Source organism: Pelecanus crispus, chromosome 22 (assembly GCF_030463565.1).
Source record: "Pelecanus crispus isolate bPelCri1 chromosome 22, bPelCri1.pri, whole genome shotgun sequence".
Taxonomy (NCBI): domain Eukaryota; kingdom Metazoa; phylum Chordata; class Aves; order Pelecaniformes; family Pelecanidae; genus Pelecanus; species Pelecanus crispus.
Window position 1 is genome coordinate 4587633 of NC_134664.1, and position 106302 is coordinate 4693934.

Genomic DNA, 106302 nt, shown 5'->3' on the forward strand with positions numbered 1-106302 from the left:
GCCGGAGAGCCCGGGGAAGGATGACAGAGTGGACGCTACAGGGCATGCGATAACCCCCTGGCTCCGACGCGGGGGTGCGGGGAAGGGAGGGCTTCACCCTTTGACAGGGAAGGGGGGGTGGCTTTGCGCTGCGACGTCCCTTCTGCCCCCAGACCCCTTGGCAAGGGCAGCCAGGGGTCCGGGCCGGGGTACGGCGTGAGCATCCCTGGAGGGATGCCCAAGGCGGTCCCCATGGCACAGCCAGAAAATCACGCGCTGGGCTGGGGATGGGGACATCAACCCTGCATCCCGGGCACACACTGTCCCTGCATCCCCGGAACACGTCATCCCTGCATCCCGGGATCCTGGGCACACACCGTCCCTGCATCCCAGGAACACATCATCCGTGCATCCTGGGCACACACTGTCCCTGCATCCCGGGATCCTGGGCACACATCGTCCCTGCATCCCGGGAACACGTCATCCCGGGATCCTGGGCACACACTGTCCCTGCATCCCGGGAACATGTCATCCCTGCATCCCGGGATCCTGGGCACACACCGTCCCTGCATCCCAGGAACACATCATCCCTGCATCCTGGGCACACACCGTCCCTGCATCCCGGGATCCTGGGCACACATCGTCCCTGCATCCCGGGAACACGTCATCCCTGCATCCTGGGCACACACTGTCCCTGCATCCCGGGATCCTGGGCACACATCGTCCCTGCATCCCGGGAACATGTCATCCCTACATCCCGGGATCCTGGGCACACACCGCCCCTGCATCCCAGCCACACACCGCCCCTGCATCCCGGGATCCTGGGCACACATCATCCCCATATCCTGGGAGCAGCACATCCCCTCCAGCTCCTCTTCCGCAGTCGGAGCCTCCCTGCTCCAAAAGGCCCCTCTTTCTCCCCCAGAGCCCCCCATGCCCGGTGCACACGCCGCAGCAGGCGGTCCCAGCGCAGGGGAGAGATGGACAGTTTTATTATCGACCGGTTTCGCTGCAGAGCGGGCGAGCGCAGGGCGTCCCCGCCAGCCGGGGACCGGGACGGGGGACAAAGGAGCAGCCAAGCCATGGGGTGCCCCCAACCCCCCTGGAGAGCCGAGCCCCCCGGCTCCCACACCGGCATGGAGCCAGTGCTGGAGGGGCTCTCGGCTCTGCCCCCCAGAGCAAACCCACATCCTCCGGCCCGGCACGCTGGGGAGATGCCAGGAGCCCGGCGGCACGGCCACGACCCTGGGGCGCACGGCCTCGGGGGCCCCCATCCCAGCCCCACAGCCCCCCATAGCTGCGGGCTGCCATTTTCCACTACAAATAAGGCTTCAGCCCTCTCCCCCCATCGGGGCGTCAGTCCGGGGGGCTCCGTTGGGTGGGGGGAGAGGGAGGGTGAGCCGTGCCCCCCAGCCGCGGGGAGGGCAGGGGGTAGCAGGGAGCGAGGGCGGGTGGGGGGGCCCCGCTCAGCCCAGGATGTCCAGGTAGACAGGGGGGGTCTTGACGAGGGCCTGGAGGTGGCTGTGGATCTCCTTGATGGGCCGGCGCTGCTGCGGCTCCCGCTGCCAGCAGCTCTGCATGATGGCGTACACCTCGGAGGGGCACGTGCGGGGACGCTCCAGCTCCCGCCCCTGCGTGATGCACTCGATGGCCTGCGGGAAGCGGGACGGAGATGGAGTACCCCCCCGGGTGCCCCCATGGGGGGCTGCCACTGTCCTCACGCCCCCGCCTCGCTCACCTCCGTGTTGGAGAGCTGGTACCAGGGCTGCTTCCCGTAGGTGAAGATCTCCCAGAGCACCACGCCGAAGCTCCAGATATCGCTCTCGGTGGTGAATTTACGGTAGAGGATGCTCTCGGGGGGCATCCAGCGGATGGGCAGCATGGTCCTGCCCCCCACCTGCCCACAGCGGGGCCGTCAGCAGGGCAGGGACCCCCACTCGCCCCCCCAGCCCCAGCCCTGCTCGTTAAGCGCGCCTCAGGCGAGATAGGAGAGATTTGTTACGCGGTGAGACACGGGCGCAGGTTGCCCGGGGACGGAGGCCCCATCCCTGGAGACATTCAAGGTCAAGTTGGACGGGGGGGGGGGGTCCCTTCCAACCCAAAGCATTCTACGATTCTACGGATAAAATGGGAAACGGGGGCTCGGAGCAGCCTGGTCTGGGTGAAGATGCCCGTGCCCATGGCGGGGGGTTGGGCTGGACCTTTGACGGTCCCTTCCGCCCCCAACCATTCCATGACTCTACAATTACACACGGATGGCGGCGGGTCGGCAGGCAGCGGTTAAGAGGGAGAACTGCGGCCGGAGCCCCCAGCCCATCGCGGAGCCGGAGGGCAGGGAGGGGGCAGCTCGCCAGCCCGCTCACCCGGTAATAGTCAGTGCTGTAGATGTCCCGGGACATGCCGAAATCCCCGATCTTCACCACCAGGTCGTGGCCCACCAGGCAGTTGCGGGTGGCCAGGTCGCGGTGGACGAAGTGGAGGGAGGCGAGGTAGACCATGCCCGAGGCGATCTGCGTGGCGATCTGCAGCATGTGGCTCAGCGTCAGCTGCCCGCAGGGCTGCCCCTGCCCCTGGTCCAGGATCTTGGCGTCGGGGCCGTGGGACCTGCCGGGACAGAGGGGCCGCTCGGAGCGGGGCACGAGCCCGAGTGGGGGGCTGCATATGGGGGGGCATGCAGGCGCGCGTGCGGGAGGGGGCGTGCGAAGGCAGGGGAAGGGCCGTGCACACACAGGCCAGGAAGGAAGCGCGCCCGCATGTGCGTGCACACAGAGGAAGGGCATGCACGCGTGTGCGCACGTGCCAGGGATGGGTGTGCACGTGCACAGGGGAAAGGCGTGCACTTGTGTGCATGCACACCAGGGAAGGGCGCACACGTATGTGCACACATGCCAGGAAAGGACGTGCACACAGGGGAAGGGCGTGCACGTGTGTGCGCACGTGCCAGGGAAGGGTGTGCATATGTGTGTGCATGCACAGGGGAAAGGCGTGCACTTGTGTGCATGCACACCAAGGAAGGGCGCACACATATGTGCACACATGCCAGGAAAGGACGTGCACACAGGGGAAGGGCATGCACGCATGTGCACACATGCCAGGGAAGGGTGTGTATGTGCACAGGGGAAAGGCGTGCACTTGTGTGCATGCACACCAAGGAAGGGTGCACACATATGTGCACACATGCCAGGAAAGGGCGTGCACATATGTGCATGCCCACAGGGGAAGGGCGTGCACATACGTGTGCAGACATCAGGGATGGGCATGCACACCTGTGTGCATGCACAGGGGGAAGGAGTGCACGTGCACAGGGGAAAGGCGTGCACTTGTGTGCATGCACACCAAGGAAGGGTGCACACATATGTGCACACATGCCAGGAAAGGGCGTGCACACAGGGGAAGGGCGTGCACGTGTGTGCGCACGTGCCAGGGAAGGGTGTGCATATGTGTGTGCATGCACAGGGGAAAGGCGTGCACTTGTGTGCATGCACACCAAGGAAGGGCGCACACATATGTGCACACATGCCAGGAAAGGACGTGCACACAGGGGAAGGGCATGCACGCATGTGCACACATGCCAGGGAAGGGTGTGTATGTGCACAGGGGAAAGGCGTGCACTTGTGTGCATGCACACCAAGGAAGGGTGCACACATATGTGCACACATGCCAGGAAAGGGCGTGCACATATGTGCATGCCCACAGGGGAAGGGCGTGCACATACGTGTGCAGACATCAGGGATGGGCATGCACACCTGTGTGCATGCACAGGGGGAAGGAGTGCACGTGCACAGGGGAAAGGCGTGCACTTGTGTGCATGCACACCAAGGAAGGGTGCACACATATGTGCACACATGCCAGGAAAGGGCGTGCACACAGGGGAAGGGCGTGCACGTGTGTGCGCACGTGCCAGGGAAGGGTGTGCATATGTGTGTGCATGCACAGGGGAAAGGCGTGCACTTGTGTGCATGCACACCAAGGAAGGGCGCACACATATGTGCACACATGCCAGGAAAGGACGTGCACACAGGGGAAGGGCATGCACGCATGTGCACACATGCCAGGGAAGGGTGTGTATGTGCACAGGGGAAAGGCGTGCACTTGTGTGCATGCACACCAAGGAAGGGTGCACACATATGTGCACACATGCCAGGAAAGGGCGTGCACATATGTGCATGCCCACAGGGGAAGGGCGTGCACATACGTGTGCAGACATCAGGGATGGGCATGCACACCTGTGTGCATGCACAGGGGGAAGGAGTGCACGTGCACAGGGGAAAGGCGTGCACTTGTGTGCATGCACACCAAGGAAGGGTGCACACATATGTGCACACATGCCAGGAAAGGGCGTGCACATATGTGCATGCCCACAGGGGAAGGGCGTGCACATACGTGTGCAGACATCAGGGATGGGCATGCACACCTGTGTGCATGCACAGGGGGAAGGAGTGCACGTGCACAGGGAAAAGGTGTGCACTTGTGTGTGCGTGCATGCCAGGGCAGGGTGTGCATGTGTGCATGCATGCCAGGGCAGGGTGCACACATGTGCACGCACAGAGGGGAAGCACATAAGCATGTACGCGCACATGCCAGCGAAGAGCACGCCATGTATGTGCATGCACAGGGGAAAAGCGTGCAGTTTTATGCATGCGTGCCAGGGAAAGGTGTGCACACATGCGTGCATGCACGCCGGGGAAGGGCGTGCGCATACGTACACGCACACAGGCGAAGGGTGTGCACACACGCCAGGGAGGGATGTGCGTGTGCACACGCGGCCCCGCACGCTGAGGAGGGCCGCGCGTGGGGGCGCGTGCGAAAGCGCGGTGGCACGTGCGAAGCGGGGCCAGGGGCCAGCGCCGCTCCGGCCGCCTCAGCCGCTCTGCCTTTGATGCCGAGCGCAGCTGACAGCCGTGCCGGGGCGGCCGCGGCCGCGAGCTGGGGGGGTTCTGCTCGGCAGAACCATTAATGCCAACTCCCATAACAATAATCATAAAAGCCACGTCTCAGAGCTCATTGCGTGGCCACTAAAGCGATGCCTCTGGCAGCCCCCCCCGTCTAGCAGCAATACCTGGGGGGGCAATCGAAAAGTCTCTGCTTATTCCAGCTGATGGCCAATCTCTCTCTATTTAAGCCTCTCAGACAGCTAATCTAATCAATATTGCAAGGAGGGCTGCATTAGCAGGGAGCAGGCTGGCTGCGCTGATGGAGCGGCGGGGGGGGGGGGACAGGACCCCCCCAGCCCACCTGAGGAAGCGGTTGAGGTCGCCGTGCTTCATGTACTCGAAGACCATGATGAGGGGTTCGCCCTCGGTGCAGACGCCGTAAAACTTGACGATGTGCTCGTGCTGCAGCACCGTCAGCAGCTCGGCTTCGCGTTGGAAATCCAAGCGGGCGCTTTCCGTCACCTCCTTCAGCGCCTGCTGGCACACGGCATCGGCCTGGCACCAACACCCCCCCCCCCCCCCCGCCACGGAGCCCCCCCCGGCATCATCCCCCCCTCCTCACCTTCACGGCCACCAGCATCTTCTCCCGCTCCGGGAGGAGGTTGTAGCACTCGGCCAAGAAAACCTTCCCGAAGGCGCCTTCGCCCAGCTCCCACTTCAGCACGATGTCCCGCCGCTGCACGTGGTGCACGCCTAAGGGGACCCCCGCCCATCAGTGCCCCCCGGGCCGGGGATGGCTGCAGGGGAGGATGCTCGGGGACCGCGGTCGTGCCCCCCCCACCAGCGCTTACAGGCATCGCAGAAATACTGGGGGTTCTCGATGAAGTTGCTCTTCAGCCCCTCCAGCTTGCTCTCAGCCGAGGAGAGGGGGCTGCTGCCCAGGTTCATGAAGTGCAGGGACATGGCCAGGTCGTCCTCCTGCGCCAGCACCGCTGAGCCTTGCGGGGACAAGGCCAAGGCCATGGGGGGTCCCGCGGCCCCCCCAGCCAGCGCAGCCAGTGCCAGGCTCTGCCGAGCATCCCCCCGCCCCGGCCGGCCCCCAGGGGCCCGGCAGCCGGATCAAACCCATTTAGAGGCTGAATCCATTCCAGGAGTGAATTAGCAGCTGCTGCCCGCGCTGCCGGGGGGAGCCGGCACCCTCCGCGCCCCGTCCGCGGCCCCCTCGGGACCAGCACCCCGCGGCCGCGGCCCAAGCCGGGAATGCGGCACGGCCCCGGGCGCCCCGCGGACGTGGGAACCGAGGTGTCCCCGCGCTGCAGCCCGAATCCCCCGCGGCGCCGGGCACTCACGGTTAATGCCGAACTTGGACCGGCGCCCGCACTTGTTGAGCACGATGAGCATGACGGAGAGGAGAAGGCAGGCGAACACGGCCAGCGCCACAGCCACCGAGACCTGGCGACAGCAGGTACGGGGCTCAGCCGGGGGTCGCGCCGGGCCCCTTCTCCCAGCCCTTGGGGGTCCGAGACGCCCACCGGTCCCCTGAGCTGCCGCAGGGGAAACTGAGGCACCGGCACTCTGCCCTTCGTCCCCATCGCATGTCCCCATCCCGCTCGGCTCTGGTTTGGCTGTCCCCTAAGGATTTGTCCCCCCCCCCACGGGTGTCCTGGTCCCCCCCAGCCCAAATCACAGAGCCCCTCACCCCAAACGTGTGCTCATCCGTCGTCTCCACGGGCCCCTCCAGCGAGCTGTTCCTGGTGCCTGGGGCGGGGAGAGGGGCGCAGGGTGAGCACGGGGCAGGGGGTCCCATCCCTGGGGTGGTCCCGGCAAGGCGGGGAGGGCCCAGGATGGCAACACCCCTGCGATGACCCCGCACCCTCAGCGCAGGGTGGGGTACCCCAGGCTCAGCCCGGGGGTGGGGGGCAGTTTTGGGGGGCTGGGGCAGGGAGGTGCGCCTGCTGCATGGGGACCCCGCGGGGAGCGGCGTGCCCAGTCACTCACCCAGCGGAGACAGGGACACTGGTGCAGCCCAAAGGGAGAGAGAAAGGAGAAACGCCTGTTATTGCGCCGGCCAGAGCGCCCAGCGTCCCCCCGCGCCCACCCCGGGGAAACTGAGGCACGGCGGGGCTTGCTCGGAGCCAGCGGGCAGAGCCAGACACAGCCCGTTCGGCACACGGCAGAGCCAGACACAGCCCGTTCGGCACACGGATGCACGGAGCGCCGCGGCGCGTCTCCACCGAGACCAGGGAGCGGGGAAGCCCCCAGGCAGCCCCCCCTGCCCGGCGTTTGCCGGCACCTACCGGGGATGGGCTCCTCGGGGCTGAAGCTGAAGGGGTTTTCCATGAAACGCCCCTGGACGCTGCGGGCGGCAGAGCCCAGGGGGTTGCGGACCAGGAGGGTGTAGTTGCCGTTGTTGACGTGCGTGGGCCGGTTGAGCTGGAGGCAGCCGTGGAGGACGGTGGAGTTGTGCTCGTACTCCACGATGCTGGTGCGGATGTAGGGCCCCTCGGCCAGGGCCGTGCCGTTGAAGAGCCAGCGGATGCTGGGGGCCGGGTTGCCGTCCACCGAGAAGGGGATGCACCAGACGTGCTGGGGGATGGCTTCGTGCAGGGCCAGGATCACGGGGGGGACTGGGGGAGACAGAGCCGGGTGGGTCCCCTCGCCGGCCCCCTCGCCCGGCCCCCGCGCCGGCCCCCTCCGGGCTGCTCACAGGTGACGTTCAGCATCACGCTGTCCTCCGCCGGGCCCGCCACGTTCTCCGCCCGGCACGTCAGGTCTTTGCGGTTGAGGCTGGAGGAGACGTTGCTGATCTCCAGGACGATCTCCCAGTCGGAGAGCTGCGGGGAGCACCGGCTCGGGGTGAGCGGACAGCCCCCCCCGAGCTGTGCCGGCTCCCGCATCCCCCGCGCCCGCGCCGCCAGCGAGAGGATGCTGCGGCGGGGACGGCGCTGCCGGGAAGGTCCCTGGCCGTGCCCCGGCAAGGCTGAGCTTGCCTTGGTGACGACAGGCAGCTCGGGTCCCACCTCGGGGAGCACCCATTCCCCGCTGGCCGGCGGCTCGGCGGCGATGCGGCAGGTGAGGTTGACGCTGTCCCCTTGGCGCAGCACCGCCTCGGGGTGCTCGATGCGGACGGTCGGGGGCTCTGCCGAGGAGAGGGGGGTGAGCGGGGCCACGGCTCCCCGCCGCGTCCCGCGCCGTCCCCAGCCAAGTGGCTCAGGAGCTGGGGACAAAGCCAGCGCCCGAAGCCGGCGGGGTGCCGCGCCACGTACCGCAGGCGCGGAGGGGCTGGCTGCCCAGGGGCACCAGCACGCTGCCCTCCCAGCAGCCCAGCGACTGGTTCCCCAGCTCGGCCCGGCTCCCGTTCTGCCAGAGCTGCAGCCAGAGGAGCCCGCAGGAGCAGTTGAAGGGATTTCCCACCAGGATGCTGCCATGGGGCAGGGAAGAGGACAAGGGGTCAAGCGGGCTGCGCCGGCCCGGCTCCAGCTCCCGCGGAGGCGTCGGCGTCCCCGGCTGCACCGATCCTGCACCGAGCGCCGCCGGTGCCCCGAGATGCACCCAGGGCCGCCCCGTCCCCGTCCCCACGCCCGTGGCTGCCAGAGCCGCCGCCTCGCTGCGCCCCCAGCCCCGTCCCTGCCTCTGCGTCACCCCGGGGGTGCATCCCCAGCGCGGGATGCCCTGCGCCTGCCTCCCCCGCCCCGCGTCACTCACAGCTCTTGCAAGGGCAGGTGCTGGAAGGTCTTCCAGGAAAGGCTGTGCAGCGCGTTGGAGGAGAGATTCCTGTCGGGACAGACCCCGTCAGCCGCCCCTTCCCGCCGCAGACCCCCGTCCCGCGTCACCCCGCCCTCGCAGAGGGTCTGGCCGGGGCACAGCACCGGGGCCACCGCTGTCGCGCCGTGACCGGGCAAAACCACCTCTGCCAGGGTGCCACCAGCCTTCAGGCACCTCCCTGCGAGGGGGGAGCCCCACGCACCCCAGCACAGGGTCCCCCCCGCTCTCTGGGGTCCCCCCCGCAGCGGGGCAGCGCGGAGCTCCCGGGGGCGGGCAGCGCCTGCTCTCCTGCCCCGGATCGATGGTTTCCCACTCAGCAGCAGAGCCCCACGCGGCCCCCCCGGCCCGGCTGATGCGGCGATGGGCAGCAGGACACCATCGATCCCGCCCGGGCGCGGGGAGCAGCCACCCTGCGCTGGGGCCAAGCGCCTGCGGGGACGGGGGGGGGGGGGCGAGCCCCAAAATCGGGGGGGGGCGGTTGGGGGAGGGAATTGGGGGGGGGTACTCACACGTGGCTCAGCCTGAGGGTGTCCAGGAAGGCGTCGGCAGAGACGTGCTGCAGCCCCGACCTGGAGATGGTGCTGGGGGAGGGAAGGGCTGAGCACCCGCCCTGGGGACCCCAAATCCCCATCCTGGGAGCACCCCTCTTCGCCTCCCCACAGCAGGATCAAGCCCTGGGGGTCCCCCCATGCACCAGCCCCCCCCATTTCCCTGTGCAGGGACCCCGCCCCGCGGTGCTCACAGGCTCCTGAGGTCCCGCAGCATCCTGGTGTCAGCCCGGGTCAAGGTCGTCAGCGTCTGCTGGTTCTCGATGACGCTGGAAGGCAAACGAGGGGGATCAGGGCAGGGACCCCAGGACCCCCCGTGCCCGGGGCTGCCGGCAAAGCGTGGGGCGAGGCGAGCGGGGGGGCACGGCTCTCCCCCTCCCCAGGCTCTGCCTGCACCGCCCGGGGACAGGGATGGAGCCGAGCTGCCCGGCTGCGCCCCAGTCCCCCTGGGCCGACAGGGATGAGCTGGGGAGGGGGTGCAGGGGACGGTGGCAGGCGACCCCACCGGCACCGAGTCTCCGGCCAGCGTGGGGGGCCCAGGCTGAGCCGCCGCTGGGAGCCCCTGGTCTCACCCAGAGAGCGAGTTTGCCGGGTCTCAGCCCCACTCCCCCATGGGGCCCCACCTTTCCTCACACCCCACAGCATCCTGCGATGTGATGGGGGGCACCGACTGCCCCCCCCCGCCCTTTTCCCAAGGCGGGGGTGAAGGAAAGCCCCTTTGGGAGCTGGTGCGGGGCTCTTCCAGCCGCCCCACCCCAGGGGCTGCTCCTCTGAACCCCAAATTGTCAGGGGTTAATTGGGGATTCAGACCAACGCTGAGGGGGTTTCGGTCCCGCTGACCCCGGTGGGGGGTCCCTACCGCCGCCCCCATGGTGGGGATGTGGAGGTGGGAGGCATGAGGAAGGCTGGGGCAGTGGGAAGGCCAGGGGGCTCTCGGGGGACCGCCGTCCCCGCCGCCACCCACCCCACCCCGCCAGGCATTGAACAAAGAGCTGGCAGCGCCCCGTGGCGCAGCATCCCCCGGCACATGGGGAAACTGAGGCACGGAGACGTGCCGCAGCCACCCCCCGGCAATGCGGCATGGCCAGGGCTGCAGTGGTGGGGGAGGACCCAGGAGTCCGGGCACCCCAGTATCACCCAGCACCCCATACCCCCAGCACCCTCCTCGCCTCAGCTCGCTCCAGCCCTCCTCTCCCCAGCACGCGTCCTGGAGCCGGGGGATGAGCGAGAGCAGAGGAGATCCCCCAGACCAGCAAATTCGGGGTGCCCCCCTCGGCATCCCAACCCGCAGGCCCTGGGACAGGGTGACAGCCCCGCCAAGGGGGGATGACGAGGGTCTCGGTCCCTTCCTGCACCCTGGCCCTGCCTGCCACGGCGTGGGTGCTCCCTGCCCGGGGACCCCGCTGCACCTTCAGCCCTTCGCTCCCACTGGCACCGCAGGGCCCCCCCATCTTCGCAGCCCTCAACGCCGCCCGCCGAGCAGCCCCGCTCCCCACAGCGGATCCAGCGCCAGCCCCATAGCGCTCCCTGCTCCGTCGCCGCCCCAGCCCCATCGCCCCAGCCCAAACACTGTCACCCCCAGCCCCACCACCCCCATCACCACCATCCCGCAGCCCCATCGCCCTGTGCCCTGGCCCCGTCACCCCCAGCCCCATCGCTGCACCCCTCAGCCCCGTCACCCCCGGCTCCACCACCCCCGCCTCCACCACCACACCCCTCAGCCCCATCACCCCCGGCCCCTCTGCCCGGTCCGTGAGCTCCATCACCCCCAGCTCCATCACCCCGTCCCCCAGCCCCATCACCCCCAGCCTCACTGCCCGGTCCCTCAGCCCCATCACCCCTGGCTCCATCACCCCCAGCTCCATCACCCCGTCCCCCAGCCCCATCACCCCCAGCCTCACTGCCCGGTCCCTCAGCCCCATCACCCCCTGCTCCATCACCCCCTGCTCCATCACCCCGTCCCCCAGCCCCATCGCCCCCAGCCCCATCGCCCCCGGCTCCATCGCCCCCGGCTCCATCGCCCCCGGCTCCATCGCCCCCGGCTCCATCGCCCGGTCCCCCAGCCCCATCACCGCACCCCCAGCCCCATCGCCCCCAGCTCCATCAGCCCTGGCTCCACCGCCCGGTCCCCCAGCCCCATCACTGCACCCCCAGCCCCATCGCCCCCGGCTCCACCGCCCCCGGCTCCACCGCCCCCGGCTCCACCGCCCGGTCCCCCAGCCCCATCACCGCACCCCCCAGCCCCAGCGCCCCCAGCCCCAGCGCCCCCAGCCCACTCACACGTCGGTGAAGCCGGCGGTTCCCAGCAGCCGGGCCAGGCTGCCCACGGTGCCGGGCTCCCGGCAGAGCAGGGCACCGGCCCGGGGGCAGCGGCAGGGCCGGGGGCAGGGGCCGGCAGCGCCCGGGGCGGGCAGGGGCAGGAGCAGCGCGGCCAGGCAGAGCCAGGCGGGCAGCGGCATCGCGGGGCCGGGCCGGGCCGGGCCGGGGCCGGTGCCGGTGCCGGTGCCGGTGCCGCCCTCCCTCGCACTTGCCCGGCAGCCCGAGCACGGGGCCGTGCGGGGCTTAAAAGCGAGGCAGGGACCGGCCTCCCGGGAGGGGCCGGCGGCTCCCCCCGCCCCGGCACCGCCCCCGCCCCGGAGACCCCCCCGGCCCGCGGGCGGGGATGGAGGGGCAGGGCCGGGCCCCCCCGGGCACCCCCCGCCCGTCACCCACCGGCACTCGGGGCCCGGGAAGCCCCGGCCCGGGGCGGGGGGGCTCGGCCGCAGCCCTGCCCAGAGCCCCCCGCCCCTCCGAGGAGGTGTCCCGCTCACAGGGGCACCGAGCGGGGCGCCTGCCTGCACCCCTGCGCCCTGCCTGCACCCCTGCACCCTGCCTGCACCCCTGCACCCTGCTTGCGCCCTGCCTGCACCCCTGCGCCCTGCCTGCGCCCTGCCTGCGCCCCTGCACCCCTGCGCCCTGCCTGCACCCCTGCGCCCTGCCTGCACCCCTGCACCCTGCCTGCGCCCTGCCTGCGCCCCTGCACCCCTGCGCCCTGCCTGCACCCCTGCGCCCTGCCTGCACCCTGCTTGCGCCCTGCCTGCACCCCTGCGCCCTGCCTGCACCCCTGCGCCCTGCCTGCACCCCTGCACCCTGCCTGCGCCCTGCCTGCGCCCCTGCACCCCTGCGCCCTGCCTGCACCCCTGCACCCTGCCTGCACCCTGCTTGCGCCCTGCCTGCACCCCTGTGCCCTGCCTGCGCCCCTGCACCCTGCCTGCGCCCTGCCTGCACCCCTGCACCCTGCCTGCACCCCTGCACCCTGCCTGCACCCTGCTTGTGCCCTGCCTGCACCCCTGTGCCCTGCCTGCGCCCCTGCACCCTGCTTGCGCCCTGCCTGCACCCTGCCTGCACCCTGCTTGCGCCCTGCCTGCACCCCTGCGCCCTGCCTGCACCCCTGCACCCTGCCTGCACCCTGCCTGCGCCCCTGAGCCCTGCCTGCACCCTGCTTGCACCCTGCCTGCGCCCTGCCTGCACCCCTGCACCCTGCCTGTGCCCCTGAGCCCTGCCTGCACCCCTGCACCCCTGCGCCCTGCCTGCGCCCCTGCACCCTGCCTGCACCCTGCTTGCACCCTGCCTGCGCCCTGCCTGCACCCTGCCTGCGCCCTGCCTGCGCCCCTGCGCCCTGCCTGCGCCCTGCCTGCGCCCTGCCTGCACCCTGCCTGCGCCCTTGCACCCTGCCTGCACCCTGCCTGCACCCTGCCTGCACCCCTGCGCCCTGCCTGCACCCCTGCGCCCTGCCTGCACCCTGCCTGCGCCCCTGCACCCCTGCACCCTGCCTGCACGCTTGTGTCATCCATACCCGCGCCCTGCCCGGACGCTTGCACCCTGCTGGCACCCTACACCCACAGACCTGCACCCCGCAGCCCCAAACCTGCACCCCAGCCCCACAAAGCAGCGCCCCAGCACCCCCAGCCGCAGCGGGGCACACACATGCACACGCATGCACATGCATGCACACGCGCACGCACCCGCACCAGGACCTGGCTGCACCTAAGGGACAGGGGACATCACACCAGCACCCCCAGGCTCATGGGGCCACCAGGACCCCCCCCAACCTCTCACACGCCCCTGGGCTGTGCCCCCAAAATCTTGAAGCGTGACAGAGCCAGCCTGGCCCCAGCTCTTCCCCCAGCGCCCCGCTGCGTGTTTGGTGGCACAGCGGCCCCGTCCCCCCCGTGCCCCCCCAGGACCCTCCTCCCTGGGCAGGCAGGGCACGGCTGGTGTGCACCCACCACTGCCCCCCGTGGGTCCTCACCCCCACCCAGCTGCTGGCTGTCGCCGAGCCCGTCCCAAAGCACCCCGGGGGGGGTCATCTGTGCACTGAGTTTAGCACGGTCTCAGCCCGCATTCCTCCTGCATGGCTCAGTCCCGGGCCCGTCCCCGACGCCAGCCCCTGGTGGCACCCATGGGGTCAGGGTCCCCCCTGGGGTGACCCCTGCCGTGAGACCCCGCTGCAGCCCCCCTGGCAGAGCAGACCGGCAGCTGCCGCCCGCCACGTCCTCCCAAATTACACCGCTTTGACGTTTTTCCCCAGAAACGCCCCCGGTTCAGGCACCGCAGGGCAAAGCCGCAGCTGGGGCACGCAGGAAGCGGATGGGGCTGGGGTGGGGGGGGAGCGGAAAGCCCCATCTGCCCCCCCCCCCGATCCCCACAAACCAGGCGTGGCCGAGCTTCGTCCCCCTTTATTTGTGCTCGTCTGTGGCCACGGATCAGACAGCAGAGCCCCTTCCACAGACCAGCACGGCCCTGACACTGGTCCCAGCACGGCCCTGACACTGGTCCCAGTGCCGGGCACTGGGCGGGCGTGAGGGCGGCCCCAGGCATCTCCCACTGCAGGGCTGCCCCGTGCCTCAGTTTCCCCACCTATAAAAGGGGGGGGGGGGGCGCATTACCAACCTGTTTGCCGGGAAGCTGGGGGGCAGAGGCAGGTTGGTGGGGGGACCCCAAACCCCAAAACCTGCTCCTCACCCGCAGACCCCCATTTCACCCCCCCCCCCAAAAAAAACCCCAAAAAGACGGGGGTGGTCTCCTCCCAGCCGGCAGGCCCCTGCTCCCTCCCCCTGATTTGGGGCACCCCAATTTATTCCTAGGGGAAATGCACCCCATGGAGTGTCCTCGCTTTGCCTGCCACCCCTTTCCCAAGGGAGCTGGTCCTCGGCCGGGCCCTCGGAAGCAATAAATAACGTGGGGGGCTCCCGGCGGTGGGGGGTGGCGGGGGGGCAGAGTCCGGTGCGGTCCGAGGACACGCTGGGGTCAGTCAGGCTGTCCCGTTGGGGAGCCGGCCGTGGCTGCGGTCCTTGCAGGTGGGCAGGGGGGACACGGGGGACTCGTCCTCCCCGGGGGACTGATCCGTCTCGGCGTCGGAGGGCTCGCCCGAGCCGCGCCGGCGGTTCTCGGGGCTGTAGAAGAAGGAGAGGGTGCGGAAGGCGGGCGCCATGTGGTCCTTGATGCTCTCCAGGAGCTGGACGAAGGACGGGCGCTGGCGCGGGTTCTGCTGCCAGCACAGGCACATCAGCTCATGGCTGCGGGAGAGAGGGCGCCCGCTGGGTTTGGGGGTGCCCCGGCACCCCACGGCCGTCCCAACGCCGCAGACACCAGAGACCAGGGTGACGGGCTCGGTGCCGGTTTCCCCCACCAGCCTTTCCCGCAGCAGGGCGGGGGCCCGGGGGGGGGTCTCCCCCCACACTCACAGTTTGTCGGGGCAGTTTTCGGGCCGCTCCAGGACGCCGTTATCCATGACGAAGCGCAGGACCTGCTCATTGGACATGCCCTGGTAGGGCTGCTCGGCCAGCGTGGCGATCTCCCACAGCACCACGCCGAAGGACCTGCCAGCACGCCGCCGCTCAGCCGCGGGACGCCCCCCAAATCCCCCCGCGCCCCCCCCATCCCAGCACCTACCAGACATCCGACTGCGTGTTGAAGATGCCGTCCTTGAGGGCCTCGGGGGACATCCAGCGGACGGGGAGCAGCCCCTTGCCCCCTTTCCGATAATAATCCGTCTCGTAGATATCCCGGGTCATGCCAAAGTCTGGTGGAGGAGGAAGAGGAGGAGGAAGGCGCGAGCACCAGGAGATGCGGGGCTGGCAGCGAGCCTGCCCGCCGCTGCCCACCCACCTCCGATCTTGACAGTGAAGTCCTCGGACACCATGCAGTTGCGGGCAGCCAGGTCCCGGTGCACGAACTTGTTGGCGTTGAGGTACGCCATGCCATCGGCGATCTCCCCCGCCATCTGGATCATGTCCTTGAGCGACGGCGGCGGCAGCCCGGGGTTGTTCTGCACCACGCACAGAGTCGGGGCTGGGGGGGAGCACACCGGGCCCCCCCCGGGAGCAAGGTGGGTGCCCCTTTGCCCAGGCAGCGGCACCCGGACAGCCCCTCACCTCGGCATCAGGCCTGAGCGAGCGCAGGTAGCTCTTCAGGTCCCCGCGCGTCATCAGCTCCATGATGACCAAAGCTGGCTGGCCCTGGGACACGACACCGAGCAGACGGACCTGGGGGGACAAACGGGGTGGCACGTGAGCAGCCGGACCCCCCCGTGTCCCCTCCCTCCCCTCTGGCTGCCCACCTACCACGTGGTGGCACTTGAAGGCTTTCATGACGGAGGCCTCGTTGAGGAACTCGATGCGCTCCCGCATGGTGGCCAACTCGTTGACCGTCTTCAGGGCCACCTTGGTCTCCTCACCCTCGGTGGCCAGCCCCAGCGCCAGCCCCTCATACACCATCCCGAAGGAGCCCTGCCCCAGCTCCCGAATCACCGTGATCTTCTCCCGCGACACCTCCCACTCATCGGGGATGTACACTGCGGGGCGAGGGGGGGCCACCCCATCACCGTCACCATCCCCATCGCTGTCACCAGCCCCAGCCCCGCCGGCATGGCCGCAGCAAGGGAAGAGGGCAGCAGACCCCACGGGGACGCCCCTGCCTGTCCCTACGTACTGTCCGAGGCACTGAAGTACTCGGGGTTGACGGAGGCGTAGAGCGTCCCGCTGGGGTACCCGTCGTTGCTCCTGCGAGGGGTGGGCAGCACTCAGAGGGCGGGGGGCGAGGGCACGATCCCAGCTCCCCACAACCCTTTCCCAGCCCCGGCTCGGCTGGATCCAGCCCCAGCCCGGCCCGGGGGGTGCCGGAGGGCTCGCTACCTCTTCTTGTTGTAGAAGAAGACGAAGACGGCGAGGCAGGAGATGAGCACCATGAGGACCACGGGCGTGACGGTGAGCAGGACGTAGAAGCTGCCTGACTCCTCCTCGGCTGCCGGGAGCAGGCGGCCGTGGGCCAGGGCCCAGGCACTCATCCCACCCCACATGTTGCAGGGACGCTTGTCCCACCGCCACCGCTGCGCCAGAGGGGGGGAGCCCCCAGCTCCCCAGACCAGCAGCACCCACTGATCTTTGGGTGCCCCTGTCCCAGAGCATCCCCCAATCCCCTAGATCCCCAGTCCGGCAGCATCCCCTGATCCTACAGTGTCCCTGTCCAGGAGCATCCCCCGATCCCCCAGCTCCCCAGTCCAGCAGCATCCCTCACCTTCAGCATCCCAGCCCAGGAGCATCCCCGATCCTCTGCATTCCGGTCCAGCAGCATCCCCCAATCCCCCAGCTCCCCAGCCCACCAGCATCCCCAAATTCCCCAGTGCCCTGATCCAGCAGCACCCCCGGACCCCCAGCTCCCCGGCCCCACAGCTCCCCCTCCCCGCCTGTCCCGTGGCTGAGGACCCCACCGATGTCCCCCCCGTCCCCTGCGGGTACCTGGCCCCAGGATGTAAAACTTGACGAGCCCCGTCCACGAGCCGTTGCCGGCCAGCGAGGTGGCACGGACCTTGGCTGAGTAGTTCCCTGGCTGGAGCAGGGCCAGGTGGACCCCCCCGTACTTGGAGTAGCGGTGGCGGGAGACGCAGACAACAGTGGTGACCTCCTGGGGGGGACAATGGGGGGTGGCGGAGGGGGCTTCGCCCCCTCCCCAGCCACGCACGAGCCCCAGGGGAGGGAGTCAGGAGGGGATGTGCAGGGGTGGGTGCGGTGCCCCCATAAGCAGACCTGGCAGGGGGTGCGGCGGGGGGGTCCTCACCTCGCTTTCACGGCTGTACTTGATCTCGTACTTGAGGATGAGCCCGTTGGGGTTCCTGGGCTCTCCCCAGCGCAGCAGGACGCTGTTCTTGCCGGCCGGCTCCCACGTGACGTTACCGGGAATGTTGTCAGCTTGCACTGGGGAGGGGCGCAGAGGGGGTCAGCTCCCGGGGGCATCACCCGGACCCCGACCCGCTGCCAATGCCCCGGCTCTAAGGCGCCAGGACCCCAGAGCATCCCAGCATCGCCGAGGCAGGGTTTGGGAGGGGGGAGGCCGCCGGGACATACGCTCGGGCATGGTCCTGGCGAAGACGAAGGTGGCGGCGCTGCAGCCCACGGTGTGCGCGGCGTGGTTGCAGGCGTGGATGTCGATGCGGTACTCGGTGAAGTGCCGCAACCGCGACAGCACCACCCGGTCGCGCACCACCTTGTCCTCAAAGATCTGGAAGTCGGGTTTGGGCTCGCCCCCAGCGCGGCTCGGGGCAGGCGGCTCCACCGAGGAGGAGTTGGCCGGCGATGTGACGGCCACCACGTCCCTGCGCCGCTTCGGGGTCCTGCGGGAGATGGGTACAGGAGGTGGTGGGGAGCCAGGATGCCTGGGTTGTCCCTCAAAATCAAGCAGGGGAGGGGAGACCCTCCAGGCTTGCGTGGTCCCCGCTCACCTCTGTGGGTTCTTGTTGATGGACGTCACCTTCCAGGGTGGCCTGAGACAGCGGGAAATTGGTTAAAGGATCTGCCAGGAGCAGCCACCGGGCACCCCACCTGGGGCAGACCCACACACCCAGCCTGGGACACCCCCCTGACACGGGCACCCCCCCCCGGACAGCACCTGGGGATGATGATGGAGTTGTGGAGGAAGTTCTCGAACTTCTTCTGGAAGGACTCGGCTTCACCCTCCATGCGGAGCTGCCCGTCAGCGGGGCGGCAGGGGCAGCACCGCTCCTCCGTGTCCTGCTCCACCTCGGGGCCGTCCCCGTCCCCGAAGCGGGTGTCCGCGCTGCTGGTGGGCAGCTTCAGACCTGCGGGCAGAGACGGGCAGGGCTGGCAGCGCTGCCGGAGCCCAGCTCGGTGGGAGCATCCCTGTCCCACCGGCGTCCTTGGCCGCTGCACCCAGCCTGCCCGCCCTCACCTTTGTGGCAGTAGTCGTTGACGTAGAGCTCCATGTCCTCGGCCAGCTGCTGCCACAGCACCAGGTAGTAGGTGATGTTGCCGTTGCGCTGCGTGGGTGGCTTCCAACGCACCACGATATGGGAGGAGGAGTTGGACATGGAGATGACGTCCCGGGGCACCGTCGGGGCTGGGCGGACATGGGGGTGTCAGTCCATCTTTGGGGGGCCACCACAGGCATCCCCGGGCCCCTTCCCCAGCCCCTTACCTGCCGGCATGGTGCGGATGTAGACCACCTCGCTCTGCGCCCCGTAGTTGCGTCCTTCCTCGGCGGTGGTGAGGGTGATGGCACGGACGAAGATGGCGTATTGGGTCCAGGGGCGGAGGTTGAGCAGGGCCACTCCCGGCGCCTGCTCGCTGCTGAGCGGCAGCTCCACGTCCAGCACGTTCCAGCTCTGTGCCCCGCACGCGTCCTGCCCCACGTACTCCGACACGTTCTGGAAGGGTCTGCCCCAAGCCAGGCGTTGGGGAGGGTCCCAGGACCCCCTCCTGGCCGCACAACCCCTGCCAGCCCACCCAGCCACAAGGGCACCAAGGCTGGGGTTCCCAAGCCCCCCGCGACGGGGACAAGTGGGGGACAGGGACCACTTACGACTCCTTGTAGTAGACAATGAAGCTGAGGAGGTCCCGGTACTCGGGGGGCCGGTACCGCTCCCACTTGAGGAAGATGCGGTCGGACTCGGTGACGTTGGAGATGAAGCGCAGGGTCTGGGTCTTGCCTGTGGAGGGGTGACAGGTTCAGGCAGGGGGTCGCGGCACTGCCGGGTGTCCCCGTCCCCATACTCACAGGACGCCCGGTCCCCGTTGGTGCGGGGGTTGATCTCCGCCTTGTTCTGCCGCCCCTTGGTGCCCGTCACCTCCTCCATGCGGTAGATCTCGGCCAGGCACAGCTTGGGGTTGAAGGCGAAGTACATCTTGCCCACGGGGATGGAGAGGACATGGTGGCTCCAGTCCCAGAGCTGCTGCAGGTTCTGGTTGTCCAGGACGTACAGGGTGTAATTCCTGGAGGAGGAGACGTGGACAGAGGTGGTGGGCACAGGCATCCCCAAAGCCACGTGTCCCCCCAGCCCCACACCACGTCCTCACCCGTCCACCATGGAGTCGCCGCGGATCAGCTTGAGGTTCTTGAAGAAGGACAAGGAAACGAGGGCAAAGGAGTGCTTGATCTTCAGGAAGCCCGTGATGGTCTCGATGAGCCCCAGGCTGCTCTGCAGCTCTGAGGCCAGGTTATCTGGGGACAACCCGCAGGCATGAACGCAGGGAGGGGGCAACCCCCGTTAATTCACCCTGCAAGGGAAAAGACCCCCCCTCCTTCGCCCCCCGCACCCCATGGCAGCTCTCCCACCCGGGGCGGGTCGGGGGGGGCCAGATCCGGCACTCACAGCCCCGGCGGATGTTCACGATGAGGTTGCCCTCGACAAGGGTGCAGCCCCCCAGATCCTGCGCCGCCCGCGTCGAATCGATGGTCTTGGTGCCCACCTTGCACTCCTTGGGGCACAGCCCCTCGCACTTGTGGCAGAAGATGCTGCGGACAGGAGGACGGGAGGTGAGCCGGCACCATGCCACCGCTGTGTCCGTGCCGGGGGGCACCGGGGACCCCCCCCACCTGCTCTCGTTCCTGGTGTAGCCCGAGGGACACTCGGAGAGGCACTGCTGCTGGTGGATGACGAACTTGGAGGCGTCGCGGGGGTTGTCGGAGACCTTGCGGAGGCTGGCGCAGTACTCGGCGGTGACGCAGCGCCAGCCCTCGTACTCGTAGGTGCGGGGCGGGCAGGAGGGCAGGCAGTGCCCGTTGAAGTGGAAGTGGCGGCAGGCGACGCAGGCTCGGCTGTCGCGGGGTCGCCCGCAGCCCCCCAGGCACTCGGCGTGGCAGCACTCGCCCGCCGCCGTGCACGCCGAGCCCGCGCCACACGGGCACACTGCGGAGAGAGCGCCGGCGCTGTGGGCAAGGAGAGTGCCCCGGGTGCGGCTCACCCGGCCCCGGGGCAGCACTGCGGGGCAGGGGTCCGGGGTTGGCTGGGGACGGGGAGGGAAGAGGCGGGAAGGGCTGGGCGGGAGCTGCTGACACCCTCCGGCTCCAGGGGCAAGGGGAGAGGGGTGAGGAATGGAGGGATAGATGTAGTGACGCAGGAACAGAGGGATGCAGGGATGCAGGGATGGAGGGATGTGGGATGCAGGGATGGAGGGATAGATGTAGTGACGCAGGAACAGAGGGATGCAGGGATGCAGGGATGGAGGGATGGAGGGATGGAGGGATGCAGGGATGTGGGATGCAGGAATGGAGGGATAGATGTAGTGACGCAGGAACAGAGGGATGCAGGGATGGAGGGATGGAGGGATGGAGGGATGCAGGGATGTAGGATGCAGGAATGGAGGGATAGATGTAGTGACGTAGGAACAGAGGGATGCAGGGATGGAGGGATGGAGGGATGCAGGGATGCAGGGATGCAGGGATGCAGGAATGGAGGGAGGGATGGAAGGGATGCAGGGATGCAGGAATGGAGGGAGGGATGGAAGGAGGGATGCAGGGAGGTGGGGATGCAGCAATGGAGGGAGAGAGGGATGTAGGCAATGGAGGGATGCAGGAATGGAGGGATGGAGGGATGGAAGGAGGAATGCAGGGATGTAGGAATGGAAGGATGGAGGGATGGAAGGAGGAATGAAGGGATGCAGGGATGGAGGGAGGGATGGAAGGAGGGATGCAGGGAGGTGGGGATGCAGCAATGGAGGGAGAGAGGGATGTAGGCAATGGAGGGATGCAGGAATGGAGGGATGGAGGGATGGAAGGAGGAATGCAGGGATGTAGGAATGGAGGGAGGGATGGAAGGAGGGATGCAGGGAGGTGGGGATGCAGGAATGAAGGGAGAGAGGGATGTAGGCAACGGAGGGATGCAGGAATGGAGAGAGGGATGCCAGGATGAAGTGATGGAGGGATGCAGGGAAGGATGGAGGGATGGCCAAATGGTGAGTGGACGGACAGACAGGTGGGTTGATGGGTGGCTGTGTGGCCAGCTGGATGGGTGGATGAAGGGCTGCGTGGACAGACGGCAGGACAGACGGATGGATGGGGTGAGGCTCAGCCCACGCTGAGCCCCAGCTGCCCGGTGCAGCAGTGCCGGGGCAGCGGCCGAGGTTACGGCCCCGATAAGGATCTGTGTTTATAGTATATATTTCATTACCAGCTCTCCTGTTTACAGCAAACAAGCCCGGGAGGGGCCCGTATTTACCTCGCCACTGGGAAAACACGGCAGTCGGTAGCCGGCCTCTCCTCCGGAGGACGATACACCGCGGATCCGGTTACCCCCGCCGCACCGCCAGCGCGGCACGCTCCCAGCGGCGGGGGAGCGACGGCCACGTGCCGGGGCCTGCCATCCCCCTTGCAGCTCCACCAGCCTTCCCCAGTGCCCTCCCAGTTTACCCCCCAGCTGCCACGGTGCAAACCGGCACCGTCCCGGCAAAGCAGCCAGCGCGGTCGAGCCCCACGCTGCCGGCACCCACCTTTCTGGCAGTAGCTGGATGTCCAGCAGCGATAATCCAGCTGCCCATTGACACTGGTCTGCGCACAGGGCTTCTCCACATCCAGGATGCCCGGGCAGACGTCGGCGCACTCTTCGGCCAACTTATTGCCGACGATGTAGGTGTTGTCCACAGCGTCGGGCAGCAGCAGCCCCCAGTCGATGGTGGAGAGGTGGCAAAGCTCCTGGTTGCGCTCGATGCGGACCGAGCCGCGCAGGACATGGCCCAGGCTGTGCAGCCCCACGTCCCGCAGATGCGGCATCTCGAAGATGACCAAGGCGTAGCTGAAGAAGAGGTTGGTGCCGCGGATGACGGAGAGGTTGGGGAAGAGATCCCGCAGGCTCTCCAGCCCGTAGACACGGAAAAGGAGCAGGTACTCGGTGATCATGAGCAGGCGAGGGAAGCTGAGCCCCCGAAAGTCCTCGGCGCCCGTGGTGAACATCAGCAGGATCTGCAGGTTGCCCTCGATGATGGAGCAGTTCTCCAGCTTCTGGAGCTGGGAGACGTCGTTGCGGATGTCCATGCTGCCACAGACTGGGGTGGCGAGAGGGGGACCCCGTGGGCCGTGGGGACGGGGCAGCTGCCCCCCTCACCACCACCCAGGGACCCCCCCGCTGCGCCCATCGCTGGGGCCGCAGCGGCGCCCGGGGGGGTTTAATATCCCGGCCCTGCCTGTCAAACGTGGCTGCGATTGGTCTGGGCGGCCGGGGAGACGCGAGCGGCTCTGACAGGCGGCCGACGCGCCGTGGCTCTCCGGGGCACGACGCGTCCGTCAGCGCAGTGAGCGGTGATGCTGATGAGGTCTGGCTGCCCGCGCGGCCGTCTCGCCCCGTCTCAGCCCCCGGAGCACGTCCCAGCCCCCCTGCCCTCCCCAGGGGCTCCGGCCGGGGGTCAGGAGGGCTTTCCCCCTTCCCACGCTGTGGGGCAGCCATGGGGGGCTCACGGCACCCTCCCCGCCACGGGCGCGTGGTTGCCCAGCGGGCTGGCAGCTCCCGAGGTCGTTCCATTAACTCCCCGGCACCGTGCCCGGGCGGCTAACGGGGCACGCGGGGCTACCGCGGGCACGCAGGCGGCACAGCCCCGGCGGTGGGTTTGCCGTCCCAGGGCTTTTCCACCCGGATTCCCCCCAGAGCCTGGCAGGGAACGGGAGCGCTGGGGGCAGGGCAGGGCTGAGCATCTCCTGCATCCCGGTCCCAGCAGGGATGCGAGAGCCGGGACGAGCTGGTGGCTTCCCACCGGCAGCATCCCCGGCCTGCAACCTGACGCGGAGTTATGGTGGAAAGAAGCTGCTGAGATCCTGGCGAGGGATTTACTGTAAACACCCGGGGTAAACACGGCTGGCTCGGCATGTACCCTAAACAGCAGGCAACGCCGGCAGCCCAGCTCGGCGCCCCTGCCGCAGACCCGCCGGCCCGCACACGGCACGCGGCGCTCTGGCACCGTCCTGGTGGGGGTCTGGGCACGTGGTTCACCCCTCGTCTGCCCGCAGCCCGCCTGGTCCTGTGGCTCATGGCCGGATCCTTGTGACTGCGTGCCTGGTGGCATTTTTCCCCTCTCCGTGTCACTCCCAGGGTCCCCTGTCCCCCCCAGTGAGGACACAGGGGTCCCCTCCATCCTCCCGCAGGAGCGAGGGACCGGCCACGGGTGCAGCACGGGCCCCACTGCCACCGCCACCCTCCCTGACCTTGGGAAAGTCACCCCGACCCTCCACTGCGCAAGGGGACGGCGGCCCCCCGTGCCCCTGGGGGGACAGAGAGGGGACAGGGGTCCCAGGCTGGGGCAGACGCGGCGAGGCGCGTCCCCTGGGCAGCTCTCTGCACAGCCCCTGCGCTGGGGTGCTTCGCCCCCTCCTCCATCACTCCCACCCCCCCCAGCACACCCCCTCGATGCTCGGGGAAACTGAGGCACGGGGCGGCAGGGAGAGGGGAAGGCAGGACAGACCGACAGACGCTGAGCCCAGCCCCTCGGGTGCCCCCAGCCCCTGCCAGCCGGCGGAGTCGGGGCGGGAGCCCAGACATCCCCAGCCGCGGCCATGAGTGCCGGGACCCACAGCCGCCCCCCTCCCCGCCACGCCGCCCCCTCCCCAGCCGTTTTCCATCCCAGCAGCAGCGCTGGGAGCAGCGGTGCCGGCCCTGGCTCCTGCCCAGCTACGATTTTCCACCATCCCGGCTCCCAGCAGGGCTGAGCGATCGATACCCCCAGCTCCGGCCGAGCCCCCCGCCACGCTCCCCTCTTCCCGTCCCAGCACCGGGGGGGCCCCGCGCTTTGCCCCTTCTGCCCCGGGCGGGGGGTCTGCAGCACACGGGGGTACTGCCGCGGGGGGAAACTGAGGCAGCGAGCACCAAAACAGCTTTGCCTCAGGGTCCGGCTCTTGCAAACCCCCATGCACAGGCACCGCCATGCAGCCCCCCCCCCACCCCAGAACTGTGCCCCCCCCGTCCCCCCAACAAGCACCCCCCACCCCGCTCCCGGCCACCCCCTCCCAGGCACTTACTTTCGGAGGGGGCCCGCACAGGGGGCAGCGGGAGGGGACCGAGGACCAACAGCATCAGCCCCGGCCACAGGGCACCCAGCACCCTCGCCCCCATCCCCGCGGGGGACCCCTGGGGTCCCGTCCCGCCTCGGGCGCTGCCGCACCGTGTCCGTCCCCGCGCGTCGCGTCCGGCCGGCACCCGCAGCACGCCGCGGCCCTCACCCAGACCCTGCGGCCCCTTCACTTTTGTTTTCGGCTGCCGCACGCAAAATATTTAGCCTGACAACTGTCAGGGCCAGGGCCAGGGCTTGTTTGGGAAATAGAGAGGGGGAAAACAGGGCGGCCCCCCCGCGCCGGAGCGGCCCGGGAAGGAAGGGCTGTCTCCTGCCTCAGTTTCCCCAGCTGGAGCAGGAGGATCCAGGTTGCTCTGGCGTGCGGATGCCGGGAAAGCAGCCAAGCGCCGACGGAGACCTGCCCGGAGCGGCGCGGAAGGGACGACTCCAGGGTCACCCTCCGTCACAGGGTGGATCCGGGGTGCCAGGACCCCCCATCCCCTGGGGTCCCCACGCCCCAGCAGCCCTGCAGCGAGGAGGAGGAGCGGGAGGAAGCTGCGGGCGCTCGGCACCGACCGGTGCAGGCGCAGGAGAGGAGGATGGATGGGGGGGGACATTTATTCCTCACACTAGGGCCGAGCGTGGGCGAGGGTCCTGGCCACGGGGCAGCCCCTGCCCCGCTACAGCAGAGACCGGGGGGGCAGGAGGTGGGGGGCTGCTGCCCCAGTGACCCTCCAGCACCACGGAACTGGGAGCACTGGGGCCGGACAGTGCTCCTGCCCCTGGGATGGGGAGATGGGGGGACCCAGGGCTCTTCTCAAGGGATCCCGTCTCCATCTGGGGGGCTCAGGAGCAGCTGCTTCTCCGTCGGCGCAGCAGCGTCCCGGGGTGGCTGCCATCTTCCTCCTGGTCGCTCTCGCAGCGGCGCTGGGGGCACAGGGGGGCTGGAGGGCAGGGACAGGACCCCTCCCCGCGGGGAGGACCCCCCAAAAGGAGAGGCCCCCCCCAGGTGGGGACATCCCCCGTTGCACAGCCACTGCACAGCCCCCCTCCATGCCGGGGGGGTCTGGGGGCTCCTGGCCGCTCACCAGCTCCTCGTCCTCCTTCCGCAGGCCGCAGAGCAGCCGCATGCGGCAGAGCCGGTTGCAGGCGGACACCATGTTGTAGGAGAGCTGGGGGGCAGGAGGGCGGGGGTCCGAGGGGGGGTCGCTCCTCTCCTCTGCCCCCCCCCCAGCACTACCTCCCCCTACGCAGACCCCCGAGACGCAGCCAGCCCTGGGATGGAGCACAGCCTGAGCTCCCTGGGGACCCCATAGGTGGTGGGACCCCGCCACTGGGTGCCCCCCCCCACCCCAGGGCCAGGACCCCCTTCACCTTCCACTTCCTCCGAGCGTTGAACTGGCGAAAGTTTTTCATGTTGATGGAGGATCTGCTCCGGTTTGCCGCCTGCTTCCGGCTCAGGGGCTGCCAGGGGTGAGGCCGTGGCGTCACCTCCGTGCCCCCAGCCTGCTCCCAGGGTCCAGCGTCCGCCCCCGCCCCGGCCCGGCCCTCTCACCTTGATCCAGGGATGGACCAGGCACTCGGACGCCGTCATGCGGTGCCTGCAGCACAGGGGGATGCGGCAGCGGGGGGCCGGGGGCGTCCCGGCCCCACACGTCACCGTGGAGATGGGATGATGGGGATGGAGGTGGGGATGGATGGGGATGGATGGGGATGGATGGGGATGGATGGGGATGGAGGTGGGGATGGAGGTGGGGATGGAGGTGGGGATGGGTGGGGATGGGTGGGGATGGGTGGGGATGGAGGTGGGGATGGAGGTGGGGATGGAGGTGGGGATGGGTGGGGATGGGTGGGGATGGATGGGGATGGAGGTGGGGATGATGGGGATGGAGGTGGGGATGGATGGGGATGGAGATGGGATGATGGGGATGGGGATGGATGGGGATGGAGATGGGGATGGATGGGGATGGAGGTGGGGATGATGGGGATGGAGGTGGGGATGGATGGGGATGGAGATGGGATGATGGGGATGGGGATGGATGGGGATGGAGATGGGGATGGATGGGGATGGAGATGGGGATGGATGGGGATGGAGGTGGGGATGATGGGGATGGAGGTGGGGATGGATGGGGATGGAGATGGGATGATGGGGATGGGGATGGATGGGGATGGAGATGGGATGATGGGGATGGGGATGGATGGGGATGGAGATGGGGATGGATGGGGATGGAGATGGGGATGGATGGGGATGGAGGTGGGGATGATGGGGATGGAGGTGGGGATGATGGGGATGGGGATGATGGGGATGGAGGTGGGGATGGACAGGGATGGAGGTGGGAATGGACAGGGATGGAGGTGGGGATGGATGGGGATGGGGATGGGGATGATGGGGATGGAGGTGGGGATGGACGGGGATGGAGGTGGGAATGGACAGGGATGGAGGTGGGGATGGACGGGGATGGGACTCACCCCGGCTCCTTCACCAGCAGCTGCCGGATGAAGTCCTTGGCCATCTCGGAGGTCTGGCTGAAGCAGCGCTCCTCGAACTCATAGGTACCGGCCACGATGTTGGAGAGGGTCTCAGCGTCCGTCTCGCCCTGGAAGGGGGACAAGCCGCTGAGCCTGCAGGGACACGACAGAGCCACTGAGTGCCAGGACAGCACTGGCTCGGCCGCCCCAGCGCCCGGGCTCGGCCATGTCACGGTGCCCCCGTGCCTCAGTTTCCCCCGGCCGCGGGGAGCATCACCCCCTACTCACAGGATATAGGTGATGACCCCGATGCTCCTGAAAGGCAGAGGTGGGGGTCAGGCGCTGCCCTCCCCGGGGTCCCCCCCGTGCCCTGCAGCACCCAGGGGGTCCCTACCACCCCCCGGCTCGGCCTGTCGCCCCCGGGCCCCCGCTCCTCACCACATGTCAGTCGCGGAGCTCAGCGGCTCGTAGTTGATCACTTCGGGAGCTGGGGGTGAACGCAGAGCCAGGAGGGGACGTTAGAGGGGACAGCACCGTCCCGGCCACCTCCCGCCCTGCACGCCCGGGGGGTCCTGTCCCCACCCTGGGGTCCCTTTGCCGCGGCCCCGCAGAGCACCCCAGCTGCACCCCACAGAGCAGGGCTGCTCGGGAACCCCCCGGGGACCCCCCGGGGACCCTCCAGCCCCGCACCGATGTACTGTGGGGTCCCGCAGAGGCTCTTGAAGGTGACGCCGTCCTCCAGGCACTGGGCCAGCCCGAAGTCGATGATCTTGATCTGGGGCTTGGGGACGTCCTTCTCCTGCAGCATGATGTTCTCGGGCTGCGGGGACGAGGGCGGGCACGGCGGGGTGACCGGGGCTGCCGGGCTCTGCCGGCGGGCGCTGCCCCGGAGAGGGCAGCGGCATCCCAGGAAGCTGGGCAGGATGCAGCCAGGGCTCTGGAGGTGCCTGGGGAGGGGGATGCAGCCCCTGGATCCCCCAGGCAGCGAGGATGGGGGGTCCCCAAGGCACCTTGAGGTCGAAGTGGGCAATGCGGTGGGCGTGCAGGTACTCCACCCCGCGCAGGATCTGCCCCAGGAACTCGATGGCCTCCTCTTCCGACAGCATCTCCTTCTCCGCAATGAAGTCGAAGAGCTCCCCGCCGCTGATCCTGCGCGGGGTGAGGACGGGGTGAGCTCGGCCACCTCCAACACACGGCGCAAAAAGGGGGGGCCCCCCGCCCGGGACCCCCACTCACAGCTCCAGGATGAGCACCATCTCGGCTCTGCTGGCGAAGAGGTCATGGAGCCGCATGATGTTGGGGTGGTCGAGCTGGCGGAGGATGGTGACCTCCCGCTCCACCTGCGCCCTCTCCAGCCCCAGGCGGCTGCCCCGGCATCGCCGCGTCTTTACGAATTTGGCAGCGTAGAAGGTGCCGGTGCTGCGCTTCCGGCATCGCTTCACCACGCCGAAGTGCCCGCTGCGGCGAGAAGCCAGGCTGGGGCACGGCCGGGCCGCCCCCCGTGCTGGAGGGGGGACACCCCGGCGCCCGGCTGCCTCCCGGGACCCCACGCCGGCAGGACCCCTGCTCGTGCCCCCTCACCTGCCCAGCTTCTCCAGCAGCTCGTACAGCTCCTCCACGCTGCCCGGGCTGAGCGCGGCGGCCAGCCCCTCGCTCCCCGCAGCCCCACCGGGGCCGGCCGTGTCCTGCAGGGATGCGCCGGGACCCGGCTCAGCTGCCTGCCCGCGGTGCAGCGACGCACCCGACCTGCCGGTGTGGGGCCCCCATCCCATGGGAACACAGGTGCGGGGGCCCCCATCCCACGGGAACACCGGTGCGGGGGCCCCCATCCCACGGGAACACCGGTGCAGGGGCTCCCATCCCACGGGGGCCCCCATCCTACGGGAACACCGGTGCGGGGGCCCCCATCCCATGGGAACACCGGTGCGGGGGCCCCCATCCCATGGGAACACCAGTGCAGGGGCTCCCATCCCACGGGGGCCCCCATCCCACGGGAACACCGGTGCGGGGGCCCCCATCCCATGGGAACACCAGTGCAGGGGCTCCCATCCCACGGGGGCCCCCATCCCACGGGAGCACCGGTGCAGGGGCTCCCATCCCACGGGGGCCCCCATCCTACGGGAACACCGGTGCAGGGGCCCCCATCCCACGGGAGCACCGGTGCGGGGGCCCCCATCCCACGGGAACACCGGTGCAGGGGCCCCCATCCCACGGGAGCACCGGTGCGGGGGCCCCCATCCCACGGGAGCACCGGTGCGGGGGCCCCCATCCCACGGGAACACCGGTGCAGGGTCCCTCATCCCACGGGAACACCGGTGCGGGGGCCGGGAACACCGGTGCGGGGGCCCCCATCCCATGGGAACACCAGTGCGGGGGCCCCCATCCCACGGGAACACCGGTGCGGGGGCCCCCATCCCATGGGAACGCCGCAACCCCCCAGCAGGCGCTGGAGGGGATTCTCTGGTGGGTCATACCACGGCTGAGCTCGGGCCCTGGCCGGTTCTCCCAGTTCGCACTAAACTCTCCGGCACGTGGAAACCTGGGAGAGCTTCACCCCTTGATCAGGGTGGGCAGGAGCTGCTCGGGGGGCTCGGAAATCGGGCAGGGGCAGGCAAAGGGGGGGGTCACACCGGGCCCTGTGCCCCTCGCCACACTGGGGAGGATTGGAGGGGTGCAAAATGCGGAGAAAAACTAACATTGTTGGGTTTTGTGTTTTTTTTTTTAAAAAAAGGGGATTAATAGTGGAAAGGCCCATTTCCATAAGCTCATCTGAGAGTCCCGCCTGGTCGTCCCCTCGGGCAGGAGACCCCACTCTCGCAGCCCCAGGTCGCAGCCCCTCGGCCGTGGCTCACCTGGGTGCTGTCAGGGGTGGCCCCCGGCCCGCCCCCCGCCAGGACCCCGGCCCGGCACCCCTCGGACATCACTGCAAAGACAAGAAGGCACGGGGTGAGGGGGAGAGGGGCTTTGGGGGGTGCAGCAGGACCCCCGGAGGGCTGTGCTGGGCCAGCGCCCTGCCTGCACCCCGCGCTCCTGGCAGAGCCCCCCCAGCTCGTTACACTGATAGGCAGGACCCGCCAAGGGGGGGCCCGGCTCTCGTCCCCCGCAGCTCCAAGCCACAGAGCAGCCTCCTTTGGCTGCCGGCTCACGCAGCAGCAGGCGACCACGGGGGCTGGCTGCCCCGCACCGCGCCTCGGTTTCCCCAGCTGTACGATGGGGCTAGTGGTGCTCCAGCAGCCGGGGCAGCCGGGACCAGCAGCTTTGCAGGGGTGCGGGGAAGGGGGGGCACGGGCTCCGAGCGCTGCTCTTGGGGCCACCTCCGTGTCCCCCGCGCTGCGTCCCTGGGCGCGGGAGGTCTCCCAGGCCGGCGTGGGCTGCGGGGTTCAAGGCCACGGGGAAAGGGACAAGGACGGCAACATTGGCAAGAGGTGGGGTCCTTCCCACAGGAAAAAACAGCTCTGTAAGGGAGCACGAGACCCTGGGACGTTGACCTCTTCCCAGCCGCCTGGCTCGGCTTTATCTCGGCAAAAAGGACGGCGGGGCCAGGTCCTTCACGGGCGCCCCAGCAGCCAGACGCCCGTCGGCACGCCGGGATTTACCCCTCCTAAAGCCGGGGTGCACCTGCTGCGAGGGGTTGGCCCCCCCCACTCCTGGGAGGATTCGAGCCCCCCTGGGGATGCGCCCACACCATGCTGGTGGCGTGTCCCTGTCCCCCAGGGCTCTGCTGCACCGGTGTTTGCACCAAACGGGGGCCGGGACCCCGCCAGCCCCCCATGGCACCCCTAAGGGGCCGTGAGTGGTCCCCGAGCCCGGCACCCCCCCTTGCTCACCCCTGCTGCCGGCCCGGCTGTGCCCCCTTACCCTCCCAAGCCTTCCTCCACGCCCAGCCGTGCTCTCCCTCGCTCCCCGGCCGGCCGGGACAGGGGACGGCCGCTGCCCTCAGCGGTGGTCCTGCAGACCCCCGGGCTCGGCCGGGGACACCGGGCCAGGCACCGCTCGCCCCCGGCACCGCGCGCAGCCAGCTGCTCCCCGTGTCGGAACGTGCGTGGGGGCGGCCGCAGCTGCACCCGGGCCACCGGCCCCGGCATGTGACACGGCCACGGGGTCCAACACAGCACCCAGGGTCACCCCATGTCCGTTTGTCCCCTGGGGACGGACACAAGCAGCCGATCCCCCCATCGCGTGCTGTTCAGCCCCCTCACACCGTGCTGCTGAGCTGCTTTTGCAGGGAGGGAAACTGAGGCACGGGTAGCCCCACGCCACCGCAGCCGCGGCTGAGCCGACGGCAGCAAGGGCTGGACCTGCAGGGGCTGCGTGCCGTCCCACCGCATCCCGCCGCCGGTCAGTCCTCCGCCAGGAAAACCGGCCCAGCCTCAGCTGCGTGCCCGCGGAGCCGGGCTGGGCGGCCGCGGCGAGCAAATGACCCGGCACCGGCCAGCCAGAAAATGGGGTCCCGGGGAGGTGACCTCGCGGGTGCAGCAGCCACTCCCCAGCATCCGACTACCAAAAAGCACCGCGAGACCCCAAAAGCTCCCTGACCCCCCTGCACTGGGACAGACCCCGACCCCGGTGTGCCAGGGGAGCCGGCGCCCCTTACCTCCGTGCCAGGGTCCGGGTCCCCGGTGCCACCGCACGCAGCTCCAGCCTTCCTCCAGCAAGCCCCGGCTGTGCCAGGCTTTTCCTTGAAGTCCCGGCGCTTCCCAGGGAGCTGAGGCAGGACCTGGCCGCCCGCCAGCTGCTGCTCAGAAGAAAAACTCTTTGCGTTCCTCCTCCCGAGGTCCCTTGAGAAATCCCCCCACGCCGTCCCTGGGGCTGGCTGCAGAGAGGAGCTGGAAAAGGCCTTTTAGGGACAATTCCCGGCGTTTCCAGTGCCTCGGCTCCTCGAGGAGTGGCCGGGACCCAGCGGGACGAGCCACGGGCGGCCGATGTCCCCCTCGCTGACGTCCCCCAGCCGCTCGGCACCTGTAAGCGTGAGGATTGCAAACAGGAAACCTGGCTGACAGATAAAAATATTGCACTGCGGCTGCCAGAGGGAAGCGGAGCAGAGGGTGTGAAAGCAGCAGGGAGGGACGCGGTTCTTAAGGTGGAGAGAGCGGAGCTGGCACCGCACCGCGTGCCGGGCGATGCTGCGCTCCCCGGGCGCCATCCCCACCCTGGGGCTTGCAAAGCCACCGCCCGGCGCACCCCGTACCTGTCCAGCGTAATGGATGAGCCAGGCCCAGCCCGAATTCCCACCCTTACCCCTAATCCCTGCAACCTCTGGGGTGCAGCCGGGCTGGCACCGCTCTCGCCACAGGGCCGGCCGGAGCCTGGCACCGCCGGGAGGGAGAGCTGCAGCTGCCGGCGGCGGAGCCGGTGGCGTTGGCAGCTCGGCTGCCGCGTTTCTCAGCTGGGCTCAGCCTCTGTTTGCCATGCTGATGCCCTCGCCACATCCCGGGACGGGCCTGGCTCCAGCAGCCGGTGAGGAGAAGGACACTGAGCCGGAGCGTGAGGAAAGGGAGCGGTGCCGCATCCCACCGTGCCAGGAACCGAATCCCGGCTCAGGGCACGAGTCTGGGCCAACCAAGCCCGCTGCCCCCGCGCCCGGTGGCACGAGATCCCGGGATGTGGATGGAACAAAGAGCCCTTTGCAGGCGTGGACGTGCTGGCAGGTCGGCGGCCGGAGCCGCCTCCTCGCCGCAGCCCAGCCCGTGCCGAGGGTCCCGGCGTCACCTGGGTGTGACCCCAGTGCCACCGTGCCACCTTCCTGTGATGTCTCCCCACTGCGCGAAGGCTCTTGCGGCTTCGGTGCTGCTTCCTGCCCTTTGCAGGCAGCGGAGGCGCAAGCGCAGGCACGGCAGCAGCGCTGCCTGCCCTGCCAGCCCCGTCGGCTCCGGCCATGGACGCCTGGGTCCCTGCGTGGCCGGGCAGAGGTGGGCGTGCAGACCGCGGGATCGGGGCTGGGGTCCGTCCGGGGCTGTGTTGGTGCTGGGATGGGAGGAAAAAGGCTGAGGAGCGAAGCCCGAGCAGGGGGAGTTAGGTGGGGCAAGGGCCGGGTGATCCGGGGATGCTCTCCCTGTCCGAAGGTTCCACGGAGAAGGAGCAGAGGACAAGGGGGTGCGGAGAGGGGGAGGGGGTCCCTGCCCATCCCGGCCCTTCCAGCCTGGCCTTACCCACTTCGAAGGGGGAAATCCAGCCCGGAAAGGTCTCACGGAGCAGAGCCGGGCTTTAGCCTGTTTCAAGTCCGATTTGACCCATTCTCACCGCAGGAACGCAGGGTTTAGGAGGCACCATCGCGCCCTGGGGAGCAAAGCCCCCCAGGCCGCCCCTCCGAGGCCGAAGTGCTGGGGTGGGGGAGCAGGGACGAGCCCCCCGCCCCCGGACCTCTGCCCGGCTGGGGGACGCAGCACGAGCCAGGGACAGCGGCGTTGTCCTCAGCCGCCCGGCCGTGCCCGCGCAGGACCTGACCCAAGCCCACCCCCCGGCACGCTCTGCGGCGCTTTGCTGCGGTTTGGGTTGTTTTGCTTCATTTCGTCAGCCGCCCCCCCGCCTTCGCCAGCCCGCGGGGCGCAGGGGTGGGCTGGGCACTGCGGCCCGTTAAAAGCAGAGGTGACGTGCCACGCGCCCCCGGCTCTCCCGTCCCCCGGCCGGGTCCCGCTCTCGGGCAAGCCTCAGCCGGCCCCTCTGACTCAGCTTTGCCTCCCGGACCGCGCCAGCCCCGGCCGCTTCCACCCCCTCAAGCATCTGCTGAGGATTAACGTTGTTTTGCTGAGCGTTGGCGGCGCGGGGCCAAGGCTGGGGTCCCTCAGTGGCCGCACGCAGAGCCCCGTGCCTGCCACCTCTCTCCCCGTCCCAGGGCTGAGCCCACGCCCCAGGGACTTTCGGGGGGCTGGGGCACTCACGGGCTTTCCCCTCCCCTCCGCCCCACCCAGCTCACCTGGGCTTTTCGCCTTGGGGGAGCCGGGGTCATCGTCCCCTCTCGCCGCGCGGGTCCAGCGTGGTCTCCCCCGGGAGAAGCAGGGTGATGGGCCCTAGGGTGGGGGGCACAAGGCGAAGGCAACGTTTACCTGGGCGAGAGCAGCACCTGGGGGGGGTCACGGAGCCCCCCACATCCCAGCGCCCCGCGGGCAGCGATGGGCCACAGGGCCAGCTCGGGGCCCCGAGGGAGGCTTCGCTGCCCTGAGCCCGTTTCTCCCGCTCCCTGGGACAGGGGACCCCACGGATGACAACCGTCCCCCCTTCAGCACCTTCAAACCCATCAGCGAGGACAGCGCGGCCGGCGCCAAGCCGGGACCCAGCAGCACCCAGCTCCAGCCCCAGGGAGCGGAGCAGCCCCCGGGACGCCACGGCGCAGACGGCAGGGTAGGATGCGGGGCTGCGAAGGGTCCGCTCCCCCAGCTCGCCATCCCAGCACCCCCGAGCTCACACGCCCGCAGGGACCGCGTCCTCCCGGGCCGCACCAGGAGCCCCATGCGGGGCGCAGAGCGTCCTCGGGGCATGTCCTCACCCGAGCCCCCGGCCGCTCTCCCCTCCCCTCCAGGTCCCGCCAGGCTCCTGGCCATCCCCGCCGGGCCGGTCCCTGCCAGAGCGGGACCCACGGCCGGAGCTGGCGGCCCTGCATGCCCGGACGCGGCTGTGGTTCCAGGAGACGCAAGCCAGGAGGTTGGGGGCCAAGGGTGAGCTCCCAGCCTGGTTCCATGGCTTCATCAGCCGGAGGTGAGCAGGGGGGGCGAGCCGAGGTGGGGCATGGGGTGGTCCCTTCAGCATCCCCACCCCTGGGCTCCGAAATAGGGAGCTGGAGCCCCGGATCCCATGAAGGGGGTGAGGGAGAGCAGCTCTGGGCCCCTTCCCGCAGGGAGACGGAGCAGCTGCTGCAGGACCAGCCCCTGGGCTGCTTCCTGGTCCGCTTCAGCGAGAGCACCGTCGGCTTCGTCCTGTCCTACAGGTGAGGGACCCCCGGCCGAGGGACCGACACGCTCGGTCCCCTTCCCGCCCGCTGTGCTGACCCCGTCCCCTCTTCCCCCAGGGGCAGGGATCGCTGCCGGCATTTCGTCCTGGACCAGCTGCCAGACGGGCGGTACGTGATCCTGGGGGAGCGCAGCGCCCACGCCGAGCTGGCCGACCTGCTGCGGCACTACGCCACCGCCCCCGTCACGCCGTACCACGAGTTCCTGACGGTGCCGTGTGGCCGGGTGAGGACCCGGGCCCTCGTTAGTCCCTGCAGCCAAAAAAGTGGAGTCATTCCTGCCGGGCGGATGGTGGGGGGGGGGGCATTTTCCCAAGCTGGGGAAATCAAAGCCAAGGGAAGTCAAAGCATCACAGCTGCGCAAAATCAAAGCCGGGGTTGGCACCGGAGCCAACCCGGCCATCGTGCCGCGTCCCAGCCAGGAGCGAGGAGCCAAACCGCGGGCAGCAGAGCCAAGGTGGGACCAGCGCCCGGCTGGGTCTGCCCTGGCACAGGCACCCACCCCCTCACCTCTCCCCTCTCGTTGCAGGGAGACAAGCCCCGAGGAGGGACGCGGACCCCAGCCGGCAGCGATGCTCCACGATCCCCATCCAGCGAAGCACCAGCAAACCTCCCGGTGTACAGCGCCGTGTCCAAGGGGCCCTGGGGAGCCAGGCAGGCGGCCGTGGCCGCGCCGCTGCCTGCGGAGCCCAGCGCCGAGGGGGGCTCGTCCAGGGAGGTAAAGGCAGAGGGGAGGGGATGGAGGCACTTTCCCGAGGACAGAAGCCGCAGCCCGGCCAAAGCTCTTGCGAGGCAGAGGGATGCAGCCAGGATGGGGGACGCAGCCCCAGCCACCACGCATCCGCGCTGGACACACTTCCAGCCCTCACCTCCGACCTGTCCCATCTCTTCCACAGGCTCCCAGCGTCCCCCCGCCACTCCCGGCCAAGGCCAGCTCCTTGGCCGCGGCTCAGGGGCCACACAGCCCGGCCAGCGACGGAGCAGCCCCCGACGCTCCTCCCTGCGCTCCGGCGCACAAAGAAGCCATCGCCCCCGAGCCGTCCCCGCCGGCCGACGCCAAGTACCAGCAGCTCATGTGCTTCCACACCTACGCTGAGCCCCACGAGGGCATGGCGCCCAGCCCCTCCATCTACCACGAGCTGGAAGAGCCCATCCCCTTCTACGCCATGGGATGGGGCTCGAGCCCCAGCGCCGGCCCCGAGGAGAACATCTACTCCGAGGTGGCGCTGGCCCAGCAGGACCCACCCGCTCCGCTCCCCAGGGGGGCCCGAGGAGCCTTCTCCACCCTGCCACCCAAATCCCACGCTCACCGCCAGCTCTTCCGCAGCATGTCCAGCCAGGTCCCTAAGAGGCGGCAGCTCCTGGCAGCTCCCGCTGCAGACGGGAGGGAGGGAGCAGCCTCCAGCCCGGCCGCAGAGGTGCGTTCCCCGTAGCGGGTCGTGTTGTAGGGCCGCTCATTGCTCCAGAGCCCCATCCCAACGCAGCTTCTTGGAGAGACCTCCCGTGGAGTCTGGTGGGTCGGGGTCTGCTCCACCGCGGGGCCACGGGGGGAGAAGGGGTCCCCTGCCCAGGGCTCCACGCCGGAGCGACAGTCCCCAGCTCGCAGCCCAAGTGGGAGCAAAGTGGAGGGCTGGGAGGGCAAAGGACCAACTTTCAAGCGTGCCCTGGCTCTCAAGACAAACCTCCACCCAACAAGGCACAGTCTCACGGCCGTTTCCCTTCACCTCTCCCTGCGCATTCCCCAGGGCACGACGACGAAGCCTCCGCTGGAGTTCAGCGATCCCATTTACGGCTGGAGGACAAGCTCCGCAAAGCGAGCCGCAGCTGCGGCGGAGCCGGAGGGCCCCCGAGAGCACTTACGGGCAGCTTTTTGGAGACCGTCTCTCAGCCACCCGCCCAGGTAGGTCCAGGGCAAGACCCAGCTCCCGGCTCGCAACCCCCAGGCAGAAGGAAGCCCCCGGGCCCGGGAGGAGAGGTCCGAGGCTGCCGCTGGCCCCTGCGCACGCCACCAGCGCCCCGGCAGCACCAGCACGGCCAGCCCGCTCCGCGCTGGGATTCCCACGCCCTTCCCGACACGGCAGCCTGCTTCCCCAGCCCTGCGGGACAGTTCAGAGGGGAATGGATTTAATTTATCTTTGAACACAATCAGAAAGAGTTTCCTATTAGCAGAATGAGGGCAGAAAAGGCTATTACAGTAACACCAGAGAGGGGTTTCAGGCACAGCTGGTGCATCCGGAGGCAGATATTGAATCGGCCAAGCTGGAGCGGTAGCACAGCCGGGCAGGCAGGGCCACGGCAAACACCACGAGCCCGGTGCCGACACCTCCAAGCCCTGCCTCCTTCCTCAGCCACAAAACACGGGCTGGCTGCGGGGCACCAGCCTGGCGCTGCCCAGCGGCGTGCAAAACCCCGGCCTCGCGTTGTTTGGTCTGCAACTGCACCGAGCCGACGCGGCTCTGGCAGCGGAGCTGGCGCACCGGGCCTTAGACGGGGCAGAAAGCACACGAGGACAGCCCGGCCCCACGCTCGGGCGCGGCGGAGCTTCAAGACAGGGAGGGAAAAGGAGGGCTGTGGGGTTGTAGTTGTTTTATCTCTCAGAAAAAGCACTTTCGCTTTTCACAAGCCTACATTTTGTTGCTCCTAAATGGCTAAAAGCAGAGCACGAGTCAGCCGCAATTCCAGTCCTTGTAGCTCCCCTCTAGTGCTAAAAATAAGCCATTACACACTGAGAAGGGGAACTCCTGAGCTTCAGCCTCTCGGCTCGCTCCAGGACTCCACAATCCCGCCAAGGCCGCTGAAGAAGAGTTCGGGAGCGCCGGGTCTGCCGGCGGACAGAGCCTCCTGCCCCGCAGCGCCGCAAGCGCGAACGCCGAAGGCAAGGCTTGGCGTTTCAGAACGGACAAATGCGCGGCGGCGAGCACAGCCCGCTGTTGGGGTTCACACCCCGGATGAGCTGCGTGTAGCGGACTCCCTCGGACAAGCGTTTTGTCACCGGCTGTGCAACGGCGTCCGCTCTGCGGATACAGCGAGGTGGCTGCTCCGGAAACACGGGCTGCACGAGAAGGTGCTTCAGCCTGCCCGGGGAGGGGAGAAGGAAAACCAACGCCTCGAGCAGGGAGTCGAGCACCTCGCGATGCAAATGGCTGTGGTTCGGTTCGTTTAAAAGTTTATTCCTTTTATCAAATCTCTTCTCAGAGGATTTCACTGTACATATAAGATATGAATAAATTACTCAACAGTAACTTTATTCTGGTCATTCAAATACTCAAAATGGGCTCTGCAAAGTACTAAAACATCCAGGGAGCTAAACTAGAAATCAGATTATTTTAAAACATTCTAAGAAAAGACTTTGTTCATGGGGGTTTGTTTGCTTGTTTTTAACAGGTAACATGGGAGAAAAACAACCTCTTGGAATTTTTCTAAATGGAATAACAAATATTGGCTGTTTTAGCTGCGGTTACAACAAATATAACCCTTAGTGGTGGGAATGTAAATTAAATAACCAGACCAGCCCTCTGTTCCCTTCGGCATCGCACGCTCTGGTGAACAGCAAACTACGTGAGGCCACAGAGATTTGGCTAAAGATACACAGATCTGGCCAGCAAGGCTGCACATGATTTGCAGTCGTATCGCCTAGACTAAATACCTTAAATAAAAGATTTAATTTTAAAAAGTTAAGGCCGGACACGGTCTCCTCTTCCCAGCCAGGAGGGTAAAGTTAACACTTGATTGAAACAGAGTTGACATAAACAAGCTGGGGGGAAAAACAACAACAAAAAAAAATGTACAGTTGGCAGCTTTCATCTGTGTCTGCTCAGACGAAACACTGCTGCTTCACTTGCCGAGCTCACTGCCAGCTGCACTGCACCGTGCAACGCTGGGAATACTCGGTTCAACAAGTCTGGAGAGCAGCCTGGTCCAGCACTGTAGGCCCTGGGTCACGGGGAGGAGGAAAGAGGGAAAAAAAGGCAGAGGAACGTACATACACACATCGACCACGTTTATCCAAAAGCACTCAGCAGCGCCTCGTGCTGGGCGAGAGATCCTCGCTGATTTTTGTGCATTCCACACTCAGGGCGTTTTCATCTCTATTGCAAGCTCTGACCTGTAAAGGAGTTTCCCCTCAGCACGGTTCGAGGCACACAGGCTGGTGGAGCTGAGAACAAAAACACTAACTTAGCCACACTTTAAAAAAAAAAAAACAAAAACCAAAAAACACCAAACCAAAACTAAAATCATTCACATGAGAGGAGCGCTGGATTTACTCAGACATGAGTAAGCAGCCATGAGGACGTCTCAAACAAAAGGACAAAAAAGAAAAAAAAAGCCAAGCTTGCTCTTGAAACTCACTGTCTTTTAGAACAGAAAATTACACTCTCAACGCACAGCGAGTCCAAGAAAGGAGCAAAGTGGGAATTGGAAGTTTATTGAGACCCTGCCTAAGGTTCCAGTGGCGAGGCTACGTCGAAGGAGCAGCCCCCGTACCTACACGACAAAAGCTCCGAGCCGTGCATCATGCACGTTTCCTGCGGCTGCCTTGGGACTGTCCTCAGTCGTACGCAACGGACTTGATTTGAACCTTCCACGTTATCGCTTATAAGGAGGGAGGGGAAAGATTACAGGTGGAGTTTCAGGACCGGTTTGCATTAAACCTTTCTCCCGACAGGCAGGGGAGCGCGGTATCCTCCCACCCACCGAGCAGACCACGTTCTGCACGGGGCCTGGCTGATCTCCAGAAGGCCAGGAGAAGTCTGACACAGTAGGTCACCTGGGACAAGAGCCAAAAAGTGGGACAGAGGTGTTAGAATCCGTATTTGGCTTGAGTCTGACGTCTGCTGAGCTTGTTTTCAGACCATGTGTTTTTCAGTTCCAGCTCTCTTTCCTTCGCCTGCAGAAATTGAGAGGATTAACATCAGCGCTGCTGCTCACTGACTCAGCAGTATTTCACCCTCCTCTACCCTGCTGACGGGGATTACAGAGCACTTCAGCAAGAAGCCTCGTTACAGCAGTTAGCACGATTATCTTGACAGAGGCCTGAACTAATACAGATGCACAAGCATTTCATTCAGGCCGAAACGCAGCTTCTCTTGCGGGACGGTCTCAGCAGCTGCTTACTAACCGCACGGCAGCGGTGCAGAATTAAGACAGGACGCAGAGTCTCGTAACGCACACAACCATGCACGCGCTGGAGCTGGGTGGGAGGAGAGTGTAGCAAAGCAAAAAGCAAGCTCGAAGCTCAGTGCCACGACGCCCTTGGGGCCCAGGCGCTGCTGCCACGAGGCCATTTGGGCCGGCGGCGGCCAGGACGCTCCCGCAGCACGGCCACCTCCGTGCCCGTCAGAGCCGCTGCAGGTCTGACCCGCGGCTCGGGCGCTCCGAGGCAGGGCCAGCCCCTGGTCCCCAGCGGCTGAAAGAGCCGCTCCACCAGCCCTGCCTCACGCTGCCAAGGCGTCAAGCCTTGTAATTCTGCCTGGATGGGTTTCCACGCTAGAGGGAGGCCACTCACCTGATGGATCAGGTATGTGATCTGGTGTTTTCTCCTTTGCTGTCCCGTGGGTTGATCTCCTTTTTTCTAGAAAGCAAAAGCAGATGAACTGTTAAGCCTGGAAAGATACTGACCCAGAGAGCAGAACAAGACAAGAGCTTGCACAACCATTTCAAGAAGCATTTGGGCAGATTCCTTAGGCTGAAGCAGTTCCTGGCTGGTCTTTACCACCTGCATGCTGGGACTATGTTTTAGGAAGCTCTACTGGTCTCTCGTGTATTTATACAACACACCACACAAAGGTCCCTGTCCCCCCACCCTGGTGACCGCACAGCATCTAAGACAGCTCCAGCTGCGGCTGAAAGAGGAACTGAACAGAGGTCTCCAAAATCCCAGCCAGCACTCCTCCCGTCCTGCCCATACCTTGCTGAACGATTTCATGGTCTTCTCCTCTGTTAAGGATTTCGTCAGCCACTGCTGGGCTCCACTCAGCTGATCGTCACCTTTGATATCCACAAAGTTGATCTCTTCCCGCCCTCGATTCCGCTTGCCTTGCAGACGTTTGAACTGAAAGAACAACAGAGACAACGGGAGTTACACACGCACGTCATGCACCGATGCTAACCTGAAACAGTAAAGGTAGTGGGGCCTGAGCCTTCGCTCCCCAAGCATGGGACAAGCCACACCAACAAAGACTTTTCCAACCAGGATTGTTTTTTTTTTTTTCTTTAGAAGAGTTCTGCTTTGCTATAGATCAGAATATCTTAAAACTAGTTTACATGACGGTTATGATCTCATTTTCCTATACAGAAAGGAAAACAGCATTTACTCTTCCTTTCAGTCTTGCTCAGGAGAAGACCCTCGGACTCCTGGGTCTCTCATTTTAAGTGCTAGGGAGGCACCTGAAGTTTTGCTAATACATCCACCTCCCATAACACAGATCCACCTCCAAAGCAGAGAGGTCCCTGGAAGAAGCGAGCATCAGCTGGGCTACTGTACTCTGCAGCACTGACTGGCTCAGCTAACGAGGCTGGCAGCTACTAGATTACATCAACAGTGGGAAAGGATTTTTTAAAACAGGTTTCTGAGCTTTCGAAATAAGTGGGGGATTCACCACTGTGCTAGAGGATGTACCGTGAAGGTATCTGAACAGTAGCTCATCTGCACCTCAGCGAGCAACGTCTTACTCCGTGCACCTTGTCTGCCCTAGATACCCTTTACGAGGACGAGACCGGGCTCGGTGGAAATAACAAACATCACCTACTTATAAAGCAAGCAAACCCATCTGGAGCAGCAGCCCAACAGACCACTGGAAGGACACCGCACGTGCCCGCGACACAGCGCTAGACCCCACGGAACAGCAACCCCGTCCAACTCGGCGTGAAGCACAGGTCGTTCCGGTGGGGCGAGACTGCAGCTGCCAAGAGGGTCCTATGTTCTAGCAGAGCTTAAACGCAAACTCGGCAGCGGGATAGACAGTAAAGTGCCAACCGCTTCGTCATCTATGAAGGAGGAGTCGGTGCTCATCTCCTGCGGCGGTGCCTGGGCTGGTTCCATCTCCTGGTAGTAACCGCTGCTGTAGTAATCCTGTCAGCAAAAGGAAAACCAGTTTGTCACGAGAGCGAAGCAAGATCGATCCTGGAGCAACCATATACAGAGGCCCCAAGACAGAGCACTGGATCTCACACCGTGAGCTGCTGCGTTTTCACCTAGAGGGATTTATTTCACTCGGTCTCCAGGGAGTACAGTATGTTAGACGTGTACCTCCTTGGCTGACTGAAGTAGTCATTAATCACCTCTCATCACTGGCACTACTGAATAGTACAGGGCATTTTTTCAGAGGTACTCAACAACAAATGCTTTGCTGAATTACTAGAAACAACCTGGCTTCAGACACCAGCTCTGGCGAGCCCCAATTCTGCACCCTGACAGCAACAGGGGCAGCTGCACAGGGGCGTTTTAAAATGAGTGCAGCTATTAAACATTTATCCAGCAAAAAGCATCTACGGCTCTCGTGCCAGAGGAATCCTGTTGTGCTAAGTGCTGTGGATCTCTGCTCCTTGTCCCAGCTAGCTCAGACGGGTCAGATTCCCACAAGGCGCAGCCTGCTCCAGTAACTAATTCAGAGCCCCTCGTCCTAGATGCCTTTTCAGAGCAGCACCGTCAAGCTTCACCTCCCGGTCAGTCAACCCACCTGATAATACGCGCCAGCCACGCCAGCCTCGCTGTAGGCAGGGAACTGGCCGTACGGCTGGCTGCCGTAGTCTTCTCCGGGTTTGGGGGCCCAGCTGTGCTGAGCACCGCTGGAGCCCGCGCCCGTCTTGAATTCCAGAGGGGCGTTAGCAGCAGCGTCCTGGAACTGGGGCTCTGTCTCTGTCCCAGGCGGTGGGTCCTCCGACACCACCGTGCCAGAGTACATGTACGCCTCGGCGCCCACGACACTGGGCTCGCTCCTGTCAGACAAGGAGAAGTAGTTCTCTGGCTTGACCTCTTCGTCGCTGTCGTCCTCTTCCTGCGTGATCTGCTTGGTCACCTGCAGGGCAGCGCTCTTCGCAGCAGCTTTGATAGCGGACGGAGAAGGAGTTGTGGGCACCGCTGGCTTGGACAGAGGTTTGGCTTTGGAGGAAGAGGTCGGGGCCTTAGCGGGCTTTGAGTCAGAGGCATTTTCTCCTGCTTTCCTCGAGAAAGCGTAGGGCAAAAGTAACCGATTGGTCTCTTTCACTGTCAAATTTTTGGGTTGAGGAAGCAAAGCGGACAAGCCAGAGCCCTCGCCGCGTCCCTGGTGAGTTTCATGCAGGGCAAATGGTTCACAGAAATAAGAGAAATGAGTGAGACTATTTAGTTTTCCTGACTCCCTGCCAATTATCTCCTCCATTTCTAACAACATTAATGGGTTTCCCATTGCTCAGCACAATCATTTGCTACTTCCAACACGCTGCAGGGCTTTCTTGCGCAAAAGGCCAGTGGGACTTTTAAGGGAAATGTGGTACCTGCAAATATCTGCCAACTTCCCAAATTAATGCCTATTATTCTGAGATTTAACTTTATGAAATTGCCCAAAAAAAGGCACTTGACCCCCCAGGGCATTTCAGGAATTTTTACACACTAAAAGCCACACGTTAATCAGAGTGGCTGATTTACACTAGTGGAAGCCCAAGGTCTGTTACAGTCAAATGCTTCTTTCCTGTGAAACTTGCTTAATCGAATATCCCAGGTATTTACCTGAAGAGTATTTTTCTTCTTTGCTGGTTCATCTTCCTCTGAATCTGACTGAGAAAGAAAAACGGAGCTTAGCGCAACTTCAGGTATTAAAATAGAAAGAAAAAAGCCCACCCACTATGCAATTTATTAATTTTCAGTTTGAACCAGCCAAAGAATCATGGTAACACGGATCTGGATTTATAATCTGCGAAGAGCTGAGCTAAAAAGCAACAGTGGGATGCAGTCAAGCTCTTTTTCAGTCTTGCTGATGTATCTATGTCATGGCAAAGAGAGATAAAAGCCTGCCCTGCTCACTACTATGAGAGATAAATAAACTGTCCACAGTGAAAGCAGGACCACAGTACTTGCCACTATATTTAGAGATAGCTGGGTCTGCCGCGGTCTGGGCAGAGGCAGAAAAATAAGCTGCATTCTGCTGTAAAACCTGAAGCTTTGCAAACAAGTCAGCATCATCTCTTAAAAAAAAAAAAAAATTCGTAAGAGCAATCCATCCACAGCCAAAAAATAATCTCCCACTTGAGCTCATTTATGCAACCTATGGAACAAAAAAAAAGGATTTGCTAACCCAAAATTCCAAATTTTCAAGGTGGCTTTTTAATGCTGCTCTAAAACAGAGTGGGTGGGCAGCAAAACTCAGCTTCTACATATTTGGCTCCTGCCAGAAATTAGCATGTAGAGCCAACAGCTCAAACACTTTTTTTTTTTTAATAAATCACAGGAAAATAAGCCTAAAGCAAGGCAAAGAACACAAGCTGCACAGCATAAGGTCAGTGCGCTCTTTCAAAGTAACAGACAACATTACGTTAATAGAGGGGAAGCGCAGAACCGCACAAAGCAAGAGTGTAAAAATTCACTGCGGGGATTAACAGGGAATTTTTCACAATAACATTGGAGTTGCTAAATATCCATTTAAAACTTGAGTAGAAAGTCTGGTCGTCTCTGGCATCAGAAAAGGCCCTTAACATCTTTATCGTTTTATAGCTTTGCAGAGCACTTTAAAGAGATTACAGGAAACAAGGTCTTCTGCCAGTTTACTGTCTAAATTATAAAACAGGACAAAGACAAAGACCACGCATAAATAAAGGCAAGGCGAGAGTTGCCATAAAGCCCGCGCGTCGCATTTGGGAGAGAGGAGATAAAGCAGGCTGCCCAGGAGCGTCTCCACAGGTGCAAACAAAAGGGACAGGAGGTGTTTTAAGGAGAAAGAGGGAACGAGCGAGGACGTCGGTCACAGGCCAAGGGGCTTTCAGGATTCCCAAACGGGAACTGCTCGGACCAGCTCTGGTTTTAAGGTACTTTTTCTCCCTTCGACATTCACTCACTCGCTTGACACCGACGACCTGCAGTGTTTCTGTTCAAAGCCAACACAGGGGAACACAGAGGAGGAAATAAAGGGGAGGAACAAGACTCCTTTCATTTGAGCTTATTTCAGTAACTGTACAACCAGCGAGGAGGGGGAGATCCCTAACGCTTGCTTTATTATGAAGCGTCTGTTCCAAAGAGCTGCAAGAAAGTGAGTAAGCACAAAGGGGTGTGAGGTAATAGGCTACCCCTCATCCGAGTGCCTAGAGGGGGGACATGGGGGCACACGGCTACGTCCCACTGCCTGGTGCACCTCCGCCGCGTCCGGGAGCCGTGGCACGAGGGGCTCTGGCTCCGGGATTTGCCAAAGCGGGCTGGTTACTGGCGAGCAGCAGAGCGGGGTTCAGGGGCGGCCGGGAAGCCCCCGTCCCCCCCCCAGCTCTCCCCGTGCGCCCGCAGACCGCTCTTCCAGCAAAGCGAGATGCGCCGCCTTCGCCTCAGCCCCCCAGGCCCAGGATGCTGGCAGACCACTATTAATTGACACCGTTTATAAATCTATACAGTCAAACCTCTTGCTCAGCTCCCCGTCCCCATGGCAATGACCCTAAGCGTCGCAGCTCAGCTCCTGCAGCCAGAGGCACTCGCGGCTCGCCAGAACCGGTGACCGAGGCCAGCCGCAGCCGCGCGACCGTCACCTCCACGCTACGACGGTACCGTCCAGAGCGAAAGGGCAGAGGGGAGAGGAGGGAAGCTGGTCAGTGGGGACACCCAGAAAAAAACCAAGGGGGCAAGGACCTGCCTTTCCCTGATCCTGCCACGGGGCTGTCCGGGTAAAGCGCTCGGGAGCCCCGTAAGGCACAGGGCGCTGCAAACACGAAAAAGCACAAGCTAAGAGGGAAGCGATTCCCTAAAGGTCTGGAGGACGCCCGAAGCCTTTAGATAAACAAGCAATAAGTTGAGAGGAAAATCCATCAATTGCACAGCAAGCAAGAGAAGAGACTTTTCTGGGACAGCCCCACGCAAGGCCACGCAGCCCCACACCATCAACTCGTTAACTGCACTAATAAATGAGGGTGCGGATAATCTGGGTTTGCTGTATTACGATTATAAATAAGGCTTCCAGATCAGTTTAACTCGGCAAAGCGCTGTCGGGTTAGGGCTGGCAGCCGGGACAGACCCGCCCGCAGACGCCCCGAACAGGTTCGGTACCGCGGCGCACTGCGACGGGGGGCGAGGGGGGAGCGGGGCTGCCGGCCCGGGGGGGCTCCTCCCGGGGGGGCTGCCGGCCCGGGGGGGCTCCTCCCGGGGGGGCTCCTCCCGGGGGGGCTGCCGGCCCGGGGGGGCTGCCGGCCCGGGGGGCTCCTCCCGGGGGGCTCCTCCCAGGCCCCCCGCCGGCTGGTTTCATACTCACATCTCCCTTGTGCAGCTCGGGCGCCGCGATTCGCACCGGCTCCGTCCTCTTCTTTGGCTTGGGGAGGCTCAAATCCGCCCCCGCCGCGGGCAGGGCCGCGGGGGCCGGGGGCGGAGGGGCCTGGCTGCGGCTGGCGGCGCTCCGCGGGGGCGGCAGGAGGAGCCCCCCGAGCCGGGGCTGCTCCCCGCCGCCGTCCCCGCCGGCCGCCGGCTCGGGCAGGCTGGCGGCCGCGGCCCGGGCGGGGCTGGGGGCCGGCGGCGGGGCGCTGAAGCCCCCCAGGCCGGGCGGGGGGCCCATGAGGAAGGGAGGGGGCGGCCCGCCGTGCGGCGGGGGCAGCGCCGGGGCTTTGGGGGGCGGCAAGGCGGCGAAGAGCCCGCGGGCCGGCGGCCGCTGGGCTGCGGCGGGAGGCGGAGCGGCGGCTTCCTCCCCCTCGCCCGCGGCCTCCTCCGCATCGCTCTCCTCCTCGCTGCTGGCGTAGGCCACCAGCGACATGGCCCCCCGCGGAGGGCGGCCCTCGGCGGGCAGGAGCCGGTACGCGAGGCCGGGGATCCGCCCTCCCGCCTAGGCCGCGCCGCCGCCGCGCCTTCAGCGCCCGCAGCGGGAAGGGGAGGGCGGGGGTGGGGGCGAGGCTACGCCGCCATGGCGGCCCCACCTCCGCGCAGCGCCAGGGCCGCGGGCGAGGAGCGGCGGCGAGGCGGCCCGGCGCCCAGATAATGGCTGCCGGCAGCCGCCCCCCCGCCGCCGGACTACGGCTCCCGGCGAGCCCCGCGCCGCCCGCCCCCAGCGCGGCACCACGGGAAGGGGGGGCTGCGGGGCCGCGCCGCGGCTGCCGGGGCCCCGCACGGCGGGGGAGCGGGGCGGGAGGGGCGAGGCCCGGCCCGGGAGGGCCCCGGGCAGCGGGGAGGCGCCAGGGGCGAGGCCCGGCCCGGTCAGAGCAGGCCCGGCCCCGGGGCGAGGCCCGGCCCGGCTCGGCGCGGCCTGCTCGGGGCGGTCGCGGGTGAGGGCCGGGGGGCGGCCGGACGGGCCCTGCCCGGGGCTCCCCCCCGCGCTCCGTGGGGCCTCCCGGGGGCCCGCTGCCAGCTCCCGCGGGTGCGCTCCGGCCCCAAGCGCCCCGGGGGCCCCGTTGCCGCCCGGACTACAGCTCCCGGCGCCCCCCGGGCCGGCCCCGCCCCGCCCCGCCCCGCCCGCCAGGCCGCCCGGGCGATCGCCGAGCCGGGGCGCGGAGCGGGGACCACAGCTCCCGGCGTGCCCGGGGCCGGCGGGGCCGCGGCTGCTGTGTCACCGCGGGGCCGGGGCCGGGGCCGGGGGCCGCCCGCTGCCCGCCCAGTGCCGAGGCCGCGCTGCAAGGCTCTGTGCAGCGGGGTGGCGGTGCCTGCCTGCGGGGCCGGGGCCGGGGCTCCCTGCAGCGGGGCGGCTCCTCCAGCGCTTCCCGGCTCCAGGGAGCCGCTCCTGGCCTGCAGGAGGGAGCCGGGCTCCGAGCTCGGGTGCCCAGCACGAAGCCCGAGGCCGCGGTCGGGCCAGGCGCTGCGAGGTGCTGCCATAATTCACGCAGAATCCAGACAGACGAGACGCGTGTCCTGTGCGGCGAGCTCTTCATCGCCTCAAACAGCGTGAAAGCCACCTAATGTGCCCCTTCTCACCCCTCCTGCCCTGTTGGGAAGGGCTGACGAGTATTAAAAATACTAAAAACGGGCGTCGAGGCCCCTGGGAGCGAGAGGGAAGGGTGAACGCACTTTTCGCTAGCTGCGACACTCGCGGGCACGCTTTTTCCCCGCTATTTACACAGCCGAGGCCTGTAAGAGCAAAGCCGAGCGATGCCGGCACGAGGACGCTGAGGAAGAGGAGGGCGCTTCTGCGGCGCGGGGCTGGTTTGGCTCGCCGGAGCTCCCGTCTGCGCCAGCCTTGCTCTGTGGCAGCGCGGAAGCCCCTTCGCTGGGACCGCGGGCTCCCTGCCCGCCAGAACCGGCAAGCCCTCGTCTGGGCCGCGTCGCGCGCGTGCCGCGACGCGCGAGCCCCTTGTCGGGGGGGCCTGAACCCCAAAGGTTGTCGCAGAGGTCTTCAAGCCCCTTTATTTTGCAACTTTGCCCACCCGCCTTCCAAATCTAATGGCAACCAAAATGGAGAGGAGCCACAGTGTGATGGAAATGGGGAATTTTTTGCAGATCAGACCCCCGGTGCCATCGTTTCCCCAGCAAAGCTCCCCTTGGGCCGAAATCCTTGGGGCCTGTTGGGATCTCCCCAGCAGGTTTTTTTTTCACTCCTTCATAAATGTCTGGGTCTCTTGAAAAGCAAAATCGGCGAGTCCCCGAGAGGCACTGAGCGAGCAGGTTGAACCACCCAAGCCTCCATGCGAGGCAGTCCTCGTCCTCTGCGGGGGAAAACCACCAGTAACGCCGGCAGAGACAGGAGGGACCGCGTTCAAACAAGGTCCTGCTCTCGCTGCGCGGAAGGAGGGAGAAACCTTTGTTTCCCTCGCCCTTTGTCCGTCTTTTCTGTTTAAGCTGGAGATTCCTCAGGCCTGGGTCTCTCACCCCTGGGCAGTGGGGTCCTGCTTTCCGCTGCGATCCCTCTGATTATTTATTTGCGTTACTTTCTGGCTCGTCAGGAGAGATCAAGCCAAGGAAAGCACACGGGGGATGGAAAGAAAAGAGTCCAGCCCAGGAACCCCGACTGCCGGGTCACCGTGGAGGTTCTGGTCTTGCAAACAGCTTAATCTGTGCTTCCTTCAGTCTCGGGTGTTTGGCCGGGGCAGGCCCGCGCCCGTCGCGCCCGGGCGGACCCAGCTCGGCCCGGCACGATGTCCCTGCCGGCGCCCGAGCCCCGTCACGCTGGCGAGGAAATCCCCAGCACCCAGAGCTTCGCCCGTTTTAGTCTGAAGCTGGGGCACGTTTAGCGGCAGCGCTGGGGGTGGAAGGAGGCCGAGGTGGCGATTTACTCATCTGGTGACTTAGCCACCCCTAGCCCCCGCGCCGAGCCGGGCTGGGCGGCCCGAGCCTCCGAGCCGGGCACGCAAACATTTTCCTACGTGCTTAATTTTGCGCGCCGTGAGTAATCTCGGTGCCTCCGGCCCAAGCTGTGCAGAACAGCGTATTTCTGGAGAAAAATGTTTTTCTGCTTTAGTTGAAGGGGGCAGCTCGCCCGAGGCGGCCTGCCGCTACGCACGACATGCTCCCAGCTCTATTTTCTTTCTTTTTAAGGGCTGGCCTCCCTCTCCGCAGCGGGCTCGGCTGCAGCCAGGATGCGGACTTTCGGGGACGCCGCTGCCCTGCTTTCAGCCGGGTTTTGCGCGGGTTTTGCACGGGTTTTGCGCCGTTTTGCACGGGTTTTGCGCCGTTTTGCGCAGGTTTTGCGCCGTTTTGCACGGGTTTTGCGCGGGTTTTGCGCCGTTTTGTGCCGTTTTGCACGGGTTTTGCGCGGGTTTTGCGCCGTTTTGCGCGGGTTTTGCACGGGTTTGCGCGGTTTTGCGCCGTTTCACACCGCACCCCTCCGTTCCCGGCGCCGAGCCCACGGCTGGGCCCCCCGCCACGTCGCGGGCTGTGTCCTTGTCTGTCGCGACACATCCACGGGTGTTCCCCACGACGGAGCTGCACGCGCTCCCCCGCCCCGCTCCAGACCCCCAAGGCCACCTGCGGCTGGATTTTTTTTTTATTATTATTATTATTATTAATTGGGGTTTGGGTCGCTTTTTTCCTTTCTCTCTCCTCCCGGCAGCCCGCAGGCGTGGCGGCCCCTGCAGCCGGGCTTGGCGCAGGGGGCGCGGCCGGGACCCCCCTGCCCGGGCACCCGGGGGGGGGGGGGGGGGGGTCCGCGTGCAAGGCAGCGCTGCCGAGCCGCCGAGCGCATCCACCGGGAGGAGGAGGAGGAGGAGGAGGAGGAGGAAGGGGGGGGTGGCGGAGGGAGGGAGCAATTGAATTTCAAACACAAACAACCGCATGGGGCACGGACCCACCGCCGCCGCGCCGCGCCGCTCCTAGCACCGGGGCCGCCGCCGCCCCCCGCCCCGGGCTCTCGGCCGGGCCCGCCGCGCTGGGGGGCAGGAGCCGCCGCTGCTTCCATTCCTCCCCCCCAACACCTTTTTTTTTTTTTTTTTTTTTTCTTCTTCTTTCTCCCCTCTTTGCTAATCCTTGCCTCGCCGGGTTTTGCCTCCCAAACTTCATCCGGAGCCCCCCCTCCCCTCCCTCTCCCCCGCCCGCCCCCCCCGTTCCCGGGAGGAGCCGCCAGCAAAGATGTCCCGGTCCAACCGGCAGAAGGAATACAAATGCGGGGACCTGGTCTTTGCCAAGATGAAGGGTTACCCGCACTGGCCTGCCCGGGTAAGGAACCGGGGAGGGAGGGCGGCGGGGGGAGGCGATGGGACCCCCCGCGCCCCCCGGTCGCTCCCCGTTGCATAACGCGGGCGGCCGCACGCCGCAGCCGGGGTCCCGGGGCCGGGGCCGCACCGGGCTCCGGCTTCCCCGGTGCAGCGGCGGGGGGGGCCGCCGGTTTTCGGCTGGATCCAACTTTACCGGCACCTTATGTAAGGCCGGGCCTGGGCCCCGCTCGCCGGGCCGGAAAAGTTGGGGGTTATTCGGTACCGGGGGGGGGGGGGGGGAGGGAGCGCTTTCTGGTCATTTTGTTGGGTTTTTGCGGGGATTTAATGTATTGCAAACAACGTCCCGGGCTCCCCCCGGGCCCCTTTTGTGCTATTTCCCTCCGGCGTGGGGAAGAAACAGGTGGGGGGGGTCACGGGTGGGGGGTGACCCCCCCGCCCCGGGGTGCCCCTGCTCGCCCCCGTCCCCGCTGCAGGAGCCACGGGGCAGGCCGAGCCCCCCGCCCCGGGCCGAGGGATGAAGCGGTGACCTGGGCCGCATCCCGCGCCGGAGCACGAGGCCCGCGCCCCCTCCCCGGCTGACCCCCCTGGCACGGCCCAGCGGGTCTGGGGGGGGTCCCGTTGCTGCGTGGGGCCACACCACGGCCCCCCCCACCGCCACGCTCCGGCCCCCCGCTCCACCGGGGCACCGGCAGCCGGACCCCCGCGAGGCGTCGGGGAGGCGGCACGTCGCTCCCGCTCCGTGCGCTCGCTGCTCCGCTTCACCGGTGATTTGGGGTGGACTGGGAGGAGGGGGGGGCTTAGCCAACCCCCCCATCCCCCTGGCTTCGCCGGCGGGTCCCCGAGCGTGTCCCCCGGCTCCGCGTGGCCTTACCTCTCGCCGGGGCCCCGGGTGCCAAATAGGTGCCAGCGCTCGCCGGGAGTTTGGCTTTGGAAAATCGATATAATTACCGAGGACTTAGGACAGAGTGGGGGGGAGGACGCGACACGACGCTCGCGGGAAGGGCGAGGGCGTCGAGGTGGGGTGCCCGGCCCGGTGTGCGCCGGACGCGGTGCCTCCGCCTGGCTGGCTCGCACCGGAGCGGCGGTCCTGGGCGCTGGGCGGGTGCGGGGGGGTCCCTGAGCATCTGGGGGGGTCGGTGCCATGCGCCTGCCTCCTGCCCCTGGGATAAAGCACCTTGGCCACGCGCGCCGAGAGCCATCGGGGCCCGATCCTTCCCCGGGCAGGCCGGGGGGGCCGAGCGGTGCCTCGGCCGGGCGGCCGTGGGGAAGCTCTGGCTACAGAATACGTCGCTGGTTATTTTTAAGCGCTTGATGATGCAGTTTAAAATTTCCTTGGAGTGTCCCGTCCGTCCCCCCCACCCCGACCGGCCTTGCTGCACAGGGAGCTGGGCCGCTTGCAAGCCCCAAATTAAACTGAAGCGGGGAGGAATCGCACAGCGCAGCGAGTTTTAAAGGCCGAGGATCCCCCCCCCCCCCCGCCATCCCCTCCTCGGGTTTGAATAACTTTTGTTTGGTTTGTAGGGTTCTGGCGGGGAGGCCGGGGAGGGGGTGGGGAGGCGTTCGGATTTGGCACTGGCCTCCCAACGCGCATTTGAAAGCGGCTTTGCGAGGAGGAGCCAGAGGGATCCCTGGGAGCCCGGCGCCCGCTTCCACCACCGCGTCCCTTTGCGGGGAGGGGGAGGGAGCGATGCTCCCCTGGCCCCCGGCGCGGACCCCCCGCTTCGGCCTCCTTTCCCCGTTGCGTCCCAGCAGGGCTTGGCCCCCGTTCCCAAAAAGCCCCTCTGACGGGTGCCCCCGCGCCCCGTCGCTGCGGGGCCGGGGGGTGAAGCCGGGTCGGGGCTCACGCAGCCTCGTGCCAGGCTGAGCTCCCGGAGACCGAATTAGCGCCTGCGTACGCTGCGCGGGGCCAGGCCCGCTCGGGTTTCACGCCGCGCTCGGCTCCCAGCGGCCGCTTTCGTTGCCACCATCATGGCAGGAGCGTTCTGGGGCCGCTCGGGCGCGCGGGCAGCAGTTTCCCCGCTCCGGGAGCAGCGGGAGGTGGGGGCAGGCTGCCCTCCCCGAGCCCGGGGGGATGCCGGTTGGGCAGGGGGGTTTTGGGGGGCTGCTCTGCAGAAGGGGCCGAGCCCCCCTGGCCTCCCGCCGGTGACTAATCCTGTCCCGGGCTGGGGTGAAGCAGGCAGGGTTTGCCCATGACTAATCGGGTGCCGTGTTGAAATGTTACCCGGCCGCACGTGGCGTTCGCTGGGATATTTGTTTCCAGCCAGGTGTGGCTGGAGCAGAAAGAAACGGCGAGGGAAGGCACGGAGAGGGGAGAGCTGGAGGCACGGCGGGGAGGTGGGGGTTATTCCATGGCCGTGCTCCGGGGACGGCGCTCACGTGGGGTCCCCACCACCCGGACCTTCGCCTGCCCGTCGGTGCTTGCCTTTGGATCCGCAGCCCTTCTTCCTCGCAGCCCACGACGTACAGCCCGCCGGCAGCGGGAGCGCGGCGGGGACCGGGGCACCGCGCCGGGGGTCCCAGCACTGCTGGCATCCCCCTCCCTGAGCATCCCCTGTCCCCGTCACCGGGCAGAGGGCTCCTCACTGCTGGGCTGGACCCGGCCGGCCGTACGCTTTGCCGCTCTTTGGAGAAGGAATGGGGTAGTTTGCTGCCGGCGGTGTGGGGCCAGGGCTGCCCGGTGCTGGGAGAAGCTCGGTGCCACGGGGCTCTGCCCCGGCGTGGAGCCGCCGGGGCCAGGCGAGCTCGGTGCCCAGCCCGGGCACTGGGACGGGGCCGCAGCGATGTCCCCTGGGCTGGAGACGGCCCTGAGCGGACGCAACGCTGTGGCCGCAGGGCTTGGGGGTGCCTCAGGCCCCCAGCCCGGCTGCATGTGCCCCCCGTGCCTTTTCAGCTGTGTGTGACCCATGTGAATTAATTCCATTAATTCCCCCTTCCTGGCAGCCAGCTCCCGACTGCCAGCCTTCGTCCAGCGGTGGGGAAACTGAGGCAGGGGGTGGGTTGCTCCCAGCACCTTGGTGCTGTTGGGGTCCCCCAGGGCCAACGCAGCGGGGGCTGCTCCCAGCCTTGCTCCGCTCGCGCTCCGAGGACCAGTTGCAAAGGTCAAGTGCAGAGGTCGGGGGCAGAGTCCGCACCGAGGTGCGTGCCCGTCCCTCCCCTGCCACGCTCCAGAGCCTGCCCTCCCGGGGAGCCCATCCCAGCCTCTTGTTTTCAGAGCCCCCCCAGCCCCGTGGTCCGCAGGTCCCCGGGCAAGGATGGGCTGGCGACACTGGTGCCATTTGCAGAAGCTGGCGGGGCAACGGCGACGGGCGCACGCGTACTTTAACCCGGCACCCTTTAACCCTCCCCCCTTGCCGCCTTTCCGGCAAGCGACAGGGATGGACAAACAGACATCGGACAAACAGATGGCAGTGCCTCGAGCACAGGGTGACCATCACGGGGCAGTCTGGCAGTTGGGTGGGCTGCAAGCCCCTCGCCAGCGGGGTGAGGGGTTCCCAAACAGCCCCAGCCCCTTCCCAGCCCTCCCGCGAGAGCGAAGCCCTCGTGGCTGTGCTCGCTCCCGGGGACGGCGCGCTTTGGGCAGCGTGAGGCCCCCCCGGGGTTTTCGGAAGGGTTCGCACCCCCAGCGCCCACCCGTGCTATCGGCGTCCCTGCCGGGGTATCTTGCCCGCCTCCCCGTATCTCGCCACGCCGCGGCTTCCCTGCCTGCCCCCGCAGATAGCGATGCAGCATCCTTTGGGGACGGAGCCTGGGGTGGAGAAGGGGCAGATAAGGGGCTGTTGGTGGCGGGGACGGGCTGGGTGGTGGATCCCGGCTGCCGCGTGGATCGGCTGTGGGGGAGGCGCGCGCTTTCCCCAGTGCTGGGCCCACCGCTGCACATTCCTCGGCCACGCCGTGACCTTGGCCAAGGGTGGTTCCTGGCATGGGGACAGGCAGCGGTGGGCTCGGGGACCACGGTGCCCGCGACGCCGCGTGCTCCGCCTTTTCTTGGGGAAGGAGGTTTTAAAACTGGCCGGGGGTGGCAGCTGCGGTGGGCTAGGGGCTGCGGGTGGGCAGGGGTCCCGCCGGGGCGTGGTGGCCAGTGCAAGGGCGAGACCGACCTTTGCACCACCGGGAACTGTGCCCGCTTGCCCGTCCCTGCTCCTGAAATGCCTCCGTGTAGCGGGGGGAGCAGGGGGCTTCAGGGCAGGACAGCCGTGCCAGGAGCCCCGGGGCGCTGGGTGGAAGCACGTCACCGATCCCAAAACACGCCCTGGATCTGGGAAGACGGATGCAGGAGGACAGCCCGGATGCCCCAAACCGCATTTGGTCAGTGGGGATGGCGTGGAGGCGCATCCCGCCCTGGTCCAGCTCCAGCTCTCCGGGAGTGGGGGCCGTGTGCGGGACATCACACCAACTGCCCACCGCGTCCCCGTGCCTGCACGGAGCCCCTTGCCGGCATCCCAGCCCGCCCGGCTGCCCCTGGGGCCGTGCCGGCATTGCCACCCAGCGCAATGGCATGCCTTAGTTCCTGGATGTCAGGGAATAAAGCTGCACGCTATTCCCAGGTCTGGGAATGAAACCGGGAGAAAGCCTTGGCCAGGTTGGCTCTTGAGCGCTGCATTCAGGATGGGTCAGTGACATGCCGGGAGGAAGGTGGGAAAAAAAAACCCCGGTGGCAGGCCTGCTGCCGGCACCCCGGCTCCACGCTGGCCGGGCCGGCTGGGGAAACTGAGGCTCGGCGAGGCGGGGGGTCGGCGGTGACTTAGCACAGGTCGTGCCGTGAGTCAGCAGGGCGCTGGGAATGGGACCCAGCACCCCGGCCGCCGGCGCTGGCACCTCCCTGCCCGGCGACGCGCTGGTGCCCACCCCGAGACCCCTGCCCGCATCCTCCCTCGGCTCCTTCCACCTCCCTTTGAGGCTTTCTCCGGGAATTTATGGCTGCACTCCTCGCGCTGGCTGGAGCCGGCGGGGGGGGGGGTATTTTTAGACGCTATAAAAAGCAGCCGGAGTCGCTTTCGCTCTATTCCCGCTTGGCACCTTGGGAATATTCACGCTCGGTGAAACGGCACCTGCTGGCGGGGTCAGCACCGGCTGCTCGCAGACCTCCATGGTCCTCACCGTGCCGTCCCCGTGGCTGCTGACCCCCGTTTCGGTTGGGGGTCCCAGCAGCAGGATGGCGTCACTGGGCACCCCGACACCTCCCGGCTTTTCCCCCCCCACATCCCCACGCCCTGACCCAGGGCTGGAGGCGATGCTTCTGGCTTCACCGGCGCCGCCGGCACGCCTCGCGCAAATTTGCTGAGCTAAATATGTCTGAGCCAGTCTAGACAAGAGCTTACGGCGGCTGCTCCTCCGCCGTCCCCACGGGGTGGGAGAAGGGGAGCCCCCGCTGACCGGCACCGGTGGGCACAGCCCCGTGTTTTATTAACTGCTGTTCTTGCCGCGGTGTTGCTGGCCGGTGGGTGAATTCCCTAGCAATAACGTTTTCCCCCCTCCCTGGGCTGCGTTGGTCAGTCGGACGCGGCGTGCCCAACGCCCGTGTCCCAGCGGTGGGTGATGTCCCGGTGTCGGGCAGCCAGGGCTCTCCCCTCCCCGATTCTCACCCCGTCCTTTGTGTCGCACAGATTGACGAGATGCCGGAAGCTGCGGTAAAATCCTCCTCCAATAAATACCAAGTCTTCTTCTTTGGGACCCACGAAACGTGAGTGGGGCCCCGGCGCGTGCGGGAGATGGGGCCGAGGGGGCACTGAGGGATCGACCCCGGGGGTTTTGGGGAGAGGCGAGACCCCCCGCCTGCCATCTCTCACTGCTCCCCCCCCCGAGCAGGGCATTCCTGGGGCCCAAAGACCTCTTCCCCTATGAAGAATGCAAGGAGAAGTTTGGGAAACCCAACAAACGGAAAGGGTTCAGCGAAGGTTTGTGGGAGATCGAGAACAACCCCACCGTCAAAGCCTCCGGTTACCAGGTGGGTCGCGAGCCGGGGGGGGTCCCCAGCACCTCGCGTCCCCCTCCGGCTGCCTCCTTCCGTCCCGTTCCCCTTTCCTGGGTCCCCCTCTGTGACTCCCCGGTGTCCCCTCCAGCCCACCCAGAAGAAGACCTGCCCTGAGGACGCCGAGCCGGAGCGGGAGCCGGAGGGTGACGGGGAGAAGAAGGGCAATGCGGAGGGCAGCAGCGACGAGGAGGGAAAGCTGGTGATTGACGAGCAGTCCAAGGAGAAGAACGAGAAAGCTGGGATCAAGAGGAAAGCGGAAGATGCTTTGGAGGTAGGGGATCGTCGGGGACGGGGACACGGGCGAGGGGGGGTGCGGGGCTGGGCTGAGCCGAGCTCCTCCCCCGCCCAGGACTCCCCCAAACGCACCAAGGAGGCAGAGGGGCAGGAAGGGGAGAAGAAGGTAGACAACGAAGAGGCCCCCAAGGAGGAGCCGAAACCCAACCCAGCCGAAGGGGAGAAGGAGAAGAACAGCGACGCCGCCGGCGTGCCAGACGCCAACGAAGCCAAGCAGGAGCCCAAGGAGAAGGCGGGCGCGGAGGAGGTCAGAGACCACAAGGAGAGGTGAGGGTGGTGCGGTGACCCCCGTCCCCAACAGCCGGGCTCCTCCCTGCACGGGGGGGATCGTCCCCGGCGGCGCGGAGAGGGGGGTCCCAGCGCTGCGGGGTCCATGACCGCGTGCCCGGGTCTCTTCTTGGCTCCCGCAGCCTGTAGCGGCCTCCCCCGTGAGCTGATCTTCCCGCCTGCCCCTTCCCCGCTGGGCTCCCTGGGTGCCGCCCCATCTCGCCCTTGTCGGCTCGTCGCGTCCGCAGCTCCGGACAAGAGAAACAAACCGAAAATGAAATTTTAAAAAGAGAGAGAGAGAGAGAGAGAAATGAAGAGAAACCCAGTAACACAAACCCCTGAACCGACCCGCATCTCCTGGCCCTGCCGTCGCGGGGCGCATGCTTTGTATTAGTGATTTCTAGGGGGCTGATCAGTTGATTTGAAATAAAAGCGATTCATGTCTTTTTAAAGCGCTTCCACTGGCGTCTCCGTGCCCCGGGCTCGGCCCCTTCCCACCGTGCTGGCGATTTCGGGCCCCTTCGGGCTGCCCTGGCCCCGCAGCGTGGAGGGCGGCTGCCGGAGGGGCTCGGGCGTCCCCCGGCACCGTGGGTTTGTTTTCTCAGCGCTGGAGATGGACCAGAAGGAAACGCAGAAAGGGACCGGAGCAACAACCTGCAGGGTGTTCACGGGGAGAGAAGCGCTTGAAAGAGGGAAAGAGGCGGGGGAGGTTTGCAGAGGAGGGGTGTTTAATAAAGCAGACAAATACAATTGTGCCTGGAGGGAGCGGGGCGCAGGCCGGCAGAAGGGGCCGTTTGAGCCGGGGCTGTTCGCGCTGAGCCGCCGCCGCGTCCCTGCGGCCGGACGGGCTCGGGGAGCAGCGGGGACCCCCCGCGCCCCGGGCCGGGCAGCGCCCTTGCCCCCAGGCTCGGCCCCGGCGGCGGGCGGCGGCTCCCGCAGCAGAAAATGGAGGCCGGGCCGGGCGCCAGCCCCGCCGCGGGACTACAGCTCCCAGCTGCCCGGGCCGGGCCGGCCGCGGGGAACTCCCCCGAGGGGAGCCGCGGGCCGAGGCCGTAGCGGGGCCGTGAGGAGCCGGGGGCCGCCCCGCAGCTCGGCCCCGCCGGCCCGGCCCGGCTCCCCGGGGCCGCCCCGCACACCGGGGGCGGCGGAACTACAGCTCCCGGCGTGCCCCGGGGCTCCCGGCGGCCCCGAGCGCCCCCGCGCCTCCCGGGATGCACCGGGGCGCTGCGGACTACGGCTCCCGGCGTGCACCGCGCCGCGCCGCCCCGCCCCCCCGCGGCAGGCGCGGAGAGGCCGGAGGTGAGCGGGGGGGCTCGGCCGGGGCCTGGGTCCCCTTTTGGGGGCGGGGGGGGGGGCTCTGCCGGGGCCTGGGACCCCTTTGGGGTTGGGGGGGGCTCTGCCGGGCCCCTGGGACCCCTTGTGGGGTTGGGGGGGCTCTGCCGGGCCCTGGGTCCCCTTTGGGGTTGGGGGGGGGCTCTGCCGGGCCCCTGGGACCCCTTGTGGGGGGGGCTCTGCCGGGCCCTGGGTCCCCTTTGGGGTTGGGGGGGGCTCTGCTGGGCCCCTGGGACCCCTTTGGGGTTGGGGGGGGCTCTGCCGGGCCCCTGGGACCCCTTGTGGGGGGGGCTCTGCCGGGCCCTGGGTCCCCTTTGGGGTTGGGGGGGGCTCTGCCGGGGCCCTGGGACCCCTTTGGGGTTGGGGGGGGCTCTGCCGGGCCCTGGGTCCCCTTTGGGGTTGGGGGGGGCTCTGCCGGGCCCCTGGGACCCCTTTGGGGTTGGGGGGGGCTCTGCCGGGCCCCTGGGACCCCTTGTGGGGGGGGCTCTGCCGGGCCCTGGGTCCCCTTTGGGGTTGGGGGGGGCTCTGCCGGGGCCCTGGGACCCCTTGTGGGGTTGGGGGGGGCTCTGCCGGGGCCCTGGGACCCCTTGTGGGGTTGGGGGGGGGCTCTGCCGGGGCCCTGGGACCCCTTTGGGGTTGGGGGGGGCTCTGCCGGGCCCCTGGGACCCCTTGTGGGGGGGGCTCTGCCGGGGCCTGGGTCCCCTTGGGGGGTTGGGGGGGGGCTCTGCCAGGGCCTGGGTCCCCTTTGGGGTTGGGGGGGGGCTCTGCCGGGGCCGTGGGTCCCCTTGTGGGGGGGGGGGGGGCTCTGCTGGGGCCCTAGGACCCCTTTGGGTTTGGGGGGGGCTCTGCCGGGCCCATGGGTCCCCTTTTTTTTGGGAGGAGCTCTCCCGGATGCCTTGGTCCCCTCTGGGGGGGGGCTCTCCCGGACACCTGGCTGCCCCCGCGCCCCCGGCACGTCACCCCGGGGAGCACGAGCGGGGCCCTGCCAGGCCCCCCTGACCCCCAGCCCCCCAGCACCATGCGCCTCTCGGCCCTGCTGTGCGCGGGGCGGCTGCGGCTGCCCCCCGGTTACCGGCACGGCACGTGGCGCCCCGACACCGCCGCTGCCCAGCGCCGCAACCCCCCGGGGCTGCGCCGCCGCAAGATCTTCGTGGAGCCCATCGCCTGGGAGGACTGGAAGGTGTTTCGGGGGGACACGGTGAGTCTCCCCCCTCCCCAGGGCCCCCCCCGGCACGGCAGCCGGGTTGGGGGAGCCCCCCTGACCCCCTCCCTCTGCCGCAGGTCCAGGTCCTCGCCGGGAAGGATGCAGGGAAGCAGGCGATGGTCACCCAGGTCGTGCGAGCCCGCAACTGGGTGGTGGTGGAAGGGCTGAACACGGTGAGGCCGGAGCCGGCGCGGGGGCCGCCGTGACAGGGCCCGGGGGGCCGCGCGGGCTGTCGGTGACCCCCCCCGTCCCGCCGCAGCACTACCGCTACGTCAACCGAACTGCCAAGTACGCCGGGACCTACATCGCCAGCGAGGCGCCGCTGCTGCTCAGCCAGATCTCCCTGGTAGACCCCGAGGACCGGTAACGGCTGCGGCGCGGGGCAAGGGGACCCCACCACGGCCCCCCCCTGGAGTTCTGCCCCCCAAAACACTCTCTCCTGGCAGGAAGCCGACAGAGGTAGAATGGCGGTACACGGAGGAGGGCGAGCGGGTCCGCGTCTCCCTGCGCAGTGGCCGGATCATCCCCTTGCCCCTGCGGCAGCGCCGGGATGGCATCGTCCCCGAGCAGTGGATTGGTGAGCGGGGACGGGGGATGGCTGCTGGCCCCCGGGGGGAAGGCGGACCCCCCGAGGGACTCAGCGCCATCCCTTCGGCTGCTTGCAGATGGCCCGAAGGACACAGCGGTGGAGGATGCACTGGACAAGACGTACGTGCCGTCCCTGAAGACCTTTGAGGAGGAGATCATGGATGCCATGGGGATCGTGGAGACGCGCAGGGCCAAGAAATCCTACTGGTATTAACTGGTGGGGGACGGGACACGGGCGGGGAACCAGAATCCCCCCCCAGAGCCGGGGTCTATCCCCTGGGCTGGGGTCTGCAATAAAGACACCTCTCTATTTTCCCTGCTTGTGGCGTGTGATGCTTTCAGCGCAGCCCCTGGCAGCCCCCAACTCGCTCGCACTGAGCCCTGGGCCGTACAAATCCCGGTTTTATTGTGGTTCGCGCCCAGCACGGGGAGCCAGGGGCGTCTGCCCCTTTCTGGGGGGCTCTGCCCCCACTGTGTCCTCGTCCTCGCTGCTGTCCTCGTCCAGGCCTGACAGCGCCGCGCCCAGGGGGGTCCGTGCGGCCACCAGCACCAGGTTGCGTGGGGAGAACCAGGGGTCGAAGAGGGGGACGAGGGCGCACTGGAAGCCTGCGGGGAGAGGGGGGGTCGGTACCAGCAGCACCGCCGCCCCCTCCCTGCTGCCGCCCCGGCACCCACCTTGCTCCCGCAGGTAGAGCAGGCGGTCGAGGAGGATGAGGGTCTCCACCAGCGGTGCCAGCAGCAGGGTGAGGCTGAAGAAAGCCACCACCTTGTGCTGCTGCTGCAGCATGGCCCCGACAGCCTCCGAGTCGAGCGGGACGGCGGCCGGATCCAGCCCCACGCGGGGCAGCCCCAGGCGGGCGTACCTGCGGGGTAACGTCACGCAGGGGGCGAAGAGGGGGGACGGAAAGGGGTGTCCGCCCCCCTCCAAACTCACTGGGGGAAGCTGAGGGCGTGCGCCTTCTTCACCGTCTGCACCCCCGGGCGCTTCTTGCTGGGGTCGGCTGCCCGGATGAGGGTCTCGAGGACGGCGCGGTAGCAGTGGGCGCGCAGGCAGCTGCTCTCCTCGTCCAACCGCCCCACGTACTCCTCCAGCGCGTGGCAGGCGGCTTCCCGTGCCCGGTAAGAGAGCTCGTGGCCCGGTAACCCGGCTACCCAGGCGCTCAGCGGGTAGCCCATGGGGCAACCGGGGGGCTGCGGCGCGGTGGAGAGCTTCATGTAGCAGCAGGCCACCGAGGCGACGGCCGCCACGGCGGGGCTGCGGGCGAAGTGGCGCAGCAGGGCGGGGCTGAGGTCCCCGCAGGCGTGCAGCCCCGTCACCAGCACCTGCTCCCCGCCCTCAGACCCCCCCGGGCCCCCCAGCGGGTTCCTGGCAGCGGGGCCTGGCCCCGGGGGGTCGTGGGGCAGCAGGAATTCCCCCCAGGGAGCCCGGGGGTCCAGGCGGCCGGCTACGTGGCGCGGGCCCCGGGGGGTGAGAGGAGATGAGAGGCGGTGGGGGGGATTGCGGCGGTGCCGGGGGGGGCCGCTCGTTTCCTGGCACCCCCGTTTTCCCCAGCTCCCGCAGCAGCTCCCGGTCGAAGTGCTCTGCCATGCCGGCCAGGCGGCCGTCGCCCTCCACCGCCGTGACGGACAAGCCAAGGCCAAAAGCCAGGAAGCGCGAGAGGTGGCCCTGGTCGGGGGGCACACGCGCTCAGCTGGGGGGGCACGTGTCCCCCCGGGGCCTCCCGTCGCTCCCTGCTCCTACCTGCCCCGCTCCGACATCCACCACGCGGTCGCAGCCGGTGGCCTGGCTCAGCCGCTGCAGCAGCTGCGGGGGAGAGGAAGGGGCCGGTTCGTGGGGGGCTCGGGGCGGGGGCGTAGGGGGTGCGGGGGGTGGGGGGCACCCACCTTCCCCATGCGCCAGATCTCGTGCTGCTTTTTGGGCTTGACGTGGCGGCAGAGCAGGGGGTGCAGGCGGCTGCTCTGGCAGGGGGGGCGCGGGGTCCCCCCCGGGCACCCCCGGGGGAAGGCGAGGGCCCGGGCGGCGGCGGCGAAGGCCAGGAGGGAGAGGGGCCAGGCGGCTCCCGGCCCCCCCCGGCCCCCCAGGAGCCCGGCCAGCTGCGGGGGGGCGGCGGCGGCCAGGGCGGCCTGCCAGGGCGGGGGGAGCTGCGCCCACAGCCCCTCGGCGAAGAAATCCTGCGGGGAGGGGGGGTCAGCAGGGGCGGGGGCGCGGGGGCCGGGGCGGGGCGGGGGCACTCACGATGACGGAGGCGTCGAGCAGGGGCCGGTACAGCGTCAGGAGGCGGACGATGTCGGCCGCGTGCTGCCGCTCCCGCTGCAGGGCAGGCTGCGGGGGGGCCGCCATGGCGGCGCCTGGGGGCGGCGGGGGGGCTGTCAGCCCTGGGGCTCTGACGTCATTCTGACACGCGTCCCCTGGGGCTCTGACATCACCCTGGCTGCGTCCCCTGGGGCTCTGATGTCACCCCTCTCCTCTGGCTGTGACCTCACAGGGCTGTCACACCACGGGGCCATGACGTCTCTCAGTGCCCGTGACATCAGCAGGCTGTGACATCACCCAAGGATGCCATTCCCCCTCCCACAGCCACGATGTCACCGGGCTGCGACATCACCCAGCGAGGCGCCCCCTGCAGCCATGACATCACCGGGTCATGCCATCACCCCGGGATGCAATTCGCCCTCCCGCAGCCGTGATGTCACCGGGCCGTGACATCACCCAGTGTGGCGCCCCCTGCGGCCATGACGTCACCAGGCAGCTCGGGCAACCCTCCCGACGCCCACCCGCTGGGCAGCGCCGACGAGCTGTGACGTCGCGCCGGGCCCTGCCATCCCTCTGACGTCACCCGAGACGTCAGCGCCGCCCCGCCGGCGGGCCCGAGCGGCCCCGCGCGCCACTCACCGCCCGGCCCCGCCGCGTTCCCGCCGCAGCGTTGCGCATGCGCAGGCGGCCGCGCGGCGCCCAGAGAGCACGCGCGGGGGCCGGGGCCAACCGCCGGGGCGCAGGCGCATTGCGTCACTACCGCCCGGCGCCGGCCGCGCGCATGCGCGCTAGCGGCGAGAGCCGCTCCGCGCCGGCCACGCGCCGCTCCGCCGCCGGAGGCAGCTTCCGGTTCCGGGGCGCGGAGGTGAGGGGGCGGTGGGGCCGCAGCGGGGGGCACGGCGGCAGGGCTGCGCCGGGCCGGGGTCTTGCGGGGCCCTGCGGGGCCCGGCGCTGGCGGGACACCGGCGCTGAGCAGCCTCTCCCCGCCGCAGGCAGGACCGGCCCCCCTCGCCGCCGGGGCCCGCCATGGCGGATTTGATCCTCAACGTGGATTTCGCTCCTTGCAAGCGCCCCAGGAAGAAGGAGACCGGTAACCAAAAGCACAAGAACTTCCTGCGGCGGCGGCGGGCGCTGGAGCGGCGGGCGCCGAAGCAGGCGGCGGTGCCGAAGCAGGCGGCGGTGCCGAAGCAGGCGGCCGTACCGAAGCAGGCGGCGGTGCCGAAGCAGGCGGCCGTACCGAAGCAGGCGGCCGTGCCGAAGCAGGCGCAGCCGCCCGGGAGGGGCTCCCAGAAGCAGCCGGACCCCAGCGGCAGGAGGGGCAAGAAGCAGGGGGCGGCGGACGCGGCCGGGAAGGGCCCGGAGAAGCCGAGCTCCCGCCAGCCCAGACTGTGCCCCAAAGCGAATGGTCCCGCGTCCGTCACCCGGCCTGGTGTGGCCGCGCAGAACGGCTCCGCCAGCTGCAACGGGACGGGGTTGCCCTCCAAACCAAAGACGGCGGGCGGGGGCACGGCTAAGGGGAAACAGAGAGCCCCCGGCTTGCCCCCCCGACCCAGCAAACTGGTGGCCATAGACTGTGAGATGGTGGGCACGGGGCCTGGCGGGCGCACCAGCGACCTGGCCCGCTGCAGCATCGTGAGCTATGAGGGTGACGTCCTGTACGACCAGTACATCCGCCCCGCCGCCCCCATCGTGGACTACCGCACCCGCTGGAGCGGCATTCGGCCGCGTCACATGGTGAACGCCGTCCCCTTCAGCAAGGCCCGGCGAGAGGTGCGCTCCCGCTGCCCTCGCCTGCATTTCTGGGGGTGATGCGGCCTGGGCGGGGGGCAGGACACACACGGGGCTGGGGGGAGGGCTGGGCTCTTAGTCTTGTGGGCTTTTCGGGCTGTTTGTGGGGTTTGTCAGGCTGTGGGGACTCGCCTGTGCGGGCAGGCGCTGCCTGTGTCCCTGTCTGGCCCCTGCAGCGGAGGGAGGAGTGTCCCCACGCCGCCGACGCTCCTGTTCAGGCCCACATCTTCACACCAGTGTGCTTCTCCCCACTGGCAGCGGGGCAGCCCCACATCCCTGGGCACGAGCGGCACTCTGCTGCGGGCAGAAACCTCCCGCAGAGCATGCACCGGGCTGCCGGGTGTCTTAAAGCCCCCTTTTATCCTCCCCCTCCAGATCCTGTGCATCCTCTCCGGGAAGATTGTGGTCGGCCATGCCATCTACAACGACTTCAAGGCGCTCAAGTACTTCCACCCCAAAGCGGTCACCCGGGACACGTCCAAAATCCCCTTGCTGAACCGTAAGGGGGGCTTCCCTGAGAACGTCGCCATCTCCCTGAAGCGCCTCGTCAAGGAGCTGCTGCACAGGGACATCCAGGTAGCTCAGCCGGCTCCTCCTCCCCGGTCTCGGCCACCACAGGGTGCCGCTGCAAGGCTGCTGCCTCAGCCGGGAGCTCCCCACGCTCCCCCACCAGCCGGGGAGCGGCATGGGGACCCCCCTGCGCTGTACTGGGGTGGCAGGAGGGGGAAGGTCTGTCCCTGGGGAAAGACCAGGGTTTCAAACACCGGCCTGAGATCAGGACACCCTGAGTTCAGCCGCCGGTCCTGGAGCAAGGCAGCCTCAGCTTCCCCTTCCCTGGAAGCCAGCCCGCAAGAGGAGGGGCCGCCTCAGCTCAGCCCCCGCAGCATCGGGGGGCTTTTTGCCCTGCTCAGCCGGCGTCGGAGTGGTGGCTCGGGCTGTGCGCACCCCTTGTCTCTGTCCCCCGCAGGTCGGGAAGAGCGGCCACTCCTCGGTGGAGGACGCCCGAGCCACCATGGAGCTCTACAAGGTGGTGGAGACTGAGTGGGAGCAACACCTGATGCTGAACCCCGTGCAGGAGTGACGGCCCCACAGCCCGGTCCTGCACCCCGAGAGGTGCCCAGAGCCCACAGGGAGGAGCAGCGAGTGCCGAGGGCCCGCTCCATCTGTCCAGGCGAGGTAGCGGGGACGGACAGATGGTGGGAGTGTGGAGCCAGGCATGACCATCCCTCGTCCCCGTGCCCCCGACGTGCCTTGTTACGCTGCTGCTGTTTTGCTCCGTCCTCCCCCAGAGTCGTAGGGGAGAGCTGGGGCCAGCCTGTGCCTTCCCAGGGGGGCTCTCGGGTCCTGCGTCCCCCCCAGAACAGCTTGGTGCTGCCGGAGGGTGCCAGTAATACAGCAGGGCCCAAGCCGGAGTGGGGCCACGGGTCTGGCTGCCCTGAGTGCAGACCCAGTCCCTGGGGTGCCTGGGGTGGGCTCCTTCCCTTCCCGGTTCTTCCCATCTTGCAAAACTACCTCTGACAAGGACAGGAACTGCCGAAGGGCTCCGGGCCGTGGCGAGGGTGTGGGAGCAGGCAGCGCCCAGCAGGCTGGAAGCAAATCTTGCAGGAAAGTCCCTGCTCCGATTTCGGAGCTGCTTCCCCCTCGATGATTTGGGTGCCATGTTCCTCTTTGCGCAAGTGCTGCTGCAAGTGCAGGGGCCAGGACAAGCCCGGGCACGGGAGGACCGGTGTCACCCCGTCCACCTGTACCGTGCCGCCCCGCGCACTCCCCCCGGGGACACCGCGTCATTCGCAGATGCCTCCGAAAACTGACGCGTGGTTGTTCCCTGAACTCTTGAACGTGCCCTGAGTTCTTGGTCTGAGCCAGGGGAGGGCTGCTTTGAACTGAAATGTTTATGTACAAGATCCCAATTAAAAAGAAGTGATTAACGAGCCCTTCCTTTCGGCGGTGGCGTGGGGGATGGAGAGGACCTCCAGGCCCTGGGGACGGCGCTCAGCCCCCGGGAAGGCATCTGGACTCTTCATGAGATTCCCCTCCACGTCATCGTTTGAAATCGGAGCGGTTGCCCCCCACCTTGGCAAGGTTGGCCTCCAAAATGGACTGGGAGCGGAGGACCATGGGGCTGGGGTGTCCCCGGGGCCGGGACGGGCGCTGGGGAGCAGGGACAGGCAGGGGCTGCAGGCAGCGCCTCGGGCTGAGCCCCCAGAGGACTTGGAGGGGTTCACGGGGGGAGAGGGGCCCGTGCCTGGCACGGAGCGGCCAAGCACCAGGTTTGCGGGCTCCAAGCGAGCCCCTCGGGTGGCTGCTGTCAGCCGTCACCCGTCGCCTGCCAACATCTGCCTCCTGGTGACCCTTTCTCTGCCTCCTCTTCACGCCAGGTACGAGTTGGCCCCTGCCCAGGGCTGGTGGGGAACCCCCCCTCACCCCCTGCTCTGGTTAAACCACGGGCAGACGGCTGATCCCCGCCGCCAGCGTCACCGAGGGGCTGGGGCGGCCAAAACGGCCGAGCCCTGCCCAGGCTGCTGGCTGGCCCTGCGCACGCAACTCCTCCTCGTCACCTCCTTCGTCACCGGCAGCTCCAGGTGCCGGGGCCAGGAGCAGTGCCAGTGCCAAGCCAGCGGCCGCCTTGCGGGATCCCTCCCGCCCGCGCAGAGCTGGATGCGGCCCTGCAGGGCGGGGGGAGGCGGCGGTCCTGAGCCCCCACCGCGCGTCACATTTTCCAGACTTTCGGCGTGTTTACGTGGCTGCGGTTGGCTCCCAGCTGCGCTCGGCTCCCGGCAGCGGAGACTGAGGGGGAGTTTTGGGGGGCACAACCCCCCCTCCACCCCCAGCCCCCGCAGCGGGGGGGGGGGGGGGGGGCGTTCCCCTTTTCTTTGGGTTTAAATGCAAAAATCTGGGTCCCCCTGCAGCGTGCTGGGAAGGGGATGCTGGAACATCCCGCGGGCCAGCATCTCGCGGGCTGGGTTTTGGGGGGGCAGCTTTGCAGCGCTCTCCCCCTCGCAGGGCCTGCGTGTGCGCACGCGTGTGCCTGGTCCTGCCTTGCTCGCCCGTCCCTACATCCCGGGAGGGGGTGGGAAAGCTATTACAGCCCCAAAATCCAAAGGAAGGTGAGAGCGCGGAGGAGAAGCCGGGAGCCTTTGTGTCTGGGCTGGGTTTGGAAGCGATTAGAGGGGGCGGTTTATGAGCTGGGTTATAAATGGCCGGTCGTTAAAGTTTTTTACGTCTCTGGAAATGAGAAGCAGGCGGCCCAGCCCCAGCTTGTTGGCAGATGCTGGATGCGGCCGGCGGCTCGGGGTCAGGGGGGCTTCGCTTGCATCCCGCCCTGGGATCCCTTCGGCCACGAGCCGGGGGCCGGGGCTGGGGCAGGGTCCTGCCGTGCTGGCAGCCGTCAGCGCGGCGGTGGCCGTGGGGCACGTGGGCTCCCTCCCACCCCGCAGCCGGGGTCTCTGGAGGCCGCTGGGCCGGGGCAGGCCGCGGTCGTGCCGTCCAGCTGCGTCTCATTTCCGCAGCGGCCGTGGCCGTGGCCCTGGGCGGTGGGGGGGCTGCGCCCCACCAGCTGGGATGGATTTGCAGGGATGCGGGGCGGAGGTGACAGGCGACCTGCTCTCGCTCAGCCCCATGCCGCGGCTGCCCCTGGCCGGGGGGGCTTCACCGCCCCCCGCATTGGAGCCCCCCGCCCGCTCTCCCAATGCAGTGAGAGGTTGGGGGGGGGCAGAAACGAGCCCCCGACGGCCTCGGCTTCTTTGCAACCTGCGGGGTGTGGGTGCACATCACCCCCTCCCCGCATCTGGCGTGGGCTGGAGGGAGCCCCGGGGGGGGACAGCGTCCCCGAGCAGCCACATCCCCGCACAAGGGGCTCCAGAGCACTGACACCGTTTGGGGGGGACCCACGGGGGTGCCGAGCTGGGGAGGGAGCCATGCCCGGGTTGGGGGGCCCTCGGCGCTCCCTGCGCTCAGGATTTCTGTGGTTTGCATGCATTTTTGCAGCTCGTCCTGCCAGGAAGCCGGGAGCAGGGCGGCGGCGGCCGGTGCCAGCTGTTTCCAGAGGCCGAGCCAGCCGCTGCCGCCCGGGCGCTGGGAAGCTGCTCCTCCGCCTCTCCCGAATAATCCGTGGCTTTCCTGGGGGTCACCGGCTCTGCTGGGGGGGTTATTTGGTGCCGCTGTTTGCCTGCCCACCCCAGGGCTTTCCTGGGGTGGGAAGGAGGGAGAGGAGGGTGGGGTGCAAAGGCTTTATCCGCCCTTCCCGGCAGAATCCCTTCCAGATGTGGGGCTGCCAGGGCTGGCGTTCAGAACCCCGCTGGGTCGTGGTGCCCAGCACAGCCCTGGCCCGCTGGGACGAGGGGTCCCCGTGGGGATGGGGGTGCCCCGGGGGGTGCAGCCTGGTCCCACCCCAGTCCCCTCCACCCACTTCTCCGGCACATGGGGCATTTTCTTTTCCCGTTTTCCCCAAACTTGGAGCAAACACGCGGCATCTCCCCCTTCCCATGCCTCTGTGACAGGGGGACGCGGTTCCTGCACCCCTGGGATGAAGGGGTTGGGATGACCCTTCCCCGCACCCCCTCCCCAAGCCCCTCGGGCTCTGCTGGGGTTTGCAGAGAGCACCGTCCCCATCCCCATCCCCGTCCCCTCTGGCATCACGTCGAGCATCTGCGTCGCTGTAGGTAAGGTTATGTCAGCCCTTTGTTATAAATCCTGTTCTTCGGGGGATTAGGGACTCGCTGCAAGCCAGAACTTGGCTCACCAGCATCGAAGCCCGGAGATTTTGGGGACGAGGGGGATGTGGTCGGGAGAGGGGGTGGTGACGGTGGCTCTGGTGCGGCATTTTCACCCCAAACCAGAGCAGAAATCTCTCTGCTTCCATTTCAGAGCTGCCGGTGAACCAGAAACGCCATTTCTTGCTCGCCCGCCGGGTCGCGGCTGGGGCTGCGACACTCGGGACCGGCGCCGCGGCACAGCCTGCCCCACGCGGCACCTTCCTCTGGCTGTTTGCAGAGGAGGGAAACCCCAGAAAATAATTCATCACACTTTACCCGGGCCCAATTTATCAGGGGTTTAATCTAGCGTTAGCAGTTAATCTTCTTGCTTTCCCCCAGGCCCGCAGCCAAAGCAAACCTCACGCAGCGCGGTGAGGGCTGCCGGCTGGTCCCAGAGCCCGGGGGTGACGCAGCCCCCCGCTCCCTGGCCATGCACACGTACACGTGCGCACACGCATGTGTGCAGCCGCACACGCATGTCTGTGTGTGAACGTTTGGCCGGACAAATCGCACACGTGTATACTTGTGTCCACACACATGTGTGTGCATGCACTAACACCCCTACGCTGTGTGCACACGCGTGTACAAACACCTGCACGCGTGTGCGCAAAACGTGCCTGCCACAGGCACACACGTGTGCCCCCGGCGTGGCTCCAGGCGTGTGCACACCTGCGGGCGCCCAGCCAGCACCCGGCTGTGCCACGGGCGTGCGAGTGGGTGCGGGGCCGGGCAGCTGCGTCCCCAGGGCTGCTGGGGGGTGCAGGCAGATTAGGGGGGGTGCAGGCAGCTTGTGGGGTGCAGGCAGATTTAGGGGGATGCAGGGAGCTCAGGGGGGTGCAGGCAGATTTAGGGGGGTGCAGGCAGCTTGGGGGTGCAGGCAGATTTAGGGGGGTGCAGGCAGCTTGGGGGGTGCAGGGAGCTCAGGGGGATACGGGCAGCTCGGGGGGGTGCAGGCAGATTTAGGGGGATGCAGGCAGCTCAGGGGGGTGCAGGGAGCTCAGGGGGATACGGGCAGCTCGGGGGGGTGCAGGCAGATTTAAGTGGGTGCAGGGAGCTCAGGGGGATACGGGCAGCTCGGGGGGTGCAGGCAGATTTAGGGGGGTGCAGGCAGATTTAAGTGGGTGCAGGGAGCTCAGGGGGATACGGGCAGCTTGGGGGTATGCAGGCAGCTGGGGGTGCCCCCACCCCGCACCCCCCGGGGCAGATCCGGGGAAGGGAGGGAGGGGGCGGCCCCGCCGGCGCCCTCCCGGTGCGAAGCCCCGCAGGTGAGCGCGGAGCCCCCGGCAGCGGGGCCGGGGCCGGGGGCGGAGGGGGTGGGACCAGCCCGGCAATAAAACGGCGGCGCGGGCGGGACGGGACGGGACGGGAGAGCGGCGGGGCCGGGCTGGGGCCGGTGCGGCGCGGCGGGTCGGTCGGTTCCCCCTCGGTTCCCCCTCGGTTCCCCCCTCCCCGGCCGGTGCCCCCCACGCCTCGGTGTCCGTCGTCCCCCGCCCCCGGTAGCCGCGATGCCCAACTTCTCCGGGAACTGGAAGATGAAGAGCTCGGAAAACTTCGAGGAGCTGCTGAAGGCGCTGGGTGAGTGCGAGCCCCGGGCACCCCCTGCCCCGGGGTCCCCCCCCTCGCCGGGGCGGGCTGGGGGGCAGCCGGGGGGGTCCTGCCCCCCATCTCCCCTCCAAAACCCTCCTCCAGCCTTGGGGGGTCGCAGAGCCTGGAGCCGCCGTGTGCTGGAGGGGACCCCCGCCCTGCTCCCCCTTTGCACAAAGCCCCCGGCGTTGCTTCCCCACGGGGGAAACTGAGGCACGGGGGTCCTGGGCAGTCCGTGTCCTGCTCCCAAGGGGTCCAACGTGGCCCCTGCAGGCCCCCCTCCTGCCTGCCTCAGTTTCCCCACCGTGGTGGCCTCCCCAAGTGTGGGCACCTCCAAACTCTCCCCCCAGGACCCCGCCGCAGTCGCGGTCCCCTTCGCACCAAGGGCTTCCTCCCCCCGCCCCCTGCCCTTGCTACCCTAAAGGCACCCAGTGCGGCCCCCACCGGGGCCCGGACCCCTGGGTCCGGCCGCTGTCCCCAAAAACGCAGCCCAGGTGGGACCTCGCTGCGTGGGTGCCCCATCGCCGCAGGGCTCATTTCGGGTCCCCGGTGCTGTGCCCTGGCCGCAGTGGGGAGCGGGGCTGGGGGGTCCCATGGGGCCGGGGCACATCGCGGGGGGGAAGCTGGGGACAGAGGCTGCGGGGGTCCCCGGGGCTTTGGGCAGGGCCGGAGCCAGCCCCCCTGCTGCTCCCCTCTGCCTGACCCTCTCCTCGCCTGCCAGGGAGCTGCCGGAGCAGAATATTTTCCAGGTTAGGGGATACGTAACAAATATTTCAGTATAATTATCACTTTCTTGGATTTCACTCCCCTCTCCCCCCCTCGCCCCCTCTCCCCCCTCCAGCCCCACCAGTGAGACTGGCTTGGAGAAACCTCAGCAGGAAAATAAATCTGCCAGCCCGCAGTGAGCCGCTCTTCTTTCCCACGGCGCGAGCGGGGGGCTCCTGCCCTGCGCCCCCCCGGCCTTCCAGCAGCTTTGGGGGAAGCCGATACCTCCGGATCCCCTGGGCGGGGGGGCCGGGGGGATCAGTTCAAGACCCCAAGTCTGCCTACATCTTGGTCGTGTCCCCCCCCAGCTTTTGCTCCCTTTGGGGGCTGTTTCTCCTCGTCCCAACTCCGGGAGCGTCGCGTGGGGGATGCGCGGGGCTGTGCCTGCCTGCAGCCGCGTTTCACGCACCCACCCCAGCGTGAGTCAGGCCTGGGAGGGAGGGAAGGGACTGGGGACGGCTGCGGGGACCCCAGCCCCGCTGCCCCAGCCAGCGGCGGCGGCCTGGAGGGTCCGGCTGTGCGGACGTGGCGTGGCCGTGGAGACCCCACGGGGACGTGGCCGTCCCTGCTGCAGGAGGATTGGGCTCCCGGAGCTTCCCCCGTCCCCCAAGCACCCACATCCCACCCGTGTCCCCGCTGTGGGGCTGGGACTGTCCGCGTCCCTCCCCGTGCCGAGGGGAGCCCCTTTCTGCAGGGACCCTCTCCGGGGGTGCAGGGGTGGTGGCTGGGGCACGATCCGCTGGCCGGGCGCCCGCCCACAGCTTTCGGCTGCCGGAGGGTGACACGGGAACAATGTCCCCAAAGAGCAGCTCCCTGGGGAGCCGGGCTGTCCCCGGGCTTCGGGGATGTGATGGATGAGATGGATGAGCTGCCTCCGGGCGCGGGGACAAAGCCCCAGCTGCCCTGCGGTCAGCGGGGGGCTGCGGGGGGACCCCTCGGGGGGTCACGCGGGTCACCAGGCACAGAGCTGCTCCCCGGCCGGGCTTGGCGCGGGTGCCGTGTCCCTGCCGTCACCCCGCGCGGGGTGAGCCCTCGCCCCCGCACACCCTCCCCGTCACCCTTCCCGCGGGCGCATCCGGAGCCGGCCCCGGCATCGCCCCCCCTCGCCGCCAGGTAATGAGAGCCAGATGTAGGCCAGATGTGGCACGGGGGGGGGGGGGGCTCGTACATCCCCCGTGGGTTGCCTTGAGCTGCCTGCGGTGCTTGGGGTCCCCCGGGGTGTGTCACTGCCGAATGGGGGGGGCCGCGTTCCGCTGCCGCGTTCCCCCCCTGCCCTGTCCCCAGGCTTTGAAAGGGGCTCCTGGGGTCGAGGGGGCTGCGCCCAGCCCTGAGAGGCCCTTCACCCCCGCTGCAGGTCACCCCGCGGGGAAGGGGCCACTCGGGATCCCCCTGCACCGGGGGATGCTGCGGGCGTGTGGGGGGAAGCTGGACACCGCCATCCCCTTCCCCAGGTGTCAACATGATGCTGAGGAAGATCGCGGTGGCGGCGGCCTCGAAGCCGGCGGTGGAGATCAAGCAGGACGGGGAGACCTTCTACATCAAGACCTCGACCACCGTGCGCACCACCGAGATCAGCTTCAGGATCGGGGAGGAGTTCGAGGAGCAGACGGTGGATGGGCGGCCCTGCAAGGTGGGGGCGAGCCCTGCCTGCGCCGGGGGCTTAATCCTGACGCTGTGCGTGAGGGCAGGGGCGCTCATGCATGCGCGTGTGTGCACGCAGGTGTACACGCGTCGCATGTGCGTGCGCACACAGGTGCATGTGCGTGCACGCGCACATCTGTGCAGGCACACACGCGTGCACACGTGCCCACAGGTGTTTGTGCACGCACACGCATTTTGCATGAGGGCAGGAGCACTCCCTTGTGTGTGCAGGCACAGACGTGCGTGCACAGTTACCCGTGCGTGTACACGCGTGTTTGTGCACGCACACACATTTTACAATGGGGCAGGAGCACTCCCTTGTGTGTGCAGGCACAGACGTGCGTGCACAGTTACCCGTGCGTGTGCACGCGTGTTTGTGCACGCACACACATTTTACAATGGGGCAGGAGCACTCCCTTGTGTGTGCAGGCACACAGACGTGTGTGCACAGTTACCCGTGCGTGCGCACGCGTGTTTGTGCACGCACGCGCATTTTGCACACCCAAGTTTGCACACGCACAGGCGTGTTTGTGCACGCACAGCCGCGCGCTCTCCCCTGCGAGCAGGGGGCTGAGCCCTCTCCCTGTGCCTCCCGGGCGCCGCTGCGCCCCGTCCCCTCCCCGCATGCCCCCAGGTGACAGATGGGCCCGGGCAACTGTCGGCCGGAACAAATGGCCCCATCCATCTCTCGGCGGGTGAGCGGGCGGCGACGGACGGTCCTGCCCGGCGGGGGCTGCGCGGGGGCTTCTCGGGGTGTCCGTGTGTGCCCCCCGCCAGCGTCACCCTCTGCCCCGTCTGCAGAGCTTGGCCAAGTGGGAGAGCGAGAACAAGATGGTGTGTGAGCAGCGGCTGCTGAAGGGCGAAGGGCCCAAGACGGGCTGGTCCAGGGAGATGACCAACGATGGGGAGCTCATCCTGGTGAGGAGCGGGGTGGGGGGCATCCCTGCCCCGCTGCGTGCGGGGAGAGTCCCGTGGGGTGGGGGCCATGGCCGTGACCGTGACGCTGCTCCTCCTTGCAGACGATGACAGCCGACGACGTCGTCTGCACCAGGGTCTACATCCGGGAGTGACGCCCCTGCTCCGCTGACCCCTGCCGCCGTGCCAGCGACCCCAGCCCTGTCCCCCCCCAAAGCCAGCGCTGGTACCCGGCCCCGTGCGTCCCCCCCCCGGCCCCATTGCCCACCCTGTGTCCCCCCCGGTCCTCTCCGCTCACCCCACAGCCACGGGGAGGGGGTTGCATCTTCCCACGGGGGTAAATCAGAGGAACCCTTTTTGGGGGGGGGGGGGGGGGGGGGGGAACGCGGCTTTTTCACACCCCCCCCCCCCCACCCCTGCAGTGCGGGGTCTTCCTGGGGGCAGGAAAATCTCATTTTCTGGCCCCATTCTGCTGCCACCCTCGCTGCAGACAAAGCGCCCGGTTTTTGGAGAGGCGCCGGGGCCGCGGCGGGGGGTAATGCAGCCGCCTCCCTCGGCCTTTGGGTTGGTTTTAACTGTTCTTGGTTCAGTTTGATTTTCTTTTTTAATGCAGCCCCTGGCCCTCGCCCTGCCCCGGGGCTGCTCTCGCTCTCCCCCTCCCCAGTATTTATTTGTGAATATTGTATCGCAAGGAAACACCAAACAACCCCAACCCGGTGGCACCGCGGCCGCGCAGCTCCAGGTCTGAACCCCCCCGGGATCGCCCCTGCCGCCTCCCTCCTCTTTTCAATAAATGTCCTACAACCCGCCCCCCCCGGCATCCCTGTCCCCCCCCGGCATCCCTGTCCCCTCCCGGCCCGCTGGCACACGCACGGATCCTGCACCGCAGCCGTTGCGCAAGGGGCCGGGGGCGAAGGCGGTGGCACGTCCCAGCGTGGGAAGCGAGGGGCAGCCGTGGGGCAGGGAGGGCAGCGTGGGGCTGGCTCACGCTTTGGGCTTGGTGGAGGGGGGCGAGCCCCTCTCCCGGCTTGGCTGGAGGAGCCGGCCCCATGGGTGCTGCGGGCCAGGAGGCGGCTCCCTGGTCTGTTCCAGGTGATGCTCGTTGGGGCACTGCTGGCTAATCGCCCTGTGGGCGGTGGCATTAATTACCCCCGGGGGAGGACGGGTGGGCTCTGCCCGGGGCTCAGCCTGCGGCGGTGCAGGGGAGCCCTGCCCGGGGACCGGGGTGCAGCCGCTGCCCGTGCCCATCCCGGCCTTGGCTCTTCCCCTTCCCGTGGGAGCCGCAGCAAAGCTGCTCCCCAGGGTGGGCTGGGACCCTCGGCCAGGGCAGCCCCAGAGCCACCGTGGGGCGGGTGGGGGGCCTTGACCCGCTCCCCCCGCTGAGCCGTGGGGTGCCTGCGGCTGCATTTGCGGTGATGGGGGGGGCGTGGACAGCACCCCTGGGTGCCCAGGACCTGGCACCCCTCCTCCCCCGGCCAGGGAGGGGACAGCGGTGAGTGGCCCCCGGAGGGGTGACGCAGCGGGAGGGGGGCAGGGCTGGGGGTTGGCTTCACCCCCACGCCCCGACTTTGGCGCCGCACCCCCGGGGACCGTGTTCAGCAGCAGGAAGGGTGTAATTGCACCTTCCCTAGGGAGGAGGAGGAGGGGGAGGAAGGGCTCCGGTATCTCCAGGTGGACGCTTGGCAGATGCCCGTTGCCCCCGTCGCTATTCCCAAAACGCTGCCAGGGCCACGTCCCGGCTCTCCCAACATCCCCGCGCTGTAACGGGGCCCAGGTGGCATCGCCGGCAGGACCTGTGCCAGTGGACGGGTGGGCGCTGGAGCCAGCCCCCTCCCCGCTTTGCCAAAGCCACCATTTTTCTCCTGGAGACCTCGCAAAAGCCACAACCGGGTGGGAGCAGCTGGTAACGGAGCCCGGCTGCCCCCCGGCTCCCACCCTCCTGCTGCTCCCTTCCGAGCAATATCCTCTTTCTCCCCGGCTGCCCTGGGGACGGCTCCGATTTGTCTCTCTCCAAGCCCCGGGTTTGGGGGGAGCACAGGGGGGACCCTGCTACCCCGAGAGCAGGGGCCGCACATCTGGATGTGGGGGGGGGTCTCTGCGGCCGCCAGCTGCCCGCACGGGGCATCCAGCCGCGCTGGGGCCCACTGGGGACCTGGGGGTCCCATCCTGCTCCATGGGTGCTGCCCCATGGTGATGGGGGGTCCGGGAAGGGGGGGTGGGACGTGGGTGCAGGCGCTGATGTGCCCCCTCCTCGGGGCACGGCCGCCCCACGCTGAGATTTGGCCGCTGGTGGTGGATGGCGGCTGCTCCTTGAACGGCAAATTCCTGCTCTGGCCGCTGCGGGGGGAGCGGGGCTGGGGGGCCCTGGGATGGAGGGCCTGAGAGTGACCCCAAAACTGTGCAGGCTGCTCTGGGCTGTGCCACCCCCACACCACCCCACGGGACCGCGTGGGTGGTTTTGGGTGCCCCCACCCCTCTAATCCGGCACTAATCCTCGCTGGTGACCTCGGCGGCCCCCGGCCGGCCCCGCTGCCCCCCGGGCTGGGGAGGGGGCCCGGGCTGGCCCCTCGCCTTTCATCTGCTGGAGACAAAGCGGGGCCCCGGCCCCCCCGCCCCGCTTTGTGCTGGTAATGAATGCCTGACCCCGGGGCGGGGGGGCCGGCCCCTCGCCCTGGCATTTCTCATGCATTTTCTTGAAGCGAAGGCTGGGCCGGGCGAAGGTGAGCAGGGTGGGGGATGTGGCCCCTTCGGGGTCCCCGGCGTTGCATCTCATCCCCCCCCGCCCCTGTGCTGGTGCCATGGGGAGGGAGCGGGGGGCTTCGACCCGCCCAAAGCAGGGGGGGCCCGCTGGCTCTTGTCCCTGCCATGGTGAATACCTGCTCGGGGCGGGGGGCAGGACAGGACTTGTTGGGCAGGTTTGGGGGGGACATCCCCCTCCGCTGGGCTGGGATGCTGCGGCAGGGGGGGCTCCTGGCTTGGTGGGAGAGGGGGCTCATCCGGGCTGGAGGAGTAACACCCCCCCCCCCCCCCAGCCCCGCGGTGCTGCAAGCAGGGGCCGAGCTGCTCCCACCCACCCCCCGGGGCTGGGGTCACCCCCTCCACCCCCCCGCGGGTCGGTGCCCACCCTGGATGGGAGCGGGGTCCGGGCCGGCTGCCGGCAAAGCTCCCCCACCTCACACCCGCTCGTCACAGGCGCGGGCTGACGAGCGGGGCCGAGGAGGCGCCAGGCTTGGGGGGTCTTCACCCCTCAGCCCCCCCCGCTCGCCGGGAAGGGGGTTTCTGGGTCGGGCACCAGCGCTGCGGTTGCGTGGCCCCTGCGACGCCGGCACCGCGCCGCGGGCCCCGGGAGGGCCCGGTGCCATGGCATTGCCAGGGCCTGCGCGGGTGCGGCGGCGGCCACCTGCCCGGGCGGGCTCCGGCACATGGCGGCGTGTGCCCGGGGCCGGCGGCCTGCGCAGACACCGGCCGGGGGTCCCACCGGCGGGGTCCCCTTCGCCGGGGACGCGGTACCTCGCACCCGGCGGGACAGGAGGGGACCCTCACGCAGGGGTCTGGTGCGGGGTGACGCAGCCGGCCCCGCGGGTCAGGGCGCCCGGGGACGCCAATGCCGCAACCGGGTGAGCGGGGCGGCTCCCCGAAAGCGCCCCAGCTCTGGGGGGGGGGGCGGCCCTTTGGCGGGCTGGGGGGCAACCATCGCCTCGGTGCGGGTTCGCTCTGCTGGCGGGGCCCCCCGGGCTGGGGGCCGTGGGGCTGGGGAGGGAGCCCTCGGGGCCGCTCCCCCCGGCTGGCAGCCGGCCAGCATTGTTCTCAGCCGCCGCCTCCTCCTCCTCCTCCTCCTCCTCCTCCCCTCCTCTCCCCCTCCAGCCGCATCTGGCGCCGGGCACTTCCCTGGGCCTGGCTGCACCCCCAGGCTGGGGCTCCCCATGGGTGAGGGGCTGCGGGGTTTCACCCCTCCCATGCTGGGGGGGGCAGTGGGTGGGTGTCCCCTCAACAAGCAGCTACATGTGGAGGGGCACATGGGGTGTTTTAAGGGGTACAGCTTGACCCCCCCCCAGTTTTTTTGGGGGGACACCCCCCCCACCCCTGCTTGGTAGCCTGGCTCTGCCCCATAGCCCAGCCTGGAGCCCCCCCACTCCCTCGTCTGCCCTCCCAAGGGGTGAGTGCCGGGCTGAAAGGGGGGGGCTGAGGTTGGTTTTGGGGGGGGGGTCCTGCCTCCATCGTGAGGGGCTCCAGGGATGCTGAGATGATGCAAAGGGTCCAGGGAGTGTAATAAAGGGGAGGGGGGGGGGCAGGGCATGTCTGGGGGTGATGAAACAGGGCGAGAGGCTCCAGGGCTGCTAAAACAGGGTGAGGGGGCCAGGGATGGCAAGATGGGGTGGGGGGGACCTGGGGGGGACCTGGGGGGGCCGGGACCCGGCCTGGGCAGCTGCTGACCTCTGCCGGGCTGTGGCCAGGGGGGGCTGCGTCCCCCGCCCCGGGGCTCCGGCTCACCTGGAGCAAGAGGTGATGAGGGAAGAACCCAGGCCGGGAGGGCAGGACCCGGCCGAGCCCTACCGGTCACCTCCCTGTTGTGCAAAGCCGGGGAAACTGAGGCACGCCCGGGCAGATCAAAGCGGGAGCAAAAGTCACCACCCGTGCCCCGCCGGCCTCTCCCCAGGGAGCACAGCTCCGCTGCGGGAACACGCAGCCACTCGGGACTCCGGATTTGCTTTTAATGCCATGTACAAAGTCCTCCCCACCCCACCCCCCCAAAAAAAGAAAAATTTTTCAAATTCTTCCAAAAATAAATTAAAGGGACGGGTCTCCCCCCTAACCCCCTTCTGTTCTGTGCAAAGAGAAAAAGAGAACCCCCCTCCGCTCCCCAGGCCTGACCCAGGCTCCAGCAAGGAAAGAAACGGGCAAAGCAAGGGACGTCGGGGGGCCCGGGCAGTGGCACCCCGCAGCACGGGGCCGGACAGTGCCGTGGGGCAGTGGCAGGGACCCCAGTGGGGAATGGCGACGGAGCCGGGCAGTTCCCATCCTCCCCAAATCAGCTCCTGCAGAAGCTTTGCCCACCGGACCACAGATGGGGAAACTGAGGCAGGGGCTGAGCCCCCATCATCGGCCCCGGGGCTGCGCTGCCCCGGGGCGGGATGCGCCTGCCGGGCTGCCAACGGCCAGATCCGGCCACCAAGCCCCCAGCCAACACAGCAGCAGCAGCTCCTCTGCCGCCAGCGAGACGGAGCCGGAGGCAGGACCAGGCTCCCTCCAGGGAGGTCAAGGAGGGGCCTTGTTCCCAGCCTCTTCCCTTAGCGGGAGGGTGTGGGGGGCCCCCAAACCGGGGCAGCCCCGTGCCTGGCTCCCCGGGGGCGTGGGGCGAGGGTGGTTAAGTGCTGTCGGAAAGGCGACCTATGTACATCCCTGAACGCGATGGCTCTCCGAGCCCCCGTCCCCGCCGAGCAACCCCAGCCCTGCCCCGCGACCCCGTGGGACGAGCCCGGCTGCTGCCCGCGGTGGGCTCTGGGCCGCCCCCCTGCAGCTACGAGGTCTGGCACTGGACGTGTTGGCGCATGCCGTCCTCAAAGTCGTCTTCGTGGTAGGCTTCGCCGGTGTAGGGCCGTCGGCCCGGCCCGCCGTGGGACGTGTAGTCGCTGAGCTCCACCTCCTCCGTGTCCTCGGTGGCCATCACCTCCTCCTGGGGCGGGAAGAAGGCCTGGAGCTGGCGCAGGCGGTCGTTGGGGAGCCAGCCGGGCTCGGGGAACTTCACCTGTGACCGGAGAGGGGAGATGGAGGTGTGGGACGGACACGCGGGGACCGGGGACACCAGCCCCTGCCTGGCTCCGTCTCCTCACCTGGAACTGCAGGATGAGTTTTCCCTTCTGGAAGGGGCTCCTGTAGACGGGCATCCCCTCGTTGGGGACACACTTCAGGTCGCCGGGTCGGATAACGTCACCTGAGACAGAGTTTAGTGTCAGCTCACTGCGCCTGGCAGCTCCTGGCACCCCCTGGTTCCTTGCGGGGGGATCACAGAGCAGCCCACCCTGTCCCACCCCACCTGGCTGGGAGGAGATGAGCAGGGTCCTGTTGTCCAGGGTGCGGATGACCTGTCGGCAGCCGCACAGGGCGTCTGCCAGGCTGATCTCCCTCTTAACGATGAGGTCGTCGCCGCTGCGTCGGAAAACGGGGTGTTCCTTCTGATCCAGAACGATGATGATGTCCCCAGGCTCCAGGCCGGGAACCTGGTCCCCTTCCTCGTGGAAGGTGATCTTCTGCCCATCCTTCATGCCTGCGGGGTGCATCGGGAGAGCTCAGGGTGTGGGGGCCATTTTGGGGGTGACTCCACTCCCCACGTGACCCCGTCTCACCTTTATCCAGGTGAACGCTGAGGATCTTCTTCTCCCGCACGACCTTGCGGCCGTTGCAGGTGAGGCAGCAGTCCCGAGGCCGGATCCACTCGCCCTGGCCCTGGCACTGGGAGCACACTGTCTGGATCTGCTGGATCATGCTGGGCCCCAGCTGGTGGATGCGAACCTCCATGCCCGAGCCGTGGCACTTGGGGCACCTCCTCTGGGCGCCCTCCCGCACCCCGCAGCCTGCGGCGAGGGGAGGCAGAGGGGTCAGCAGCTGGGCTGCGGCACTGGGGAGGACCCCCGGGCACCTCGCAGCCCGGCCCCTCTGGCACTCACCTCCACACTTCCTGCAGATGACGTTCTTCTGCAGGGACAGCTTGCGCGTGGTGCCGTTGTAGAGGTCCTCCAGCGATACCGAGAGCTGGTGCACCACCGTCTTCCCTGGACAGACAGAGGGGAGAGCCCGGATCAGCGCCCGGCCGTGTGCCATCCCCCGAGCCGTGACCAGGTGGGTGCCAGCCGCCACAGCTCGGCATCCCCAGCTCTCCACGGGGAGCAGTGGCTGACAGCTTCCATCCGGACCCAGTCCCGCTTAATCCTCGGGGATGGCGGCAGGTACAGAAACAGCTTTAAGCCGGGCTTGGCATGAGGGCTCAGAGGAACCTCTAGCAGGGATCTCCTCGCACCTCCAAGATCCTGCCAGCTGCCCTGGGGCAGCCCCGGGTCCCCAGCACGGGTCGGGCATGGCTCCTACCCCAGGGCCCTCCACCGCCCGGCCGATCTGCAGCTGATTATTGCCTCAACCCGCTGGAGAGGCTCTGCCTGAGTCGCCGAGACGCTCCCCTCGGCCTCCTAATTGCCCTGCTATTAAATCGTGCCACTTCAGCAAGAAACGCCATGGCGAGTCACCCACTCTCCGTGACCCAGGCCAGAAGCATCCATACAGTCACCGGAGCAGCCCTGCACGCCCTGCGTCTTGCTGCAGCCTCCCCCAGGGCTCGCGGGGAGCCGAGGGCAGCGCTAGGCTGACTCAGCCCCAGCCCTGGGGACGGCGGGGGAAAGCTGGGACAGGGACAGGGAAGGGCCCTTTGAAGAGGGGCAGATGGAGAAAGTAATGAGGATGACGAGGAACGGCGTCGGGCTGCGCACCGCGGGGAGGGAGGTGGCCCGCAGGCCGCCAACCAGATCCTGGAACCCCCCAAGCCCGCACCGCGCTGCGCCTGGGTGTCAGTCTCCTCCCAGCACCCGGGGTCCCGGAGGGTCCTTCGTCCCCGGTACCTCGCCTGTCCGCCCGGCCGCGCATCCGCACTCCCCCGCCAAAGAAGAGGTCAAAGATGTCCATGGGGGAGCCGAATCCACCGCTTCCTCCTCGGTTCCCCAGGCCACCCTCCTTCATGGCCCGCTCCCCGCCACGGTCGTAGAGTGCCCGTTTGTGGGCATCTGACAGCACCTCGTAGGCTTGGGAGATCTGCTTGAACTGGGGAGAGGGGAAAAGCGGGTGAGACGGGGGGGAAGCGAGCTGGGTGGGGGCCGGGGGGGCTGCACCTACCCGCTCGCCTTCGCTGGGGTTCTTGTCGGGGTGGTAGCGCAGTGCCAGGCGCCGGTATGCCCGCTTGATCTCATCCAGACTGGCTCCTGGCCGCACACCCAGCAGGTCGTAGTATCCCGTCTCCTTCACCATCTTCCTTGCTGCTGACGTGCTGTGAGAGGAGACAGCCGTCAGCCCCGGCCCAGGACCCCTCCCCATCCCGTGACACCCTTCCCTGGCCCAGGACCCCCCACCCATGGGACTCACCAAGGGCTTTTATCCCTGTTCTCCTCCCTGCGCCCGGCTCGCAGAGCCCTGCCTCAGTTTCCCCACAGCATCCTGTGGGGTGCGGGGTGGTGGAGGCTCCCCCGTCCCGCTGCCCAGCCGCTCTCCCCCCGCACCGGGCAACGTGCCGGGAACCGATAAGCCCCACGCGGGGCGTGGACGTGTTTATCTTGCGACACGGGGGGAGGATGCGGGAAGCACCTGTCCTCCTGCTCCCTGCCTGCTCCGGGCACCGCGGCAGGAGGTAAATAAGCAGCTCCTCCCGAGAAACCCCACCGGATCGACCCCCCCGCCCCGGGCTGTCAGCCCCCCGGGGCCAGGGCCAAATCCGTCCCGGGCCGCTCCCCAGGTCCAAACCGGAGACTTCGGGGCTTGCGTCGTGTCCCGTCCCCCCGCCATGAGCACCTCCGAGCCCCCCCGGGGGATGCTGCCGGAGTGTCCGCGGGCGATGTGACATCCCGGTCCCCAGGGTGGGCCGCGACAGGGCGGGCCGGGCGCGGGGGCCAGCCAGCACCCCCCACGGGACACCCCAAAGCCGGCCCCCGTGAGACAGAGCCCCGCCGCGGCAGGGGGACGCCCCGCAGCACCGGGCACCCCCAAAGGAAGGCTCCCACGGGGGGCGCCGGGTCCCTCCCCGGCCGGGCCGGGGCAGGCGGGCCCGCGTCCCCTCTGCTGACAGGCCCCGGCGCCCCGGCACCGGGCCCGGGCCCCGCTCCGGGCGGCTCCCCCCAGGGCCCGGCCGGTCCCTGCCGCCGCGGGTGGGCAGGGAGCGGGGGTGTCAGGCCCGGGGGTGCCCGGGGGGGCCGGGGCCGCCCCCACTCACCGCCGCCGCCGCTCCGCTACCCGTCTCCGAACTCTCTGGAAGCCGGGGACACGCCCCCCGCGCTCCCCATTGGCTGGGAGCTGGCCCGCGGGATCCGCCCCCTCCGCTCGTCGCGCCACGCCCATTGGTCGCGACTCCCTCAGCCGCCCTCCCGCTGCCGCGCCCCCTCCCACCCGCCCCGACTCTCATTGGTTGCCGGCTCTTCCGGGCCGGTTCGGGAGGTGGAGCGCCTCTCCGGCTTCCGATTGGCTGCCATATCTGTCGGGACCGCCTCCCCGGCCGACACATCCTCTTTCATTGGCTCGAACCTGGTGGCCAATCAGAGAAAAGAGTGGGAATTCCGAACGCCGCGGGCCGTCCTGCAGGGGGCGACGTGGTGCGCGGCGGGCCCGAGCCCGCCCCCGCGGGGCCCGATCGTGCAGGCCCCGGGCGGGGCCGTGCTGGGGCGACGCCCGGTCGTGTCCCCCGCCCCAAACAGGGCTTTTTGCGGGAGGGCGGCTGCCAACAGCAGGGAGGGCTTTGGGGGTGCTGTGTCCCCGTGTCCGGGGCTGCTGGAGGCTGCCGGGAGCAGGCAGGGACCGCCGTGCTGCGGGGCGCTGCCCTCCCGGGCGTGGCTGCTCTTGGGGCTGGGGCGGGGGTTGTCGCCCCTCGCCCGGGGCTGCTCTTGGGGCTGGGGTTGGGGTAGTCGCCCCTCGCCCGGGGCCGGGCCCGCTCCCCCCTGCGTCCGAGGCGTTTCTCGGCCGTTCGGGTGGGCTTGGCGAGTGGGCAGAGGGAAACCAGGGGGCTGGGGTCTGTCCTGAGGGGCCGCAGCCCTCGGGCTCCCTCGTCCACCTGCGGCAGAGGCGGGGACGCGACACGCAGGGACTTTCCTTCCTGCTTCCCCCATCTCCAGGGCTGGCTCAGGGAAAAGGCGTTTCGCAGCCCCCCAGGCCTGGTGCCAGGCCGGAGCGGGGCCGGCTGCCCGGTGGGCTTCCCCCGCTGGCTCTGGGCACCAGCCCTCCCCAGGGCCGGCAGCAATGTCCCCCCGCGGCGGCTTTGGGTGCAATCCTGCCCCGGGGAGCTGGGCTGGCCCCAGGGTCCAGCCAGAGGTCCCTGAGGGGGCCATGATCAGAAAGGAATAAACCCCTGGGAGGAGGATGAGGAGGAAGGCGCTGGGGTGGTGCTGCCGGGGTCACGGTGGGGTTTGGGATGTGCAGGGTGCCCCCCCTCGATGGCCAGCCCTCCACCCTCCTTTGAGCTGACTCTGGTGTCGGCCTCCGAAATCGCTGGCCATGTTTGGACAAGTAGCCGGGCCCCTCTCCGGCTCCCGTGGGTCTGCCCTGGCCCCCCAGCGCCGTGCCGGTGGGCGGCAGCAGCGCCCTGGGCAATGCTGGGGGGGTCCCACGAGGCTGGAGGTGATAAATCTTCCCCCCCGCCCCGAAACCCAACCCCACTGGGCAGTTGTCACCCCACTGGGGTTTCAGTGACCCACATCCCACCTGCCTGGGGGGGGGAGGGATGGAATTTGGTCCGAATCCCTGCGAGAAGCTGCTGCCATCAGCTGATTGACAGCGAGGGGCTGGGAGCGGGATCTGACATGGGGTCCCCAAACTGGGAATGGAGTCCCCAAACTGGGAATGGGGTGCCCAAACTGGCCATAAAGTCCCCAAAGTGGGCAGGGGTTCCCTGGCCATGCTGGGGATGCTGTCTGGGGCAAGGAGCGCTGGAGCCAAGGGACCTCCCTGCCCCTTCCCGGGGCCGGATCCGGCATCAGCTGCTCACGGTGACTCAGGGCTGGCCGCCGTCACGTCCTGTCCCCGATGGCGTGACCCTTGCCTGGCACCGTGCCCCAAACCTCCAGCGGGCACCGGGTCTGGATCCATGGGGGCTCAGCCCTGTTGGTCCGCAGCAGGTTTGGCCCCGCGGGTCAGATCCGACCCCAGCAATCACGGGGTGGGGGAGACAGCCCTGTTTGTCCCAGTGCCACCTGCGTGCCGGGGACCGGCTGTGCTGCGAGGAAGGAGCTGCTTTGTCGGCATTTCCTCCGGCCGCTGTGTCCGGGGGTGAGTCACCTCCTGCACCCGCTGCTCCCCATCCCAGATGCCCCACGGCTCTTACGGGGTGGGTGCAGCCAGGTGCCATGGGGTGGTGGGGTGGCCTGGGGGGGCTTCCCCTCTCCCTGTTGCTGGCTCAGCCCCTTTCCGCTTGCAGCCGCCCCATGACAGGCTGGATGAGAAGGGAAACTGAGGCACGGTGCTGGCACGCACGTGTCAGGAGCCGGCCAGGCTGCTTCCCACGCCGCAGCCCTTTTCCCATACGGCTCCTACCCCACGCCCCTGCTTAATGATGGGCGGCTGCGTGCCACATCCTGCACCGTGTTTATCGGTGCTGGGGCCGTCCACGGTGCTGCTGGGGCTGCGTTCACCGGGGCTGGGGAGGAGGAAGGGGCTCTTGGGGTGCTGGTTGGCAGTGGGTGGGTGGGTGCCACGTTTCCGCTGTCTTCTCCCAACTGTTTTGGTACAAAGGAAGGTTTTGGGGAGGGGGGTCAGCGCTGCAGTGGGCTGGGAATGTGGGACCCGGGGGGGGGGGGGGGCATCATCCCAGGAATGGGGGAGCGTCGCCCCAGGGGGGTGCATCACCCCAGGGACAGGGGAGCATTCCCCCAAGAGGGTGCATCTCCCTGGGGATGGGGGAGCATCGCCCTGGGGGGTGCATCGCCCTGTGGGTGGGGGAGCATTGCCCTAGGGACCCCATCATCCTGCCTGATGCTGACAGACGGCCCCAGGCGCGCATTCCCAGCGGGGCTCCCGCCGTGGGGCTTGGCCGCAGGCATCCGTGCCGCCCCGATTTGGCAGCAGCTGTCGCGGCACTGGGGCATGGTGCTGCCAGGGGGGTCATGACCCGGCAGCTGGGTGAGCCCCCAAAACTGGGACAGAGCTTATTATAGCTGGCGGGAGCTATTCCCGGGGGTGTCTGACCTGGGTGAAGGGCGGGCGAGGCGGTGGCCGAGCACCCCCCCCGCGCATCCCCGGGAGCGTTGCGGGAAGGGACGGTGCTGGCTGGGGATGGCGATGCCTCACTGGGGGGACGCCCGCTGCCCACATCCCTGCCCTGGTCTCACGTGGGGTCCAGCTTGCCTCTCCCGTGGGGGTTTTTGGGTCCCCATCGATTGTCCCCATCATACATCCCCCTCGGCAACAGCCCCGGGGCACCGGTAGCCCCAGCGTGGCTCCTGCTTGCCCGCATTTAGCATCCCCAAGGGCTCATTTTGGGGAGGGGGAGCGGGGGCTGCCCGTGCCCCTCTGGCTGTATTTTTAGTCCTTTCCTTATAAGGTTGCCATGATTTTTGGGAGCTGCGAGAGGAATGAAGTCATCGCTGAGGTCATCCTGCCTCGTCCCCCCTCCCCGTCCCGGCGCGGGCTCACCCCACAGGGAGTTTTTGTGTGGGCTCCATTGAAATCCCCCTCTGGCCCAGCCTTAAAGGAAACAAAACCCTTCCCTGGCTGGCAGGGGGCCAGGCTGCGGGGGGCTGCGGGGGGCTCTTAAAGCACCAGGCCGGCCAGCCCCACGCATGGCCGCGGTCCCTGGGACCCCTGCGCCCCACCTGCCCTTTTGCACACGCGTGTGCACCAGCACGGCGCTTCCGTCTGGGCGTGCGAGCGGGTTTCGGCTGTGGGGCTGGTACCTCCGCTTCTCTTTCTGGCCTCCGAAAGCATCGTGTTCCCCAAAATCAGACTGCGTGTGTTCAGCTGGCGAGGTGGAACCAGGCGGGTGCTGCCCTGCGGGGCCTGGCAGCCTCCGGTTCGGGCCGGTGGGTTTTGGTCTCGGAGGGGGGGTCTGATCGGCATCCGAGCTGCAGCCCCGCACCGGGGTCAGGCATGGGGGGACCCGGGCGTGCTCGGTCCCATCGGGGCACACTTGGTCTTGTTGGGGCACACTTGGTCGCGTCGGGGTCAGCTATAGGGGCATGCTGGGTCCCACTGGGCACACACTCGGTCCCATCACGGACACCGTCAGTCCTGTCAGGGACACGCTCGGTCCCGTCGATGCACGCTCGCTCGTGCATTTCTCACAGCCTGCAGATGAGCGTCGCTGGGATTTTGCTCTCCAGGCTGCAGCCCCTGGGGTTTGCAAAGCCCCATCAGCCGTCCCCACCCCACCGGCTGACCCCCAGCCCTTGGCAGCCTTGTCCCATCCTTCTCCTCCTCCTCCTCGGGGTGAGGAAGGGGCTCCTCTTCCCCCCCGCCATCTGTCCCCCCTCGTTGCTTTGTCAGCACCGGCTGGAATGTGGATTAATTTCGGGAGGAATGTCACCCCCCGCCTTGCGAAGCTCCTCACTCACTGCCATCTCCTCCGCAGCATCCCGCCACTGCCCCTCCTTACCCGGGGACCCTGGCGTCCGGGCAGCCCTGCTTTTGGGGGACCACTTGGGGGGACAGGGGGGGTCTCGGGAGGGAGTTACCGGAGCTGCCATCGGCCGCTGATGGGCTGACGCTGCCCAGGCCTTGCTGAAAGGGTGCATTAGGGCCAAGGGCTGATTGAACGCAGGCTCGGTGTCTGATTAAACTAATAGGAGGGGTTGTTTTTTTTTTATTACGGTGTTTGGATCTGTTGGAGTTTAGCCTTAAAAGGAAACCGTCGCTTTCGGGCAGGGGAGGGGGCCGGGGGCTTCGCATAGAAGAAGGCAGATAAATGTTGGGTCCTTATCGGTCCCTGGCTCCGAGCATCCCCAGGCGCTGGCACGGGGACGGCCAGGCCAAATCCGGCGTGTGGGCGAGCGGCGGGGCCAGCCAGGCTGGCAGCCAGTCCCCGAGCACCCAAGGAGTGATGCTGAGCACACCCGTGGGTGCGAGGCTGTCGGTCCCCAGGGAAGCCGTGGCTGCCCGGGTGCCCTTGTCCCCTCGCCCGGGGTGACTCAGCCCTTTGCCCAGCATAAAGGAGCCCATTCTCCGGACGGAGGCTGATTTATGCGCCTCTTCCCGTGCCATCCCCACGCCTGGCCACACAACGGGGTGATTGAGCCCCCTTGGCTCCTTGCAGCCCCCCTGCAGCCCAGCACCCTTTGGGAGAAGGGGCAAAGCTGCGTCTGCCAGGGCGACGGGGTCTCTGCCGTGGTGCTCGGGGTACCCGGCAGCTCCTGGGGCTGGGCAGCTGCATGCTGCCCCGCGGGCAGCCTGCCCGATCCGGGCAGGAATAGCGCTGGTTTTGCTGGCTCATTGCTGAAGGCGCTGGCACGGGGATGGGGTGGGCTGGTATCCCGTCCCGCTCCGGCTGGCCAGCCCAGGCGGCTGTCAGGGAAGTGCCCGGCCAGCAGCTAGCCCTGAGCGGCATCCGTGGGGCCCTGGGGCTGGGGGAGCTTTGGCCCAGGGGGGTACATTGCCCCGGGAATGGCTGAGCTTCGTCCTGGGGACCCTGTCCCCAACCCGTGCTGATGGACGGCCCCGGGCGCGCTTTCCTGGTGGGAAGCAGCCTGGCAGTGCAGCCTCCTCAAGCTGTGCCCTCTCCTGCCCCCCCAGCCCTGCCCTGGGGCTGCTGCCCCCGCCCCTCCTGTCCCCCCCGAGCTGCCCGGCTGCGAGAATGAAGAGAGCCGGGCTGCAGCGGGTCCAAGCAGGAGGACAAGGCTTTATTAAATTAACGTCAAGGCAGCGAATACATCCGGCGTGGGTCAGCCCTGTGAGCATCAGCGAGTTGGGGCTGGGGACCCCTGGGCGCCCTTGCTCTGAGGCGCTGGGCCCTGGGGTGCAGCGTGTGGGGGTCCCCAGCCTCTGGCTGGGCTTCCCGGGATGGATGCGCTGGGGGGCACTGAAGGGGGGAGATCACAGGGAAGGGGGAAACATGGGGTTTAAATTAAATACAGCCACGGCAACCCACCCAGAGGGGGCACAAAATGAGGCTGGGGTCCCAGAGCAAGCATGCAAATTTGGGAGGCCCGGGGAGGGGACTGAGCTTGGTGGTTCTTCACTCTGAAAAGGGGTGCAAAAAAAATCCACACAAATGTGTTAAAAATCATAAGGAGATGGAGAAGCGTTAGGTGGGCGGGTGGGCGAAGTGAGGGTGCTGGGTTTTGGCAGGGAGGGGGCTACTGGAGGGGTCCCCCCCCGCCACAGTCACTCATCCCCCAAGGACCAGGGCTCCTGCTCGGCTCTCAGCCGGCACGCTGGCGGTTCATCGGGCGCGAGGCACAAGACGTCGTCCCCCAAAGGGGACGGCACGGGGATGGCGTCGGCCCCGCTGTGCTTGCCACACGGAGTGGCATCAGCCAGCTTGGCGGCGATGGCATCTGCGGGAGCAGGGGGCTGCGGTGGCATCACTGCGGTGGGGTCTGGGGTCTCTGCGGGGAACTCCTGTGCCGGCGGCACGCCGCTGATGCTGTTCAGCACCTCCTCAGTGAATTCGGCCAGGTCCTCCAGGCTGGCCTCCCGGTGCAGCCCGTTCTCAGCCCGAACCGGACCTTCCGTCCCCAGTGCCACATCCGCTGGTGCCTCCTGCACTGTTGGCTCCTCCTCGCTGGATGAGGCGGGCGAGGAATCTTCCCCAGTGTCCTGAGGTAGCTTGGTCCCACTGGGATGCCACTGCCCGCCCTCGGCCGCCCTTGCCCCCATCACCAGCTCCTGATTGAACTCCAGGGCTTGCTCAACTATTTCCAAAATATCTGAGTCTTTCATGATGTCCACCGGCACCTTTGCAGAGAGATCAGCTGCCTCTGGGCTTTCTTTAATTATCTCCGGAAAACCTTCCTGCCCCGGCACAGAGCCCGGCCGAGGTGCGTCGGCCTCGGGGTGCTCCTCGTCCCTGGCTGGGGTAGGGCTGTAACCGTCTGGTGCTTCCTCCTCCACAGCTGGCAGGTCATCCGATGTCTGCTCCGCTTGGTCAGGCAGCAGAGAGACCGGCATCACCTGGGCCTGGAGCCCTGTCAGAGGGATGGGCTCGGCTGTGTCGTGGTGAGCTGTGCCGGGCTCATCCTCCTCCTCCTCCTCCTCCTCCTGCCCCACCAGCCCCAGGTTGCAGCCTGGGATCATTTCGCCTCTGCTGACATTGCTCTCCTGCTCCACTGTACTGTCGAGGTTCTCGACCGATTCGGTGGCCAAGCCCTCTGAGTGCCCTGGTCTGTCACACACGCTGGAGCCTCCGACACCCTGGGCTGCTAACAGCTCCGTGGCCCCAGGGAAGCCAGGATCTGCCTTGGGCACAGCTGGACCTTCCTCCAGCTCAGCAGTAAACCCCCCAGCATCGTCCTCATTCTCATCCTCATCCTTTGGCATCTCAGGTTCTTCTGTGGGCATCTTCATGTCTTCATCTGCTTCACCAACAAATGCCTCAAAGTGCCCTTCATCTTCTGGCACTGGAGACACTTCTCCAGGAGCTTCCAGATCATCTTTGCTGGCTTCGGTTGCTTCAACTTTAATTTCTTCAAAGTCCTCAGAGATCTCGGCTTCCTCTGAGCTGGACGTCTCTTGGTTGGGAGCAGAGACCATGAAATAGCCTTCCTCCTCCTCGGCACCCTCTGCTGCAGGGGCTACCTCAGTCCCTGCCTCCTCTTCGCAGCTCTCCGTGGGAGTTGGGGGCTTGTCCCTCTCTTCCAGCCATCCTTCATCCTCTGGAGCTATTTCAGATGCAGGAGCTGTCTCTGTGGCCTCCTCAGTCTCCGGAGGGTTTTGGCTGGGTGCAACCACAGGCAGCATCTCCCCTTCATAGAGGTGCAAGGGTGTGCTGTCTGGCAGCGTGTCCTCCAGCTCCACCCTCCTGCCCATCCCTGGTGCCTGCTCCAGCTCTCCCAATTGCCCAGCATCCTCCTCCGCCAACTTGCCACTTTCCATGCCCTCACCTGGAGCCTGTGGAAGTGCCACAGGGCCAGTGCTGCTGCTCTCCGGCTGTCCTGGGTCCGAGCCAAGCTCGTTGTCAGCTTCATCGTCCTGCACCTCCCATGACTCCTCCAGAGCCTCGGCCAGCTCCTGGCTGTCCCCTCGCCCGGGGGCATCTGCGGGTGCCCAGGCAGGCTGCCCAACGGTGCCCTCCTGCTCATCCCTCGCCAGCCCCGGGGCTGGCTCAGCCTCCGGTGGTGGCTGCTGCTGGCTCATCTCCTGGCTCTCGGCATCTTCTTCATCATCTTCCCGGGTTTCCTCCAGCTCTGCTGGTGACATGTCGCCTCTCTCCTCACTTTCCAGCCCTCCTGCACTTGTTGGGGTGTCATCTGCCCAGGTTGGCTCTTCTGTCCCCAGAGCCCCCTCTGCGTCCTCTGCTGTCACCTCCCAGTCCTCTGGATGGGGCTTTTGGCTGTTGCCATCATCCCCCCTGCCCCAGGGCTCCTGTCCCAGCTCTGGCTCCAGCTCCTCCTGCTGCAGCACCTCTTCCACAAAGCCATTTTCCTGCAGGTCCCCGGGCTCCTCCCAGGCTCTGCTCTCCTGCCCCAGGGTTTCAGGTCCTGCAGCCTCTCCTGCCCCAGGGTCTTCTCCTCCCAGCACCTCCCCGCTGGCCTCTCCCTTTTCTCCCTCACCATCTTTTGCTCTGCCTGGGTCCTCCCCTCCCACAGCATCTTCTTCAGCCCCTGATGAAACCTCTTCTGCTGGGATGGCCTCATGGATGTTTGAGGGCTCCTGCTCTGGGCACATTTCTTGCCCTGGGTGTGTCTCCTGCCCCCTTTCCTCCTCTGCAGCCAGATCCATCTCTCTCATGGGCATTTCCCGATGCTCAAAATTTTCCTGCATTCCATCAACAAGGTCCTCTTCCAGGTGACTCTCTGTGGGCAAAACTGGGTGGCTTCCCACAGGGACAGCATGAGCAGCTTCAACTTCCCTTTGCAGGGACTTTCCTTCTTGCAAATCCATCCCTTCACCCTGGAAATCGTCATCTTCCCCACAGGGGCTATGTGATCCCCTCTCCTCCTCATCCTCCAAGGGCTGCAATGCCTCCCTGCTTGGGGCCTCTGCCTCATCCTCTCCTCGCTCTGGATCTTCCTGGACAGTGCCTGCCTGGCCAGGGCCACTCACGTCCTCTTCCTGGGCCACCACGTCTGGTTCCCTTGAGCTCAGCACAGTGGGCATCTCCTCCTCCCACACTCCCATCTCTTCCCAGCTTGCCGTGGCACTTAGGGAAGCAGCCGTGCCACAGGGATGTGGTCCTGGTGGGGATGCAGCTCCGTCCTGCAGAGCGCTGCTCTCCGTACCCAGCCCCTGGAGCACGGCTTCCCCAGCCCTCTCCTCTGCTTTGGGGGCTTCACCATCCCCGGCACCCTCGGAGGGGTCTTGCCCTTCCCCTGCCCCTCTGCAAGCCTCTACGGGGGGAACAGGGCTGAGCGTGGGCTCTTCTTTGGGCTGAGCATCATCTTTCATTTCCTTGAGAGCATCCTCCAGCGCCTCGCTGACCAGCTGGGCTGGGTACTGCAGGCTGCGGGTGGGTGCCGTTCCTGGGGGCTCGGCACTGGTGGTGTGTGTCTCCGCTGTGGCTCTGGGCAGAGAATGCTCCTTCCCTTGGCTCATCTCAGCCCTGTCTCCCCCTGGCCAGGCAGGACCCTCTTCCCCCAGACTCCCCAGCTCTGGTGGCATGTGGCTGGGGGGGTCCGGGGAGAAAGAAGGGGCAGCTTTGCCGGCCTGCAAGGGGCGGCTGGGGGTACCTGGCTCCCTGGCTGTGCTGGCAGCCTGTGGTGCCGTGGCACAGAGGACCGAGCTGATTTTCTGGATCTCCCTGGCACCAGGGCTCTGGCTTTTGGGTGTCAGGGCATCACTTTGGGCTTTTGCTGACTGCCCCCTCCCCTCTGCCCTGGGGAAGATGGAGGGGCTGGTGCGGTGGTCCCGGGGCAGCAGCCGCCTGGCCTCGACACTTGCCGGTGCCAACTTGCTGCTGCTGCTCACCTCCAGCTTGAGATCTGCAAAGAGCAAGGGGGAGTGCAGTGAGCATGCTGAAAAGCCACTCATGCATCTCCCCCATCCCTCCCCTGCTGCCTGGGTGTCTCTCACTGCCCTCTGCCCCCTCTCCTATTTTTAAACAGCCCCTTCATGGAAAGCGGGAAATTCCTCACTCGAGTGCAGCCAATGCCAATGCTCCTGGGAGATTCGGCACCGTATGACGACGATGCTCTGCCTGGCTGCAGCCACAGTCAGGTCTTGCTGCTGGGGGAAGCGTGCAGGTGACAGGCTTTCCTTGTTGGTTTTTTTTGGAGGAAAAAGGAAATGCTCAGCTTGTTACAACAGCCCGCAGTCCTGCTGGGCACGCGGATCCACTCCTGCCCTCCCCATGCAGGGGAGGAACTAAAACAAGAGGTTAAGAAGCAGATAAGCCCTTATCTGCACCGCGGCGGCTGTGAGCCCTGTGCCAGGAGCCCCCCAGCCGCCATTCGCACCTTCCTATCATGGCTGAGCAATCCCTGCCAGGAAAATGCTTGTGTCTATATTCAGCCTCATCCCCTGAACCCCCCCGAGGCGATGCAGTGGCGGTGCTGGGGCTGGTGCCGGGGCTGGTGCTGGTGGTCCCTTACCTCGCAAGCCGTTGGCCAGCTTGTATTCCCCAGCTGGCATTTGCAAGCGGGTGCTCTCTGCTTCCAGCAGCGTCCTGCAAGGAAAGGAGCGGGGTGGGTGCTATGGGGTGCGTGGGTGGGCATCTGCACCATGGTGAGAGCTGAGCTGCTCCCTGTGCACCCCAGCAAACCCCGCTGGGCTATGGCGGCTACTTTGCAGGTAAACTGAGGCACAAAAGGGCTATAGATGGTTTTGCTGCCCTGTCCCGGCTCGTGGGGAGGCCGGGGGGACCGGATCAGCCCCCCTTGCTCCTGTCTCCCGTCCCATCCCCCCGTCCCCAGGATTAGTGTCCATGCTGGGTGACATCATGCTCTGCCGGGGAGGCCCCACAGCTCGGCTGGGGACAGCCCCTATTCTCATGCTAATTGTCCCCCCAGTCCCCTGGCAGCCTGCCTTTGTCTGGGGCCATCTGGAAGGGCTGGAAGAGGGGCGAGGGGCTGCCCCTATGCAAGACCCAGAGACCTGCCTTGTGTCCGAGACCTCTCCTGTGCCCACCGTGGTGCAGGGTTTGGCCCCAGCTCCCTGCAGGCGGCTGTGTTGGGGAAGCAGCTGCTCCCCAGCCCTGTCCCCATCGGGCACCTCACCTGTAGGTTGCCACTTCCAGGCTGAGGGACATCTTGAGGTGCATGAGCTGCTGCCTGTCCTCCAGCACCTGGGCGATCTGCACCCGCAGGGTCTGCTTCTCCTGCTCCAGGGCTTCCATCGCCAGCTGCGGGCAGCATGGGGGGGGGGTCAGGGACACCTCAGCCCTGCCTGAGCCCTCCCTGTCCCTGCCATACGTGGGACAGTGCCAGTGGCTCTCGCTTCCACCCAGTGCCCCTCGAGGTACTGCGGGGAGAGAGGTCCTGGGCACTTGATTTTAGCATGAGGTCACTGAGGATGGGAGGAGGGGGGCAAGGAGAAGAGCAGGGCTGAAGAGTGAGGGAGAGGTGACTGCCGGAGGAGGGAGGAAAGGCTGGGGGGATTCGGGACTGCAAGACGCCGGCGTGGGAAAGAAGCATCTTCTGGGCAAGCAGCCAAGGCCACAGCACGCTTTGCTCTGTGGTGCCCGTGGCTGGTCCCCGGACCTGGAACAAAGAGGGACCCTTCCCTGGGCAGTGTCCGCGCCATCCCCGGCATTTCCAACCCTGTCTGCTGCGCCACCTCCCTCTGCTGAATGACTTTTGCAGCTGTTGGGTTGCAGCTGCAGCAAAGTCGGTCAGAGTTTATCCTCCCCACAACCCCCCCCACTGCCTGCACCCAGCACCGGGGGGCAACGGGCAGGGGCTGCCATTCCCCTGCTACCCTGGCTCTGGAGCCCAGCGGCACATGGAGCAGCAGCCCCGGGCAGGGTTGTGGGGGAGGACCCAGTGTCTGGGTGCTGCTCCCCTGCAGTGGGGTGGCGCCGGGTCCTTGTTGTGATGGGGACAAGGATGTCCCAGAGCTGCTCTGCTCTTCCTCCTGCCCTCCCTAGCTTCTTCTCCATCTGCAGCTCATCGAGGGCCACCGTCCATCCCTGCCCTGCGGTTTGCTGCCTCCATCTTACCTCCTCCTATCCATCTCCCCCGTCCCTTTGCAGGGTGTGGGTGCCCTGGGCACCCCCCAGGCACCCACAGCACCCTGCTCTCCCTCTCCCCAGGTGCCTTCCCACTGCTTTTGCCCACCTGGAACTTCTCTGCCTCCCCACGCTGCTCCTGCCACTGCCGGGCCAGGCTCTCCTCCAGCATCTCCTTCCGTGCTTTGAGCCCTGCCAGGTCTTTCTCCAGGTGCTGCAGCTGCAGCTGGCTCTGCTGGTTGTCCTCCACCGCCTTCCAGAGGTTCTCCTTGGCCTGGCAGAGGGAACCCTCCAGCTGTGACACCTCCGTCTTGTAGGTCTCCACTGCCCCTTTCCAGATCTCCGAGAGCCTCTTGGAGTAGTCCTCCACCTCCACCGGCTGGAAAGCCACTGGTGCACAGCGGAAGCTTTCCAGGCTCTGTGAGAAGCTTGCGATCTCCTGGTCCAGTCCTGCTTTCTCCTCCTCGTGCACCTCCAGCAAGGCTTCCACCTCCTTCTCCAGCTGCACAGCTCTCTCCTTCAGCCAGATCTGAGCTCTCCTCTCCTCCTCCAGCTCCTTCCTGCTCAAGGACAGCTGCTTCTTGGCTTCTTCTCGGGCTGCCTGCTCCTTCTGGCACCTGCTTTTCACCTGCTGGACCTCCTCGTAGAGGTTGTCCCTGGCCAGCTCAGCTGTGCACTTCTCCCTGAAGGCATGATCCAGTGCATCCCGCAGGGCTCGCAGCTCCTCCTCGTACTTTGCCCGCCACGAGTCCCCAGCAGGGCTGCCCTTGGCACTCTGGATTTCGGCTCGCAGCACCTCATTTTCCTCCTCCAGGAACTTCACGCGGGCCAGGTACGCCTCCAGCCGCTTGTTGAGGTCCCACATTTGCAGCGATTCCTCGCCCAGGGCTCTCGCCCCCGTGAAACTTTCTGTGCTCAGCATTGGCGTTGCCGGAGGATGCTGGGGCTCTGGTGCCGGCACTGCCAGAGGATGCCGGAGAGGATGCCGGGGCTCTGAACAAGAGGGAAGGCAGGGAGGGAAGCGAGTGGCTGGGAGTGGAGGGGAGCGCAGCTATTCATACTGCACTCCGGGCAAGTGGGAGGCCCCTGAGACCCGGGCGAGCAGTGGGGCTTAACTCTTCCGCAGCCGGGACGGCTCCAGCCCACGTGGGCTCAACGCCTGCTGTGGGACGGCTGAGCCCTGCTCCAGCAAACACCACCGTGATTTCCCTGCCCTGGGGAAGGGCAAGCAAGGTGTTTCTTTGCACTTTGGGAGGGTGGCTTGAGGTGTTGGATTCCCCCCCGGCCTCGGTGTGTCTCAGCTGGGAAAATCCCCCCAACAAAGCCAGAGTGCCATGCCAGGGTGCTGGAGGGCTGCTGTGGGTCTTGGCAGATGCCTGTCCTCGAGGGCTTTGCTGCAGGCATCCCGCCGCGGCAGCTCACTGGCCCCACGCTGCTCCAAAACCTGGGGCCAAGGGAGCCCAGCCAGGGCCCATCGAGGGTCTCACAGTCCTGGGGAGGTGATGGCTGCACCAGGGACACCAGTGCCTCTTGGTGGCTGGGGCAGTTTTGGGCTCAGCACAAGCCATGGCTGAGCCGGTGCCCTCTATCTGGCCATACGGGCATCCTTTTGCACAGGGAGAACCGCCCTGGGGGGATGGCAGGGAGCAGCAGGCATCATCCCGGCCAACGCCCCCTTGGGGGGCTGCATCCAGCTGTCTCCAGCTGCAATTGTCTTTCTTTCCAGATGTGCACAGCAGGAGGCGCTGAGCGGAGCTGGGAGTCCAGTGGGGGCTCGAGGCTGCAGCTGGCTGCCGGTTTCGCTGGCAGACTCTGAAACTTGGCAAGCATTGGCTCAACATTTGGTTTCGTTCACAGCTTTCACCCGCATGGCCGAGCCGTCATGGTGGGGTTATGAATCGCTTTGTGGGGAGCATTTGGGGATTAGTATTTTTTATTTTCTCTTTTTTTTTTTTTCCCCCAGCTGATTTATTTGGGGGGAGGGCAGTGGGCTGGCAAGGGGAGGAGGTTTAAAAATTCAAACTCGGGAGGTTTCTGTGAATGAAAGAAGCAGGAAAACATTATTTGGGGAGAGACTTGCCAGCTTTTTCTCCTAGTCCTCCCTCTCCTGGAGAGATAGTGGTTTTCCCATGGAAGGGTCCCTGCTCTGTCCTTGCCAGGGCAAGGAGGGAAAGAGTAACTGTCCCCTCCCGAGCTGTCCCACGGGGCAGGCTCCAGGCGAGCTCCTCCGGAGAGATGAGCAACAGTCCCCTCTGCTGGCAAAGGCCACCCAGAGCCACCCAGAGCTGTCCCCGAGCTCCTTCCAGCCTTGCACCATCCGGGAGCTGGTGGGGCCCCCACATCCCCCGTGTCTGGGAGCAGCGATAACAGGGGTCCCAGCCCCCCTTGGCACGGCAGGGAGCGGGTTTTCCCCCGGGTGCTGCTGAGTCCTGTCTCGGTGCCTGGCTGCTGGTGGTGGGGATGCCCTGGCTTGGGGGTCCCCGAAGGCATCGGCTTCCCAGCTCATCTCCGGCCAGACATCCTGTCTGGCTCCCCAGCCCCGGCTCTGGTTTGGCTCTGGTTTGCCTCTCACAGCCAGGATTGAAATGCCATTAAGCAGCACAGGGAGCGCTGAGGTCGAGCAATTCATCTCCAGGTCCCCAGAGCTCCAGGCAGCGGGGTGATGGAGCCTTGCCATGTGCCTTCATCCTCCTCCTCCTCCTCCTCCTCCTCCTTGTTTTCATAGCACATCCACTCTGGATCCAGCTGTCCCCGCTGCCTGGCTGCTTGGCTTTTCCACCAGCTCCCAATTTCCCCCTCCTGTTGAGTGCCCGTGGGGTGACTGGGTGCCCCAGGGCTGCCCGAGGGCAGCTGGCCCCCAGTATTGGTGTCTGCCGCAAGGCGGCCCTCGGTGCCCGCGGCTATGCCAGGACTTGCCTGGGGATGGAACATTTCCTTCCTCCCTGGCTTCACTCCCCTCTTCCTCCACATGCCTTTGCTTTGGCTTTCCCCATTGTGCCCAGTCCCCTCTCCCCTGGCCAGCACCGGGGCTCGGTGGGACACCCCAAATCCTGCAGCCCAGGGAGGACTCAGGATCCCCAGGGGTGTAGAGGGGTCCCAGCGCCTCCCTGCCTTGGGGAGGCTTGGGGGGCACCCCGGGGTGGGATGTCTGTGCATCCCTTCCTTCTGTGGGGTGCTTGGCGTTGGGAGTCACTTGGGATAGGGAAGTCTGTGTCCCTGGGGGATGCTCGGGGTCAGGACCCCCTGGGATGGGGATGTCTGTGCCCCCCCATCCCCGCAGGGTGCGCAGGGGTGGCCATTTGGTGGCAGTGGAGGTTTGTGGGGATGGCAGGTTTGAAGGTGCTGCAGCCCTGTGGTCCCGGCAGTGCGTGCTGCCCCGGGGTGCAGGCCCAGCGGGGTGCTGGCGAGCTTGGCACGGGGTGCACAGCAGACACTGCTACGTGGCTTTGAGCAGGGCTGGAGGGGGAAGGAGGAGGAGGAGGAAGCACAGCTGGGCATCGGGGCTCTTTCAGCCTCGATGCAGTTGGAGACTGCCTGTGGCCAGGGGCTGCAGTTGTTGGACGGGGTCCCTGTGGGGCCGGGCCCCTTCCCATGCCCTTGGCTGCTGGGGCTGGGCCTGGGGCAATGAGAAGGGCTGAGACATCTCTGGGGCTGCAGGCAGGGATGGGGATTCTCTGATGTCTAATAAGGGTTGTGCCCTGCTGCTGCCTTGCTCCTCTCCCTCCTCCCCTGCCCCTTCCAGGTGCTGGATGTCCTAAGGGCTTTGCCCCAACGATGCTGCCAGCCAGGAGGGACCAGGAGCTGCCCTGGGAAGGGGCAGGCAGAGCAGCAGCGCTAGAAGATTTGCTCTGAGCCCACGAGGAAACCCCAGCCAGGCTGGGAACATTTGTTCCCAATTAGGATGGGGGACGCTCCTTGCTGAGCAGGCACTCCGCGTTTCCTCCAGCCTCAAGCCTTTTGCCACAAAAGTGCCGGGTGCAGGATGTGAACTCATGGGTCAGGTATGGGGGGCAGAGGCTGGGGCAGCCCGTGGGTTTCACCCCTGCCCGTCCCACTGTCCGTCCTGGTGTCCATTCTGGCCCCGCACCGCGATGCAGCTGCCTTGAGGACAGAGCGTTGCGGTGTGCATCGCCCGCTGGACTGCACTGTTAATGAGACCGTCTCCGCCACCCATAATTATTTCCCAGGGCGACGAATGATTAATTCTGCACAGGAGATGCAGCTTTCTGCAAATTCATGCAAGCAATTATCTGGCAGACACCGTGCTGGCCCCCCCGGGCAGAGGATGCTCCACGCCAGAGAAAGTTTGAGTGAGATCTTGTTAAAAAAAGCCCTGACGCTGGCTTGTGGGTGCTGCCCTTCTCCCAAGGGTCTTGGGTCTGCAAATGAGGGTCCCCAGCTGCACCCCAGATCCCACTGGGTGCCCAGGGCACCTAGGTCCCGACAGGTCCCTCCAGGAGCAATCTGCAAGCCATCAAATCTAAAGATGCATTAATTATCCTGGGACCCCGTGACATGGATGCAGGTGGGTAAACTGAGGCACGGCACGTGCTCTCCATGGGACCAAGCTTGGCTGACTGCTGTGCTGGGAGGTCGGGTCTGGCTGCTCCCAGCACCCTTTTTGGGGCTGGCGAAGCCCCTGGGTCCCTCCAGCCCCCGGACGGTGCCTCCACCCACGTGGGCCCTCACTGCAAAGGGGGTTTTGCATGACAAAGCCTTCGCTTGCTACTGGGACCCCTGCCCGTGGCCCCCTCCCTGTCCAGCTGAAGCTGCCAAATATTAGAAATAACCATCCAAAGGGCATTCCCGTACCATGGCAGGGGGCCGTGGCGGGGCGACCCCCTTCTCCAGCCAGGTCTGGGGGAGCCTGTGCTGGCTGCTCCTCCACTTCTGCTGCATTGGGTTAAATAACGTGCCCGGGTTGAGCATCCTCCTCTCCCCGTGCTCAGCATCTCGTGCTGGGTTTGCCAGCTGCCAGGAGGGAGGGAAGGGGAGGGACGAAGCGCCTGCCAACACGGTAATAATTTTTTTTTCTTAATTAGGGGAAGGAATAAATATAAAAGGAGGAGGGAAAGGGGAAGGGAAAAAAAAAAAAAAAGAGATGAGGACACGGACACACACAGAAGACTCCTCTTTTCTCGGTGCCTGCACTTATGCCTGGTGGAGCTCGTTCCCAGCCGTCCTGCCAACCTGCTGCCGACCGCTGCCTGTGCTGCCCCGGAGAAGCCGCAGCTCAGCCCTGCACCGGGGCCCCGGGGAAGGGGAGCCCCCCCCGGTGCTGCCGTTCCCCCTGCTGCAAAGAAGGGCCACCGCGGGGCTGCCGCCACGCACCGAGCAAGGTGGGATGTGGGGAACGCGTTGGGCTCGGCCGACGGTCAACCACAGGGCAATGCATGGTCTGGCTGGGCAGCTGCCTGCTGCCGTACTGCGCTATTAATTTCAATATCTCATTTCACCTTCGCGCCGGAGGAAAGTAAGAGGAGAGCTGATCCGGCGTGAGGATGCCGAGAGCTTTCCCCATGCTTTTCCCTGTGGGATGTGGGCACGGGAGGCACAGGGCATCCTCCTGCCCTGCAGCAGAGTATGCTTGAAGCTGGTGGTCCCCACGGTCCAGCTGCAGGGAGGTTTGTCCTTGTCACCGACTCCTCCTGGGAGGACAGCATCATACTGCAAGTTTTTTTTTTTTTTTTTAATGGATCAGCCTGTACCGGCACTGGTTCTGCAGTGCTGGAGGCAGACCAGGGGCTGAAGGGGGGTTTCTTGCTAAGTTGGGTGGAAAAAGGACTTTGGTGCTGCCCGGCCACCGCAGCCTGGAGCCCAGCCCGTCCCGCTGCCCAGCCAGCAGTTGGGCTTGAAGGCATTGGGGATAAGAGGGATTTTCAGGGCTGTTTAGGCAGCTGCTCCCGTGGGACCCTCAGTTTGGGAGAGCTGTTGGAGGGGCCAGGGGTCCAGCATGGGTCTGGGGTGTCCCACCACAAGGAAGCCCTCCCCATCTGTCCTGCAGAGCCTCTGGACAGGTCCCTGTCCCAGGGATGCTGCAGTCAGGGTAGCAGTAGAAAGGGAAACTGAGGCACAGAGCTGGGCAGGGGCTTGCACAGAGAGCCAGGGGCCCGGCTGCCCCCTCTCCTGCCTGGCTGCATCACTACTGTCCTTAGGGAGGTTTTCAGGGGCAAAGCTGCCCCATCCCAGAGGGGCTGGGGCAGAGCCCAGGGTTTGGGGTGGCTGCTGGGCATTGCTGGATCTCCCTGTCCTCCCCCAGCTCTCTTGGCTCCATCCCCCAGCTCTGCCAGTGTCCCAGTGGGGGCAACAGAAGGGGCAGGGGGAAAATAGAAACATTTTGTGGGATTTTCATGGCTTTTCCCTGCTGAGCAGCCCTAGTGTGAACCCCAGGTCACCCATGGGGTGCCCTGGGCTGGAGTAGTTTGCTACAAACCCCTTCCCCTCCCGCAGCCAGAGTATTTCATCCCCAGGATGAAGGGACAGCCCTTGAGCATCCCCTCCAGGGACTGCTTTTGGCTCAAGCCGCCTCCTCTCCCATCACACTGACTTCTCCCGTCTCAGTCCAACCCAAAACCTGTTGCTCTTCCTTTCAGCTGCTAGAGGGGTGGGAAAAACTGCCTCTGCCCCAGCCTGGAGCCCTTTCCAGCTGCTGGGTGGGTGCATGGCAGTATGAGGGTGGTGGGGGATGCTTTAGGGCTGCTTTTCAAGGAATAGGTTTAGACTGGGGAAACTGGGAGCCCAGGTCCTTCCTCAGAGCCCTGTGATCTTGTGCCGGGAGCAAGGAGCTGCGAGTCTGCTGGTGAGCATGCAGAGGGGCCAGGGAGCCCTGACTTAGCAGGTACCACCTGAGCAGCAGTGCCGAAATCTGGGGCCCCCCCATCCTCCACTCCACGCTTCTCCTGCCCCACCTCGTGCCTCAGTTTCCCCACAGCCAGAAAAGGTGGAGATGGGTGTGCAAGCCTTCATGTATGTGTGCAACATGCTCACCCAGGCATGTGTGTGCTCACGTGTCCCTGGGGGTCCCTACGGGATCTGCTCCCACCCCTACGCCTCTGTGCTGGACTGTATCTCCCCAGAGACCCTCCCTGGGCTCCCCTGGATCCCCTGCTATAGGGGGCACATCCTCGCATCCCAGCCCTGCAACAAGGAGCCCCTTTCTCTCTGCTGGGCTAGGGGGGGCTGAGTGGTTCTGGCAGCCGGAGGGACCCCCCCCGTTCTCCCCACCTGCTTCCGGCCTTTTAAGCTCTGCCAGCGGCTGCTGCCAAGAGGCTGCCGGGCACTTCCCACTGCATCCCCTGCACAGAGTGTGGCCTTGCCACCCCAGCCCCCTCCCAGGGGAGCTGGCGTCTCCCCCAGCACTGCCCTGTGCCAGGGACCCCGCTGAGCATGGCTGCACCCCATGCAGATCCAGGGGTGGGGACGGATCCTGGACTCAGGGCCAGTTTGCAGCAAGGGAGGGGAACCGATACAGAGGCAGCCACGTGCGTGCCAGGATGGGTGCGTGCATGGATGGGGACATCAGTCTGTTCGGCTGGCCAGGACGGCAGCGGGGTGTCCGAAACCCTTTGCTGGTGGGGACGGGGCTGTCCGCTTGTGCCTGGAGCGGGGCCAGACTCTGCCCGTGGCTGCTGACTCATTCTGCAGCTGAGCATCCCTGGAAAGCCACCGCTCCGCTGCCTGCCCTCCCCCCGGCTCGCTGCGGGCTGGCAGGGCACCTTGTGAGCTGGGATGAGTAATGGTCACGCGGAGGGGACAAGGGGGCCATGGAGGAGAAAGCCCCTCTCTGGAGATGGGAAGGGATCCGGCCCTCAGCCATCCCCTCGCAGCATCTCCTGCCTTTCACCCTGGACCAGGTGCTGCAGCCCCAAATCACGCCTGCCACGTGTTCAAGGAGCCACATCTGAAAGCAGGGCCCAACTCAGGGGAGAAAGAAAGATCACTCCCATCCCAAAATAGACTTCAGCTCCATTTTCCACCTGGTTTCCCACGGAAATGGAGGTTAGCCAGCCCTGCCGCCTGCATGCGTGCCTGTGTCTTGGTCCATCCCCGTCAGCTCCTGAGCTCCAAGGTCTCAGAGACGATTGAGACCCACGAGCCGCTGCTACCCCCCTCCCCCAGCTTTTTGGCTCCCTTTCCCTAGTCCTGCTCCCAGCTTTTCCCTCCCAACATGTGGGCTGACAAATTTTCCATTTGTGGCAAATAGGAAAAAAAAAACCCAAATATCCAACCCCAAACCCCAAATGTGACGTCTGAGAGTCTCTAGCCATCACGGACTCCAGGACCTTGGGACATTGCCCATGGGCAGGGAGAAACTAGGTTTAACCCTCTCCGTGTCCCATTCCCGGTGTCGGCACCCTGGTCCCAGCCAGGGATGGGCACAGGAGGGGAGCAGACACCCGCTCACCCCAGCTTCCCCTGTTCTTGCAGAGTTTTATCACTTGAATTTCCTCCCTGGGGCTTCATGGCTGCTGCCGACCACTGCTCACGCCACTGCGGCGCCTTGGGAACAGGAAGAAAAGGCACCCGTGACAAAAGCCTTCCTCGCTTGGCTGCCCGGGGGGACGGCAGCCAGTCCCTGCACTGGAGCCCAGCCATGGCTGCCGAGCAGGAGGGTTTTGTCTCTCGCTCCAGAGCCATGGGGCTGAATTCAAATGATCTGGCCAGAGCAGAGAAAGCCCCCAGCTTGGCTCTGGCTCTGCCAGCCAGGTCCTGGGTGATCAGGCTTTGGCTGCCCGTGCCGAGCTCCTGCTGGGAAGGGGGTGGTTTCTGGTCTGCACGTGATGGTCGATGTCCATGGTGCATGGTGCTAGGGACTGTACATGCACGGTGCGTGGTGCCAGGGGCTATAAGTGCATGGTGCTAGGGGCTGTGCATCCATGCTGCTTGGTGCTATGGGCTCCATGTCCATGGTGCATGGTGCCAGGGGCTGTATGTCCACGGTGTGTGGTGCTATGGGCTGTGCATTCATGGTGCATGGTGCTAGGGGCTGTGCATACATGGTGTGTGTTGCTGGGGACTATACTCACACCCTCTGCCTGGTGCATTCTTCCCATGGGTAAACTCAGAGAGCATTGTTCGCAGAGGGATGCAGGCGATGGGGACAGCCTCCCATCAGGAGGACGTCCAGAGAGCACCACGGTGGTGCCAAATCTGCTTCTGTGGCTGCCAAAATAAATGCAGCACAAAGAGCCCATAAATTACAAAGCTGCTCTGAGTCTCGGGGTCACTGTGCATCCCCAGGGAACCGCGCGGTGCATCCCTGGTATGGGGGGCTGAGGAGCCCCCCGGCCCCCTGAGGAGCCTCTGCAGAAGGGTGAGTGAGTATCAGGGTTGTGCTCCCCTGCGCGGCGCAGGGGCATCTCCCTGCATCCCCAGCATCAGCCTTCTCTCCGGATGGCTGCAAGAGGCCGTGAGCAGCCAGAGCCCCTTTGTGACATGTCCGGCATCCCCAGGTGCTCCCTGGGGAGGGCTGGGGGCCAGCGATGGCAGTGCTAGCTGCTGGGCTCTCCTTTCAGTGCCGGTCCCCAGCCCACTGGGGAGAGCCCTTTGTGCCAGGCAGACTTGAGAGAGGCCTGGGACATAATGGCTGCTTTGGTCGGCCCCGGTTTTCCCAGCGTGCAGGGAACTTCTGGCGTGAGCTGAATGGCAAAGAGAAGCCCTCCTGCTCCTTTCCTCCCCCTCCGCCCCGCGCTTTGTGTGCCCTCAGCCATCCCCCATCCGGGCAGCTTGCTGACCTCAACCCCCCTCCACACAACCCACCCCTGCCGCAGACTACACGTGCACAAGTGCACGCACATGCATGTGCACACTCGCGCGTGTGCACGCTGCAACATGCATAAGCACAAGCTCACACATGCATTCCCTGCTTGCACACTGGCCTCCCCAGCCGGGGCTCACTGCCTCTTTCCTGCTGAACACCAGCTATTAAAAAACCTTTCTGAGGTTTTTCACTGCAGCGCCTGTGATCATGCAGCCCCAGCTCTGGCGTCACCTCCCTGCCTGCCGGGGCCAGAGTTTGGGCTCAGACTTCCCATGCTGCTGGGGGCAGGCTGGGCTTTGCTGTCCCCAGGGGACCCTGCTCCCTGGGAAGGCTGGTGGGGCTGGATGGGACCCAGTGGTGCCCAGCCAATCGTCCTGGTTGCTCGTGCTCTCTTCTTTCTCCTGTTAACCAGGGCACATTTCCTTCTCTTCTCTCTCCTCTCCACCGTCCAAGGGTCCAGGTTACCCCGTGGCCATGCTGGTGCCAGCCTCTCCCTCTGTGCCCCAATGCCACAAGCATCAGCCCATTTCCACCCACGCAGGCTGGATTCTCTCCCCGACCTCTCCCCCTTGTGCAGGGAAGGGTTATTTTTGATGCTTCTTCGAATTTTAAGCACAGCTGGTGGTTTTTCTCCCCCTTTGCAGGGCAGAGGATGGCCTCAGCCCTCCCGCTGCTGCTGCTCTGGGTGTTTGCCCCCACGGTGGTCCCAGAAGTGTTTGGCCCTGGCGATGGCACAGGTAACTCGTCATCATTGGCCACATCTGTGCTGGTCCCTGCCCTGTCAGTGCCCTGTGGCGGGGGCCTGGGCGGGGGGAACCCCATGCCGGTCTCGCTCATGGCTTCTCTCTTCTCCTACCCAGAGGACGTCAAGGCTCTGCAGGTCTCCATCCCACGCCACCCAGCCCTTGATGCCGTGCTGGCGGGCGACATCACCATCCCCTGCCTCATCACCTACCTTGGCCCCCAGCCCACTGCCGGCACAGCCGGGCGCCGGGCGGTCCTGGGAACCCCCCGGGTCAAGTGGACCTTCATCTCTGAGGGCAGGGAGGTGGAGATCTTAGTAGCTCGGGGGGACAGGGTGAAGGTGAGCGAGGACTATCGCCACCGTGCCTCCTTGCCCATCTTCCACCAGCGCTACACCAATGCCTCCCTGCTGCTCACCGAGCTGCGGCCCAACGACTCGGGGATCTACCGCTGCGACGTGCAGCACGGCATCGAGGATGGCCACGACATCCTCGATGTCAAAGTCAAAGGTACCTCAAGGTGGGGAGCGGTGGGATTTGGAGGGTGGGGACACGGGACACGGGGCAGAGGTCCACCCTGCCCAGGTTCCCTCTCCTGGCTCAGCAAACCCCTCCTGCACCCATGCAGGTGGGGGCTGCTGTGAAGCCCCTTGCCCATGCCTGTGTTCCCCCCCGCAGGTGTGGTGTTCCACTACCGGGAGGGCTCCATGCGCTATGCCTACACCTTCGCCGAGGCACGGGAGGCTTGCGCCAGGATCGGCGCCCACATTGCCACCCCTGAGCAGCTGTACGCTGCCTACCTTGGCGGCTATGAGCAGTGCGATGCTGGCTGGATCGCT

At 66.7% G+C, this 106302-nt stretch overlaps 12 protein-coding genes across 15 annotated transcripts; 5 read left to right on the plus strand and 7 right to left on the minus strand.

The window, feature by feature from the left end:
- Nucleotides 1-1445: 1445 nt before the first annotated feature.
- Nucleotides 1446-11625, minus strand: NTRK1 (neurotrophic receptor tyrosine kinase 1). The gene is made up of 17 exons (XM_075724627.1): nt 11447-11625; nt 9361-9435; nt 9128-9199; nt 8559-8627; nt 8120-8274; nt 7844-7992; nt 7561-7687; nt 7151-7480; nt 6852-6869; nt 6553-6611; nt 6203-6305; nt 5705-5851; nt 5476-5606; nt 5215-5387; nt 2343-2583; nt 1718-1876; nt 1446-1631 (listed from the first exon to the last, which is right to left on the minus strand). The coding sequence occupies exons 1-17, from the start codon at nt 11623-11625 to the stop codon at nt 1446-1448; spliced, it is 2373 nt and encodes a 790-aa protein (XP_075580742.1).
- Nucleotides 11626-14459: 2834 nt separating this feature from the next.
- On the minus strand, nt 14460-24533 carry INSRR (insulin receptor related receptor). The gene is made up of 22 exons (XM_075724247.1): nt 24440-24533; nt 21928-22479; nt 20036-20348; nt 19812-19954; nt 19516-19660; nt 19217-19431; nt 19022-19148; nt 18638-18876; nt 18392-18559; nt 18092-18281; nt 17925-17966; nt 17551-17816; nt 17264-17400; nt 16945-17110; nt 16342-16450; nt 16139-16209; nt 15772-16001; nt 15583-15693; nt 15317-15476; nt 15101-15230; nt 14893-15027; nt 14460-14724 (listed from the first exon to the last, which is right to left on the minus strand). Exons 1-22 carry the CDS (start codon nt 24531-24533, stop codon nt 14460-14462), a joined length of 4008 nt encoding a protein of 1335 aa, XP_075580362.1.
- Nucleotides 24534-25317: 784 nt separating this feature from the next.
- LOC142595777 (death-associated protein kinase 2-like) lies at nt 25318-32083 on the minus strand. The gene is made up of 14 exons (XM_075724628.1): nt 32048-32083; nt 31837-31960; nt 29793-29863; nt 28522-28625; nt 28177-28398; nt 27951-28089; nt 27631-27760; nt 27379-27427; nt 27229-27255; nt 26941-27093; nt 26027-26072; nt 25846-25935; nt 25560-25643; nt 25318-25398 (listed from the first exon to the last, which is right to left on the minus strand). The coding sequence occupies exons 1-14, from the start codon at nt 32081-32083 to the stop codon at nt 25318-25320; spliced, it is 1356 nt and encodes a 451-aa protein (XP_075580743.1).
- A 732-nt stretch (nt 32084-32815) lies between these two features.
- Nucleotides 32816-38045, plus strand: SH2D2A (SH2 domain containing 2A). The gene is made up of 11 exons (XM_075724629.1): nt 32816-32849; nt 34127-34278; nt 34457-34632; nt 34772-34861; nt 34943-35108; nt 35412-35510; nt 35571-35600; nt 35779-36311; nt 36628-36782; nt 37653-37757; nt 37846-38045. The coding sequence occupies exons 1-11, from the start codon at nt 32816-32818 to the stop codon at nt 38043-38045; spliced, it is 1740 nt and encodes a 579-aa protein (XP_075580744.1).
- A 1564-nt stretch (nt 38046-39609) lies between these two features.
- On the minus strand, nt 39610-46794 carry PRCC (proline rich mitotic checkpoint control factor). The gene is made up of 7 exons (XM_075724412.1): nt 46303-46794; nt 43590-43637; nt 42562-43146; nt 41859-41954; nt 40791-40934; nt 40389-40454; nt 39610-39770 (listed from the first exon to the last, which is right to left on the minus strand). The coding sequence occupies exons 1-7, from the start codon at nt 46792-46794 to the stop codon at nt 39684-39686; spliced, it is 1518 nt and encodes a 505-aa protein (XP_075580527.1). The 3' UTR covers nt 39610-39683.
- A 3700-nt stretch (nt 46795-50494) lies between these two features.
- Nucleotides 50495-57324, plus strand: HDGF (heparin binding growth factor). The gene is made up of 6 exons (XM_075724413.1): nt 50495-50615; nt 56218-56294; nt 56420-56558; nt 56674-56856; nt 56935-57146; nt 57290-57324. The coding sequence occupies exons 1-6, from the start codon at nt 50529-50531 to the stop codon at nt 57294-57296; spliced, it is 705 nt and encodes a 234-aa protein (XP_075580528.1). The 5' UTR covers nt 50495-50528; the 3' UTR covers nt 57297-57324.
- Nucleotides 57325-59496: 2172 nt separating this feature from the next.
- On the plus strand, nt 59497-60585 carry MRPL24 (mitochondrial ribosomal protein L24). Its single transcript, XM_075724491.1, has 5 exons — nt 59497-59676; nt 59760-59855; nt 59942-60045; nt 60129-60259; nt 60348-60585. The coding sequence occupies exons 1-5, from the start codon at nt 59497-59499 to the stop codon at nt 60482-60484; spliced, it is 648 nt and encodes a 215-aa protein (XP_075580606.1). The 3' UTR covers nt 60485-60585.
- Nucleotides 60586-60673: 88 nt separating this feature from the next.
- On the minus strand, nt 60674-63232 carry METTL25B (methyltransferase like 25B; the record flags this gene model as incomplete). The annotated part of the gene is given in 8 exon segments (XM_075724630.1): nt 60674-60876; nt 60946-61133; nt 61205-61753; nt 61755-61936; nt 62012-62074; nt 62155-62442; nt 62507-62619; nt 63145-63232. Coding segments are annotated over 8 exon segments (1674 nt in total), but the record flags the coding sequence as incomplete, so codon positions are not given.
- Nucleotides 63233-63550: 318 nt separating this feature from the next.
- ISG20L2 (interferon stimulated exonuclease gene 20 like 2) lies at nt 63551-65474 on the plus strand. Its single transcript, XM_075724495.1, has 4 exons — nt 63551-63715; nt 63794-64294; nt 64688-64888; nt 65280-65474. Exons 1-4 carry the CDS (start codon nt 63551-63553, stop codon nt 65391-65393), a joined length of 981 nt encoding a protein of 326 aa, XP_075580610.1. The 3' UTR covers nt 65394-65474.
- A 5097-nt stretch (nt 65475-70571) lies between these two features.
- CRABP2 (cellular retinoic acid binding protein 2) lies at nt 70572-74126 on the plus strand. The gene is made up of 4 exons (XM_075724507.1): nt 70572-70641; nt 72867-73045; nt 73858-73974; nt 74076-74126. Exons 1-4 carry the CDS (start codon nt 70572-70574, stop codon nt 74124-74126), a joined length of 417 nt encoding a protein of 138 aa, XP_075580622.1.
- Nucleotides 74127-79489: 5363 nt separating this feature from the next.
- LOC104027188 (dnaJ homolog subfamily A member 1-like) lies at nt 79490-81995 on the minus strand. Of its 4 annotated transcripts, XM_075724297.1 has the most exons (7): nt 81850-81992; nt 81579-81777; nt 80637-80741; nt 80316-80543; nt 80006-80236; nt 79803-79903; nt 79490-79717 (listed from the first exon to the last, which is right to left on the minus strand). In XM_075724297.1, the coding sequence occupies exons 1-7, from the start codon at nt 81979-81981 to the stop codon at nt 79490-79492; spliced, it is 1224 nt and encodes a 407-aa protein (XP_075580412.1). In that variant the 5' UTR covers nt 81982-81992. The 4 variants fall into 4 exon arrangements, with proteins under 4 accessions (XP_075580412.1, XP_075580411.1, XP_075580410.1 ...); XM_075724296.1 differs by lacking the exon at nt 80006-80236 and having other exon boundaries at nt 81850-81995; XM_075724295.1 differs by having other exon boundaries at nt 81579-81995.
- A 7027-nt stretch (nt 81996-89022) lies between these two features.
- On the minus strand, nt 89023-95882 carry NES (nestin). The gene is made up of 4 exons (XM_075724531.1): nt 95070-95882; nt 94011-94135; nt 93387-93460; nt 89023-92777 (listed from the first exon to the last, which is right to left on the minus strand). The coding sequence occupies exons 1-4, from the start codon at nt 95880-95882 to the stop codon at nt 89023-89025; spliced, it is 4767 nt and encodes a 1588-aa protein (XP_075580646.1).
- Between the last annotated feature and the right edge of the window lie 10420 nt (nt 95883-106302).

Bases quoted from the DNA above. Each gene is read 5' to 3' on its own strand.
- NTRK1 (XM_075724627.1), bottom strand. From the start codon at position 11,625: ATGCCGCTGCCCGCCTGGCTCTGCCTGGCCGCGCTGCTCCTGCCCCTG. The intron at 8,628-9,127 runs GTGAGTACCCCC...CTGTCCCGACAG, and splicing joins ACCCTCAGGCTGAGCCACGT to GAATCTCTCCTCCAACGCGC. The intron at 7,481-7,560 runs GTGAGCAGCCCG...TGTCTCCCCCAG, and splicing joins CGTGATGCTGAACGTCACCT to TCCCCCCCGTGATCCTGGCC.
- INSRR (XM_075724247.1), bottom strand. From the start codon at position 24,533: ATGGGGGCGAGGGTGCTGGGTGCCCTGTGGCCGGGGCTGATGCTGTTG. The intron at 16,002-16,138 runs GTACGTAGGGAC...CTCGCCCCGCAG, and splicing joins GTACTTCAGTGCCTCGGACA to TGTACATCCCCGATGAGTGG. The intron at 14,725-14,892 runs GTGAGTGTGGGG...TCTCTCCCGCAG, and splicing joins GAAAACTGCCCCGACAAACT to CCATGAGCTGATGTGCCTGT.
- LOC142595777 (XM_075724628.1), bottom strand. From the start codon at position 32,083: ATGGCGCCCGGGGAGCGCAGCATCGCCCGGCACGCG. The intron at 28,626-29,792 runs GTGAGCCACGGC...GCATCCCTGCAG, and splicing joins CCACCCCTGACAGCACCCAG to GACACGGCCGGCCCCGGTGG. The intron at 27,094-27,228 runs GTGAGTAGGGGG...GTGTCCCTGCAG, and splicing joins GGGGTCATCACCTATATCCT to GCTCAGCGGCTTGTCCCCCT.
- SH2D2A (XM_075724629.1), top strand. From the start codon at position 32,816: ATGGACGCCTGGGTCCCTGCGTGGCCGGGCAGAG. The intron at 35,601-35,778 runs GTAAAGGCAGAG...TCTCTTCCACAG, and splicing joins AGGGGGGCTCGTCCAGGGAG to GCTCCCAGCGTCCCCCCGCC. The intron at 36,312-36,627 runs GTAGCGGGTCGT...CGCATTCCCCAG, and splicing joins GCCGCAGAGGTGCGTTCCCC to GGCACGACGACGAAGCCTCC.
- PRCC (XM_075724412.1), bottom strand. From the start codon at position 46,794: ATGTCGCTGGTGGCCTACGCCAGCAGCGAGGAGGAGAGCGATGCGGAG. The intron at 41,955-42,561 runs GTGGGTTGACTG...TTTTGCTGACAG, and splicing joins TGGCTGGCGCGTATTATCAG to GATTACTACAGCAGCGGTTA. The intron at 40,455-40,790 runs GTATGGGCAGGA...TTTGCTTTCTAG, and splicing joins CCATGAAATCGTTCAGCAAG to AAAAAAGGAGATCAACCCAC.
- HDGF (XM_075724413.1), top strand. From the start codon at position 50,529: ATGTCCCGGTCCAACCGGCAGAAGGAATACAAATGCGGGGACCTGGTC. The intron at 50,616-56,217 runs GTAAGGAACCGG...TGTGTCGCACAG, and splicing joins ACCCGCACTGGCCTGCCCGG to ATTGACGAGATGCCGGAAGC. The intron at 56,559-56,673 runs GTGGGTCGCGAG...TGTCCCCTCCAG, and splicing joins TCAAAGCCTCCGGTTACCAG to CCCACCCAGAAGAAGACCTG.
- MRPL24 (XM_075724491.1), top strand. From the start codon at position 59,497: ATGCGCCTCTCGGCCCTGCTGTGCGCGGGGCGGCTGCGGCTGCCCCCC. The intron at 59,856-59,941 runs GTGAGGCCGGAG...GTCCCGCCGCAG, and splicing joins TGGTGGAAGGGCTGAACACG to CACTACCGCTACGTCAACCG. The intron at 60,260-60,347 runs GTGAGCGGGGAC...GGCTGCTTGCAG, and splicing joins CGTCCCCGAGCAGTGGATTG to ATGGCCCGAAGGACACAGCG.
- ISG20L2 (XM_075724495.1), top strand. From the start codon at position 63,551: ATGGCGGATTTGATCCTCAACGTGGATTTCGCTCCTTGCAAGCGCCCC. The intron at 63,716-63,793 runs GCGGCCGTACCG...AAGCAGGCGCAG, and splicing joins AGGCGGCGGTGCCGAAGCAG to CCGCCCGGGAGGGGCTCCCA. The intron at 64,295-64,687 runs GTGCGCTCCCGC...CTCCCCCTCCAG, and splicing joins TCAGCAAGGCCCGGCGAGAG to ATCCTGTGCATCCTCTCCGG.
- CRABP2 (XM_075724507.1), top strand. From the start codon at position 70,572: ATGCCCAACTTCTCCGGGAACTGGAAGATGAAGAGCTCGGAAAACTTC. The intron at 70,642-72,866 runs GTGAGTGCGAGC...CCCCTTCCCCAG, and splicing joins GGAGCTGCTGAAGGCGCTGG to GTGTCAACATGATGCTGAGG. The intron at 73,046-73,857 runs GTGGGGGCGAGC...CCCCGTCTGCAG, and splicing joins TGGATGGGCGGCCCTGCAAG to AGCTTGGCCAAGTGGGAGAG.
- LOC104027188 (XM_075724295.1), bottom strand. From the start codon at position 81,981: ATGGTGAAGGAGACGGGATACTACGACCTGCTGGGTGTGCGGCCAGGA. The intron at 80,742-81,578 runs GTACCGGGGACG...CTGTCTGTCCAG, and splicing joins CGGCCGGGCGGACAGGCGAG to GGAAGACGGTGGTGCACCAG. The intron at 79,904-80,005 runs GTGGGGTGGGAC...ACTCTGTCTCAG, and splicing joins GCTCATCTCCTCCCAGCCAG to GTGACGTTATCCGACCCGGC.
- NES (XM_075724531.1), bottom strand. From the start codon at position 95,882: ATGCTGAGCACAGAAAGTTTCACGGGGGCGAGAGCCCTGGGCGAGGAA. The intron at 94,136-95,069 runs GTGGGCAAAAGC...TGCTGCCCGCAG, and splicing joins GGGAGGCAGAGAAGTTCCAG to CTGGCGATGGAAGCCCTGGA. The intron at 92,778-93,386 runs GTAAGGGACCAC...TGCTCTTTGCAG, and splicing joins GCTGGCCAACGGCTTGCGAG to ATCTCAAGCTGGAGGTGAGC.